The sequence below is a fragment of the Acartia tonsa genome, chromosome 1 (assembly GCF_053477335.1).
Source record: "Acartia tonsa isolate MP-2025a chromosome 1, ASM5347733v1, whole genome shotgun sequence".
NCBI lineage: Eukaryota > Metazoa > Arthropoda > Copepoda > Calanoida > Acartiidae > Acartia > Acartia tonsa.
Window position 1 is genome coordinate 728,248 of NC_137260.1, and position 144,179 is coordinate 872,426.

Consider the following 144,179-nt stretch of genomic DNA (forward strand, 5'->3'; position numbering starts at 1 on the left):
CTTACTGTTCTTTAGTTAATGTAATAGGTGATTCCTCTACCCTATCCCTTTCTTCTGACAAGCTATATTTTGGATCTTTAACGTCATTATTAATTGCATCTGGGTTACCTATAAAATCTTCTGCAAAGTTAAAGTCTAAATTAAAAATATTTTGATCTATGTTTGCGGTCTTAATTTTATCATCTATATTTTTTAGAAGAGTGATTTCACCTATTGGAGTGATTGAACTGTCAAGGAAAGAGACTTCATGCAGTAAGTTAATTTTATTCTCAATGTAAGAATTTATGGAGATATGATTTATAACAGTAAGTTCCTGGCTTTGTTCAATAAAATCTACATATCCCTGGATTGCGCCATTATAAGTCGTAGGTCCTACATTTTGAACTTTTGCTATTACAGACATTTTATTTCTGTATCTTTGAACAAAACTAGTTGAAGGAAAAATTTTAATATTATAATGCTGAGAGTAAGGAATGTGGTCCTGACTTATAATCACGTGATCGTTTTCTAAAAATTTTGAAGCTGGGGATAATTGAAAATAGATTTCTGTTATTTCTTTAGGTTTAAAATCATTAAGAAAAGCATGAGCTAAATTTAAATTTTCATCAGTATCAAAGTAGCTAGGAACTTCTTGTTCTAACTCATTTGATTTGTATACTATTGGTTGCATATAATTATCGGCTTTAAGACTTTTAATAATTAAGTTTAAATTAAGAAAATCTGTTAATGATAAAATAACTGGGTGTTTGCATTGAAATCTATCTTGGAATTTAACAATGTACAGTTTAATAATTTGTGGCTTATCTTTATAATCAAATTTAACTTTAAAATCGATCGTTCCTAATAAAGGTATTTTGTGACCCGTGTAAGACTTTAAACTAATATTTGTAGGTTGAATCATGTCATCCCATTCATCATCATCAAAGTATGGAAACAAATCTTTTAAATAAGAAAAAGAACAAATAGATAAATCAGCACCTGTATCCAGCATAGAGGTACATGATCTATAGTCATTATTAGTTAGATGTATTAACATTGGTATATATAGTTTCCGTCCATATGTAGGTTTTAGATCCATAAAGATAAGTTGATGCTTGTCAGATTTTAGGGTGTTTAAAGAAATCACATTTAGTTGCTATTGTGATTTAATTCGATTTCTATATTCTTGATTCACTACTCTCATATCATAATCCCTGTGTTTTCCTTCCCTTTTGGCTTGAATAAAAGCGGGTCTGCGAAAACATAAGTGTTCAGGGTGGAGAAGTTTCATTTCATTTTTTGTTGCTTTAAGGCAGATGGTGCAAGGTACATTTGTTGGTGGCTGAACTTTTAATTTACCATTATCTAAACGCATTTGTCTGCATCTAGTTGATTCATGCCCAAATTCACCGCATAGAGGGCAATTAACTTTATTTTTATATTCTTCTACAGGTTTATTGTGGTGATATTTGTGAGAACCAAAATTATCGAAGAATTGGTCTCAAGACGTTTAGAAAAATTTTGCGGATTATATTGGCCATTTTTATATTGGTTATGAGGCTGTTTACTATAGCTAGCATTGTTAATATTATTATTATTTTTATAATTATTATTATTCCTGTAATTATTAATGTTATTTCTGTTGCTATTATTATTTCTTTGGTAACTTTGACCAGGATTATATTGTGGCTTTTTATTTATATAAGAAGATTGATTATTATAATGATTTTTATTATTATTATTGGAGTTATTTGAATAATTTCTAGAGTATTGGGGCGTCCCGCCAATATCTAATGAATTTATATAGCTCCTGTTATAATTAGAGAAATTGGATCCATTATTATAAAATATATAATTATCTTCTATATCGAGATTATTGATGAAGTGCCTATTATTTCTATAATTATTATAGCTAGATTTTGCATGATTATTGTTATTATACGTAGATCTACGATTTTCATCAAAGTTTAAAGCGTTTACAGAGTGTCTAGGTGTATTGTATTTGCTGTAGTGTATAGACTTCATTGGTTTGCTAGCATAAAGTTTTTCTAATTCTAGATCTATGAGGTCAGAATAAACTTTTAATGAAGTACTAAATTCAGCAAAAGATGCGTTACGGCCGTAGTAAGCATTGCACTCTTTTTCGGCTTTAAGTACGTACTCTGAGCATTGGCGGGGCAATGCTTTCTTTAAAGCACTTATGACTTCAGCATTAAAGCATGAATTTCTGGAGGTTTCATCATGAATAAGTGCCGCACGGTTCCCTAATTCAAGAATGTCTGATTCAATACTTGCTAAAGTTGAATTAGGGGGAGGATTATATTGTAATAATTTATCTCTAGCTTGGAATGGATTTATGCGAGTATCATATTTTTTTAACAGGTTTGAATAGATATCGCTAATAGGCAATTTTGAGCTTATTTGATCAGATATAAACTGATAAGGTTCATTTGTAAAACTTTTTTGTAGGAATCTTTTAAATTCAGCCTCTGATAAACACATGTCCTCCTGAAACTCGTTAAGATTTGTTAAATGTTCAGCAATGGAAGGAGAGGAAGGACTTTTAGTGTTGAATTGTTTTTTTGGAAATAGATTATGAGCTAAGTTTCTTTTATACTCATCATGAGTTAAGATATCTGTAGGAGAATATTTTGAAGGGGCCACTATAGTTTCCATGGTTGTAAATTTTTTATTCGCTGTATAATTTTTTATTAAGTGATCTAATTTTAATTTTTCTTCTCTGATTTCTTTTTCAATGCGTTTTTTATTTTGTTGTAAATGTTCTTGATAATCATTACTTATGTCTTCTATATCAAGATTTGGAGCAGGAATGTCAGATTTTTTACTCAAAGCAATTGAAGTGCTAGCTAGGTTTAAAAGTAATCGACCGATAGGGTCTTGTAATGTTTTTGCCACATTTTCAGTAATTAGATTATTATGATGATCATCATTTATTAAATTATTATCTGTATTTTGAGATTCCATTATGATTGACCCCGCCTGTGATGTAGGTCTCGAGGGGGATTTTTCGCTTCTTTTAAAGATGCTTGTCATATTTTGACTTAATTAGTTTTATAATATTTTCGAAAGTTGAGAAAAATTGATTTATAAATTCAGCAAAACTTTTTAACAATTGTATATTAAAAATAGATAAAGCTACTAAACCTAATAAGGATACGAAAATAATAAAAGATAAGGCAATACACTTACCTAAAATTTTGAATGTTTTTCAGGTAGAAGACCAAAGATCGCTGTTTTGACGGGACTCTTCTCTGTTGATGTTGTGGTGTTATATACCGGATCCGTCAGAAATCACAGGTCTCCTTAATATTACTAAGAGTTATTATCACAGAAAGTTTTTCACAGCAAATTAGAAATACTTATTAATGGTGTAGAATACACAATCCGATAGGAAAAGAATTCGAGAACTATGAAAAAAAGTTGGAAAAGAGTTTATTAGTAGCAAATTAAAGTTATAATGTCAATTAGAATAAAAATAAGAGGTATCCTTTGAGTTATATCTAAAAAAATAGCAAAATTTTCAAGTGCTTTATCAGATTTTAAATTGTCTAATTCAAGTTTATAAACTAAATTATTGGCTGTTATTTTAGTGTCAATTGACGCAATTAAAAATAGTAAGATGATAGTATAGAGAAGTTGTTTTGTCTTGTACAAGATATAGATTGTCAAAAATATTAAGTATATATCAAGGAAGTCAATGTTCTTGGTAAAATGCAATGGGTCCGTATAGAAAAATAAGGTAAGAGAACTTAATTAAAAATTTTCTTAATAATTCTTATCTATCTAAGATTCAAAAGGACGTCGCGCCACCTGTAGGAGTGATAATAGCGTTTACCGCTATTCTATACCTTGCGTTATCAAAAGAGCAGATTTTAACCTATCTATCCTTTGAAATTAGAAGACGTACGTATCAGCCTTCCTACCTGCAAAGCAATCCTTTAAATGTTGGTTCAGTAAGTAGTTAATCCTAGTCCCGACTCTCAAGGAAACCCAATTCTAACCGATAAGGTCCTCCCTTACTTAACGGCTTGCCACTAATTCCCTCGACAGTGTTATATTCGAGCTAGGTAAATTATAGAGTAGTTTTCAAACGAGTTTACCAATTAATAACTAATTCCTTATTATTTTATAATTTTATTTTACAAGACTTAATTTAAACACAAAACAATCACAAGATATTAATCAGATTTTAATTAAATTACAAGATCTCAAGATTTAATAATATTAGATTTATATAAATGGTGGAATAATACTTATGAATTAACTTACAAGTCAAAACAATTCAAGATTTAATGATATTGGATATATAAAAGGTGGAGTTATACTTATGAATTAAAGGACAAGACAGAACAATTTAAATTCAAAATGGTTGCAATAATTTAGAATAAGACCAAACAAAATTGTACACAAAACTTATTTAACACAAAGAATTATCAATTAATGTATACTTAATTACAGACGTGATAGGTATACCTATCTCAATGGATTATTAATTACTTAAGTGTTAATTACTATTCAAAGTTATTTCTTTATTTTAAAATGATAATCAATCAATAGCGTCGGACTTTTACTGAGGCTTTAAAACAAATCTTTTACTTAATGTTTAGTTTAAGATTTAAAATTAAATAATCAACCAATGGTGTTAAATGTTTACTGAGGCTTTAAATAAATGTTACTTTAAACTTTAGCTTAGGATTTAAATTAAATAATCAACCAATGGTGTTAAATGTTTACTGAGGCTTCAAATAAATGTTACTTTAAACTTAGCTTAGGATTTAAATTTTAAAATCAACCAATGGTGTTAAAGGTTTACTGAGGCTTTAAATAAATGTTACTTAAAACTTTAGCTTAGGATTTTAAAATTAAAATCAACCAATTGTGTTAGAATTACTGAGGCTTTAATTAATATTACTTAAACCTTTGGCTTAATAAAATTGTTATCAAATGTCAATTATTTCAGGTAGTCAAATTCAACCACTGGTGTTTGGTGTATCTTTGGATATGATTAAGGTAATTTAACCAAAGTTTTTGAAGTAAAACTTACTGGATTTCTATAGATCTGGAATTAATTTTCTATGGACTATGTTCTACAAGTGAGATGCTTTAAGTTTGGTGGCTATGAGAAGAGTGAAGAATTTCCAGAAATCCTTTCCTTTTATACTTTTTGGGGACGCTTGTTGCGCCCCCTAGACGTCTGGTTCTAACCATAATTAATGGCCATCTTGGCTATCTGTTGCTATGATTGTCACATATCAGACGTCTAACCTTTTATGGTTGTTGGTTTTAGACGTCTAAATCACTGATATTTTCACTTTCTAACATGGTGAAATTTGGCATACTAGACGTCTAGTTTTTGATCTGTGGATAACTGTTTATTGGGATTGTCACTTTTCAGGGTAAAACTTTCACTTTTTTCACTTTCCTTCTGTCTAACAAGTGTATGAGTCACTGGGTTATGAACCCTGGTGTGTGACAAAGTTCATTGACTGCCTAATACAATCTCATCTTGACAACCATTCTTCCACCAAAGGCCTGTAATATTTTAAGTTTGATTATAAAGGAAATGGTTGTGGTTTTTAAATTTAAAGATGTGATAAAAAGGAACGAATAAATGATTTGTTGATTTTGAACTTTTTTATCCTTGTTACAATATTTTATTAAAACAAACATTTTATAGGATACTACTTGGATGTTGCATTTTGGACAAGGACAAGCTATGTTAGAAGGTAAGTGTTTTAAAGCTTACTTTTTACAACTACTAAAGGCTTAATAGATGATTCTAAGCCACAGCTCCATGCTGGCAAGCAATACAATAAATGGCTATTTATAAAAGAGTGGAATAGTGTTACTAAGGATTTTTCACATAATGAGATGTATGTATATCTGTCTGTAACAAAGGAACTCGCTATCCACTGAACAGATATAGTCCTTGGTTTTTTTTTTGTAAAACTTAAATTTAAAAATGGAGGGGATCAAATTCTAGTGCCCCTAATGAGCGCTGGGGGCGTAGCCGCTTGTTTTAAGTATGTCAAGCATCATTTTAAAATTAAAAAGAAAATAAATGTTTCAGATAATAACAACCCAACAAATTATGTCTATAGCAATTTGATCAGCTGATTGGTTTGAATACTAGATGTTTTTTTAAGTAGCGCAGCTACTCTAAATCTAGGGGATAAATCTAATTTTGCTTAGAATTTACTTTCAGGTGTTTTAAACGTTGTAAATTGAAGATTTTATTTTGATAATTAATATTTTACAACAATATCTGCTATAAACTGTGAGTAAGTTTAATAAAATTACGTTTTTTTTTGCAAGCTTTTTGGAAAATACTTCATTATTTTTATAATTCTGACAAAATAGAATTTCTGTTTAAGTAAATAACATAGCCACAAAAAGGTTTAAGTGGTTATTGAAATATTTTATTACCATTCTTGATAATTAAAAAGTCGTTAACTATGTTTAATTTGCATTTTTCAAAAAGACAAGTAAAATATCCTACTTTAATGCTACTTTTATGAAGTTATCTTAAACCTTTTCCAAAAGTTTATTTTATAAAACTATTTTATTTTCCATTGATTTTATTGATTATATAGGTTCAAAATATTAAAAGTATTTTTTAAAGGCTATAGATTAATTTTGATTAATTCCGATTTTTAATTTTCTTAATTTTTTTTCAAATCTGAAAGAATATGCATGTCTTTTCAAAGAATAGATTAAATAAAAAACGAAATTAAACATATTCAGGCTATCAAAAAGCAAAAAATATTCTTTTTTTACCATTAAATCGCAAACATTTAAAATCATTAGATTTTAAGCTTATTTTGCATGGAAACGCATTTTTTCAGTTATTTCTTCTCAACAATGGATCTTAAATGATTATTACTGAAAACTTTTATGAAAATGTTATTAACAAAAACTTCAAATAAAGGAAATAATTGCCGTTTGCGAAAATGTGTGCAAAAAGTTGCCAATATCTCGTTAGAAGGGACTTAATAGATTTTAATTCTTACTGCTTACGACTCAGTGGACTATAAACTATTAGAAAAGTATCACTTTAAGGTGAAATTTTGAGGGTCAACTTTTTTTCTTTTAAAATTCGCAGTGTTATAGACAGCTTTCTGCGAATATTAAAAATAAAAATTTTGAGATTAAGAATAGTTTTTAAATCGTAAATAACTTCTACAGGAATCACCACGCAAAGTTTCAAAGTAATAGGACAATTCTAACATGTCTAAATTAACGAAAAAAGCTATCCGTTCCAGACGGACGGACATACCCTAATTTTAAAAATGCTTTACTATAATCAGTAAAACAATTCATCATACAGTATATTTATTTTTCTCTCTTTAATCTTCTTTCATAAATGGGTTACATAAATCAAAAAAGTTTACATATAAATTACAAATGGAATTATTATTACTTGGATCTTACACCAGATTATCATGTTCTTTAATAAAGTTAAACTTATAGCAGGCTTAAATAACAGTCAGTCAATTCCCCCTCATTTACCCAATCCCCTTCCATCCTACTGGATGAACGAACTGACCTATAAATGACAAGGGTAATTTTTTCACTGTCCTAATATCCAAGTATTTTCCACATCCATTAAAATACATGAAACAAAAACAATACTGGGTTGGTCTTGAATTTTTATTTTTGAAATCATTTAAAATTATCTGGTCAATGAACCAATTTTATTGCCAGTAACACCATTTATAAAAGCGAAGCTTTTCTATAATTAGGGTAGGTCCGTACGTTCGTCCGTCCGTCTGGCACGGAAAGCTATTTTCTTTAATTTATGCCTGTTATAACGGTAAAATCGATTTCAAACTTTGAATGGCGATTCCTGTAGTAGTTAGGTGCGATTTAGAAAGCGTAGCAACTCTATAATCTTTCAGAATGTTCGTACGTCCATTAGAAACATGATGATTTTATGGATGCTTTTCGCTTTTATGGATGTTGTTATCCTTGTTTCAATAGGTGCTTGCTATGCTTTTTAAAATGAACCGAACTTCTACTGGAATCATAACGCTTGTTGAAAATGAATAGGACAATTCTAACACACCTAAATTAGCGATACAGACATACATTTATGAAAACTATTGAATTTATCTGGGCTGTTTTAATAAGGTTTTTTATTCGTTTGATTAACAACTTTGGGTACTTAATTATTTTTATTTGGTTGGTTCAAACGTGTCAACCATTGATTGAAATCTATATCATCATTGGGAATGTAAATCAATTTATCGGCTATTGTCTTGTCCCTTTAGAACTCTGAGTATGTTGATAATGAAATAACAAAATTGATTAACACATACCTAACCTAAAAGAATTATATTACTATCCAAAAATAGCCTAAGAAATTTAACAAATTTTGTCAATAAAAAAACTAAGAATTTTTAAAAAGTACAGGAAAAGGTCAATGGACTGTTTTTCATGATATGGGTAACTTTTCAGAAAAGCTTCCCTTCCTCCCAGCCTTTTTTTATATTTATTTTGATTATTTTTGTGTTATCTGATTATTGAAGGGGTGAGAGACTTCCAAAAATCCTTTAAATTCTAAAATTTTAGATGATAGGTTGACCTTCTGTGAGGTTTTCTTAGAGTGCAGTTAATAGCATCCATAGAGAATACCTTTTGATGATTTAGAAGTATTGAGCATGGTGATTATAGATTTCAAACTGATATTAGATAACTAATACAATACGTTTTTTGGTTCAATATCATATTGAATTTTTATTTGTATTTTTAGGAAAAAGCGTGTGGACGCCCCAATGTATCTTTATCTGTCTCTCCATCTGTCTAAATACTAAATGTTTGTCTGTCCATATGTCTACTAGTACGACTGTTTGTCTGTTTGTCAAATTTTATGTCTGTCTGTATATCTTTCTGTCTGTATGTCTATTAATATGTCTATCTATTGGTATGTCTGTCTGTCTGTATGTCTGTCTACTGGTATGTCTATCTTTATGTCTGTCTTTATGTCTGTATGTCTGTCTGTCCGCCTGTCTGTATGTCAGTCTATTAACATGTCTATCTACTGGTATGTCTGTTTATTTGTATGTCTTTCTGTATGTATGTCTGTATGTATGTACGTATGTCTACTGGAATGTCCGTATGTCTGTCTGTCTACTGGTATGTTTGTATGTCAGTTTGTATGTTTGTTAAATTGTATGTCTGTATGTATATCTTTCTGTCTGTATGTCTGCATGTCTATTAATATGTCTATATATTGGTATGTCTGTCTGTGTGTATGTTTGTCAAATTGTACGTCTGTCTGTATGTTTGTCTGTATGTCTGTCTACTGGTATGTCTGTCCACCTGTCTACTAACATGTCTTTCTGTATGTTTGTCTCTCTAAATGTCTGTATGTCTGTCTGTCTATATGTCTGTATGTTTGTCTTTCTGTATGTCTGTCTAAATGGCTGTCTGTATGTCAGTTTGTATGTCTATATGTCTATCTACTGATATTTCTATCTACTGGTCTATCCGTATATCTGTCTCTCTGTATGACTGTCTGTCTGTATGTATGTCTGTCTACTGGTATGTCAGTTTGTATGTCTGTCTACTGTATGTCTGTTTATTTGTATGTCTTTCTGTATGTATGTCTTCTGGTATGTCTGTCTTTATGTCTGTCAGTTTGTATGTCTGTCTACTAGTGTGTCTGTCTGTATGTCAGTCTATTAATATGTCCATTTACTGGTATGTCTGTTTATTTGTCTGTCTATATGTCTGTCTACTTGTATGACTGTTTGTCTGTCTGTTATATAAAAAGGTTTTTGTCACTGACATATAACTCTAATGCACATTTTCATATGTATGTCTGTATGTCTGTCTACTGGTATGTCTGTCTTTCTGTCCGCCTGTCTACAAGATGTGTTTGTCTGTCTGCAGTCTATTAATATGTCTATCTACTGGTATGTCAATTTATTTGTATATCTTTCTGTTTGTATGTCTTCTGGTATGTCTGTCTGTCTATATGTCTGTCTACTTGTATGACTGTTTGTCTGTCTGTTATATAAAAAGGTTTTTGCCACTTACATACAACTCTGACGCAAATTTTCATATGTCTGTCTGTATGTCTGTCTAATTGTATGTGTGTCTTTCTACTTGTATGTCTGTCTGTATGTCCGCCTGTCTACTAGTGTGTCTGTCTGTATGTCTGTGTATTAATATGTCTATCTACTGGTATGTCTGTTTATTTGTATGTCTGTCTGTATGTATGTCTTCTGGTATGTCTGTCTTTATGACTACCGTCTGTATGTCTGTCTGTATGTCTGTCTTTATGTCTGTCTGTATAACTGTTTGTATGTCTGTCTGTATGTCTGTCTGTATATCTGTCTGTATGTTTGTCTGTATGTCTTTCTGTGTGTCTATCTACTGGTATGTCAGTTTGTATGTTTGTCAAATTGTATGTCTGTTTGAATGTCTGTCTGTATGTCTTTCTGTCTGTATGTCTCTTAATATGTCTATCTATTGGTAGGTCTGTCTGTCTGAATGTCTGTCTACTGGCATGTCTGTCTTTATGTCTGTCAGTTTGTATGTCTGTCCTTTTGTATGTCTGTCTGTATATCTGTCTGTATGTCTGTCTGTATGACTGTCTGTCTGTCTGTATGTTTGTCTGTCTACTTGTATGTCAGTTTGTATGTCTATCTTCTTGTTTGTCTGTCTGTCTGTCTGTATGTCTGTCTGTATGTCTGTCTGTATATTTGTCTGTCTATATGTCTGTCTGTATGTCTGTCTGTCTGTATGTCTGTCGGTATGTCTGTCTGTATATCTGTCTGTATGTCTGTCTGTATGTCTGGCTGTATGTCTGTCGGTATGTCTGTCTGTATATCTGTCTGTATGTCTGTCTGTATGTTTGTCTATATGTCTGTCTGTATGTATTTCTGTATTTCTGTCTGTCTGTCTGTCTACTGGTGTGCCAGTTTGTATGTCTGTCTACTTGTATGTCTGTCTGTCTGTCAACTGATATTTCTATCTAATGGTATGTATGTCTGTCTGTATGTCTGTCTGTATGTCTATCTCCTGGTATGTCAGTTTGTATGTTTGTCAAATTGTATTTCTGTCTGTATGTCTGTCGGTATGTCTGTTAATATGTCTATCTATTGGTATGTCTGTCTGTATGTTGGTCTACTGGTATGCCTATCTTTATGTCTGTCTGTCTGTATGTCTATAAAGGTTAATGACACTGACAAACAACTATTACACGCACATTTTTTTCAGTTCTTTGACCAATATTGTATTTTGTAAAAAAAAACAATAATCTATTTATAATTCAACAAGAATGGCAACATCCATAAATGCAAAGCTCAAATAAATATTGACAAATATAAAATGTACAAAAGTAACAGGATGTTTGTCTGTATATTTGTCTGTTTGTTTGTCTGTGTGTCCCGAAGGATCTCGCTAACCACTGAACCGATCGGGTTCTCCTTAACAGGGTAGCTTCTCATAGGTCCCGGAAAGGATTATAACTAATTTTTTGGGGGGTGGGACACCCTCAACCCCCCCCCCAAAAAAAATTAAAAATATCCCCCCCCAAAAAAATTTTTCTTTTAAAATCTAAAATAAGTAATTGGGTAATCAAATTCGACTCCCCCATCCTCAAGTGCCCCTAGAGGCCTCTAGGGGCGTAGCCGCTAGTTTTACATAAATTAACAAGTTTCAAATTTATAGGACAATTATAACATTGCTCAATATACTATAAGAGGTATAGTTTTTAAGAAAAGCTTAAGTGCTTAAAAATTAGACTTCCTTTTTTAAACTTCTAAAAGATATTCTAATAAATAAATATTTTTAATTATAATCAGCATACGATTTTATATTTATGAAAATCATATATATTTTTGAATGATGTTCTTAACTTGATTTTTTTAATAATATATTTTTAAAAGCTAAGCTTTTCTATGATTAGGATATAGGTCCCCCCGTCCGTCCGGATAGCTTTTTTCGTTAGTTTAGGCATGTTAGAATTGTCCTATCGATTTCAAACTTTGCATGGTGATTCTTGTAGTAGTTAGGTTCGTTTCAGAAAGCATAACAACTCCATTTTAACCATGTTAATTTTTTAAAACTTTTTTAACAACAAATTTTTATGTGTTCTAATTATCCGATTGATCTGAATTTTAGTATATTGATTCCTGAGACAACATAGTACAATATTATAAGCAAAGCAACTCTATATTCAAGTCTTAACAATGTCCATACACATTATCCTGTACCAAGCAGTTTTTCAACAAATCTACTTACAATTTTGCTTTGACTATTATACATTTATATTCAGATTATTCAGTTCTGAAACTAAACAAGTGTTAATGGCCGTTTGTCCTACCTGCTTCGCTTTCATGGATGTTGTCATCCTTGTTTTTAAACAAAACAAGAATATACACATACATTGATACATGACAAGGAGGAAACAGTGGGCTGTTTATTAAAGTTCCAAAATTTTTATAATAATGTTTTCTTATTCGTAAGCTTAATAACTTTGGGGACTTTTAAAAAAGATTTGTGTCCAAACGTGAATGTGAGTGTAGTTGTGTTAACATGATTTCATATTCTTTGGCTTAAAAACTTTATGGTGACTATTAATAAACATACTATCAAGGTCCAAACTTTTGCCCCAACAATTTTAATCTACATATAAGGTACATATTGTTTATTGTAATTATGGGTGTACATTAGTTCTTCATCTACTGACTTCTTATCTCTTAGGATATAAAGAGTTTTCCAGTATGGCTTTAACGCCGATAAACATCCGCTGGATTAGAACCGATTCTTAGCCATACTGAAAAATCATGTATATCATATGATTAGAGACATTTTTCTGCATATAGTAAAGTAAAAATCAAAAAATTATAACCAGTTTTGTTAGTCTGGCCACTCGGGGCTAAAAAACTGGTTTTAATCTAATAATTTGTGATCTTAATATCTGCGTAAAGCTGTCTATAATACGATGCTATGAATAAATAGAAGCTACGCGCCTCAAAACATGTTGATTTTTTCTCCACCAAACATAAAAAATGAGTTTAATAATAGAAAAGCATAAATCATGTCAATTGAATTTAACATGACACTTGCGCAAGAAGAGATAAGACAATTGGAGACTAAATAATATTTAATTTTTCTACTGGGATAAGATAATGGCTGATAATTTGATGTACATTTCAAAATTACCCCTTCTGTAGATTAATTTTATTGGTAGAAAAGTTTGGATGTTGCTAGTTTATACAACTCAATCAAGAAGTAATCAACACGTAAATTCCTTATGTTTTCAAGTAAAAAAATGAGAGGACGTTAAAAGTAAAGAGAAAGCTTATTTTTCTTCCATTAACCAATCCCTTAATCCGAAGCTTTTCTATAATTAGGGTCGGTCCGTCCATCCGTTACAGTTAGCTCTTTTCGTTAATTTAAACAGGTTAGAATTGTCTTATCGATTTAAAACTTTGCAGGCTGATTTCTATAACAGTTAGGTACGACTTAGAAAGCGCAGCAACTCAAAAAGCGTTACCAGAAAGTCCATACGTCCATTTTAAACATGTTGCTATTTAACTTTTTTTAAAATCAATTTTAGTATGTCCTTAAACAATATCCTGTATTTATGCAGTTTTTCAGCAGATTTACTTACAATTTTGTTTCGTTCGACTTTTATACATTTATATTCTGACTATTCAGTTCTGACACTATACAAGTGTTAATGTTTCTTTGTCCTACCGGTTCAGAGCTTCGCTTTTATGGATGTTGTCATCCTTGTTAAATATACTTTTATGAACAATACTAAAGTTCCTTAAAAATTGAGGATGGATTGGTCCAGTGGTTTTTTAGATCTTGGCGGACAAACGAACATACATGCAATTTTTTTTGTTTATAGAATTGTTGATGATAATCAAAGAACAATTTAAAGAATAAATATTTTGTAGATTTTAAATTAGTTATAGAATAGCTATACTCATCAAAACATAAAACGAGTTATTTTAGTTTTAAACTAAGCAAGGATGATAAAATCCACAAAAGTGAAGCTTATAAAATCTAACACGATGTCATTTTATAGTTGTTAATGTTACTTTTATTGATGTTTGCTATTTTGAATTTTTTTCAGAATGCATGCGTAAAAAAATGTATTAAAATGAATAAAAAATGCGTATTATTTATTTTTATCTTTGTTTTAATTGAGATATCCAATGGATATAATGATAGGTTTGCTTATGGAGTAGTAGAATCAAGTTTATATGATGTTAACAATCCGAGATATATTCAACCCAGCGATTCTTTCAGGTTTTTATACTTTTGTTTGTTTGTCTGTATATCTGTCTTTTCTATATGTTTGTTTGTCTGTCAGTCTGTCTACTTGTCTATACTTGTATGTCTATCTAACTGTCTGTTTGTCTATCTGATTGTTTGTCTATCTGTCTGACTATCTTTCTATCTACGAGTTTGTTTATCAGTTATCTGACTGAATTTTTGTCTAAATTATTGTAGGTCATATATCTATCTATTATTTAACTATATCCTGTAATATAAAAAAAATATTTTTTTGTCTGAAGCTTAAGACCTAGGAAATTGCTGGTCCATATGGTTTAGAGTTTTAAGCAGGGATGCGGAGCCGTTTGATTTTGTTGTGGCTCCGGCTCCTACCTAAAATCACGAAAAACTTCAAAAATTGCCTATTTGGGAAATTTGAAAGTTTTAAAAGTTAAATTTTTTTGAGAAAATGGACTTGAGATACTTAATAGGGTTTATAAATTATATAATCTAAACATTAAGTTTAATCCAGATATAGAAAATTTTTTTTCTGATATTCTTTTAGCTACCCCTGGAGCCGCTCTGAAAATAAAAGCTCCGGCACCAGCAAAATATGGCGGCTTCGGCTCTGCATCCCTGGTTTTAAGGAAAGATCTTTAATGTATTGTTGTGGCTTTAGGCTATTTTCTAATATATCCCAAGCAAGAAGTATATATATATGACCATAATTTTAGTGAGGCTTGTGAAGGAGAAACAATAGTATTAAGCTGTCAGTCAGATCAACTAATAAAATTAGGTAAATTTTAATTAGTTATCCTTATAATAAAGTAACAGGATGTCTTTCTGTCTATTTGCCTGTATGTTTGTACTGAAGGATCTCTCTAAATAAAAATGTAAATAATAGTTTAAAACTTTTTTTTATAAATTTACAATATCCTTATTTCTACATATTATTCACTTTCCAAACATACTTTATTATTAAAAGCAAAGCTTTTCTATTTTTAAGGTCGGTCCGTGCGTCTGTCCGTCGGTACGTCCGTCCGTCTGGAATGGATAGCTTTTTTCGTTAATTTAGACATTCAAACTTCGGTGATTCCTGTAGTAGTTAGATATGATTTGGAAAGCGTAGCAACTTTATAATTATTATTAGAATGCCCATAAGTACATTTTAAACATGTTGATTTTTCTACTTTTTTAACAATAATTTTTTATGTGATCTTATTATCCGATTGATCTGATCTTTGTTATATTGATTCCTGGGACAACAAATTAAAATATTACAAGCGAAGCAGCTCTATAATCAAGTCCTAATAATGTAAGTATGTCCATAAACAATATCTGGTATTAAGCAGTTTTCCAAAAATTTACTTACAATTTTTGTTTCGACTTTTTTACATTTATATTCTGATTATTCAGTTTTGACAATCTGCAAGTGTTAATGTTCGTTTGTCCTACCGTTTTAGAGATTAGCTTTAATGGATGATGTCATCCTTGTTTGTCTTAACCATAACACTTTGGTTAAGTGTGACTTCCGAATTTGCGGGAAGTTCTAGAGATCTTAATCATACGGACAAATCCCCCAACACCAGGAACCATCAAGTTTCAACAGCAGGTTTGAGTATAGATTTATTGACACAAACTATTTCAAAGTCCTGAAATTACAAAATCAATTAATACAAAATTCCAGTTTTTATAACCACACAATATTATTTGCTTTTTAAAAATCTTTTTTTCTACGGTTAAAGAATCTTTGGGTACTTTGGCTTTAAAGGAAAATTATTTGGTTTAATAGATCATTGTTAAATGCATAAATATAAGCACATAAAAATTACTAAAACATAATATTTGAATCATAATAAAGTTCCAGGTGTAGCTGGCTAAAGCCTTAAAACTTAATAAATCCGTCCTATATGCCATACAATTTTTTATAAAATGAAGAAAAAACTACCTGAAGTTCTTATGGTTTAAGCACCTGGCATACTAGGGTTATTCACACACTCTGAGACCAATGATAGGCCCGACTCAATTCTCCGAATGTCTTTATCCACACACATATAATTCAGAAGTAACGTGGAGAGACTAAAACATAAACAATATTCAAATGCCGCGACTCTTTAGGAAAGTTAAACAAAGACGACATTTTTTCTGGGCTGGAATTACGGAATAAGGAAATTAATTTCGATCTTGATAAACACAAAGCTTCCTCGAAAAGAGGTTAAGACATTGTTATTTTAGGAAAACATAATGATATCAGATTTGGACGTAACTTATATAGATGTATTTACTTTAGGAAAACATAATGATATCAGATTTGGAAGGAATGGTAATTGGGAGCCTAAAACGGCCTGTAAATCAACTTCTAGCGTAAGGTAAACATATCTATAGTATAACTACCTCCCCCCTTTTTTAATGGCCTTTTTTGTCTGCTATTAAATTGTTTTCTGCTATTTGGCTGGCTCTATGGTAAGGTACAATTTACTATAATATAATATTTTGAAAAATGAGAACAATTTTGATCTTTATTTATAAAATCAACCTTCTTTCTAATTCATCCAAATTTTGCAAAACTTATATACTTTTTTGTTTTGTTTATATCACTGCAAAATCAGTCTTTTTAGTAGCGAAGCTACTCTCTAATTCAAAATGTCCGTCCGTCCGTCTGTCAGAGACAGAATGGGAGGGAACGTGATTTTCTTGGCTTCTTGGCAACCTTTCCAGCAATATGGAGCATAATTAAGTATAAAACATCCATAGCGGTGGGACAGCTTTTAAGCAGCTTTTACTTTTTACAACAAAATTTCTCAGCTCTTATAAAAAATACAAAACTGAAACTTCTTGTCAATATTCCCATTAATATAAAACATAATTATGTATAAAACATCCATAGCGGTCGACTGCTTTTAAGCTGTTTTTTATTCTTTTTAAAATATAAAATAATACCTAATCTTATTGTTTTGTTTTCAGCCACTGTTCTGATTTGTCAGCCAAGAGAATTTTAGAATCCTGTAATCACAAACCAAACTGTACTTTGACTCTCAAAGGAATTCATTGATTTTATTTTGATTAACAGCTCTACAGAAATGGGGATAAATATAAAATCTGTTGGTCGGTGTATACCGTATGACGTCACAATAGAATAGTCCATTATTATAATAGTCCATTATTCTATAATGCTATTCCAAATCTCCTTTCAAAATTAGCAGGTTAACCCTCAATGATCGGGCTTCTAGCAAGACTTTAGACTCCCGCCCTTCTTCTACTAAAGGTTTAAAACATTGAAGTCATATTGTGCTTTATTAACCCCTTTTATTAACCCTTAACAATCGGGCCCCTTGCCGCACTTTACTCAGTCGAGGGGGGAGGGGGGCGCCTTCCCTCTATTATCTTAGTTCCTATTAGAGCTAGAGGGCCAATTTTTTTTTGTACAAGTCCCCTGTTTGTTGAGAATTTTTTTTCAAAGTATATTTTAAATACCTAGCAAATTTTATGACATAAATTTCATGTCAGCCAATCATTGTTAGTAGATAAACATATACTTCTGTGTATGTGATAAATTTGGTACATGACCTTGAAAAAAATGCATATAATTTTACTTTCATTAAAAATGATGATATCATTATTATCATACTCTGTACTTGTGTAAAAATGGATATAGTAAACGTAGATATATTGACAGGGAAAAATTTGTCGTCAATTTAGGTTGTTATTGTGGACCTCCTTTATTGGTCAGTTCGTTCATCCTGTAGGAGGAGAGGGAATGGAATAAATATAGGTGGATAGTTGGTATCGTTATTTTAGCCAGCTGCTATCATCACTTTATCAGAGTACATGAAAATCTGGTGAAACATCCACGTAATGATATATCTATTAAGTAAGGTGATACTTTGCTATGCTGATGTCATTAAAATTTGATAATATGTATTTGTAGAACAGGGAGGGAGGGGACTTTGGACTGTAAATTATACTGCATTTGTGCATAACCAAACCACATTACGGATTTGGTTCTTTTATTTAATTTTGATTGGTTGGTTTCAAACAAAAGGGGCAATTTTGTTTAATCTTTATGAAAGTATATCAATTTACTAAAAAACTTTACTGCTTTAATGGGTTCACAACTAAATTAAATATGTTCCAGTATTGCTTTTAAACCGCTGGTTTTCGAACCGGTTTTCAGCCATACTTAAAAATCGTAATTGCATCGTATTACAGACAATCTTACACGAATATATTAAATTAAAAATCCTAAAATTATTGTCGTTGGCCAGGCCTTTGGTTTTAATCTTTAATTTTAATTTTTATTTCCGCGGAAAGCTGTCTATTATACGATGCGATGAATATTTATTAGGAATAAACTTTTGATTATCCTAAAATTAGAATATTGATATAGAAATATAAATTACTAGCGGCTACGCCCCTAGAGGCCTCTAGGGGCACTTGAGGAGGAGAGAATCGAATTTAATAACCAAATTTCTTATATTAGATTTTAAAAGAAATAGTAAAATTTGGGGGGAGGCGATATTTTTTTTTTTTGGGGGGGGGGAGTGCTGTGCCCTCCCCGCTTCATATTTTTAATTTTAGTTAAAAAAATTCAAAAACTTTTTTTTTGGGGGGGGGGGAGTTTATTTTTTGAAGGGTTGGGGGTGTCCCACCCCCCAAGAAAATTGTTATAAACCTTCCCGCGGTTAGCGAGATCCTTCGGTACAGACACACAAACAAACAAACATCCTGTTACTTTAGTATAAGGATTTAAAGAGGAGCTTTAAACTTTTGTTTATCAAAGTAGCATTTTTTTTGAAACATGAAATATTTTTGATAATTACATAGGTTGTCAAGTTGATTGCTAACACATTTTTTATTAGCGTAGCAACTCTACAAAATACAACTTTTGACACACACGATAGAATGACAAATATTTGATAGACTGATTCACAAGATAATTATTTCATGGAGGGTAAATTTGGGGTCTGATTTTGAATAATGCGTTATTTGTACATGTAAGGCTTTCTTTCACTTGTTACCAAATATTTTTTGAGGGTTTATTTAATAAAATGTACAAAACAAAAAGATTCTTAAAACCAAACAATAATTCAACTTTTAGGATTAGTATTATTTTTGCGGTAACATGACCCTGTCCTTTATGAATTTGCGTACATTTTCGATCTGCTTGGTGTCTTAAAAACATATATACTAGAGGTATTTAATTATATTTTTTAAAGGGTAATTTTTCTTGGCAGGTTTTATACACCCTCCTTAAACTTATTTTTTGGTGGGGGGCCCCCCCGGCCCCCTCATTTTTAATTTTAGTTCAAAAATAAATTTTTTTTTTTTTTGGGGGGGGTGTATTTTACATTTTTTGGGGGGGTTGGGGGTGTCCCACCCCCCAAGAAAATAGTTATAAAACTTCCCGGGACTAATGAGAAGCTACCCTGTTAAGGAAAACCCGATCGGTTCAGCGGTTAGCGAGATCCTACGGTACAAACAAACACACAGACACACATCCTGTTACTTTAGTATAAGGATAATCAATGAATACTAAAAAACAGGAGAATACAGAGGCAAGCCAGACCCTTGTCCCTTACAAAACAGGTTGGTTTCATTTATTTATATTAGAAGCAAAGCTACTGTCCGTCAGCTCTGTAGTGTTATGGAGGAAATTTGATTTTTTGGGAAGATTCAAAGTTTATCTTCAAAGTACAACTTTCAATATCTATTCAATATCTATTAAGACCACTGAACAACTACTGTTCTCACTTTGTTCCTTTGCCCATCCATGATTTTTTGTTACTTAACTTCTAATGGATGTTATAATTATTCTATTCTTCTGATTTCTGGAACAATGATTTGGAGCCGCCATATTTAGCTGGTGCCGTAATTTTCGTTAAAAAACGGCTGCACCGGCTCCAAACTAGATAAATAAAGAGGTTTATTATAAATTATAATTTGGTAACTCTATTTTGTCATGTGCAAATGCCCCTTTTAAGTTTTTCAAGTCCATTTTTATCAAAAATTGAATTTTTAAAACCTTCAAAAGTCGAAAATAGACTTGGGAAAAAATATGTTGAGTTTTTCTTGATTTTAGGTCGGAGCCGAAGCCGCCATCATCACAGTCGGCTCCGCAGAGCCGGAGCCGTAACTGGAGCCGAACCAAAATCAAACGGCTCCGCAACGCTGATTTGTAGGACAATATGAGCCAAGCATCTCTATATCCAAGTGTTAGTTAAAGTAAAAGTTTATGTTCGTTTGTTCTATCGTCTATGGATGTTGTCATGCCTGATCTCAATTATTATTCTAATTTTAGATTTGCTACGACGCCAGCCCAAAAATATCTTCAATTTACCTACAAATGCGTGGACGCGTTTAATAGCAGGAATGAGATATTTCATATAAAACTATGTCGATGCTTTCTCTAAAAGTGCCTAGTCGAGCACTAAAAACATCCTCTTTATCTTTTAGTAAATGAAAAGGAGGAGGATAGTTTTTGTTTGTTTGTTTATTACTTTAGGTAAGGTTAGGTTAGGTTATATTGGGTACTAGGTAGCCCTGCAAAGCTCAGCAGCACTCAAGACCCTTGGTTATAGCCCTCTACAATACATACCTGTAATGTGGACGAATAGCAGACAATAGCTAGTTATAGATAAGCTTCGCTATTCTTACCATCAAATAACTTCACTTTATATTGTTGATCAATTTTTATTTAATACATAAAATGCAAGCAAGCAATAATATTATAACTGATACTTTAAATATATATTTATTCTGGGTTGGATTTATAAAGCAACTGTGGCGTCCACACCTAGGGACTCGAGCCTACAGCTACAGGGGGCGAACCTAGCTATGCAAGATTCAAATACCAACTAGCAAGCCTTGGCTTTGCACATAGTTATTTGCAAGCCGCAGCTTGCAATATCATGACAGCTATCTCTTTAGCCCTTATTATATAGCTGTCTGTTTATAATAGAGAGGAGTAAAGCTTTTCTTTAATCAATCCCACATACCCTTCCTATTTTTTTTTATTTTTTTTGAAAATAAGGAAGGGAGGAGGGGTGTTTTCTGAACCAAAAGATGATAGCAAAATAGTTTTTCTTGTTATGAAATATCTTTCTATAAATAGTAAGAGAAATACTAATGAGGAAAAGAAATCAAAATCTTTGGAAAGCATTGAAAATAATTATACCCAGGAAACTATAGATAATCAGGAATATAACAAGGATGACAACATCCATAAAAGCGAAGCACTGAAACGGTAGGAGAAACGGACATTAACACTTGTATCAGAACTGAATAATCAGAATATAAAAGTATAAGAGTCGAAGCAAAATTGTAAGTAAATTTGATGAAAAACTGCCTGATACTGGATAATGTTTATGGACATACATACATTTTTAGGACTTGGTAATCGAGTTGCTTCGCTTATAATATTGTACTTTGTTGTACCAGGAATCAATATACCAAAAATCAGATCAAACGGATAATTAAATTACATAAAAATTTGTTGTTAAAAGAGTAGAAAAATCAACCTGTTTAAAATGGACGTACGGACATTCTGGTAATGATTATAGAGTTGCTACGCTTTCTAAATCGTACTTAACTACTACAGGAATCACCATGCAAAGTTTGAAATCGATAGGACAAATTAACAAATAAAAGCTATCTATCTCGGACGGACGGACGTACAGACGGACGGACGGACGGACGGAGCGACCCTAAATTTAGAAAAGCTTCGCTCGGCCGATAAGTTGATGTACATCCCCAATGATGCTACACAAATTATCTCCTACTGTAGATTACATTAGCGGTTAAAACGTTTGAAAATTCATTTTAATAAACCAACCAATCAAAATATATTACAAGTCCCCAAAGTTTTTAAGCCAACGAATAAGATATCGTTGTTATAAAAGTTTGGTAACTAGCATAATAAACAGCCCATTGTGCCCTCTCTCTCTGAATTTAATCTTAGAATGGGTATCATTGTTTATCATACTTGGGCGTTTTTCATCAATTTATCGTCGTATACCTTTTATCTTATTTGCATAATTTTCTAATTAAAACAAGGATTACAACATCCATAAAAGCGAAGCACTGAAACGGTAGGACAAACGGACAATAACACTTGTATAGTATCTGAACTGAAAAATCGGAACATAAATGTATAAATGTCGAACCAAAATTGTAGGTAAATTTGTTGAAAAACTGCTTAAATACAGGATACTGTTTATGGACATACTTACATTTTTGGACTTGATTATAGAGTTGCTTTGCTTATAATATTGTTCATTGTTGTCCCAGGAATCAATATACCATAAATCAGATCAAACGGATAATTAAAACACTTGAAAATTTGTTGTTAAAAAAGTAGAAAAATCAACATGTTTAAAATGGACGTACGGACATTCTGGTAATGATTATAGAGTTGCTACGCTCTCTAAATCGTACCCAACTACTACAGGAATCATCATGCAAAGTTTGAAATCGATAGGACAATTCTAACATGCCTAAATTAACGAATAAAAGCTATCTATCTCGGACGGACGGACGTACGGACGTACGGACGTACGGACGGACCGACCGACCCTAATTATAGAAAAGCTACGCTTTGAAAAATATTATCAGCTGTATTCTATAGTTATTCAAAATTCAGGGAAATCATTTTACCAAAAATCCGCGAACCACGTATGACGACATTTTGGATGTGCCTCCTGATTTGGGCAATGAAACCGAAGCTCTGTTTGATTTGATGGATAACACTGATTTTATTGATGATCAGTTGACGGTAACTGTTTTATATTTTAAGCGCTGCATCTTTTGTTATCATTGTTTTATCCCTTAAGATTACTGGCAATAAAAATTGAAAAGGGATTTCCGTTTTTTGTTAGTTAATAATATGTTATTATACTTTGTTTTTTTTTCTGGTAAAATATTGTATAGCCAACATATAATAGCTACAACCCATCCTAACTCTTAATTTTTACAATGTCTTGTCGGGAACAAAAACCTCTTTTTCCTTTCCTTCCCTTACTTTCAAAATGAATTGAAGAAAAAAAGCGGGGCTTTTCTATAATTAGGGTTGTTCCGTCCGTCCGTACGTCCGTCCGAGATAGTTAGCTTTTATTCGTTAATTTAGGCAAGTTAGAATTGTTCTATCGATTTCAAACTTTGTATGGTGATTCCTGTAGTAATTAGGTACGATTAAGAAAGCGTAGCAACTCTATAATCGTTGCCAACAGGCTAGATGCACAGGGTAAGGTGTCCTGAAAGAATTCTTTCAAAAAATAAAGGTTTATTGTGTTTGCTGGGCACTTTGAGGGAAAGCACCTGGGGGGGTTATTGGTAGAGCACTGCTGAAATTTGGTAAGTTCCAAATTTTGGCACTTTTGCCGGGGGCGATATTTTCAGTTTGCAAATTTGTGTTGCAAATATACAGGAAGGAAGGGGACAGTAAATTGGTTCCCAAATAAAATATCACATTGATTGGCTTTGGGTACTTTTAATATTCTAGATTTGGTGAACATACTTACAGTGTCCTAACTTTTCTGTAAATAGATTTAAACAAAGGGTTAATTATTTTTATCGTATTTTATTTTCAATTGTCTTATCCCTTTAGATTCCTGCAAAAATATGAAGGGGGGTGTTTAATTAAAAATTTAAATTCGAATTTATAAATTAAAAGTGTTTCAATAAGTTAATGTTAAAATAATTGATACCAAAATCTAAGTGTTAAAAGGCTCTGAATAAAATTGAAATATCCAGACAACCCCCACCCCCCCCCTCCCCCTCAACCACAGGGTTTGTGATTTTAATGGCTACTAGAATATAGAGAGCTGAAATTTTTAGTGAAGAATCCCATGCCATGTGCACAACTAATCTATACAATGTTTTGTCCGTCTGCCTGTTGGTCATACTTCATAAGGAACAAAATTGTATGATTTATTTCAGGTTTTACATATTATCTTTATTATTCCATGATTTTTTGTGCTTCGCTACTAATGGATGTTGTTGTTATCCTTGTTTATGATTACCTACATGGATTGCCTACTTTCATATCATGCCTGTCAATTTTTTTTTAACAAAGTAGTGCAAAAATTATTATATGAGTCATTGCAAATTCCGCGCTTTCCCACAAAGTGCCCTAATTGGCACACTGATACCCCCTTACCCTAATTTTGAAATAAAATAGAAAGGGGGGGGGGGGGGGGGTTGGTAGTTTTCGTTTGTTAGGTTAGTTTATTACTTTAGGGCAGGTTAGGTTAGCTTTTTCTTGATACTGGATACCCCAAGGGTTCGAACCCATGCAGGGATTAGACAACGGATAAAAATAAAGGGATAGGTTATCAGTGCTCAAATGGCACTTTAACGTACCTCCGGGCTAGTATAAATAAAGAGATTTTTTATAATTTATAATTTGGTAACTCTATTTTTTCACGTGCAAATGCCCCTTTTAAGTTTTTCAAGTCCATTTTTATCAAAAATTAAACTTTTAAAACCCTAAACGTGGGTTAAAAAAAATATGTCGAGTTTTTCTTGATTTTAGGTCGGAGCCGGAGCCTAATCCGGAGCCGGAACCGGAGCTGCACCAAAATCAAACGGCTCCGCAACGCTGATTCTTATTATAGAAAGTTTCACCAAAATTTTAGCTGTGCATCTTTATTAGAAATTTAGGGATAAACCTTTTTCTGTTAATAAATTATGTTTTTATGTCCTAGAGTAAGAATATTTTTAAAAGAGAAGCTTTTCTATAATTAGGGTCGGTCCGTACGTGCGTTCGAACGTCCGAGATAGATAGCTTTTATTCGTTAATTTAGGCATGTTAGAATTGTCCTATCGATTTCAAACTTTGCACGATGATTCTTGTAGTAGTTAGGTATGATGTAGAAATCGTAGCAACTCTATAATCATTACCAGAATGTCCGTACGTCCATTTTAAACATGTTGATTTTTCTACTTTTTTAACAACAAATTTTTTGTGATCTAATTATCCGTTTGATCTGATTTTTGGTATATTGATTCCTGGGATAACAAAGAACAATAGTAGAAGCGAAGCAACTCTATGATCAAGTACTAAAAATGTAAGTATGTCCATTGTCCATAAACATTATCCGGTATCAAGCAGTTTCTCAACAAATTTACTTACAATTTTGCTTCGACTTTCTCGAGACTTTTATATTCTGATTATTCAGTTCAGACACTATACAAGTGTTTATGTCCGTTTTTCCTACCGTTTCAGTGCTTTGCTTTTATGGATGTTGTCATCCTTGTTTAGCAATACTTTCCCTGTCTACAATGATTTACTCTGTATAATTTTGTTTTTTTCAGAAATCAGTGTCAGAATATTTAGAAAAGTCAATCAACTCTATGAAACTAGGTAATAGATAGATAGATATTTAGATGGATAGTTAGAGGGATATATAGATAGTTACATAGAAAGATTGTATTATGGATAGATTGATGGATGGGTTAATAGATAGATAGATAGATCTATAAACAGATGGATGGATTGATAGGTAGATATATATTTAGATAGATAGTTGTATAGATAGATCAAAACTCGGTGTCAGAATATCTAGTAAAGTCAATTCTATAGTTCAATATTCAAGTTAGGTAATATCCTATATATAAAGTAGCAACCGTTTTTTGTCTGTCCCGAAGGATCTCGCTAACCGCTGAACCGATAATGTTCTCCTTTACAGTGAAACTTCTTAAAGGTCCTTGGAAGGTTTTAAACTATTTTTGGGGAGGGTGTCTTCACCCCCCCCCCAAAAAAAAAAAAATTTTTTTAAACTTAAATTTAAAATGGGATGAGGTCGACTTTTCCCCCTCCTACCTTAAGTGCCCCTAGAGGTTTCTAGGGGCGTAGCCGCTAGTTATAGATATATGGGAAGATGGTATTTATTATAGATAGATAGAGATGAAAAGACAAATCAATTGATAAATATACCTTTGATCTGTAAGATAGATGTAATAGATTCAATAAGAAATAGATTGATAGTTAAATAAATGCATAGATATTTGATAATTATAAAAATGATAATAATTATTTACCACACCCCATTTTTTTTTAATGAAAAGAACAATGGGGAATATAATTCAACACTTCAATTGCACCTAGAGACATCATATATAGTCAACGTCCTATTATGAAAATCTAACAAAACTAATATAATTTAGGATCCCGAATGTTTGCTGGATACTCGCCTGTTTCAATACTCAATGTAACTGAGAGAATTTCAAGGTAGGCTTTAAATAATGATCACACGGTCATACACTTATTGTAGAAAAACAAGGATGACAACATCCATAAAAGCAAAGCTCTGAAACGGTATGACCAAAGGGCATTAACACTTGTAGAGTGTCATGACTGAATAATCAGAATATAAATGTATAAGAGTCGAAGCAAAATTGTAAGTAAATTTGTTGAAAAATTGCTTGATGCAGGATTATGTTTATGGACATACTTACATTTTTAGGACTTGATTACAGAGTTGCTTCGCTTATAATATACCAAAATCAGATCAATCGGATAATTAGATCATATAGAAATTTGTTGTTAAAAAAGTGAAAAAAAACAAGATGTTGAAAATGGACGTACGGACATTTTTGTAACGATTATAGAGTTGCTACGCTTACTAAATTGCACCTAACTAATACAGGAATCACCATGCAAAATTTGAAATCGTAAGGGCAATTCTAACGTTTCTAAATTAACAAAAAAAAGCTTTCCGTTACGGACGGACCGATCCTAATTATAGAAAAGCTTCGCTTTTAACAATGGGTCAATATTGCTCACCTTATTTTTTGATATTAAATTATTTAGATAGTTCTTATATTATACAAAATAAATATTAGAAATGTATCGACTATCGGATATCTAAAAGGATAAGCCAATGGCAGATAAATTAATGTACATTCCCAATGATGATACACAAAATTATCCCTCTTGTAGATTACCATTAGTTGTTAAAACGTTTGGATACACAATTTTATGAACAAACCAATCTAAATTTAATAAAATCCCCCAAAGTTGTTAAGCCAACGAATAGGGAAACGTTAATACAAAATTTTGGTGACTAGTGTAATAATCAACCCTGCTTTTCCTACCAATTTAACTTCTATCTTTGTATTTATGTATGTTAAAATTTGAATGAATGGGATAATTGTAAATCTTTTTAACAGACAAATGACATAATATATGTGCATATACTTCCGTTCTCATGTATCATATTGTGAACTTAGAGGCTACACCCCAATAGAGGCCCTCTTAGAAGTGTGGAGGTACCCTCTCATAAAATAGTTATAAACCTTTCAAGGACCTATAAGAAGCTTTACTATAAAGGAAAGCAATATAGAACCAGTGAGATCTTTTAGTACACATTGATAGACAGATACACAAAGACATCATGTTACTTTTATATAAGGATTATCATCAACACATATTATTGGTACAGCCATAAGGAAGGAAGTAGATTATTAGATTGTATATTACAATAGTACCTAAGATTTTTTTAAAACTACGTTATCTTATTCGATGGCTTTAAAACTTTGGGTACTAAATTAAATTTTGATCGGTTGTTTTTCTTGTATTGTCCATAATTTTACCAATATCTTTATACTAAAGTAACAGGATGTCTGTGTGTTTGTTTGTAGCGAAGGATCTCGCTAACCGCTGAACCTATCGGGTTCTCCTTAACAGGGTAGCTTCTCATAGGTCCCGGGAAGGTTAATAACTATTTTCTTGGGGGTTTGGACACCCCCAACCCCCCCAAAAAATGAAAAATACCCTCCTCCTCCCCCAACAAAATTTTTCTTTCTAAAACTAAAATTAAGATAGTGGGGTCGACTACTCCCCCCCCCCAAAAAAAAATATCATTCCCCACCCCAATTTTTTTTTTATTTTATTTGTTTGTAAAAATCTAAAATACGAAAAGTTGGTTTGATTAAACCTCTTGGGGCAAAGCCCCTAGAGGCTAGGGGCGAAGCCGCTAGTTTAATTAAAAGGACTATGTATCTTTTTGTGATGTAATTATTATTTTATCGCCCATTGTCTTATCCTGGCCTTTAACAGCCCTGATGTGCTTATATGCGGCAAAGATGACACACCAACAAAATATTTATTTAAAATTTGCAAATATTGCAAAGTTTTGAGTTTATATAATTTCTATTCTTTCTCAGACTTAAATACTATATTATATATAATTGAGATTAATAAAAAAACTATGTAAAAAGAAAATAATCATTTATCCAGTATCCCTTCGAAACCGATTAATATCCGCTAGATTTGAACCGTTTCTCAGCCATACTGAAAAATCATGTGAAGCATCGTGTTACAGACAATTTCCACGAATATTAAAATTATTAATGACAAAAATAATACCCGTTTTGTTAAACTGAGCCTTCGGACCCTAGGGACTAACAAAACTAGTTTTAATGTTATTTTAATATCTGCAGAAAGCTGTCTATAATACGATGCTATGAATAACTATTTCAGGAAGCTACAGACAATTTTGGATACTCAGGAATTTATTCAAATTAATACAAAAAAGATGTATTGTTTTCGTTGAACATTTATTAGTAGCGAAGCTACTCTATAATTCACTTTGTCCGTCAGTCAGTCCGTAACGCTATGGGGGAAATGGGATTTACTCAGCTCCTATAAAAGATTGAAAGCTGAAATTTTTATAAAACATCAATGGCGGTCGGACGGCTTTTTAGCAGGTTTTAGGCTATTTTTTTTATTTTCCACATATTTCCTCATATCTTTGGTGTTTATGGTCCGATTTAAAAAAAAATTTCAGTTAGATATATTAAAATTAAATTTTCCGTCGCTTGAAGAAAACAACAATGACGGTCAGACTGCCTTTTTGCAGGTTTTTGGCTATTTTATATTTTTTACATTTTCCCCAATATCTTTGGTGTTTATGGTCCGATTTTCAAACTTTTTTCAGTTAAAGATATCAAAATTAAATTTCCCTTCGTTTGAAGAAAACAACAATGACGGTCAGACTGCCTTTTTGCAGGTTTTTGGCTATTTTTATATTTTTTACATTTTCCCCCATATCCTTGGTGTTTATGGACCGATTTTCAAAATTTTTTCAGTTAAAGATATCAAAATTAAATTTCTGCTCATTTGAAGAAATCAACAATGACGGTCAAACTGCCTTTTTGCAGGTTTTTAACTATTTTTATATTTTTTACATTTTCCCCCATATCTTTGGTGTTTATTAATCGATTTTCAAAATTTTTATTTTTTTCAGTTAAAGATATCAAAATTAAATTTCCCTTCGTTTGAAGAAAACAACAATGACGGTCAGACTGATTTTTTGCAGGTTTTTGGCTATTTTTATATTTTTTTACATTTTCCCCCATATCCTTGGTGTTTATGGACCGATTTTCAAAATTTTTTCAGTTAAAGATATCAAAATTAAATTTCTGCTCATTTAAAGAAATCAACAATGACGGTCAAACTGCCTTTTTGCAGGTTTTTAACTATTTTTATATTTTTTACATTTTCCCCCATATCTTTGGTGTTTATTAATCGATTTTCAAAAATTTTTCAGTTAAAGATATCAAAATTAAATTTCCCGTCGTTTGAAGAAAACAACAATGACCGTCAGTCCCATCCACGAAATTTTGTGCTTCGCTTTTTATGGATGTTGTCATCCTTGTTTTTAATTATGATCTACTTCCCTACGTTTGATCGTTCGTTCTAAAAATACGTCTATAAAAGTGTTTTTGCTAATAAAAGGTTTTTTAACGTTTTTAATTCTACTTAATCAAAAATTTAGGAACATAATCATGATTGTTTATTAGTTCAATAGTTAAATTTAGGTGAATAATATAAATTTCATAAAAAACCTAACTTTATCTTGCACAATTATGCATTTCTATGTTACTAATTTAAATACAAAATGTTCTGAAAGATATTGAGTTAATATAATAAGAGTCGAACCAAAATTGTAAGTAAATTTATTGAAAAACTGCTTGATACAGGAAAATGTTTATGGACATACTTACATTTTTAGGACTTGATTATAGAGTTGCTTCGCTTATTACATTATACTTTGTTGTCCCAGGAATCAATATACCAAATATCAAATCAATCGGATGATTTGATCACATAAAAATTTGTTGTTAAAAAAGTAAAAAAAATCAACATGTTTAAAATGAACGTACGGACATTCTGGTAATGGCTACGCTTTCTAAATCGTACCTAACTACTAAAGGAATCACCATGCAAAGTTTGAAATCGATAGGACAATTTTAACATGCCTAAATTATTCTCATTATATTATGATTGCTGTCTTTTGTTATAATGATCACATTCTATAACAAGGATGTAATAAACCATAAAAGCGAAGCACATCTAAAATAGGGAAGGACTAACGAACAATAACTCTTGTAGCGTGTCAGAACTTATATACATACTTTAGTTGTAAGTCTAAACATAAGTGTACATAGATTTGTTGCATAGTTGCTTAAATGCATATAAATCACATTCTTTCATTTTCATGATTCGATTCAATAGATTGCTCGCTTATTCCTTTATGCCTTGTTGTCATAGGAACCATTATTCCAAAAATCAGATTAATATCATACTAAAATTTGTTGTCAAAAAAGTAAAAAAATACACAGCCATTACACAACCAGTTTGACCGCTTCTCCTTTATTTGTTGTTTGGTTGTGTTAAAGTAAAGATCTAAACAGTAGCTGTGAATTTAAAATTTTATTTTTATAATATATTTGACTATTTTTGTAAAATTCTTAATGCTTTTTTTCATTTATTTATGTTGTTGTTTTCTATTACAGATGCGATTGGTAATGAAGATTTTTTCTTTGAAATATATTTCGTTATTAAGCAGCAGTAGTTACTAATTTATAAATGTTATGGTTGAGATAGATTTACAACTGTTAAAAGTGTAAACAATCAGATGTAACGATTATAGAGTTGCTACGCCTCTGTAATCGTACCTAAGCATTAAAGTTTTAAATCGATAGGACAATTATAATATGTTTAAATTAACTAACGGACGGACTCACGGACTTACGGCTGGACTGACCCTAAACATAGAAAAGCCTTGTATTTAAAAATACTTTTACTTTTAAAATCTAGTTTAAAAATATATTTTTAATAATTTAATATAGCTGTCAAGAAATTTAAAATTTAATTTTAATTTAATCCAGAAATCTATTCTTTGATAAAATTACATGTCACTCAATCTCAGGGAGGGAGGGGACAATGGGCTGTTTATTACCCTAGTCCCCAAAGTTTTAAAATAACGTTTTCTTTGTTCACTTAACAACTTTGGGGACTTTTGTTCAAATTTGATTGGTTGGTTCATAAATTTCAGAATCTAAACGTTTCAACCACTAATTGTAATCTACAGAAGGAATAATTTTGTGCATCATTATTGGGGATGTACACCAATTTATCGACCATTGTCCTATCCCTGTAGATCCCTGTTCAATCTTAACACTTCATTCTAGTAAGGGATACGGGGCAGGGATATTAGGGGATAAGACAATGGATTATCAACCAATGCACACCAATATTCTTTTCCATAAATAGAAGCTAGGGGCGAAGCCGCTAGTATTTTTTATTGCAAAGCTTCTCCATATTTATCATTTGTTGATTTCCTCCACTCTATTTCCCTGGTATCCTAAGGGATAAGACAATGGCCGATTAATTTGTATACATCCACACGCAAAATTACCCCAACTGTAGATTACAGTAAGTAGTTGAAAAGTTTAGACATTCAACTTAATTAGCCAACTTTGTGGTAAAGACAGCAAATAAGAAAACATTTTTATAAAACTTTGGGAACTAATGTTGTAAACAGCCCATTGTGCCCATCCCTCCCTGCTATTTACAATCTTCAATTTTTAAAAGCGAAGCTTTTCTATAATTAGGGTCGGTCCGTCCGTACGTTACATTTAGCTCTTTTTGTTAATTTAAACAGGTTAGAATTGTCTTATCGATTCGAAACTTTGTATGATGATTCCTGTAGTAGTTAGGTACAATTTAGAAAGCGTAGCAACTCTCTAATCAATACCAGAATCTCCGTACATTCATTTCTGGTTTCTTCTTCTATTTTTTTAAAAACTGATTCCTATTTCAACAAGGTACAATGTTATAAGCGAAGCATCTCTATAAACAAGTCTCAAAAATGTAAGTATGTCCTTAAACAGTATCATATATTTATGCAGTTTTGCAACAAATTTACTTACAATATTGTTTGTACTGATGCATTAATATTCTGCTAGTTTAGTTCTGACAATCTACAAGTGTTATTGTTCGTTGTCCTTCTATTTCAGAGCTTCGCTTTTATGGATGTTGTCATCCTTGTTAAGTGTATAATTTAGCATTTTATAAAGTTGCTAAGCCCCTAGCCTTTATGGGTCAGTAAATTAGCCGTAAACCTTTCCAAGACATTTATAAGCTTTTGTAGGAAGTACACAACATATATCCCTTACTATTCTATTTTTATTTTAGTTTACCCTTACTAACAATTTTTTCTTGACAATAGCTTATAGCTTTAAACTGATTCAATTTAATTAAAGATATAAAAATAAAATTTAAATTAATTCTTTTGAATTTGTCTAGGTATTCATAAACTTTTTATAAAAATACTTTCACTTGTAAAACTTGTACCTATTAACTTTTTCTTTGTTAACCTCTCCTGAATATTCATATAAAAAGAGAAATAATATTATGTGATATCATAGTTAGTTCAGCAACTGATAAAACATGTTTAAAATTGTTGTTGTCTGTTGTTTGTTGGCTGTAAGCTGTGTACAAGCAGTGCCTGTGCAATCTGAGGTAATAGTTTTTAAAATATTTTATTTATGAAAATTTTTTTCACTTAAAAAATCACTTTACTTATCTCTATACAAAGATATGAATAAATTCTAGTAAACAATGGGAGTTTTAAATGTATCTAAAATTTTAGAAGATTTTTATATATGATTCTATTAACTTAAACTTTTGTTTTAGTTTTTTGAATGAAATCCTATATTTGATTATTTTTGAAAATGAAAAAATTGTACATAATTTAGATTTGAGTGGAAATTAATATTATTGCTTTGTAAAAAAGTCTAAAATTATTTTAATAGATCTAATAATTATGTAAGAACAGCATTTCTTATTCAAAATACACATTCATATTTACATTATTTGTTTGTTGTATCCTTAAAAATATGACTAATAGATTAATCACATTTAGTAATCAACACAGTTTATTTACATTACATATTTACATATTTCATTTTTATTTGATAAGTCCAATACACAGTGTTTCATTGTTTAATTTAAATCATTCTTCAGTTGGTTTAAACATAAAAAGACATGATGTTTGTAAAAATATATTATTTAGTATGTATTTTTTATTTCTGGTAGGTTGACAGACAGCTGGACCTGTTGAACCAGCTATTATCAGCAGCTTCATCCTTTGCGATTACCACACCATCCACCATCACTGATATATATGTTCTATGTAGGTTGACAGACAGCTGGACCTGTTGAACCAGCTATTGGCAGCAGCTTCTTCCTTTGACACCACCACTCCATCCACCATTACTGATCCAAACATCATTGATAGCATCGGAGGAATTGTATCTATAGAGAAATTCTTATATAAAAGTAACAGGATCTGTGTTGTGTGTCTGTCTGTATGCTCTAAAGAATGTCCCTAATCACTGGGCTAATATCACTGGTGTATTAAAAACATTTTAGTATATTGCTTGAGGCCTCTAGGAGCATATTAAATCAAACATTCAAGCTTTTTTAAAGATTTTACTATACAACCAAAATTTTATTTCAGCTACAACAATTAGCTAAAACGGAATAGACTAAAAAGGGAGATATTTACACCATAATATATTTCTAAATAAAATTGTTATGAAGTAAAATACTTTTTCACTCCAATGAATTTTATTTTAATACCATGGTGGAATTATGCTTTAAGAGTCTATAAAATTTGATTGTCTTTGAATTATTCATTTGCTTTCATTTCATTGACTTGACTCAAAATTCATAAACATTAATTTAAAAATAAAACTTTCAGGCATAGAGCACATTCTTAAATAAAAGCTCTTTATAGTGCCTATAAAATTTATTACCTTTTTTATAGCATTATAAAGAGCTTTACATTCCTATCATGTTACAAGTGCAATTTTAAATTATAATTATCTCTACAGATATTATTATTTGAAGGCCTGATCTTCCCCTCCACTACAACTGTGAAGCCTGATGGAGACATTGTCAACTTTATCTGCAATGTCCTCAATGTTGATCTGGGCATCATCTGTCAACTCCTGGCCCCTAAAGCTTAATTGATTGATTTGTGAATTCTATGATTTGTTTTCAGTCAATAAAGTTTCCTTTTTGGTTAAAACTGTATTTCTTTATGTTTAATGTTTATGTATTTGTTAAGATACTTGTTAGTTTAAACATCAAGTTAGCTCATTGAAATAGAAAATTTAATTAAGGTTGTATATATCTTTCTTTATTTTCTACTATACAGCTAATTTTATATATTTTTGCACTTTACACTTGTATGCTCTGTACAATTTCTTAAAATATAATATAAGAAAGTGTAAAACATTTATTTAATGTCAGAAGCATTACACCCAGCAGGATAATATGTTCAGTTTTATTTTGATTTTTTGCTGTTTGTTTGGAAACAACTTTAGTGTTCCAATTCAGGATTCAGTAAAAATCCAGGTAAGTTAGTATTTTTAGCAATGTGAAGCCTAATTTTTGCTGTAAAGATAAAGCGGGTTTTTAGTGTCCAAAAGTGTAATTGCTCCAATAATTGCAACCCCACATTACTGGAACATTAGTTATATAAAAAAATAACTAATACTAAAATGTTATACCACAAAATTTTATATTTAATGAATTAAATTTTACATAAAATTATAAAAAATCCAAAATTTCATATTTTATATTTAGTCCTTAAAATACAGTTTTCTATAGTTCTAACCCTTTTCATAGTTAAACTTTTATCTCAAGGAAAAATTTATTCTAACATAACATAAATTCAATATTTGTAATAGATGTTTTCAAAGTATATATTATATATATATATAACCTCATTATTTCCTCTCTATAATCCTTCTTTTGTTCTCTTTAAATGGAAAATAATTGTATATTGTGTGTGTTTAGTGTTCTTTCTGTTCATTATTGCTATTCTATACAATAAGTGGATTAGGTTTTATGTGTATTTATTAATGCTGATCAAAATTCTAAATTCCCCTTTATACAGGAAGTTGTCAATACATTTAGATTTTAATTTCTAGTAAATAGTATTAGTGTTAATTTAGATTAATTACTAACAATAGAAAATTTAAGGTTCGGCCCTTGTAAAGAAAAAGGGAATAGTTTTTATCAATTCAGTATTTTTATAGTTTTATTTAATTCAAAATAAAAGCATTAATAGTTTATTTAGTTAAACAAAAAAAAATCATTATATTCTTTTGCACTGTTACCTAATTATCAGCTACCTCTAAATGTCTAATAATGAAAAATGGAAATATCTTTAAAAAAAAGTATTAATACTTTTTCTTGTTTGGCTTCAAAGACTGATTAATATCTGCTTGATTAGAACCAGTTATGGTCCATACTGAAAAATCATGAATGGTATCCAATTGTAGACAACTTCCTTTGCATAATAAAATAAAAATCTTAAAATAATATAATACCAGTTTTGTGGCTAGTTTTAATCAAGTTTTAATCTTATATTTTTTTATAATATCCGAGGAAAGCTGTATATAATACAATTCAATGAATAACTGTAACTGTTTAGGATGAAAGAATTCTTGACCTAATAAACCAAGTGTTAGCAACAACTACAACCACAACAACCACCACCCAACAACCCAACATTATTGACAGCATAGGCAGCCTCATCTTTCCATCCACCACCCCACCAACTCCAGAACAGGATGTGCTCAACTTCCTCTGTCACTTTCTTGATTGGAATCTGGGGATCTTCTGTGATTTTTCATGAAGCTTTTAATAAATTTTTGTCTCAAAATTTAAATTTTAAAATAAGATAATATTGTTATATAATAATCTTTAATTATTCTTAATAAATTATTGTTTTCTGAAGTACCATTTTGTTTCAATAAAAACTGACAGTTTATTATTTATTTTGTACAAAATGTTAAATTGTTTTGAGTACCTGTTAAAATAATATTGGTATCTTGTAATCTTTCAATGACATTTGCTCTTTAGAAGCAAAGATTTTGACAATTTGGGTCAGTCCCTCAATCCTTTATTTCATTCATACATTAGGGACGGCTTTTTTAATTTAGGCATGCGAAAAATGGCCTACTGATTTTAAATTTTTTATGGTGAGTCTTGTTTTAGATATTTAGAAATCAAAGCATCTCTCTAAGACTGATTCCTAAGGCAACATTTCACAAAAATAAAGTCCTAAAATGTGAGTATGTCTTTAACCCTTACAGATCGGGGGGTGGGAAGGCTCAAAGAGCCCCCTCCCCCCTCTAGTTTTGAAATGTAATTTTTTTTTGTAGGTAAGATAGAGAGCTGTGACTTTATGACTTTTTAAGTTTAGTAATTATATGACCTAAATTTGAATAAATTTTGGGTGACAGGATGGAAATATGACAGAGTGTGAGATAAGCACAAGTCAGATGACCTTGAAAATCATCAAACAAAATCAGCCAGATTTAGGTAACAGTTAGGTAGATATATCATCAGATGGATAAGTCATTAGCTATATATATTAATAGATTATGAGATATATAGAATTTAGATAGTTAGATTCATAGATGGATAGATTATTAGATAGATAGATTATCACAGGAATAGATTGGTGGAAAAAGTGATTGATGTGTTAGCTCAATAAATTGATATATGGGGTAGAATTATGTCAGAAGACTTTGAAGATCATTTAATAAAATCAGCTAGATTTTGGTAAACAGTTAGATAGGTAAATTATTAGATAAATAGATTATTAGATAGATGGTGATGATGTATGATAAATAAATGTAAAACTCATAGATTGATAGATGGGTAGAAATAAGTGCAATAGTTTCAAAGATCTAGGCAAAAAAGATAGATGATTAATTAGAAAGATAGATTGATAATTTAGCCTAATTAAAATGATTTTTAAAGTAAATAAATTTAGTAGACTAAGGTATTAGATAATAGAAATATGGGAAAACTCAATAAATTGATAGATGCATGGATAGAGGACTTTAAAGATTAACAATATAAGTAATAGTTGAACAGAAAGATAGTAAGAAAGGAAGATTTATAAATAAGACTTTTCAGGTAAAAAAGTGAGAGCATTAGATAGATAGATAGATGAGTTATTGGATAAGATAGAAGGATAGATAGATATTTCAGATTTACAACTATTGAGTGTTATTTGTTATTACTCATATTTTTGTTTAGAATCTGAAAGTACAGGCGAAAAGATTGATTGGACTTCAAACACAACAAGGTAAGTTATTTTCTGTAATAGTTTTAGAGATCTTAAAGGATAAGACAATAAATGTTAAATTGATGTACTTACCTATCTATGATTGAAATTACTTGTTTTCAAACAAGGATGACATCATCTATAAAAGCAAGGCACTGAAACGGTATTAGGGTCGGTCCGTCCGTACGTCCGTAGCGGATAGCTTTTTTTTGTTAATTTAGGCATGTTAGAATTGTCCTATTGATTTCAAACTTTGCATGGTAATTCCTGTAGTAGTTAGGTACGATTTAGAAAGCGTAGCAACTCTATAATCATTACCAGAATGTCCGTACGTCCATTTTAAATATGTTATTTTTTTACTTTTTTAACAACAAATTTTTTTGTGATCTCATAATCCGATTGATCTGATTTTTGGTATACTGATTCCTAGGACAACAAAGTACAATATTATAAGCGAAGCAACTCTATAATCAAGTCCTAAAAATGTAAGTATGCCCAACAACAAATTTACTTACAATTTTGCTCCGATTCTTATACATTTATATTCTGATTATTCAGTTCTGACACTATATACAAGTGTTAATGTCTGTTTGTCCTACCGTTTCAGTGCTTCGCTTTTATGGATGTTGTCATCCTTGTTAAATGAAAAACTTAGTTCTTATTAAACTGCTAAACATTTTTGGAAGCTCTATGAAGAAGGAAATCTAAGAAATATGATATTATTTAAAAAAAAAAACAAGGATGACAACATCCATAAAAGCGAAGCACTGAAACGGTAGGACAAACGGATATTAACACTTGTATAGTGTCAGAACTGAATATTCATAATGTAAATGTATAAGGGTCAAAGCAAAATTGTAAGTAGATTTGTCGAAAAAAAAACTGCTTGATTCAGGATAATGTTTATGGACATGCTTACATTTTAAGTCTTGATTATAGAGTTGCTTCGCTCATTACATTATACTTTGTTGTCCCAGGAATCAATATACCAAAAATCAGATCAATCAGATGATAAGTTCACATAAAAATTTGTTGTTAAAAAAGTAAAAAAATCAACCTGTTTAAAATGGACGTACGGACATTTTGGTAATGATTATAGAGTTGCTGCGCTTTCTAAATCGTACCTAACTACTAAAGGGATCACCATGCAAAATTTGAAATCGATAGGACAATTCTAACATGCCTAAATTATTTTTAAAAGCTATCCGTTACGGACGGACGGACGTACGGACGGACCGACCCTAATTATAGAAAAGCTTCGCTTTTAAAAACAGGAATCTTAAGGGATAAGACAATGGATGATAAATTGATATACATCACCAATGAATTGTTAAAGTTATTAATGTATATTACCCTGTCCCGTTTTAGAAAAATTTTGTTAAAATTTTTGCCCCCAGCCATAATATGGTTTATTTATGCAAAATAATGACCCATGCAAAATATTTTTTCTGTAATGCAAAAATTGCGATGGTACAAGCACTGCAAAATTTTTAAGATTTGCAAAAAGACCTGTTTTTAAAGCTCTTGTACCATCTCAATTTTAAAGATTTTTAAAAAATTTCAATTCTTGTGTGTCAAAATAAACCTGAAATTTACCAAAAAAAATGGGGGCAGTCTCAATTCTAACATATGAAGGACAAAGGTGTAGCAAGTAATCTTTCAAAGTAAAAATTGCCAGATTTCATACACAAATAATAGGGTTAGGCTGGTTTGGATGGATACAGATATCCGGCTGATCTATAATTCTAGATATCAAGTATTTAGGTTTATATTGACACACTAGAATTGAAATTTCATAAAAATCTTTAAAATTGAGATGAAACAAAAGCTTTAAAAACGGTCTTTTTGCAGATTTTAAAAAGTTTGTACCATCTCAATTTTAAAGATTTTTACGAAATTTTAATTCTAGTGTGTCAATATAACCCTAAATACTTGATTATGAATCAGCTGGATATCTGTATCTATCGATTCCAGCCCAACCCCATTTTTTATGTATGAAATCTGGCAATTTTTACTTTGGAAAATTACTTGCTACACCTTCTTCCATTATATGTTAGAATTGAGATTGCCCCCATTTTTTTTGGTAAATTTCAGGTTTATATAGACACACTAGAATTGAAATTTTGTAAAAATCTTTAAAATTGAGATGGTACAAGAGCTTTAAAAACAGGTCTTTTTTGCAAATTTTAAAAACTTTGCAGTGCTTGTACTATCGCAATTTTTGCATTACAGAAAAAATATTTTGCATGGGTCAATATTTTGCATAAATCAACTATATTATGGCTGGGGGCAAAAATTTTAACAAAATTTTTCAAATCCGGGACAGGCTAATGTATATAGGTAAAGAAAATAATATATAGTTCAACATAAGATGTGCGTTTTGTGTTAATCATTTTCCAGCATGGCTTTGAAACCTATCAATATCCGCTGAATTAGATCCGGTTCTCAGCCATACTGTACAATTATGTATAGCATTGTATTACAGACAATTTTCCATGAAAATTTAAATAAAATCATAATGATAATACCAGTTTTAATATTTTTCATTTTAGTATCCGCGGAAAGTTGTCTATAATACGATACCATAAATAACTGTTCTTATTTCAGAATAAGCTTACCCGTTCAGAAAGAGTTAGCAGATGAATCTAAAGATATCAAAATTACACTAGCTTCTTACAGGTAATTGTGTGTGTGTGTTTGTTTGTGTGTGTGTTTGTTTGTGTGTGTGTTTGTGTGTGTGTATGTGTGTGTGTGTGTGTGTGTGTGTATGTTTGTGTGTGTCTGTGTGTGATGAGTAACTCTAAAGATATCACAATCACACTGGCTTCTTACAGGTAATTGTGTGTGTGTATGTTTGTGTGTGTGTATGTGTGTGTGTGTGTGTGTGTATGTGATGAGTAACTCTAAAGATATCAAAATAACACTGGCTTCTTACAAGTAATTGTGTGTGTTAGTGTGTATGTTAGTGTGTGTGTATTTGTGTGTGTAGGTGTTTGTGTGTGTGATGGGCCAGTCTAAAGATATCAAAATTACACTGGATTCTTACAGGTAATTGTCTGTGTTTGTGTTTGTTTTAGGTGTGTGTTTGTGTGTATGTTAGTGTGTGTGTATTTGTGTGTGTGTGTGTGTATGTGTGTGTCTGTATGTGATGAGTAACACTAAAGATATCAAAATCACACTGGCTTCTTACAGGTAATTGTGTGTGTGTGTGTTAGTGTGTATGTTAGTGTGTGTGTATGTACAGGTAATTAGTGATAAACAAAAATACCCCTGATGTTGATTAAAGTAATATGTTGAAAAACTTAAATGGTACAAGTATATTATACTGGTACCCAAACTTTTATAAATATGCTCTTTTATTCGTTGGCTTAAAACCTTTAGTGACTATTATTAAATCTTAATTGGATTCCACCTAGGGATTAAAGGGTTATGACAATGCCCGATGAATTGATGTACATCCTTAATAATGGTGCACATAATTATCCCTTTTGTATATTAAATTATTGGTTGAATAGTTTGGACACTGAACTAATGAACCAACCAATCAAAATTCAATAAAAGTCCCCAACGAATAAGAAAAATGTCATTGTAAAACATTGGGGATTAGTATAATAAAAAGCTCATTGTCCCCTTCCTTCCTGGGTTCTACCAACTACCAGTGTCTTATCTTTTCAACCATTCATTTCATTGTAAAGAAGGGATATTTTTGTTTATATCAGGTTAGATGTATATAAAGGGGGAGGTGGGTTGTGCTAAAATTCCGTAGTGGTGTGAGTTTTAAGGCTTAAAAACAGTAAAAGAATTATAATATTCAATTGATATTCCGTAATGAATAAAACTATAGACAAAAAATTATATATTTATATAAAGTGAATATTATCGTTCTACTACTGTTTTTAAGCCTGAAAATTCACACCTTTACGGAATTTTAGCACAACCTACCTCCCCCTTTAAAAAAAAAAAAAAAAAAATATAAGACGGAAATGTTCTTTTCTCGTATTCATTCGAATCCGGTGGATAGGAACCGGTTCTCATCCATTCGAAAAAACTATGTCTAGCGCCGTAATATAACCAGTTTTCTACGAATATAAAAATTTACAATCATAAGATTTAAACCAGTTTTTTAGCCCGTGCCTTCGGCATCTCGGGGCTAAAAAATGGTGTTAATCTTATAATTGCACATTTTATATCCGCGGAAAGCCGTTTATAATACGATGCGAGAAATAACTATTATAATTTTGTAAAATAAGAACTAGTCCTACTTAATTATTTTTATTGAAATAAGAATGATAAGAATAACACCAAGAGTGTACACAAGTTTATAAAGTACAAGTACAAATAAACAATAAAATACTACTTGTAAAAGTTTAATTCAAGGATCTAAAGGATAAATAAAGCTGATAAATTGATGTACATTCCCAATGATGATACACAGAATTACACCTTATGTAGATTACAATTAGTGCTTAAAACTTGATGAACCGGCAAACTAATCAAAATTCAATAAAAGTTGTAGGCTAATGACTAAGAAAACGTTATAATTAAACTTTGGGGGCTAGTCTAATAAACAGTCCAATGTCCCCTTCTTCACTGGTTTAATTAGTATTTGGGTTTTAGAATCTCTTACTACAAGAAATTCTTTTTATAATATTTGTAAAAATCAAGAAAAACTATGGAAGTAGAATATAAGTGGATATTATGACAGGGGGACAATTTCATTCAATTTAGGTTGCTAACATGGAACTAATTTATTGGTCAGAGCGTTCATCCATTTGAAGGGGACGGGATAGGGTAAAGGAGTTGGAAGAGAGGAATGGTTATTTTAGCCCGTTGCGTGTTTCACTTTTAGAACATGAACTCAGTAGTAGAACTTTTTAGAAACGTGAAAATCTGGTGTAAGATCCAAGTAATAATATTTCCATTAGTAAAACCTATCTGTACAAAACAGTACAAAATCAGATCATGAATTATTCCCCATCATGAAATAAGAAACCTTGTTATATCTTGTAATTGTATTCCAAAGATTTATATTTTATTTAAAACTGTATACTTCTTAAAAGAGAATCTTTTCTACATCTATAGTAGATTACAAGTAAGGTTTTTAATTTTTTGTAATTTTTTATGTAAATTATCATTATCGTGTTATCGTCCATCGTCTTATTCCAAAGATTTATAATAACGTTTTCTTATTCATTGATATAAAAACTTCGGGCCCTTTTGAATTTTATTTGGTTGATCCATTAAGTTGAGTGTACAAACGGTTCAAAAACGTAATCTAAAGAAAGGATAATCATGATTGGGGATGTACATTAATTTCTCGGCCATTGTCGTATCCCTTTAGATCCATGTAATCGCTGAAACCTTATTGTTTCAGGAATCTCCAAGAAGAGTTATCAAGTGTCAGTGATGTAATAACTGTTTCAGTGCATCAACAGGTTCATATTTTATATCTTATTCATATTATCACTATACTGCTACACCCCTAGAGGCCTCTAGGAGAACGAGAGTACGGGGGGGGGGGGGTTCCGACTCCTCAACTTTCAACTTTAGTTTTAAAAGAACAAGGATGACAACATCCATAAACGCGAAGCACTGAAACGGTAGGACAAACGGACATTAACATTTCTATAGTGTCAGAACTGAATAATCAGAATATAAATGTATAAGAGTCGAAACAAAATTGTAAGTAAATTTGTTGAAAAACTGATCGATACAGGATAATGTTTATGGATACTTTTTAGAAATTGATTATAGAGTTGCTTTGCTTAAAACATTATACTTTGTTGTACTAAAAATCAGATCAATCGGATGATTAGATCCCATGAAAATGTGTTGTTAAAAAAGTAAAAAATCGACACGTTTAAAATGGACGTACGGACATTCTGGTAATGATTATAGAGTTGCTACGCTTTCTAAATCATACCTAACTACTAAAGAAATCACCATGCAAAGTTTGAAATCGATAGGACAATTCTAACATGCCTAAATTAACGAAAAAAGATAAGGAAGGACGGACGGACGGACCGACCCTAATTATAGAAAAGCTTCGCTTTTAAAAAGTCACATCAAAATTTTGGGAGGAGGTCATTTTTTTTCTTGGGGCGATTTCTCTTGGAAGGTTAATAGTACCCTTCCCCAAAATAGTTATGAAACTTACCAAGATCTATGAGAAGCTATACTGTAAAGGTGAACCATATCGGTTCAGTGCTTAACGAGATACTTCGGTCCAGACAAAGACTTGTTACTTTTATATAAGGATTTTGTGATTAAAAAAAAAACTATTTTGTTCTTTCACTCAAAGTTGCTGGCAAGCACAAAAGCGCACCCCTTTCTTATTTTTGAAATAACTAGTATTATTCCTTTTAGGTTAATCTGTCCCAGCCAGTTGTTTTCTACCTTTTTAACAATGGAACTCAGGTATTATTTTCTTGTATTTATTTGAATCCGGTGGATAGGAACCGGTTCTCATCCATACGAAAAAACTATGTCTAGCATAGTATTATATCTAGTTTTCTACGAATATAGAAATGTACAATCATGAGATTAAAACCAGTTTTTTAGCCCGTGCCATCGGCATCTCGGGGCTAAAAAAACCGGTTTTAATCTTATAATTGTACATTCTATATCCGCGGAAAGCCGTTTATAATACGATGAAAGAAATAACTATTATTACACTAGTCCCCAAAGTTTTATAATAACGTTTGGGGGGGCTTTTAATAAATTTTGATTGGTTAGTTCATTAAGTTGAGTAACCAAACATTTTATCCACTAAATATAATCAATTTATTAGCCATTGTCTTATCCTTCTAAATACCTGCAATTTTCCCTTGAAATATAACATAGAAATACAAGATACAATTAAAATTAAAAGTACTAAAACAACAAAGAGACAAAAAGGTTTAATCAATTCTGCTCGTGTAAGTACTGTAATTGGAATACTACGAATCTATCTATTACCTCCCCCCAAACAATTTAATGTGATTGTATCAAACACGCTTGTTAAGTCAAATGTCAATATAATCAAATGAAAAGCATCAAACAAACATTACCAAATGATATGAACTGGATTTTACAAATTTCTCCTAAGTTATCTATAATACAAAGTAGAATGATGTTTGTTTGTCTGTCTGTCTGTTTGTTTGTAGCAAAGGATCTCGCTAACCACTGAACCGATCGGGTTCTCCTTTACAGGGTAGCTTCTCATAGGTCCCAGGAAGGTTTATAACTATTTTCTTAGGTGGTGGGACACCCCTAATCCCCCCCAAAAAATTAAAAATATCCCCCCCACATTTTTTTTTTTTTAAATCTAAAACACGAAAAATTAGTCTGATGAAACCTCTTGGGGCAAAGCCCCTAGAGGCTAGGGGCGAAGCCGCTAGTAAGAATAAAAAACAATAGCTACCAATATAATAAACTGTATGCATAGCATATGATCTAACAAGAAAAAGTTTAACTATTTAACCTTTAGAGGAAGGGGGAAGCTAATAAAAGTAGCTGACTCAGATTATGACGTCAAAAAATAATTAACCAATGAGAGGCCCCTATAAAGTTTACCATTGGTCAATTACAGTGTAGACTGCCCTCTCATTGGTTGATTATTTTTGACGTCATAATCTGAGTCAGCCACTTTTACTAGCTTTGGAAGGGGTACACCAAAGTGTCTTATTTTCTTATATTTCTGAACCAAATAGCTAGTAAAGTGCCAAGCGTTCTACAGACAACCAACCCTTTGATTGCACCACCTTTTCGGGGAGTATTAACTTTGCAAGGTAACGTCTTTATTTAAATCTTTAATACAGATGTATTTTGATGCAAAAACATGTTTTTTTCTTTATATGGCTTCTCACATAAATTGCAATATATGAAAGGGTATAAAATATACATTTTTGCAGTTAATAATTAAATATAAGATTATATTATATATTTTTTTATTAACTTTTCATTTTAATTAAAATTTTGTAATTATCAAAGTTTATAATTGTATTTTAAAAATAATTTTTCCTTCATATAGGTCTTATTAATTTTTAAGAAAATATAAATTAAATCAGTTTATATATCTTTATTTTTAAAAGCGAAGCTTTTCTATAATTAGGGTCGGTCCCCCGTCCGTCCGTCCGTAACGGATAGCTTTTTTCGTTAATTTAGACATGTTAGAATTGTCCTATCGATTTCAAATTTTGCATGGTGATTCCTTTAGTAGTTAGGTACGATTTAGAAAGCATAGCAACTCTATAATCATTACTAAAATTTCCGTACGTCTATAAGTATAATGTTATAAGCAAACTTTTCTTATTTCAGAATGTATCCTGTGCCTATTGGAGCTTTCTGCTGGAAAATTGGGAAATGGTAAGATAACTAATTATAGCAGTAGGGGAGGGAGGGGACATTGGACTGTAAATATTACTGGTGGTACCCAAAGATTCTTAAACATGTTCATCTCTCATACTTGGATAATTTAATCCTTACTTAACCCATTAGTGCCGAGCGCCACTTTTATGGGCCGATCGAGCTGAAAGTTTCAGGGAAGCTTTATAATGGTCAAAACGGAATTCGTATTTTTTTGTTTTGCTCTAGTGGCGTGCACAGGAAAGTTGCAAAAAAAAGCCGGTTCGGCTCGGCCATAAATACCAACCAGGCATTATTACCCGTTTTTGGTGCTTTCCCCCGGCGTTAAAACCCAGTTTTCCTGTAAAAACCCGGTTATTTTGACCAAAAATCGAAAAATGTAATTTTTGAACGCCAAAAGTGAGATGAACACTTTTTTAGAACTTTGATACGATCAGTAATTGAAAACTACACAACCTCATGTAATCTATAGAGCTACAAGTATAATACGTAGCGATTTATTTCAAATTTAGTGTTTAGCCGGCGATTTGGGTAAAAAAACCCTGTTTTATTGTTGTTGTCAAAAAAGATCTATTAGTAAAACCGGGTAATAAAAATTTCAGACTTCAAATGGAAATGCCGAACCGGGCTTATATAGGGCGTTAACAACTCCATGATACCATCAATATGGAAAACAGGAAGAATAATACCTTTACTGAAACCTGGGAAACCACCAGAGGAAGGAACCAGCCTCCAGCCAGTTTCACTACTTTGCCCACCAGCCAAGACCCTTGAAGCCTTGCTCCTACCTTACATAAATGAGGCAATCCCTCTTGCAGACCATCAGCATGGATTTAGAAAAGGTAGATCTACTATAACAGCATTACATACCATCTCAGAGCACATTACTACTGGTTTAAACGTAAAGAAACCTGTCAACAGAACAGTGTCTGTTGCCATAGACTTGTCTAAAGCATTCGACACTGTTGACCATGGCCAGCTGCTGAAAGACATCTATGAACTGCAGCTAAATGAACACATCAAAAGGTTTCTTAATGCATACCTAAATGGAAGACAAACATATGTTGAATTCCGAGGCTCAAGATCTAAATTTCGCCAGATGAATCAAGGTGTACCACAAGGAGGAGTTTTGTCACCTGTACTATTTAATCTCTATATGTCCAAGATGCCGCTACCACCATCAAACATCAAATTAGTGACATATGCAGATGACTCGAACATTTTAGGCTCAGGAACAAAGATTGACCCAATTTGCAGTGATATTAATGTTTACCTGAACATTCTTGACGAGTGGTTCAGAAGCAGAAATCTCTTTATATCACCATCAAAATCTACAGCAACTGTATTTACAACAGCAACAAATGAGGTAAACGAAGAACTACCCATTCAAATTGGCGGTGAACCAGTTCCCACTGTTAAGAAGCCAAAATTTCTTGGTATCACCTTTGATAACCTTCATAATTTTCGTCAACATACATCTGACGAAATAAACTGAATACCAAGAACAATGTTCTGAAAACTCTCACAGGTACAGACTGGGGGAAAGAAAAAGAAACAATTCTTTCAACGTACAAGGCAATTGGACAGTCACTTATCAATTATGGCTGTCCAATCTGGACTCCAGCAATATCAAATAGTGCCTGTGATCAACTGCAGGTTGCCCAGAACACAGCTCTGAGAACAGCTCTTGGCTGCCATCTTATGACCAAGGAAGACCACCTGCATGAAGAGTCCAAAATCATGCCTGTACGCGATCACTGTGAGATGCTTGCTAAACAATATCTTTTAGCTACACAAGTTAAAAACCATCCTTCACCAATAAACTTGTCATCTCCTCCACCACCCAGGCTTATGAAAAGAACACTAAAGACCAAATTTGGCAAGGAGATCCAGAACATGACCAAAGGGAGAAAAATTGACTCTGTAAAGTATAAAGCAGACCTGAAAAAGATACATACTTCATCTGTTAAGAAAACCATCAAAAACAAAAAAGTAAATCAGGTCCTGAATGCTAAACCTCCAGAAGTCAATGAATCTGAAAAAACACTCCCAAAACGAGCAAGATCCACCCTTGCTCAGCTCAGGTCAAGTTACAGTTGTAAACTCAACAGCTACCTATCCAGAATAGATCCTAATATAGAAGACAAATGTCCAGATTGTGGGGGTTCCCCACATACTACACAACATTTGTTCTCATGTCCAGCAAAACCAACAAGCTTGACAGTAAAATCACTATGGACTGGACCGGTTGAAGCAGCCAGATTCTTGGACCTAACCGAGAATCTACCATCAGATGACAATGGATAGTTGGAACGGGCTACTACTACTACTACATAGGGCGTAAAAAAACGATAAAAAAATCATATAAAAAATAATAATTTAAATAAAACGAATTCACAAATAGATGTACTTGTCAATAAACTTTAGATTTAACGAAAAAAATCAGCGACTTTACTATAAAAACAAAAAAGTTAGATGGGGTATTTTGAATTTTCATGATTTTCAAACTTTGTTGATCTATACCGGCAAACGGAAGTAAGCAAAACTACCTGCTCCAGGGGGAAATGAAAGCCAGGGTAGTAGAGGGGGGATTCATACTGAGAATGATGCAATTATGAAGCCGAAAACCGTTTTTTTTTACATTTTCTGGAACCGGGTTTTAAAACCCGGTTCGGCACTAATGGGTTAAATAATTGGTAAATACTAGAAGTGACAAAACTTTTATTCAATGACAAAATTACCAACTCTATGGATTAAAACTGTTTTTAAAAGAATTTTAAAATCTCAAATATAATTTCTTAAACCTATTAATATCCGCTGTATTAGAAACGGTTCTGTGTTATACCAAAAAATCATGTATTGTATTATACAAAACGAATTTACATTATTAATAAAATAAAATTCACAGTATCAATACCAGTTTTATTAGACCGTGCCTTTGGCTCCTCGGTATTAAACTGGTATTAAACTTTAAATTTTCATTTTAATATCCGCGGAAAGCTGTCTATAATACAATACGATAATAGTTATTTCTATCATCGTATTATAAACCGCTTTCCGCGGATATAGAATGTGCCGAGGTGCCGAAGGCACGGGTTAAAAAAATGGTTTTAATCTTATGATTGTACACTTTTATATTCGTAGAAAGCTGGATATAATACGATGCTAGACATAGTTTTTTCGTATAGATGAGAACCGGTTCCTATCCACCGGATTCGAAAAAATACGAGAAATAACTAATATATGATATTTAAAATTGTGCAGATTTTATTCTAACAATAGAATTTTTAGATTTGAAATTATTTAATTGTAATTCTTTTTAATTTAGTATTGTAATATACCCAGGGAGGGAGTGGACATTGGACTGTTGAAAAGTACCCAAAGTTTTAAACTGAATTTTCTCATTTGTTGAGTACGTTTATTAAATTTGTATATGTTGGTTTATCATCTAGCAGTGTTTAAATGCGTCAGTCAATATTCTATTCAGAAAAGGGTAATTTTGTGTACCATCATTGTCTATTGTCTTTTCCCTTAAGTATCCTGAATCTACACGTTTTCAAATCAAGTTGTAAAAGGATTTTGTAATTTTCTTAAAACATTTTTAAATTTAAGCTATGACGTTTATATTGTTAAATTTAAAAATTAAATTTTATAATACAGTTTGAATGGTAGATAATACAGTTAGGGAGTTGAATCCATTTTTATAGAAGCAGAAATATAATCTATGATTATGGTTTGGACCCTCTAAAACTGTAATCTACCTTTCCACTTTCCCCTCTCTTGGTGAAGATATCTTCAACGCCGATACGATTTTTGAAATGTAAGATTCTACTTTCCCCTCTCTTGGTGAAGATATCTTCAACGCCGATACGATTTTTGAAATGTAAGATTCCACTTTCCCCTCTCTTGGTGAAGATATCTTCAACGCCGATACGATTTTTGAAATTTAAGATTCCACTTTTGCCTCTCTTGGTGAAGATATCTTTAACAAGAGAGACAAAAGTGGAATCTTATATTTCAAAAATCGTATCGGCGTTGAAGATATCTTCACCAAGAGAGGGGAAAGTGGAAGGGTAGATTACAGTTTTAGAGGGTCCAAACCATAATCATAGATTATATTTCTACTTCTATAAAAATGGATTCAACTCCCTAACTGTAATAGTTATTTCTCGCATTGTATTATTATAAACAGCTTTCCGCGAATATAGAATGTACAATTATGATATTAAAACCAGTTTTTTTAGCCCCGAGGTGCCGAAGGCATCGACTAAAAAAAACTGGTTTTAATCCCATGATTGTACATTTTTATGTTCGTAGAAAGCTGGATATAATACGATGCTAGACATAGTTTTTTCGTATGGATTAGAACCGGTTCCTATCCACCAGATTCGAATGAATACGAGAAAGTTTTGTTATAGAACTGGAAGGATAAGACAATGGACGATAAATTGATATACACCCCCAATGATGATAAACAAAATTACCCCTTCTTTTGATTAAGATTATTGGTTAAAAGGTTTGGACACTACTTGCTTGGAACTAACCAATAAAATCTTTAAAAAGTACCATAAGTTTTGCAGCCAATGAATGAGATAACATGGTTATAAAACTTTGGGTACCAACCTTCCAAGATAATTCTCCCCTAGAAAAGTGCCCCTAGAGATCAATGGTAGATATATAAAATGATAGAAAAATAATCAGCCATTTTATTATTAAGTATGGCTTTGAATTAATATCTGCTGGATTTGAAAAAATCATTTATAATTTCCCACGAATATTTAAAATTGATACCAGTTTTGTTACCCTGGCTTCTCGTGGCTAACAAAACTGGCTTTAATTCTATAATTTTACATTTATTATCCGCGGAAAGCTGCCTACAATACTAATATATATATATCTAGGATGGATGTATAACAGTTTGCAACAATGACACCCATACTAAATTAATAGATAGATGGATAGATTTTTGAATATATAGATAGACAAATAGAAAGATAGATGGATAATCAGTTGATCTATCATTTATATATCTAGGATGGATGTATAACAGTTTGAGCACTTCTTAGTTTCTTATACAAAAAAATCACGCATGAACAAAAAAGCCTACAAAATATCCTAAATTGTAAAAAATACATTAAAAGATGATAGTGTGTTGAAAAAAAATATTTTTTCTAACAATAGAAAGAGATTTTTTTATTTTCCTTATAGAATTAGTTGAAGTCATGGCTGCCAACACAAAAATGTTAAAACCGTATTTTTGTTCTCATTTGAATAATTTTCAGAGTTGACATGAGTTTTATATCTTAAACTTTTCCTTTAAACTTACTTGACAATCGGAAACCTTTAAATCAACACATTTATTAATGTCTAGGAGTACAGCTTTTCACAAGTCATTTTTACCTGGAGGTAGATTGTGGAAAAAGCATGGCCTAATATCAAATTTTTTTTTCATAAATAGAATAGTCTATACTTGTGTAAATTATGGTATCAATTCTAGATTGGCTACGTTATTCTAACTAGTTCTATAACTGATTAATCTGTTTCCAAAAATCTAGCTTTTTTTCTTTGCACTTCTTTGTACTTGTTTTTCTTGTCAAAATGATAAAATGATTTAACAAATAGCTGTTTAGGCCTTCCTAAACGAAGATCCAATAATTGTGATGAATATAAGCATTCATGATATCTCTATATCTTTAAAATAAGGTATAGTAAATATTACAAATCTTAAACGGCAACCATGAATATAATCAATTTCTATTTAATTTTAAGAGCTTTGCTTTAATGGATGTTGTCATCCTTATTAAATAAGATTTAACAATGTATTATTTTTTTTAATAGTGAAGCTACTCAATAATTTGAAATGTCCATCCGTCTTTTAGAGACAAAAAGGGGGAAACATCATTTTCTCAGCTCCTATAAAAGATAGAAAACTGAAACTTCTTCTAAACATTAAATAAATATGGAGCATAATTAAATATAAAACATCCATAGCAGTTGGACTACTTTTAAGCCACTTATATTTTCACAACTGATTTTCTCAATGTATTATTATTTTAGTAGCAAAGCTACTCTAAATTTCGAAATGTCCGTCCATCCGTCTGTCAGTCCATCTGTTAGAAACAAAACGGGGGGGGGGGGAGGGACATGATTTTCTCAGTTCCTGTAAAAGATAGAAGGCTGAAATTCTTGTAGCTATTCACATAAATATGGAGCATAATTAAATGTAACACATCCGTAGCGGTCAGACTGCTCTTTTTTTGTGTGTGTGTTAACAGCTCTATGACTCACTTTGTCCGTTTGTCTATTTTTTAATAGATTTTGTGCTTCGCTACTTATGGATGTTGTGAACCTTGTTTTTTTTATTTACTACAAATAAATGTTCTTATTAAATAGTGTCAAAATTTAGTATTTATGAATGGATTTGTAATTCAAAACATTTAGAATGACTCTATGTCTTTATTAAACTTAAATAAGGGGGGGGGGGTGTACACTTTCACGGAAACAGTGCGCTCTGAGGCCCATATACAAGATAGAGCTCTGAATTATAATACTATGGGTCAGTCTAGAAATATTTTGCAAAACTTTTAATTTGGTGGTTTGGCGGCTGACCGCTGGTGCAATTATTCAGCTAAACTTGTAAAATTGAACATGTAATCTTGTTTTTTTTTTTAGGTTTGTTTTGGTTAATTATAAGAAAATATATCAACAGTAACAAAAAATTGTTGAGCTGCAAACTACCAGCCGCTTGCTGTGGCTATTAATAAATATTACAACAATTTTGCAGCTCAAAGATTTCGTTACTGTTGATATATTTTCTCCTAATTAACTTAAACACACCCAATTAAACATGTGCCTCAAAGCTTACTATTTATGTGAAAGTGTTCAAACTGTCCCCCCCCCCCCCCCCCACCTTGTTCCACTAGCAAACAGAGGGTGGTTGTAAAGAGCTTTGTTTGCTAATCTATGGTTTTAAAAAAATTAATTTTAAATTAGCTTCGCTACTGTAAAGTTGTTTTCATGTAAAATGTATTTTTTGTGTCCAATTCATGTAGGTTTAACAGGAAGGGATAGTTCATCTGCTATGAGGTAATAAGGGAAGATTTAGCCAACCTCCTGGATATCCTTTTCTATTTATACTATCTCATCTCTTTAAGACTATTTGTTAAAACTTTTATCATTTTGACAAAAAAAACCAGTACAAAGAAGTGCAAAGAAAGAAAGCTAGATTTTTGGAAACAGATTAATCAGTTATAGAACTAGTTAGAATAACGTAGCCAATCTAGAATTGATACCATAATTTACACAAGTACAGACTATTCCATTTATGAAAAAAAAATTTGATATTAGGCCATGCTTTTTCCACAATCTACCTCCAGGTAAAAATGACTTGTGAAAAGCTGTACTCCTAGACATTAATAAATGTGTTGATTTAAAGGTTTCCGATTGTCAAGTAAGTTTAAAGGAAGAGATTAAGGTATTAATCATGTTATAACTCTGAAAATTGCGCGTTTTAGAACAAAATTAGTATTTCATCTTCAATGTGTTAAAGTTGATGGCATTGCTAAAGTCAAAATGGAAAAAAATATTTTGTATTATTTAAGGAATAAAAGAACTTTTCTTTGATACACTATCAATTGTTTATGTATGTTTAACAATTTAGGATAGTTTTTAGGCTTTTTCTGTTCATGCGTGATTTTTTTGTATAAGAAACTAAGAAGTGCTCGTTTGTCACAATGACACCAATACTAAATTAATAGATAGATGGATAGATATATGAATATATAGATAGATAAATAGATAAATAGAAAGATAGATAGATAATAAGTTTATCTATTATTTATATATCAAGGATGGATGTATAACAGTTTGCCACAATGACACCCATACTAAATTAATAGATAGATGGATAGATTTTTTAATATATAGATAGACAAATAGAAAGATAGATAGATAATCAGTTAATCTATTATTTATATTTCTAGGACGGATGTATAACAGTTTGTCACAATGACACCCATACTAAATTAATAGATAGATGGATAGATTTATGAATATATAGATAGATAAATAGAAAGATAGATATATAATAAGTTTATCTATTATTTATATATCTAGGATGGATGTATAACAGTTTGCCACAATGACACCCATACTAAATTAATAGATAAATGGATAGATATATGAATATATAGATAGACAAATAGAAAGACAGATAGATAATCAGTATATCTATTATTTATATATCTAGGATGGATGTATAACAGTTTGTCACAATGACACCCATACTAAATTAATAGATAGATGGATAGATATATGAATATATAGATAGACAAAAAGAAAGATAGATAGATAATAAGTTGATCTATTATTTATATATCAAGGATGGGTGTATTACAGTTTGCCACAATGACACCCATACTAAATTAATAGATAGATGGATAGATTTTTGAATATATAGATAGATAAATAGAAAGATAGATAGATAATAAGTTGATCTATTATATATATATCTAGGATGGATGTATAACAGTTTGTCACAATGACACCCATACTAAATTAATAGATAGATTTTTGAATATATAGATAAATAGATAGACAAATAGAAAGATAGGTAGATAATAAGTTGATCTATTATTTATATGTAGGATGGATGTATAACAGTTTGTCACAATGACAACCATACTAAATTAATAGACAGATGGATAGATATATGAAAATATAGATAGACAAATAGAAAGACAGATAGATAATCAGTATATCTATTATTTATATATCTAGGATGGATGTATAACAGTTTGCCATAATGACACCCATACTAAATTAATAGATAGATGGATAGATTTATGAATATATAGATAGATAAATAGAAAGATAGATAGATAATAAGTTTATCTATTATTTATATATCAAGGATGGGTGTATTACAGTTTGCCACAATGACACCCATACTAAATTAATAGATAGATGGATAGATATATGAATATATAGATAGACAAATAGAAAGATAGATAGATAATAAGTTGATCTATTATTTATATATCAAGGACGGATGTATAACAGTTTGCCACAATGACACTCATACTAAATTAATAGATAGATGGATAGATATATGAATATATAGATAGTCAAATAGAAAGATAGATAGATAATAAGTTGATCTATTATTTATATATCAAGGATGGGTGTATAACAGTTTGTCACAATGACACTCATACTAAATTAATAGATAAATGGATAGATATATGAATATATAGATAGATAAATAGATAAATAGAAAGACAGATAGATAATAAGTTGATCTATTATTTATATATCAAGGATGGATGTATTACAGTTTGCCACAATGACACTCATACTAAATTAATAGATAGATGGATAGATATATGAATATATAGATAGTCAAATAGAAAGATAGATAGATAATAAGTTGATCTATTATTTATATATCAAGGATGGGTGTATTACAGTTTGCCACAATGACACTCATACTAAATTAATAGATAGATGGATAGATATATGAATATATAGATAGTCAAATAGAAAGATAGATAGATAATAAGTTGATCTATTATTTATATATAGGATGGGTGTATAACAGTTTGCCACAATGACACCCATACTAAATTAATAGAAAAATGGATTGATTTTTAAAAATATAGATAGATAAATAGAAAGATAGATAGATAATCAGTTGATCTATCATTTATATATCTAGGATGGATGTATAACAGTTTGTCACAATGACACCCATACTAAATTAATAGATAGATAGATAGATTTTTGAATATATAGATAAATAGATAGACAAATAGAAAGATAGGTAGATAATAAGTTGATCTATTATTTATATGTAGGATGGGTGTATAACAGTTTGCCACAATGACACCCATACTAAATTAATAGATAGATAGATAGATTTTTGAATATATAGATAAATAGATAGACAAATAGAAAGATAGATAGATAATAAGTTAATCTATTATTTATATATCTAGGATGGCTGTATAACAGTTTGTCATAATGACACCCATACTAAATTAATAGATAGATGGATAGATATATGAATATATAGATAGACAAATAGAAAGATAGATAGATAATAAGTGGATCTATTATTTATATATCAAGGATGGGTGTATAACAGTTTGCCACAATGACACCCATACTAAATGCAGGAAGGGAATTTTCATCTGAAAATAATTTGTGCTTTTTTCCAAAAAAGCTAAGTAGAAAACAGATCTCACCCAGCTCTTTAGTATTTTTAAATAAATTTGAAATAAGGTTTTTTTTTCTATGATTGCTAGGCACTATGAGGTAAAGCACTAAATACTCATCATTTAAACAAAATGTTTCTTTTCATATTTCTAGCTACTTGTAAGTAAATAAATTGTTGAATTTTTGATGGGTTGGTTCGTTTAGTTGAGTGTCCAAATGTTTTAACCACTAACTGTAATCTTCAGAAGGGGTAATTTTGTGCATTATCGTTTGGGGATGTTCCTCAATTTATTGGCCATTGTCTTATCCCTTTAGATCCCTGAAAATTCCTGTGTTAAATTAGTTGTGACCATCTGACCAATTTCGCCCTCATATTCAACGTGCATGAAGATTTTATTGGCGAAGATGAGCTGCACGGCTTTAGGTAATGTTAAAATTGTCCTATTTATTTCAATCTTTGCATGAAGATTCTTATAACAGTTAGGTACGAAGTAGAATGAGTAGCAGCTCTATAATCGTTACAAGAAAGTCCGTACGTCCATATAAAGCATGCTGATTTTAAGCTCATACTCAACGTGCATAAAGATTGTATTGGCGAAGATGAACTGCATGACTTTAGGTAATGTTAGAATTGTCCTTTCCATTTCAAACTTTGCATGATGATTCCTATAACAGTTAGGTACGAATTAGAAAGCGTATCAACTCTATAATCGTTACAAGAAAGTCCGTACGTACATATAAAACATGCTGATTTTAAGCTCATATTAAACGTGAATGAAGATTTTATTGGCGAAGATGAACTGCATGGCTTTAGTTAATGTTAGAATTGTCCTATTCATTTCAATCTTTGCATGAAGATTCTTATAACAATTAGGTATGAAAGTGTAGCAACTCTATAATCGTTACCAGAAAAAACTGGTTTAATCTTGTAATTGTACATTCTATATTCGCGGAAAGCTGTTTATGATACGATAAAAGAAATATTTTATCACAATTTGTAAACTTCTTTGATGACTTATTTACTTTCAGTTGGTATGAAATCTTTAAATACTACTTTTATGGATGATGTCATTCTTGTTATTCCAATAAACAAATGTTAGGAAGAACATTATTTAATACTAATATTTGTGGGAACTTTTATTTAATTAAAGCTTCCAATTTTTAACATGTACAAAACGGCCTGCTTTATTGCATCAAGATCCATGACAGATCTATATAGGAAATACATGTCTATAAATGAGCTCAAGTTTTCCAAATATTAAGTGTTTAAAACCCATCATCATTGCCTTTTAGTTCTCGGCAGAACGTAGGCCATGCACAATGGTTCTCCAATCTTCCTTTTTTTGGGCACGTTTCGAGGCATTGCTGAAAGATGGAATTTTCTTTTCTTTCAGTTCACTTAACCCTTAACGGTCGGGGGGGGGGGGGGGGGGCGTTGAACGCCCCCCCATCCGGTTTTTTCTATCTCATTTTCTGTGTGTGAAAGATGAAGAGCCCAAACTGCTTGACTTTTTAAGTATGGGTATGAAACATAACTGAGAGTTGGAATTTTTTTAATATCTCCATCCTGGCAAACCTGGCAGGGTCATCCAGGTAAAGAGCAAAAATATTTTTTTGACTAAAACAAAGCATTTTATCATACCAAAATACTAAAAAATCTTCTAGTAGTACATCCTTATATGAAATACAGGTGTTCAAGTCACTTTCAGGTTCCAGGTATGATCTTGCAGGTCCTGATCCTCCAGGTCTCCAGAAATCTTTAAAAGGCTCCTGTGGCCGCAATTTTTGACTTAGAGACTTCAAATTTCAAACTTAAGCTTTTCTTACATGTCTACATAACGTATTAAAATTTCATGAAGATCCGCCGCCGTTTTCCCGCCGACTGCCGACTGCGGCGGCTGGCAGCTGCCAAGTACAGCTGCGGCCGCTGAAATTTATATTTTGATATTTCTAATGTAAAATTTACATAAAGATAAACATTTTCTGGAAAAAAAATTTTCTTCTAGCTTCAAAAATAAGAAAATTACAGCCGTTTGAAATTTTTAAGTAAAAAAGGACCTAAAAACAAAGGTTGTTAAATAAAAGGGTGAAGGAAGCGAAAATTGACTTAGACTTATAAAAGGTCGGAAATTTATTATCAAACAGGTGCGGCAAGGGGCCCGACTGTAAAGGGTTAAGAGTTCCCTCCTCCAGGTTGTTTTTGGTCTACCTGGTTTCCTCTTTCCTACGTGGGGGTTCCAAGTCAAGGCTTGATTGGTTATATCATCATGCCCTTTCCTTAGAGTGTGCCCCAGCCATCTCCATTTTCTCTGTTTTATTGTCAGTTTAATGTCTGACATATCACTGCGCTCTAGAAGCTCAGCATTTGTGATCTTATTTGGCCAAAAGATCTTGTGGATTCTCCTTAGACATTTATTGACATATGTCTGTAGCTTGGAGACCACTGCTGTGTTTAGGAACCAAGTTTTAGCCCCATACAGCAAAACAGAGAGAACATTTGACTTGAACACTCTTAACTTGGTCTTTATGGAGATGTTGTTGGAATTCCAAATTTTGTTCAGGCTGGCAAAGGCTGTCCTAGATTTGTTAATTCTAGCTTTAACATCTGTTAAAGTGCCTCCAGCTTCATCAATTTTACTTCCAAGATACTCAAAACAATCTACATCCTCAAGAATTTGGTCTCCAATAGTAATTGGTTCTTGGGAATTTGCATTTAATCTGAGTATTTTGGTTTTAGGAACATTTATTTCTAGTCCAATTTTCTTGGAGGTTTCAGCTATCCTGTTAGTCCTTCTTTGCATTTGACTTCTATTGCTTGTTAACAAAGCGATATCATCAGCAAAGTCCAGATCTCCTAAATATTTGGGATTGCCAAATAGCTCCCAGTGAATGCCATCATCACTTTCACAGTTCTTCATGATCCAGTCAATGGCAAGGAGGAAAAGGAAGGGAGAAAGAAGGCATCCTTGTCTGACGCCTGTTACAATCTCAAAAAAGGTAGATAGTTTACCTTTATACATTACGTTTCCACCTCCTTTATGATAGATAGCTTTAATGATATTGATTATCTTTTCTGGAATGCCATAGTGTCGGCAGATTTTCCAGAGAGATCTTCTGTCTAAAGAATCAAATGCTTTTTTGTAGTCAATGAAGTTTACAAAAAGCTCAGAATTCCATTCCTTGGATTGCTCTATGATGATTCTTAGAGAGGTTATCTGATCAATAGTGGAGCGGTTTGGTCTAAATCCAGCCTGATTAGGTCTTAGCTTTTCATTAACCTTCTTCTTTATTCTATTAAGAAGAATTTTACTGAGGATACGGCCAGGTACTGAAAGGAGCATTATCCCTCTGTAGTTTCCACATTGGGTCAAGTCTCCTTTTTTGGCTAGTATTGAGATATGTCCATTCTTCCAGTCCTCTGGGCATAACTCATCATTCCATATCTTTGTGATCAAAGGTAGGAATGCCTCAGCAGATGTATCTAGGTCTGCTTTTATGACCTCAGCTAGGATGTTATCAGGTCCAGCGGCCTTGTTATTTTTCAAACTTTTAATGGCCTCCTTGATTTCCAATAGATTTGGCGCCCGACAGTCAATGTCAAGTGCATCTGAGGGTGGAATCTCAGTTTCTTCCTCTGGAACTGGAAGATTCAGCAGTTCAGTGAAGTGCTCTGCCCATCTATTTAGAATATCTTCATCAGTTTTAAGGAGTGAACCATCCTTGTCCCTGATGTGTGATCCTGATTTGTGTACTTTATCTGAAATGCTCTTAGTAATCTCATAGACAACTTTCATTCTATTTTGATTAGCAGCATTTTCTGCTTGCATAGCAAGGTTTTCCAAGTGTTCTTTTTTGTCAATTCTGACACTTCTTCGGATTTCCCTGCTGAGCATCTTATACAGGTTTTTATCTTCTGGAGAGTTTCTGGAGAGTGTCTTTTGTCTTACCTCTCTTCTTTGATCCATGAGATCAATGGATCTTTGAGTGATCCACGGCTTTTGGTTAGCCTTTTTGGAACCTAATTTTTCTTGTCTAGTATCATTATAAACTTTTTTGATACCTTGCCAAATATCTTCAACTCCATCATCCTCTTGAAGAGTCAACAACTCAAATCTGTTCTTTAGAGTGAGCTTAAACTCTTGTAGCTTTTCAGAGTTTTGAAGGGTTGTTAAATTATACTTTTTCCTGGGGTTAGGCTTTGTGTCCTGCTTTTTAAATCTAAGCCGAACCTTAGAAGATAGAAGATAATGGTCTGAATTAACATCAGGTCCTCTTTCAACCCTGACATCAAGGAGAGAACCTTTAAAACGTCTAGATATACAGATGTGATCTATCTGATTAAAGGTTCTTTGATCTGGTGATCTCCAGGTGGCAGTATGAATCTTCTTGTGTTTAAAGATGGTTCCACCAATGACAAGTTTGTTTTCAGTACAAAAACTTACAAGTCTATCACCATTGTCATTTTCCTTGCCATTACTTAAGCCTAGGCCATATCTGCCCATGACTTCTTCTAAATTCTCATTATTACTCCCCACTTGAGCATTAAAATCTCCTAGGAGCATGGTCAGGTCCTTTTCTTTATGAACATTCTTAAATACAGAGTCAAGCTGGTCATAAAATTCGTTTTTGACCTCTGTATCTGCTTGTTCTGTAGGAGCATATGCTACTATTATTCTCAGATTAATGTTTTTATCTGAGGATTTGAAGTAAGCCTCCATGATTCTTGAACCATGGGGTTGCCAACTGATCATGGCCTGCTCTGCTTGCTTGGTCAGCATAAGAGCCACCCCTTGGTTATGTCCTAGATCCTCATTCATATGGCCTGAGTAAAGTATTTTCAAGCCAGAATGATGTTTAAACTCTCCATTATTTGTCCACCTTGATTCGGTGATAGCCAGGATATCAACCTTGGCTTTAAGCATTTCTCGGCAAATGTTTTCTGTCTGGCCTGACTGAAACATTGTCCGAACATTCCAGGTGCAAATTTTTGCTGGTCTGCGGGAATTCAGAATCATCCGCCTGACTGGTCCTTTAGCGGTTTCCCAGCCAAACATCATATTGTTGTTTCCAACCTCTACTTTGTTCCCGAGCCCAAAGTTAAATTGGTCTTTACTTTGTGCAGATTGAACGTGAGCAGGTTTTTTCTAGGGAAGGATTGTTAGCCCCACCCAAACCCCCTGAACTGGGGGAAGTGACCAGAATTCAGTCTGGCATCTACCCTAGGACCTTTCCAGCACAGTAGGACTCTTCTGGTGTAGCTCCTAGGATCATTGATGCACGGTGCAGGATGGACGGCGTGCACGTAACTGGTCTCCCATCCCAAAACCCATAGTGCTCCAATAATCCATAATAAACTCTCATTGACCAGAATGATATGACCCATTATTTTACTGTATGAAGAATAATTTCTATTTTTTATTTCATGTTGCTATTTGAATTATATTGAAGTACCTATTAAATTTATATTCATAAAACAGAAAATTTAAATTTATAGCATAGTAAATAAAAGAAAACTTTGTTTCAAACTAATTTGTTACTAGCGATATGTGCGTAATGTGGTCAGATAATGAACTAAAATTTAACAGTTAACTAAACATTTTAACCCTTTTAGGACGATAATTTGAATTTAATAAAATATTAGGATCATAAAATATCTTATAGAAAATTATATATACTTTAATACTTTAAACAGGGATAGGGCAATGGAAGAAAAAGAGATATATTCAATCTAGCTAATAGCGGGATAATTTTAGAACGCTGCCTCTAGTATCTACATACAAGCATCTTACATTTCAAAGCCATACCTTTTACAGAAACAGAGAAACTTATTATAATAAAGTTTATTGAGTGTACAGTGATAATTGATAAATTAATGTTGTACACAACCCCATTATGATAAATAACTTACCCTCTTTTTAGAGACACTAGAATAAACATCTTCTATAAACGACGTACGGCCAAACGCACAGATATTTTGAATTAATACACAGTACATAATTTTGATACTAAAAATGGAATTTCTAAATGCCTTAATATTTGTTTATTAGAATAATCTTACCTAAGAATTCCTAAGCAAATTAATTTTATTTAATACCTGAAAATTTTGTTATTTTTGTGACATAATGTTGTGAAAAACTTGTTTTGTGCTGTAAATAAATGTTAGTGGTTAAGAAGGGGGGGGGGGTAGCTAGTCCCTGATTTTTATGACGTCACACGGCTGTTTTTGAGACACTTTGTCCCGTCCTCTGCTAAGCGTCTTTTCTTTGAAATAGAGATGGATAGTCCCTCATTTTTATGACGTCACACGGCTGTTTTTGAAACACTTTGTCCCGTCCCCTGCTAAGCGTCTTTTATTTGAAATAGAGATGGCTAGTCCCTCATTTTTATGACGTCACAGGGCTGTTTTTTGAGACACTTTGTCCCGTCCCCTGCTAAGCGTCTTTTATTTGAAATAGAGATGGCTAGTCCCTCATTTTTATGACGTCACACGGCTGTTAATTGAGACACTTTGTCCCGTCCCCTGCTAAGCGTCTTTTCTTTGAAATAGAGATGGCTAGTCCCTCATTTTTATGACGTCACACGGCTGTTTTTGAAACACTTTGTCCCGTCTCATGCTAAGCAGCTTTTCTTTGAAATAGAGATGAATAGTCCCTCATTTTCATGACGTCACACGGCTGTTTTTTGAGACACTTTGTCCCGTCCCATGCCAAGCAGCTTTTCTTTGAAATAGAGATGCCAGAGATTATTGATTTTAGAATACATACAAACAAAAAATATCCAAAACGATATCACTAAAAACTAGAAGAAACAAGGATGACAACATCCATAAAAGTGAAGCTCTGAAATGGTAGGACAAACGGACATTAACACTTGTATAGTGTCAGAACTGAATAATCATAATATAAATGTATAAGAGTCGAAGCAAAATTGTAAGTAAATTTGTTAAAAAAAACTGCTTGATACAGGATAATGTTTATGGACATACTTACATTTTTATGACTTGATTATAGAGTTGCTTTTCTTGTGATATAATACTTTATTGTACGAGGAATCAGTATACCAAAAATCAGATCAATCGGATAATTAGATCAGATACAAATTTGTTGTTAAAAAAGTAAAAAAAAATCAACATGTTTAAAATGGACGTACGGACATTCTGGTAGTGAAACATGCCTATTTAACGAAAAAAGCTATCCGTTATAATTATAGAAATGCTTCGCTTTTAAAAATACTTGACAATGATAGCTTAATTTAAAAGGAACCTAGTAATAGTGTCTAACTTTTTATCTTTGTGACGTAACAAAAATCGAAGGATGAGAGGGGAGGTGGGAAAGGAAACCCCTAAAAAAGAGATGGATTTTTGTTACATCACAGAGATAAAAAGTTAGACACTATTACTAGGTTCGTTAAAAGATTTTTTTGAAGTTCACCCCGAACCTAAATATGCTCCATTTTTATTCGTTAAAAACTTAAAACAATTAAATTTAAAAAAATATCCATGAAATGTAAAAAGTCTGAACGTTTATATGACTTATTTCAGTTTTATAAGAACGTCATATATTCGATAGCTTAAAATCTTTGGGATTTGATTTTGATTGGTTGGTTCTCAACTGGTAGTATCTAGATTTCTATACCAATTATTCCAATGTAGAGAAGTGGTAAATTTGTTTATCATCATTGGAGAAGTCAAAAAGCAAATTGTACAAACATTTTCTATTATTTTTAGATAAAATGATTATTGTTATTGTATTATAAATACAACTATTTATTTAATCTTCAATGATTATATAATCCATCTTAAAACTTTCTTGGAATTTTTATATTGAAATACAGTAATCTCCTCCATTTGATGTTTCTTTTCTTATTTGGAGAATCTACACTACAATTTTTAAAATCAGCCAGTTTTTTATACTTGAGCATATTTTTTAATTGATACATTTTTGCGCGGTACCTTTGACTCGCATTTGGACAAAAAAGAACAAATTAGAATGCTTTAAGTTCTTGGTTAGGTAAAGGTTAGAGAAGCCCCACAGAGGTAATAATTTTTAGGGCCCCGCAGGATTAGAAAACCCTGAACTGGATAAAAATATGTCTGAAGCTAAAATCTTGATATGACTAATCTAGTAAGGTTTAACTTTTTAGGGACTATAAAAAAAATATCTCAATACATATTGATTTTAACTAACTGAAAAGTCAGAGGCTAAAAATTTTTCTTTTTATAAAATACTTTCTTGACTTTTAATCTCCTATGTCTCAAATTCCAAGGAATTCTAAAATGAAGAAATAACATGCATCAAATAAATTTACAAAATACAAGATTATCTATAATTGTTTTTTTTTCTTCATCTTTCAAAGACTAGAATATTTATATTGTATTATAAAATGCTACTTCATAATTATTTTAGTTTATTAGAAACTTAAAAGAAAAAAATTATTATAAGTATATATGCAAAGAATATTTTACAATATTATATAAATGTTATTATTTTTTTTCTTATATAAAAGTAGCAATATATGTTTGTGTGTCTGTCTGTAACGATGGATCTCGCTAACTTCTGAATCAATATTATTCTCCTTTACACTGTAAATTCTCATGGGTCCTTGAAAGGGCTGAAACAGTTTTTATGGGCGGATTTTACTTTTTCTTTTAAAACTAAAACATTTTTGGGGAGGTTTAATATTAGGTTCTATATCTACCTCTATTGTTGTTATATATATCTAAAGGGTGTGCAAAAAAAATGCGGACATTTTTAAAATTCAGATTGCGAGACTTGTGTTAATAGTAGAAAAACTTAATGCATACTGCTAGAACCGCTATGAAGTCTATTTTTTGGAAATATGAAAATGACTTGCGAGTAAATCACCCATTAGTGACGAACCAGGTATTAAAACCCAGTTCCGAAAAATGAAAAAAAAACCGGTTTCCGGCTTCATAATTGCATCATTCTCAGTATGAATCCCCCCTCTACTACCCTGGCTTTCATTTCCCCCTGAAGCAGGCAGTTTAGCTTACTTCCATTTGCCGGTATAACTCAACAAAATTTGAAAATCATGAAAATTCAAAATACCCTTCTAACTTTTTTGTTTTTATAGTAAAGTTGCTGATTTTTTTCGTGAAATCTAATGTTTATTGACAAGTACATCTATTTGTTAATTCGTTTTATTCAAATTATTATTTTTATATAATTTTTTTATCATTTTTTTACACCCTTTTTTTGTGTATGTCGGGTTTTAAAACTTCGACAAACGGGCTTTTTTACCCGAAACGGCCGAAATAACCGGGTTTTTACTACAAAACCGGGTTTCAATGCCGGCGGAAACCACCCAAATAATGCCTGGTTGGTATTTATGGTCGGGCCGAACCAGGTTTTTTTGCAACTTTCCTGTGCACGCCACTAGAGCAAAACAAAAAAATTGGAATTCCGTTTTTACCATTATAAAGCTTCCCTGAGATTTTCAGCTCGATTGGCCCATAAAAGTGGCGCTCGGCACTAATGGGTATATAAAAAAATATGTATCTTTTTAAAATTCAAATTGCGCGGGAGCTACGTAGTAGAATGTCCCAACTGACTTAAAACTTGACTTGCGAGTAAATCATTAAAGATAAAAAAAAAGGATATGCAAAAATGCGGACATTTTTAAAATTCAAACTGCTCGGCTTGTGTGAATAGTAGAAAAATGCTATGTATATCGTTAGAACCGTCATAAGCTCTATTTTTTAAAAAATAAGTACGATTTTTGTGCTTTTTTTAGTTTAGGAGCTGTATTGATAAATGTGGGATAAGTGGATTTTTTTTGTTTTGAGTTTTAAGTCAGTTGGGACATTCTACAACATAGCTCATAAATCATACGTAGCACATGAATGGTTCTTATATTTCCAAAAAATTGAGTTTATAGCGATTCCATAGGTATGCAAACATTTTTCTACCATTAACACAAGCCGAGCAAATATAATTTTAAAAATGTAAGTATTTTTATTTGCATACCCTTTAATTTAATCTTTAATGATTTACTCTCAAGTCAAGTTTTAAGCCAGTTGGGACATTTTACCACATAGCACCTAAACTGTGCGTAGCACAGAAATCGTTTTCATATTTCCAAAAAATAGACTTCAAAGACTTCTAATGGTATGCATAACGTTTTTCTACTATTAACACAAGCCGCGCAATCTTAATTTTAAAAATGTCCGCATTTTTTTTGCACACCCTGTAGATATCTCTATTGTTGTATTTAGAACGACAATGATGACTGTGATTGGTCTAGCTATCTCCATTTTTATATTTAGATTAACAATGATAACAGTGATTGGTCTATCTATTTCTATTGCTTGTTTGGTCATCACAACTCTACTATTTTTAGCTCAGGTAATAAATAATTAAATTGTAAATTTACCTGGTACCCAAAGTTTTACAAAATTGTAATCTCATGTCTTGGCTTAAACTTGTATTGGTTAGTTTAAATTAACCAAGGAGGGAGTGTGTATTGAACTGAAAATTACACTGATAACCAAACATTTCTCTTATTCATTGGCTTAAAAAAAAACTTTGGGCTCTTTATTTGTTACCTAGTTTAAACCATAAATGTAAAAAAAACATATCAGGAAGGGAGGGGTTAAATTACACTACTAGTACCCAAAGTATTATACAACCTTTCCCGTATTCGTTGGCTTAAAAACTATGTTGGTTCAAACTACCAGTGCAAAAAAAAACATACAAGGGAGAAAGGCATATTTGACTGTAAATTACACTAGTAGTGAAAGTTTTGTAAAACCATTAGCTCATTTGTTGGAATTCTTTGGGGGTCTTGTATTTAATCTTGAAGATAACAAAAAAAGGGAAAAAAGCATAGAATTAAAATAGCAATTGAGTATTATAAACATGCTAATGGAATATTTTATTTTAGTGGAACTCATTGACTGATAGAGATATAATCCATGTAAACCTCTGTATATCTTTGTTAACTGCTGAGCTAGTCTTTATGTTTGGAATACAGGTAGAAAGATAGATAGATAGAAATATTTAGATACATAGATAGATAGATAGAGATATATAGAGACACACTGACAGAGATATAATCCATGTGAACCTATGCATATCTTTGTTAACAGCTGAGCTAGTCTTTATGTTTGGTATACAGGTAGAAAGATAGATAGATAGAAATATTTAGATACATAGATAGATAGAGATATATAGAGACAGACTGACAGAGATATAATCCATGTGAACCTCTGTATATCTTTGTTAACTGCTGAATTAGTATTTATGTTTGGATTACAGGTAGGAAGATAGATAGATAGAAATATTTAGATACATATATATATAGAAACAGACTGACAGAGATATAATCCATGTAAACCTCTGCATATCTTTGTTAACAGCTGAGCTAGTATTTATGTTTGGTATACAGGTAGAAAGATAGATAGATAGAAATATTTAGATAGATAGATAGATAGATAGATAGATAGATAGAGATATATAGAAACAGACTGACAGAGATATAATCCATGTAAACCTCTGCATATCTTTGTTAACAGCTGAGCTAGTCTTTATGTTTGGCATACAGGTAGAAAGATAGATAGATAGAAATATTTAGATACATAGATAGATAGATAGAGGGATAGATAGACAGACTAACAGAAGATATAATCCATGTAAACCTCTGTATATCTTTGTTAACTGCTGAATTAGTTTTTATGTTTGGTATACAGGTAGAGAGATAGATAGATAGAAATATTTAGATACATAGATAGATAGATAGAGGGATAGATAGACAGACTAACAGAAGATATAATCCATGTAAACCTCTGTATATCTTTGTTAACAGCTGAGCTAGTCTTTATGTTTGGAATACAGGTATTCTGTATTCTGATATCATGTGTTAGCTACCTAGATAGATAGATAGATAATAGTGTATATATATATTTAGGAAACTAGTAATACAGTAGCCTGTATGCTGATAGCATGTGCCTTACATTACAGTCTGTTAGCTACCTAGATAGATAGATATATAGATAATAGTGTATATATATTTAGGAAACTAGTAATACAGTAGCCTGTATGCTGATAGCATGTGCCTTACATTACAGCCTGTTAGCCTCCTAGATAGATAGATATATAATAGTGTATATATATTTAGGAAACTAGTAATACAGTAGCCTGTATGCTGATAGCCTGTGCCTTACATTACAGTCTGTTAGCTACCTAGATAGATAGATAGATAATAGTGTATATATATATTTAGGAAACTAGTAATACAGTAGCCTGTATGCTGATAGCATGTGCCTTACGTTACAGCCTGTTAGCTACCTAGATAGATAGATAGATAATAGTGTATATATATATTTAGGAAACTAGTAATACAGTAGCCTGTATGCTGATAGCATGTGCCTTACATTACAGTCTGTTAGCTACCTAGATAGATAGATAGATAATAGTGTATATATATTTAGGAAACTAGTAATACAGTAGCCTGTATGCTGATAGCATGTGCCTTACATTACAGTCTGTTAGCTACCTAGATAGATAGATAGATAATAGTGTATATATATTTAGGAAACTAGTAATACAGTAGCCTGTATGCTGATAGCATGTGCATTACATTACAGTCTGTTAGCTACCTAGATAGATAGATAGATAATAGTGTATTTATATATTTAGGAAACTAGTAATACAGTAGCCTGTATGCTGATAGCATGTGCCTTACATTACAGTCTGTTAGCTACCTAGATAGATAGATAGATAATAGTGTATATATATATTTAGGAAACTAGTAATACAGTAGCCTGTATGCTGATAGCCTGTGCCTTACATTACAGCCTGTTAGCCTCCTTTGCTTGGATGTTTATTGAAGGATACCAAATTTATCTGCTTCTTGTAAAGGTAAAATATACTTTTGATTAAAAATCCTTTGTCTAATAGTTGCGAAACTACAGATCTTAAGGGATAAGACAATTGACGATAAATTGATGTATTTCCTAATTAAAATAAAGACAATTACCCCTTTTGTAGATTAAAATTATTGGAGAAAATTTTGGAAACTGTAAGTTTGTACAATCAAGTTGAAATAATAATATTAAAAGCGGATGTGTATATAAATTTTTGAAGACCAGAATAATTTATAGTCTCTTGTCTTCTCCCTCCAATATATAAATATTATCAAGGGCAATGGACGATAAAATGATGTGCATCCCCAAAGATTAGAAACAAAATCATTCAGTCCCAGATTAATAATTCATTTGAAAAGTTTGGACACTACTAGTTTAAACAAAGCTATTTAGATGTAATGAAAGTAATAAAAGTTTTTAGGCTAACAAATAAAGTATTGAGGTTATCAAGCTTTGGGTACCAGTGTAATTTTCAGTCTTCTTCCTTCCTTTACATACATCATGAAATCCTATCATAAAGTAGTAAAAAGTTTAAAGCTTAAGATTTAAACAACTACTGAACTGATTGGGTACTCCTTTTAAGGGAAGATTCAAGAGTCAAAGGATGGTTTTTGGCTATTTTACTACTATATTTCATCCTTGGGAAGGGTTTAGGCTATTTTTCTAGCCCCTTACCTTCTTAAACTATTTCCATTGAGGTAAAAGGCGCCCCCACTAGTTATAGAATAAAGTAAATTAGATTACTATAGACATTGTAAATTATACATTCTGAACTGGAACAAAGTTTAAAGGGTCACTCTCTTATTCTAATCTATAACTCTTAGATTTTCAATCTATAAGGGAGGTAGGGGGCCAAGGACATCCAAGCTTTTTTTTTGTGAGGGATAAAATGAGGGTTGTTAAAGATTTGAGGGGGGTAATCTAATGTGTTATTTTAATTTGGAGGGGGCTAGTAATGGAGGAAATATTAAACTGTAAGTTTCACCGTGTTGCCCAAAGTTTATAACCATAATGTCTTATTTTAAGTCTGATTGATCGGTTCAAAACTATTAGTGTTCAAACTTTTCAACCATTAATTTCAATGTACAGCTGTAAAAGGGGTATATTTTGTTTATCATCATTAGCGATACATATAGATTTTTCATCCAGGGTCTTATCCATTATTATATACTTTTTGCTCATTTATCAATTTCTAGCCAAATATTCATTTGTAAAAATGGGCTGAGAATCGAACTGTTTACCCACTAGGCAACGAGCGGATGCGCTTAATGTTACACCACCATCGCGGGTTTATACATTTTAGAATGTATGAGATCAAAAAAATTATGTTTATAAAAATCTCTAATAATGAAAAAACCAAGGAGTGTTCCTTTAATTAAATGTTTCGAATATTGCCGACGGATATTTGTCTTTCTCATTCTCCTCTTGTCAGGGCTCGGCAGCCGCGCGTCAGCCTCAAATATAAAACCCATTCGAAGGCTGTGAATTATTTTTTTTTTTTTTGGGGGGGGAAGGATTGCGATATTTGATCCTGTTCAGCTGATTTTAAAAAATTATTCCCTGTAGTAAACAGGCGTCTGACGCGCGTCTGCAGCTCTACCCCTTGTGTTCTAGAATTAACATATTTTTATAATAACAACTGATTTTATGCCTCATAGTGTCTTAAAGTGTTTTGTTACCATCTTACAAGAATATGTATTTCATATTACTATCTATAATACAAAGTAGCTTGATGTCTGTCCGTCTGTCCCTTAAGATCTCGGTAACAATTGAACCGATCGGATTCTACTCTTCAGGGTATATACCTATTGGTCCTGTGGTGGTTTTAAGCTAATTTTTTGGGGGATGGGACACCCCCAAACCCCCCAAAAACAAAAAAATCCCCCCTAAATTTTTTTTAAAATACAAATTTTTAAAATTTTTTACAATTTTTTTACAAATTTTTACAATTTTTACAATTTTTACAAATTTTTACAAATTTTTACAAATTTTACGAATTTTTTCGAATTGTGCGAATGCGCCAGTTATTTACGAAAATTTGCGATCCATTCGCATTTTCAGCTGGGTAGGTAATAGAAGATGTAATTATACCACTTGGGGCAAAGCCCCTAGAGGCTAGGGGCGAAGCCGCTAGTGTACAGATAAAAGAGTTAAATTTATAGCGATATCCTTAAAGTCGAGCAGATAGTTCCTCCCCCCCCCCCCCCTATCTTAAAATAAATATACAAACAATGGACGATTTTTAGTTTAGGATAGGGTAAATGCAACCCCCTGCCTTTATTTTTAATATATTTGTAAAAATGAAAGGGTAGAGGGTCTGTGCACGCTAGGCACTTCCAGGGCAAGCACTAATTTCATCTAATTTAATTGAGTATAATTTTAATATACAGTACTTCAGAAGTATAGCTGGCAGTATGATGGCAGGGTACCCTATACCTCTAGTTATTATTATTATTATATTCAGGTATTTGATCAGAGTAGCTCCAGAAGTATGGCTGGCAGTATGATGGCAGAGTACCCTGTACATCTAGTTATTATTATTATTCAATATTCAGGTATTTGATCAGAGTAGCTCCAGAAGTATAGCTGGCAGTATGATGGCAGGATATCTTGTACCTGTATTTATTATTATTATTATATTTAGGTATTTGATCAGAGTAGCTCCAGAAGTATAGCTGGCAGGATGATGGTAGGATACCTAGTACCTCTGTTATTATTATTATTCAATATTCAGGTATTTGATCAGAGTAGCTCCAGAAGTATAGCTGGCAGTATGATGGCAGGATATCTTGTACCTGTATTTATTATTATTATTATATTTAGGTATTTGATCAGAGTAGCTCCAGAAGTATAGCTGGCAGGATGATGGTAGGATACCTAGTACCTCTGTTATTATTATTATTCAATATTCAGGTATTTGATCAGAGTAGCTCCAGAAATATAGCTGGCAGTATGATGGCAGGATACCTTGTGCCAGCAGCCATTGTCATAGTTTGTTTTGTTGCAGATTTTATCTACCAAACACCAACTAATGAGGTACAGATAGATTTTCTGTAGTGAAGCTACTCTATGTTTTATAGTGTCAGTCTTTCTATATTGCAAAAATATGATTTACTCGGCTGCTGTTTAAGATACATGAGACTTTTTAATGTTTTGTGTAAAGATTTAATAACCAATACCTACTTACCACGGGTTTCTTTAAACCTTTAACGATGGGGGGTTGTGGGGTGGGGGGCATGTAGCCTTCTAGTTGTAATTAAAAGTTTGGGGGGGGTAATCGCCCCATTACCCCCCCCCCCCCCACCTTGGACGCCTATGGAAAGGGGCCCCTACTGTTAAGGGTTAAACAATCATCCATTAATTAGAGTAAAAACCTAGAGGGGGAATGGGGTAAATAACTGTATTTCCATATCCCAATGACCTTATGCCGACTCTCAATTGGGTCTTAAAAAATAAACCAATGGTGTCTGGAATATTTACACAGCCAAGTAGCAGTATACAATTTACGAGCAGAGAGAAAAGCTATCTGTATATAAATCTATACTATAGATCTGTTATCTATCCTTAGTGCATTGGTCAAATACTAAAAAAAGAAAAGTTATCCATGAATGATTGAATAATATATATTTGAAGCTGTTTTTAAAGTCTTTTAGTAACAATAATATAACAATACAGTACTAGGCTACCAAAAGTTGCAAATCTACTGTGCTACAATAAAAAGTAATGTATTGGACCCGGACATATTTGAATAGAATATCAATGGGAAAAGTATTTGATATCTTCTTCTTTGGTTTTAGAGTGACTACTCTATAATTCACAAAAATATCTGGGAAGGGGACATTGAACTTTATATTATACTGGTACCCAAAGTTTTTAATCAAGTTATCATATTTTTGGACCAGAAACATTGGATACTTTTTAGCTTTATTGAATTTTGATTGATTGATTTGGTTCCAGGACAAACGCAGGAGTCCCAAACGTCGGAGTGGACAAACGCAGGAGTGTTAAAATATTAATTGAAATAAGTATTTCTATACAGGTTAGGTTAGGTTAAGATATGAATATACAAATAAGCCCCCCGCAGGGGTTAGGCATATAAAAAAAACCTAAAATATGATTTGAAATAGGTTAGGTTAGGTTTCCACTCCTGCGTTTGTCCTAGGACCATTGATTTCAAACTTTTCCACCAATAATATCAACCTACAAAAGTTATGGTTTTGTTTTTCATCATTAGGTCTAAATCAATTTGGTGTCTTATCCCTTTGTAGCACTGAAAAAAAAACATTTAAAAAATAGAATTGAATAGAATTTTATTAAAATAAACCTTTATAAGTTCAAGTAAAGCTACTCTATAATCTTACTCTATTTTAAGTCTAAATTAAGTCAGATAGGTAAGAAACAATACCAGGGATCTAAAAAGATAAGACAATGGCCGAAAAGATCATGTGTACTCCCAATGATTATTCACAAAATAATGTGTATAAGAAATGCGTTGGTGGAAATGTTTGAACATACTTAATGAAACAAATAATTAAAATTCAATAAAAATACCCAAAGTTGTTAGGCAAACCAATAAGAAAACTTTGGGGACTTATGTAATAAACGGCCCAATGTCCCCTCTCTCACTAAACTATGTACAGATTTAATTTATTCCCCATGGTAAAGGCATGTATTTTATTTATGAAATGGATTATTCTTGTTTGATTGCTTTTTCTCTGGGTTATGACCAGAATATTTTATTAAGAAAATACTTTTTTTATCTCTGACATCATTACTATGTTGCTTCAGTGTAACCAAAAAAGTATTTGAAAACAGACAAATTAGGTTAAAATGTTTATATTCATTGGTGAGTGGCATCTCATAGGTCTTAGAATTGTTCACTTAAAAAAAACACCAATCTAACAACAACAAAAAAAGTATTGGGCCAACTATTAGCATTTAAATCTTGAAACTATTGATACAAATTAAAATTAATAAACTGCACAAATAAAATAGGGGGACAAAGTGCCAAAAAAATTATCCATCTCCTTTTTAGGTTTTTTTTCACACTTCTCCTCTCATCTCCCTCATATTTATGACGTCACATGGTTGATTTTTGAGACATTTTGTTCCCCTAAACAAAGAAATAGGAAAAAAATAGAACATTTTATAAAATATTTTAAGAAGAAAATAATATAAAATCCTTTAAGTGTCCTTGATTTTTGGTTATTTAGTATTTTTAAAGCGAATCTTTTCTATAATTAAAATGGTTCGTCCGGTACAGTTATCTTTTTTCGTTAATTTAGACTTGTTAAAATTGTCCTATTAATTTTAAACTTTGCTTGTTGATTAAGGAAGCGTAGCAACTAACAATCGTAAGTCCTTACTTCCATTTAAAACAAGTTGCTTTTAACAATTTAAAAACAATTCTTTATTTGATAAAAAAAATCCTATTAATTTGAATTTTGGAATACTTTTTTTCTATTACAACAATGTTTTAAGCGAAGCATCTTTAGAATCAAGTTCCAAAAATGGTGGTATGTCCTAAACAGTATCCTGTAATTAAGCAGTTTTGAAATTTACTTACAAATTTGGGGTATAGTCCTTTCCATGACATCGCTCCATATGGGGCGATGATTTTAATTGATCGCCTCTTATGACAAGGGGCGATGTATTGGCTCCTTGAAAGGAGCGATTTAATAGCCCCTTATAACAAGAGGCGATGTTATGACTCCTTGAAAGGAGCGATTTGATAGCCCCTTGCCCTAAGAGGCGATTAAATGATCCTTTATCGCCCCTTCTAAAGAGGAGATGATATGTCCTCTTATCCCAAGGGGCTATTTAATTAAATATCGCCTCTTCATGGCCCCTTCACTATTATATATATCTTAGTCCCTTGATGGCCCCTACATCGCTCCTACATCGCCCCTTCATCGCTCCTCCATCGCTCCTTCTCCAAATTTATATTACATTGTACTTTGATGGCCCCTACATCGCCCCTCCATCGCTCCTACATCACCCCTTCATCGCTCCTTCTTCAAATTTATATTACATTGTACTTTGATGGCCCCTACATCGCCCCTCCATCGCTCCTACATCGCCCCTTCATCGCTCCTTCTTCAAATTTATATTACATTGTACTGTGATGGCCCCTACATCGCTCCTACATCGCTCCTTCATCGCTCCTACATCGCCCCTTCATCGCTCCTTCTCCAAATTTATATTACATTGCAACTTGATGGCCCCTACATCGCTCCTACATCGCTCCTCCATCGCCCCTTCATCGCTCCTTCTCCAAATTTATATAACATTGCAACTTGATGGCCCCTACATCGCTGCTACATCGCTCCTCCATCGCTCCTCCATCGCTCCTACATCGCCCCTTCATCGCTCCTTTCACAAATTTATATTACATTGTACTTTGATGGCCCCTACATCTCTCCTCCATCGCTCCTCCATCGCCCCATCGCCCCTTAATAGCCCCTTACCTTAATTTATATAAAAAAGCCCCTACATAGCCTCTCCATTGCCCCTTAATAGCTCCTTACCTTAATTTTTATAACATAGCCCCTACATAGCCTCTCCATCGCCCCTTAATAGCCCCTTATCTTAATTTATATAACAAAGCCCCTACATAGCCTCTCCATCGCCCCTAATAGCCCCTTACCTTTATTTATATAACAAAGCTCCTACATAGCCTCTCCATTGCCCCTTAATAGTCCCTTACCTTAATTTATATAACATAGCTCCTACATAGCCTCTCCATCGCCCCTTAAAAGCCCATTACCTTAATTTATATAACATAGCCCCTACATAGCCTCTCCATCGCCCCTTACCTTAATTTATATAACATAGCCCCTACATAGCCTCTCCATCGCCCCTTAATAGCTCCTTACCTTAATTTATATAACATAGCCCCTACATAGCCTCTCCATCGCCCCTTAATAGCCCCTTACCTTAATTTATATAGTATAGCCCCTACATAGCCTCTCCATCGCCCCTTAATAGCCTCTTACCTTAATTTATATAATCCTTACCTTAATATATATAACATAGCCCCTACATAGCCTCTCCATCGCCCCTAAATAGCCCCTTACCCTAATTTATATAACATAGCCCCTACATAGCCTCTCCATCGCCCCTTAATAGCCCCTTACCTTAATTTATATAACATAGCCTCTACATAGCCTCTCCATCGCCCCTTAATAGCCCCTTACCTTAATTTATATAACATAGCCCTACATAGCCTCTCCATCGCCCCTTAATAGCCCCTTACCTTAATTTATATAGCATAGCCCCTACATAGCCTCTCCATCGCCCCTTAATAGCCTCTTACCTTAATTTATATAATCCTTACCTTAATATATATAACATAGCCCCTACTTAGCCTCTCCATCGCCCCTGAATAGCCCCTTACCCTAATTTATATAACATAGCCCCTACATAGCCTCTCCATCGCCCCTTAATAGCTCCTTACCTTAATTTATATAACATAGCCCCTACATAGCCTCTCCATCGCCCCTTAATAGCCCCTTACCTTAATTTATATAACATAGCCTCTACATAGCCTCTCCATCGCCCCTTAATAGCCCCTTACCTTAATTTATATAACATAGCCCTACATAGCCTCTCCATCGCCCCTTAATAGCCCCTTACCTTAATTTATATAGCATAGCCCCTACATAGCCTCTCCATCGCCCCTTAATAGCCTCTTACCTTAATTTATATAATCCTTACCTTAATATATATAACATAGCCCCTACATAGCCTCTCCATCGCCCCTAAATAGCCCCTTACCCTAATTTATATAACATAGCCCCTACATAGCCTCTCCATCGCCCCTTAATAGCTCCTTACCTTAATTTATATAACATAGCCCCTACATAGCCTCTCCATCGCCCCTTAATAGCCCCTTACCTTAATTTATATAACATAGCCCTACATAGCCTCTCCATCGCCCCTTAATAGCCCCTTACCTTAATTTATATAGCATAGCCCCTACATAGCCTCTCCATCGCCCCCTAATAGCCTCTTACCTTAATTTATATAATCCTTACCTTAATATATATAACATAGCCCCTACATAGCCTCTCCATCGCCCCTAAATAGCCCCTTACCCTAATTTATATAACATAGCCCCTACATAGCCTCTCCATCGCCCCTTAATAGCCCCTTACCTTAATTTATATAACATAGCCTCTACATAGCCTCTCCATCGCCCCTTAATAGCCCCTTACCTTAATTTATATAACATAGCCCTACATAGCCTCTCCATCGCCCCTTAATAGCCCCTTACCTTAATTTATATAGCATAGCCCCTACATAGCCTCTCCATCGCCCCTTAATAGCCTCTTACCTTAATTTATATAATCCTTACCTTAATATATATAACATAGCCCCTACATAGCCTCTCCATCGCCCCTGAATAGCCCCTTACCCTAATTTATATAACATAGCCCCTACATAGCCTCTCCATCGCCCCTTAATAGCTCCTTACCTTAATTTATATAACATAGCCCCTACATAGCCTCTCCATCGCCCCTTAATAGCCCCTTACCTTAATTTATATAACATAGCCTCTACATAGCCTCTCCATCGCCCCTTAATAGCCCCTTACCTTAATTTATATAACATAGCCCTACATAGCCTCTCCATCGCCCCTTAATAGCCCCTTACCTTAATTTATATAGCATAGCCCCTACATAGCCTCTCCATCGCCCCTTAATAGCCTCTTACCTTAATTTATATAATCCTTACCTTAATATATATAACATAGCCCCTACATAGCCTCTCCATCGCCCCTAAATAGCCCCTTACCCTAATTTATATAACATAGCCCCTACATAGCCTCTCCATCGCCCCTTAATAGCTCCTTACCTTAATTTATATAACATAGCCCCTACATAGCCTCTCCATCGCCCCTTAATAGCCCCTTACCTTAATTTATATAACATAGCCCTACATAGCCTCTCCATCGCCCCTTAATAGCCCCTTACCTTAATTTATATAGCATAGCCCCTACATAGCCTCTCCATCGCCCCTTAATAGCCTCTTACCTTAATTTATATAATCCTTACCTTAATATATATAACATAGCCCCTACATAGCCTCTCCATCGCCCCTAAATAGCCCCTTACCCTAATTTATATAACATAGCCCCTACATAGCCTCTCCATCGCCCCTTAATAGCCCCTTACCTTAATTTATATAACATAGCCTCTACATAGCCTCTCCATCGCCCCTTAATAGCCCCTTACCTTAATTTATATAACATAGCCCTACATAGCCTCTCCATCGCCCCTTAATAGCCCCTTACCTAAATTTATATAGCATAGCCCCTACATAGCCTCTCCATCGCCCCTTAATAGCCCCTTACCTTAATTTATATAGCATAGCCCCTACATAGCCTCTCCATCGCCCCTTAATAGCCTCTTACCTTAATTTATATAATCCTTACCTTAATATATATAACATAGCCCCTACATAGCCTCTCCATCGCCCCTAAATAGCCCCTTACCCTAATTTATATAACATAGCCCCTACATAGCCTCTCCATCGCCCCTTAATAGCCTCTTACCTTAATTTATATAACATAGGCCCTACAAAGCATCTCCATCGCCCCTTAATAGCCCCTTACCTTAATTATATAACATAGCCCCTACATAGCCTCTCCATCGCCCCTTAATAGCCTCTTACCTTAATTTATATAACATAGCCCCTTCATAGCCTCTTCATCGCCCCTTACCTTAATTTATATAACATAGGCCCTTTATGGCTCCTGTACAGCCTCTGTAATTGTATTGCCCCTTCATTATAGAAGGTAGGGCATTAAGGTAAGGAAGGAATGTGACCCTCTACAGTTTTAAATTTAAGTTTTAAAAGGATGACAAGGATGACAACATTTATAAAAGCAAAGCTCTGAAACGGTAGAAAAAAGTTTAAAGGAAGCCTGCAAGAAATACCACGCTTTAACTGCTAAAAGACTGCCACAAGAAGACCCAATACCCCAAATTATAAGCCTTCAGCTTCAATAACAAAAAAGTTCTAGGCATTTCAAAATAGCATTTTATGTACAATGGAATTTTTGAAAGATTTCCAATGCTCATAAAAGAAAAAACAATATTAAATTACGTTGCCTAGACATAAAATTATAACCTTATCTTTGTCAGAAACTTAGATTGCCTGTAACTGATTACATTTTTACAATAAAAACACCACATTTCATAGTCAAAATCTATGAAAAAAAATCGATTTAAATTGCATTTTTAAACGAAAATCATAGCGGAAACAAAGGGGTAAACTAATACAAGCTTAGCTGTGATTGGTTGTTAAGCTGATTCAGCCTTCTGATTGGCTACAGTACATTCGGTACAACGCAAGTAAAACTTATTTTTTTTTAATGATTTTGACTATAAAAATGGGTATTTTTATTGTAAAAATATAATTAGTTACTGGAAACCTAAATTTATGACAAAAAAAATAAGCTTATAATTTTGTTTCTAGGCCACGTAGTTTAATTTTAAAGTTTTCAACATGAGCATTGCAATTCTTTCAAAATTTCCATTGTACATAAAATGTCATTTTAAAATGCCTAGAACTTTTTTGTTATAGAAGCTGAAGGCTTCAAATTTGGGGTATTTGGTCTACTTGTGGCAGTCTTTCAGCAGTTAAAGCGTGGTATTTCTTGCAGGCTTCCTTTAAACTTTTTTCTACCGTTTCAGAGCTTTGCTTTTATAAATGTTGTCATCCTTGTCATCCTTTTAAAACTTAAATTTAAAACTGTAGAGGGTCACATTCCTTCCTTACCTTAATGCCCTACCTTCTATAATGAAGGGGCAATACAATTACAGAGGCTGTACAGGAGCCATAAAGGGCCTATGTTATATAAATTAAGGTAAGGGGCGATGAAGAGGCTATGAAGGGGCTATGTTATATAAATTAAGGTAAGAGGCTATTAAGGGGCGATGGAGAGGCTATGTAGGGGCTATGTTATATAATTAAGGTAAGGGGCTATTAAGGGGCGATGGAGATGCTTTGTAGGGCCTATGTTATATAAATTAAGGTAAGAGGCTATTAAGGGGCGATGGAGAGGCTATGTAGGGGCTATGTTATATAAATTAGGGTAAGGGGCTATTTAGGGGCGATGGAGAGGCTATGTAGGGGCTATGTTATATATATTAAGGTAAGGATTATATAAATTAAGGTAAGAGGCTATTAAGGGGCGATGGAGAGGCTATGTAGGGGCTATGCTATATAAATTAAGGTAAGGGGCTATTAAGGGGCGATGGAGAGGCTATGTAGGGCTATGTTATATAAATTAAGGTAAGGGGCTATTAAGGGGCGATGGAGAGACTATGTAGGGGCTATGTTATATAAATTAAGGTAAGGAGCTATTAAGGGGCGATGGAGAGGCTATGTAGGGGCTATGTTATATAAATTAGGGTAAGGGGCTATTTAGGGGCGATGGAGAGGCTATGTAGGGGCTATGTTATATATATTAAGGTAAGGATTATATAAATTAAGGTAAGAGGCTATTAAGGGGCGATGGAGAGGCTATGTAGGGGCTATGCTATATAAATTAAGGTAAGGGGCTATTAAGGGGCGATGGAGAGGATATGTAGGGCTATGTTATATAAATTAAGGTAAGGGGCTATTAAGGGGCGATGGAGAGGCTATGTAGAGGCTATGTTATATAAATTAAGGTAAGGGGCTATTAAGGGGCGATGGAGAGGCTATGTAGGGGCTATGTTATATAAATTAAGGTAAGGAGCTATTAAGGGGCGATGGAGAGGCTATGTAGGGGCTATGTTATATAAATTAGGGTAAGGGGCTATTCAGGGGCGATGGAGAGGCTATGTAGGGGCTATGCTATATAAATTAAGGTAAGGGGCTATTAAGGGGCGATGGAGAGGCTATGTAGGGCTATGTTATATAAATTAAGGTAAGGGGCTATTAAGGGGCGATGGAGAGGCTATGTAGAGGCTATGTTATATAAATTTAGGTAAGGGGCTATTAAGGGGCGATGGAGAGGCTATGTAGGGGCTATGTTATATAAATTAAGGTAAGGAGCTATTAAGGGGCGATGGAGAGGCTATGTAGGGGCTATGCTATATAAATTAAGGTAAGGGGCTATTAAGGGGCGATGGAGAGGCTATGTAGGGCTATGTTATATAAATTAAGGTAAGGGGCTATTAAGGGGCGATGGAGAGGCTATGTAGGGGCTATGTTATATAAATTAAGGTAAGGAGCTATTAAGGGGCGATGGAGAGGCTATGTAGGGGCTATGTTATATAAATTAGGGTAAGGGGCTATTTAGGGGCGATGGAGAGGCTATGTAGGGGCTATGTTATATATATTAAGGTAAGGATTATATAAATTAAGGTAAGAGGCTATTAAGGGGCGATGGAGAGGCTATGTAGGGGCTATGCTATATAAATTAAGGTAAGGGGCTATTAAGGGGCGATGGAGAGGCTATGTAGGGCTATGTTATATAAATTAAGGTAAGGGGCTATTAAGGGGCGATGGAGAGGCTATGTAGAGGCTATGTTATATAAATTAAGGTAAGGGGCTATTAAGGGGCGATGGAGAGGCTATGTAGGGGCTATGTTATATAAATTAAGGTAAGGAGCTATTAAGGGGCGATGGAGAGGCTATGTAGGGGCTATGTTATATAAATTAGGGTAAGGGGCTATTCAGGGGCGATGGAGAGGCTATGTAGGGGCTATGCTATATAAATTAAGGTAAGGGGCTATTAAGGGGCGATGGAGAGGCTATGTAGGGCTATGTTATATAAATTAAGGTAAGGGGCTATTAAGGGGCGATGGAGAGGCTATGTAGAGGCTATGTTATATAAATTAAGGTAAGGGGCTATTAAGGGGCGATGGAGAGGCTATGTAGGGGCTATGTTATATAAATTAAGGTAAGGAGCTATTAAGGGGCGATGGAGAGGCCATGTAGGGGCTATGTTATATAAATTAGGGTAAGGGGCTATTCAGGGGCGATGGAGAGGCTATGTAGGGGCTATGTTATATATATTAAGGTAAGGATTATATAAATTAAGGTAAGAGGCTATTAAGGGGCGATGGAGAGGCTATGTAGGGGCTATGCTATATAAATTAAGGTAAGGGGCTATTAAGGGGCGATGGAGAGGCTATGTAGGGCTATGTTATATAAATTAAGGTAAGGGGCTATTAAGGGGCGATGGAGAGGCTATGTAGAGGCTATGTTATATAAATTAAGGTAAGGGGCTATTAAGGGGCGATGGAGAGGCTATGTAGGGGCTATGTTATATAAATTAGGGTAAGGGGCTATTTAGGGGCGATGGAGAGGCTATGTAGGGGCTATGTTATATATATAAAGGTAAGGATTATATAAATTAAGGTAAGAGGCTATTAAGGGGCGATGGAGAGGCTATGTAGGGGCTATGCTATATAAATTAAGGTAAGGGGCTATTAAGGGGCGATGGAGAGGCTATGTAGGGCTATGTTATATAAATTAAGGTAAGGGGCTATTAAGGGGCGATGGAGAGGCTATGTAGAGGCTATGTTATATAAATTAAGGTAAGGGGCTATTAAGGGGCGATGGAGAGGCTATGTAGGGGCTATGTTATATAAATTAGGGTAAGGGGCTATTTAGGGGCGATGGAGAGGCTATGTAGGGGCTATGTTATATATATTAAGGTAAGGATTATATAAATTAAGGTAAGAGGCTATTAAGGGGCGATGGAGAGGCTATGTAGGGGCTATGCTATATAAATTAAGGTAAGGGGCTATTAAGGGGCGATGGAGAGGCTATGTAGGGCTATGTTATATAAATTAAGGTAAGGGGCTATTAAGGGGCGATGGAGAGGCTATGTAGGGGCTATGTTATATAAATTAAGGTAAGGAGCTATTAAGGGGCGATGGAGAGGCTATGTAGGGGCTATGTTATATAAATTAGGGTAAGGGGCTATTTAGGGGCGATGGAGAGGCTATGTAGGGGCTATGTTATATATATTAAGGTAAGGATTATATAAATTAAGGTAAGAGGCTATTAAGGGGCGATGGAGAGGCTATGTAGGGGCTATGCTATATAAATTAAGGTAAGGGGCTATTAAGGGGCGATGGAGAGGCTATGTAGGGCTATGTTATATAAATTAAGGTAAGAACTATTAAGGGGCGATGGAGAAGCTATGTAGGGGCTATGTTATATAAATTAAGGTAAGGAGCTATTAAGGGGCGATGGAGAGGCTATGTAGGGGCTATGTTATATAAATTAGGGTAAGGGGCTATTTAGGGGCGATGGAGAGGCTATGTAGGGGCTATGTTATATATATTAAGGTAAGGATTATATAAATTAAGGTAAGAGGCTATTAAGGGGCGATGGAGAGGCTATGTAGGGGCTATGCTATATAAATTAAGGTAAGGGGCTATTAAGGGGCGATGGAGAGGCTATGTAGGGCTATGTTATATAAATTAAGGTAAGGGGCTATTAAGGGGCGATGGAGAGGCTATGTAGAGGCTATGTTATATAAATTAAGGTAAGGGGCTATTAAGGGGCGATGGAGAGGCTATGTAGGGGCTATGTTATATAAATTAAGGTAAGGAGCTATTAAGGGGCGATGGAGAGGCTATGTAGGGGCTATGTTATATAAATTAGGGTAAGGGGCTATTCAGGGGCGATGGAGAGGCTATGTAGGGGCTATGCTATATAAATTAAGGTAAGGGGCTATTAAGGGGCGATGGAGAGGCTATGTAGGGCTATGTTATATAAATTAAGGTAAGGGGCTATTAAGGGGCGATGGAGAGGCTATGTAGAGGCTATGTTATATAAATTAAGGTAAGGGGCTATTAAGGGGCGATGGAGAGGCTATGTAGGGGCTATGTTATATAAATTAAGGTAAGGAGCTATTAAGGGGCGATGGAGAGGCTATGTAGGGGCTATGCTATATAAATTAAGGTAAGGGGCTATTAAGGGGCGATGGAGAGGCTATGTAGGGCTATGTTATATAAATTAAGGTAAGGGGCTATTAAGGGGCGATGGAGAGGCTATGTAGGGGCTATGTTATATAAATTAAGGTAAGGAGCTATTAAGGGGCGATGGAGAGGCTATGTAGGGGCTATGTTATATAAATTAGGGTAAGGGGCTATTTAGGGGCGATGGAGAGGCTATGTAGGGGCTATGTTATATATATTAAGGTAAGGATTATATAAATTAAGGTAAGAGGCTATTAAGGGGCGATGGAGAGGCTATGTAGGGGCTATGCTATATAAATTAAGGTAAGGGGCTATTAAGGGGCGATGGAGAGGCTATGTAGGGCTATGTTATATAAATTAAGGTAAGGGGCTATTAAGGGGCGATGGAGAGGCTATGTAGAGGCTATGTTATATAAATTAAGGTAAGGGGCTATTAAGGGGCGATGGAGAGGCTATGTAGGGGCTATGTTATATAAATTAAGGTAAGGAGCTATTAAGGGGCGATGGAGAGGCTATGTAGGGGCTATGTTATATAAATTAGGGTAAGGGGCTATTTAGGGGCGATGGAGAGGCTATGTAGGGGCTATGTTATATATATTAAGGTAAGGATTATATAAATTAAGGTAAGAGGCTATTAAGGGGCGATGGAGAGGCTATGTAGGGGCTATGCTATATAAATTAAGGTAAGGGGCTATTAAGGGGCGATGGAGAGGCTATGTAGGGGCTATGTTATATATATTAAGGTAAGGATTATATAAATTAAGGTAAGAGGCTATTAAGGGGCGATGGAGAGGCTATGTAGGGGCTATGCTATATAAATTAAGGTAAGGAGCTATTAAGGGGCGATGGAGAGGCTATGTAGGGGCTATGTTATATAAATTAGGGTAAGGGGCTATTCAGGGGCGATGGAGAGGCTATGTAGGGGCTATGTTATATATATTAAGGTAAGGATTATATAAATTAAGGTAAGAGGCTATTAAGGGGCGATGGAGAGGCTATGTAGGGGCTATGCTATATAAATTAAGGTAAGGGGCTATTAAGGGGCGATGGAGAGGCTATGTAGGGCTATGTTATATAAATTAAGGTAAGGGGCTATTAAGGGGCGATGGAGAGGCTATGTAGAGGCTATGTTATATAAATTAAGGTAAGGGGCTATTAAGGGGCGATGGAGAGGCTATGTGGGGGCTATGTTATATAAATTAGGGTAAGGGGCTATTTAGGGGCGATGGAGAGGCTATGTAGGGGCTATGTTATATATATTAAGGTAAGGATTATATAAATTAAGGTAAGAGGCTATTAAGGGGCGATGGAGAGGCTATGTAGGGGCTATGCTATATAAATTAAGGTAAGGGGCTATTAAGGGGCGATGGAGAGGCTATGTAGGGCTATGTTATATAAATTAAGGTAAGGGGCTATTAAGGGGCGATGGAGAGGCTATGTAGGGGCTATGTTATATAAATTAAGGTAAGGAGCTATTAAGGGGCGATGGAGAGGCTATGTAGGGGCTATGTTATATAAATTAGGGTAAGGGGCTATTTAGGGGCGATGGAGAGGCTATGTAGGGGCTATGTTATATATATTAAGGTAAGGATTATATAAATTAAGATAAGAGGCTATTAAGGGGCGATGGAGAGGCTATGTAGGGGCTATGCTATATAAATTAAGGTAAGGGGCTATTAAGGGGCGATGGAGAGGCTATGTAGGGCTATGTTATATAAATTAAGGTAAGGGGCTATTAAGGGGCGATGGAGAGGCTATGTAGAGGCTATGTTATATAAATTAAGGTAAGGGGCTATTAAGGGGCGATGGAGAGGCTATGTAGGGGCTATGTTATATAAATTAAGGTAAGGAGCTATTAAGGGGCGATGGAGAGGCTATGTAGGGGCTATGTTATATAAATAAAGGTAAGGGGCTATTAGGGGCGATGGAGAGGCTATGTAGGGGCTTTGTTATATAAATTAAGATAAGGGGCTATTAAGGGGCGATGGAGAGGCTATGTAGGGGCTATGTTATAAAAATTAAGGTAAGGAGCTATTAAGGGGCAATGGAGAGGCTATGTAGGGGCTTTTTTATATAAATTAAGGTAAGGGGCTATTAAGGGGCGATGGGGCGATGGAGGAGCGATGGAGGAGAGATGTAGGGGCCATCAAAGTACAATGTAATATAAATTTGTGGAAGGAGCGATGAAGGGGCGATGTAGGAGCGATGGAGGAGCGATGGAGGAGCGATGTAGGGGCCATCAAAGTACAATGTAATATAAATTTCAAGAAGGAGAGATGAAGGAGCGATGTAGGGGCGATGTAGGAGCGATGAAGGGGCCATGGAGGAGCGATGTAGGGGCCATCAAAGTACAATGTAATATAAATTTCAAGAAGGAGAGATGAAGGAGCGATGTAGGGGCGATGGAGGAGCGATGAAGGGGCGATGGAAGAGCGATGTAGGGGCCATCAAAGTACAATGTAATATAAATTTCAAGAAGGAGAGATGAAGGAGCGATGTAGGGGCGATGTATGAGCGATGGAGGAGCGATGGAGGAGCGATGTAGGGGCCATCAAAGTACAATGTAATATAAAATTCAAGAATTAGAGATGAAGGAGCGATGTAGGGGCGATGTAGGGGCGATGTAGGGGCCATCAAAGTACAATTTAATATAAATTTCAAGAAGGAGAGATGAAGGAGCGATGTAGGGGCGATGAAGGAGCGATGAAGGGGCACTGGAGGTAAAGGACTATGGAGGGGCGATGGAGAGGCTATGAAGGAGCCATCATGGGGCTATAGTATAGCCTCTTATCATAAGAGGCGATATTAACGCCCCTTCAAAGGAGCTATTAAGAGGCCATGAAGGAGCTATAGCATAGCCTCTTATCATAAGAGGCGATATGAACGCTCCTTAAAAGGGGCTATCACATCGCTCCATATGATAAGAGGCTATGCTATAGCTCCTTGAAGGAGCTATAGAAAATCATCGCCCCATATGGAGCGATGTCATGGAAAGGACTATACCCCAAATTTGTTGTCATCCTTGTTAATTAGAATAAAAGTACAGATAGCTATAGGATTGAAAATAGCCTAAAACATTTCTGGAACCTATGTGAAGCTTCCCTAAAATGTAAAAGTCTATCTGTTCAGAGGTTAGCAGATTCTTGAAGGACAAACAAAAAAAACCTTACTACTTTATTTAAAGTAATTAAATACTTTGTCAAAGTCAAGGTGTTGTTTATTGTTTTTTTTATATTAATCTACATATGTACAATATAATTAGAATTATAAAGCCCATTACTTATCGTTCAGGGGTTTTAGGCTATTTTTTGTTGTCCATTGCAAAGCTTATAGAGTTAAGGCGCATCCATGAAAATATAATTAATTCTATAACAATCTCATATTTTCTTATGCTTTTTTAAAACTTTGTTGCAATGCTTTTGTGTGTTAAAATTTTAATTTTTAATTTTAAGTGCTTATTATACAATCTTATATCTAATTGCAATAATAATGTGGGGTATAGTCCCTTTCGTGACAACGCCTCTTAAGGGGCGTTTCGTCGTATTTTCACAGTAGCTTTTTATAGGTTAGGTTAGGTTAAGTTAAGTCAGGTGATTTATCCACAGGGTTAGAGCCCCCCGCATGGGCTAGAAATAGAAGAAAATCTATTGTGAAAATACGACGAAACGCCCCTTAGGAGCCGTTGCCACGAATGGGACAAAGCCCTTGATTTAATAATACATTGTTATAACGGTATACAAAAGTGACTTTTAAACCCGGCTGTGATTTATGTTAAAGGCTGATACTGTGATTCTTAGCGGGTTACCATTAACTTGCAATAATTAAAACAAGGATGACAACATCCATAGAAGCGAAGCTCCAAAAACAAACAGACAAACGAATGTCAACAAATTTAGAGTAACAACGGAAAAAAGAACAACAATATAAAGAAGTTTGAACAAAATTTCCGTATATATCCAAAGTGGGAATGAAGAAAGTATCTTAAAACAAAAGTCTGACGTCATAAAAATGAGGGATATGGAGAGGAGGAGTGGGAAAGAGAACCCCTAAAAAAGAGATGGATAAATTCTTAATTTTTATGACGTCACATGCTGATTTTTTGAGCGACTTTCTTCACTTACTCCTAAGTAAGAAAGTGTCAAAAAATTATTTAAACACAGAATGACTTATAACATTATACTTATTAGTCTTAGAAAAGTATTTTCCAAAAATCAAGTAAATGATTATTCATTTCTACTTAAAGCTTTGACCTTTACTTATAAATGTCCAATAGTTATGATTCCTAGAAAAGTTTGGTCGATTTACAAATCGTGGAATGTTGATTTTGTTCTATTGCAATGTTTCTTTTCAGTTGGTACTTCTTGAGCAACATCTATAATTGATGTTTGCTTGTAAATGTTTGTTTGTACGTCTAATTTGTTTATCTCCGCTTTTATGGATGTTGTCATCTTTGTTAAATTTAGGAGAGGGAAGATATGTGCTATAAAGATTATCAAAGAAGCAGCTATGGAACAAAAGTAAGTGTTTTAATATCATATCTATATTTCTATCTATCTGTGTCTGTATACCTATCTATATATCTAACTATCTATGTCTAAGTCTATTTGCCTGTCTGTATATCTAACTATCTATGTCGGAACATCTATCTATCTATAGTAGTTATGGAACAAAAGTAGGTGTTTTAATATCAATATTTCTCTATCTTTCTATATATCTATATCTGTATACCTATCTATATATCTAACTATCTATGTCTAAGTCTATTTGCCTGTCTGTATATCTAACTATCTATGTCGGAACATCTATCTATCTATAGTAGTTATGGAACAAAAGTAAGTGTTTTAATATCTATATTTCTTTATCTTTCTATCTATCTATGCTTGTATAACTGTCTATCTTTCTAACTATCTATAATCTGTGGATAGTATATATTACAGAGTTTATCAAGTAAAATTTATGGAAAAGAAGAAAGTGTGTTAACTTCTTTCTATCTAAAGCATATCTGTATACATGTATATATATCTAACGGCGTTGCTACAAACGACCAACTCTACAAAAGACCAATTCCTACAAAAGACCAAGTAGACGGTGTTACAAAAGACCAACGCCTACAAAAGACCAACTCTACAAAAGACCAACGCCTACAAAAGACCAACATTCAAAAAATCGTAATGCTAGAAGTTCTTAGCCGCAGAGCTCGGCCCCCTATTCTGCATAGCCGCGGGAGCTCGGCCCCCTTGCCTATAACCTAACCTAACCTATATTTATGAATGTTTAATGTACATTAATTTATTTATAATTTAGAATATCGTGGATTTTACAAAAAGTGGTTGGTAGATTTATTTTTCAAATTTTTAATATTTTTTACAATATTTAGGCAAGGTTAGGTTAGGTTATAGGCAAGGGGGCCGAGCGCCCGCGGCTAGGCAGGCCAGGGGGCCGAGCGCTGCGGCCATGTATTGATTATGTAATACATTATTACTAAATTTAATGTTTATATAACAATATATAGGTGTTGGTCTTTTGTAGGCGTTGGTCTTTTGTAGAGTTGGTCTTTTGTAGGCGTTGGTCTTTTGTAGAGTTGGTTTTTTGTAGGCGTTGGTCTTTTGTAGAGTTGGTCTTTTGTAGCAACGCCTATCTAACTATCTTATAACAAGGATGACAACATCCATAAGTAGCGAAGCACAAAAAATTGTGGATGGGATTACGTAGAAGTAGATTTATTGGAAAAATAAACACTAAACCTTGTTTTATTTTGTATGATGAAGACGGTTAAAGTAAATTACATACTAGATGCACATAACAATGGGAAAAAAATATTTTGAAACTGTTCATGCAAAAAAGTTTTAAAATTGGACCAAAAATACCAAAGATATGGGGAAATATGTCAAACATAAAAATAGCCAAAAACCTGCTAAAAGGCAGTTTGGCCGCCATTGTTACTTTTCTTAAAACGCCAGAAATTTAATTTTATTATCTTTAACTAAAATTTTTTTAAAAATTGGACCATAAACACCAAAGATATAGGTAAAAATGTGAAAAATATAAAAATAGCCAAAAACCTGCAAAAAGGCAGTCTGACTGTCATTGTTTTTTTCTTCAAATGACAGGAAATTTAATTTTGATATCTTTAACTGGAAAAATTTCGAAAATCGGACCATAAACACCAAAGATATGGGGAAAAATGTGAAAAATATAAAAATAGCAAAAACCTGCAAAAAAGGCAGTCTGACTGTCATTGTTGTTTCTTAAAATGACGGGAAATTTAATTTTGGTATCTTTAACTGAAAATATTTTGAAAATCGGATTATAAACACCAAAGATATGGGGAAAATTTGGAAAATATAAAAAATAGCCTAAAACCTGCTAAAAAGCAGTCTGACCGCCATTGATGTTTTATAGTTAATTGTTTTAATGATGGAAATGTTGTCAAACAAATTCAGCTCTCTATCTTTTATAAAAGCCGAGAAAATCACGTTTCCCCCAATTCATTAATTACGGACGGACGGACGGACATTGTGAATTATTGAGTAGCTTCGCTACTAAAAATATGGTGGAGGGGAATTTTTTGCTGGTGTTGATTCTTACTTTGGTTAGGTTAGTTTATATTGGTAAAACTATCCTTCATCTTACTTCGATTTATTCAAGAAATTAAGGGTAGGTTTCCTCCCAAACGCCTAGCATTTTGAGGGAATGCAACAAACATATTAAAAGTCTAATCTAATAATATTTTGATATACTTAATTATATTTTTTGATATATACAAACTAAATAATTGAAAATTATATATTTTTTTCAGGATTACTGCTGGTTAAGGGTGGATAACTACTTCATATTTAGGTAAAATTCACTGTATTATTTTTTAATATGTTTTTTTTTATTATGTAAAGGAGTGGGGGGCATGCCGGGACATCCAATTTTTTTTTCAGAGGTGCAAAGGTTTGAGGGGGTAATCTAATGATTTTTCTTTAATTTTGAGGAAGATATAGGGTCATATACAATACTCCCCTTTAATCCCACACTTAGGGAGGGGGTGGGGGTGAGTTTCAGTATTTGATTTTTCATACACTTGCCATTAAGAGAAGGAGGAGGAGTTTAAAACCACCCGAAGATATGTATTAAGCTACTCTGAAAATTAAAACCTATTTGGAATAGCAATTTCTGAGATTTTTAGCTTCAAAGCGACCTTACTATCTTATATAATAGGTTTTATATATTAACATGCAAATACATACATCATATTTGTTTACTATATATGACAGTTTTATTTCATTTATAAAATTTTGAAAGAAGTTGTATCAACTTTTTTTTTTATAGCTAGCCGGTTCTTTTAGTAAGTAGTAGATGTAAAATTTTTCATAGAATTCAGATATGCAATCGGTTTTTTTGTAGACCTCTTATTTTTTAAGTAATTTAAGTTTTTTAAAAAAATAATTAAGTCGGTTTTAAGGTACTAAAACGCAACAAAATAAAAGAAGAAAATGGCCAGTAAGAACAAAAATAGTAAGATCTTTAATTTGACACCTTACTTTTAAAATTCTGTTGAGTAATTATTGAAAAAATCTATTTTTTTAACCTCGGTATAACAAAAACTTTAGACCTAAATATTTTCTCAAACAGACATAAAAAACATGGGTTCATATATACCTTCAGAATCAGAAAAATATTACGAATCCATTGTAAGCAAAATTGAAAAAAATTAAAAAATTAAAAAATTAAAGAAATGGCCAATTATTTTTTTTGTTCAGACAACACTATTGTCTTCCCTTTTTTACCCCCTCTTTACCCCCTCTTTACCCCCTTCCCATTTTTATACTCAATTGAAGAATTAAGACGTTGCCTGTACAATATAATATGATATTTTCATATAATTCCTTTTATTGTAGTTTATATACTATATTGTAAACTTTTTTTTTTCAATTTTGCTTACAATGGATTCGTAATATTTTTCTGATTCTGAAGGTATATATGAACCCATATTTTTTTATTTGTGAAATAATAAAATTAAGTTCAAAGTTTTTATTCTCGTGGGTTAAAAAAAATCGATTTTTTCAATAATTACCTGACAGAATTGAAAAAGTAAGGTGTCAAATTAAAGATCTTACTATTTTTGTTCATAATGACCATTTTCTTTCTTTTTTTTGTTGCATTTTAGTACCTTAAAATCGACTTAATTTTTTTTTTTAAAACTTAGATTACTTAAAAAATAAGAGGTCTACAAAAAAACCGATTGCATATCTGAATTCTATGAAAAATTTTACATCTACTACTTACTAAAAGAACCGGCTAGCTATAAAAAAATAGTTGATACACCTTCTTTGAAACTTGAAAAAGTAAAAAGTACAACATTTTCATAAAATACACAAAATATAAAATACATAGAAATGGAAATAAGCAGCTTTTTATGTTGAAATAAAATTCTATATTATCCAATTATATAATTAGTAGGTTTGTTTTGTCTAAAACTAAAGATTTTGTAAACTTCTCAACCGATTGAGTTTTTCATTTTAGGGAATCTTTACATAGATCCAGGGATGGTTTTAGGCATTTTAAAAGCGAAGCTTTTCTATAATTAGGGTCGGTCCGTCCGTCCGTACGTCCGTCCGTAACGGATAGCTTTTTTCGTTAATTTAGGCATGTTAGAATTGTCCTATTGATTTCAAACTTTGCATGGTGATTCCTGCAGTAGTTAGGTACGATTTAGAAAGCGTAGCAACTCTATAATCATTACCAAAATGTCCGTACGTCCATTTTAAACATGTTGATTTTTTTACTTTTTTAACAACAAATTTTTATATGATCTAATTATCCGATTGATCTGATTTTTTGTATACCGATTCCTATTCAGTTCTGACATTATACAAGTGTTAATGTCTGTTTGTCCTACTGTTTCAGCGCTTCGCTTTCATGGATGTTGTCATCCTTGTTATTTATAGATTCTTGTTTTGGTAAAGGGTTAGACTATTTTCTTTCCATCTCTTCGAATAAGGTTCCCCTAGATGTTGAGGGCGTGGCCACTAGTTCTAGTATACAAAGTAGTAAAGTTAATTTTTTTGTGATTTATGTAATCAATAAACATATTGAGGTATTGATCCTAGTTTAATTAGGTCGAAGGTTGGTTTTAGACTATTTCATTTCCCAATTTAGAAATTTCAAAACGACTGAACTGATCAGTGCATTCTTTTAGGATTTATTATTACCAGGTTTCTGACATTTGTATTCTTCCATTTTCTATGTGAAAAAATACAAATTTGTTTGTAGGTTAATCCTTACACATTTTGAATTTAATTATAAAATTCAAATTCTGTGTATTTCAAATTTTAAATTATGTACAAGATTTACTTAATGTACTTTTACCATGGAGGGAGGGGACATTGGGTTGTTTATTACACTAGTCCCAAAGTTTTTTTTTGTGTATCATTATTGGGGATGTACATCATTTTATCTGCCATTGTCTTATCCCTTTAAATCCCAGCAAGATTTACTTAATGTACTTTTCTCGTATTCATTCGAATCCGGTGGATAGGAACCGGTTCTCATCCATACGAAAAAACTATGCCTAGCATCGTATTATATCCAGCTTACTAAGAATATAAAAAATGTACAATCATAAGATTAAAACCAGTTTTTTTAGCCCCGAGGTGCCGAAGGCACTGGCTTTTAATCTTATAATTGTACATTCTATATCCGCGGAAAGCTGTCTATAATACGATGCGAGAAATAACTATTACTTTCTGCATATTAAAGTCAGGGATCTCGGGGGATAAGACAATGATTGATAAATTTATTAATCCCCCAATGATGATAAACAAAAATACCTCTGATAAGATTATTGGTTGAAATGTTTGAACCAATAAATGTAGCGTTTATAAAGATACCAAAAGTTTTAAGCCAGCAAATAAAAGTCTGAAATTATTAAACCTTGGGTAACATAATAATTTACAGTCCAATGTCCACTCCCTATCTCTGATTAAATTATACAAAATTTAGTTTTAAAAGATCTAAAGAAAACATAATTTTTTATGTTTGATACCTAGATATAGTTATTAACATGAAAATGAAATTCATTTTAAGTTTTAAGAAGAGTTAGATAGTTTTAACCTATCAAAGAACCCATAATAAAACCAACCTCGTGGGTATCAATATATAATCAAAGTATTGTACATACGTTTTTATTCCATTATTTTATCCCTTAAGATCCCTAAAATATCCATTCAAAAACAATGTATAATTAATTTTGATAATATTATTTTAGTTTTATTCTGCCTGCAGCTGCTGTTATTCTTTCAAATCTATTCTTCCTGATTCTTGCTCTGCAACGGATGATTAGGCATAAAATATTGACAGGGGATGTCAGGTATACCTATCTATCTATCTATCTATCTATCTATCTATCTATCTATCTATCTATCTATCTATCTATCTATCTATCTATCTATCTATCTATCTATCTATCTATCTATCTATCTATCTATCTATCTATCTATCTATCTATCTATCTATCTATCTATCTATCTATCTATCTATCTATCTATCTATCTATCAACTCCAACCCTCCATAACCACATCCAACATCACCCCCCCTCCTCCCCTCATCCTCTCTGGCGACATCCATCCAAATCCTGGTCCCAAATACCCTTGCTCTACCTGCTCCCGCAACATAACCCGCTCCTCTGGTGCCTTCCTCTGTAACTCCTGCCAACTTTGGGTTCATCCCAAATGTTCCCTCCTCTCATCCAAATCCGAATACAATTCTAACTGGTCCTGTCCACCCTGCATCTCTGCCTCCCCTACCCCCTTCTCACCCATTTTCCCCCAACAATCAACACCCCCACCTAAATCCCGTGGCCCCAAATTTCCATGCCCTATCTGTTCCTTAGGTGTTACAAAATCCACTGGCTCCTTCCAATGTAACTCCTGCCTCCAATGGGTCCACCCCAAATGTTCCCTCCTTCCATCCTCCACCCACTACTCCCCCTTCTGGATATGCCCCTCCTGTTCCCCCCAAAATTCCCCCCCTCCCTCACCCTCCACACCCAACTCCCCGTCTCCCCCACCTTCCCCAACAGCACCTCCATCACCACCACACCCTCAATCACCCCCGGCCCCTCCTCCCCCCACCCCTGCCCCCCGCAAACCTCCTGGTAAACCTTTCATCCTCCAATTCAACTGTAACGGTCTCCTTACCACCCAAGATGAACTCCACAACCTTATTTCAACACTTAACATCCCAATTACCTGCCTCCAAGAAACTAAACTCTCCTGCAAATCCAATCCTAAACCCCTCCCTGGCTATAACTTCATCAGGAAGGATCGACAAGACCGACCTGGTGGAGGAATAGCCTTCCTCATTGCCGAAGACATCCCCTTCACACACCTTAACCTCAACCACCTCTCCAATGGCCCCCTTGAGGTTGATGGCATCCAAATTTCCCGCAATGGCTCCCCTCTACAAATCATCAACCTTTACCTCCCCCCACACTCCTCCTGCCCCCCACAATACACCCCTGACTTTAACCTCCTTTTTGAAAATCCAAATGACCTTATCCTAGTCGGTGACTTCAATGCCCACAACCCTGCCTGGAACTCCATTACCCTTGACCAATCTGCCATGAATCGTGGGGAGGCTCTGCTGGAAGCTCTCAATGAGAGCAGCCTTTGCCTCCTCAACGAGGATTCCCCTACCCGCCTTCCCCCCAATGGCCAACCTACCTCCCCTGACCTTTCCTTATGCTCTGCCCACCTTGCCCTTGATTTCTCCTGGCACACCCTTACCACCCTCCGTTCTGATCACCTTCCCATTCTCCTCTCCATTCCCGAAATCACCAGAACCCCCCGCCCTGTCAAAACCTTCCACAACTTCCATAAAGCAGACTGGGACACCTTTACCCTAGAAACTGAAACCCTTTTTGAAGACCTTCCTGACCCTTCCTCCTGCTCCCAAGGTGAAGCCACTTTCCGCCAAATCCTCCAAACTGCCTCCAAACACACTGTTCCTGCTGGCTTCATCAAAAATTCCAACCCTACCCTCCCTCAGTCTGCTAAACCCCTTATCCAGCAAAGAGACTCCTTAAGAGAAACCAACCCCCATGATCCTCAAATTCAAATCCTTAATGACCAAATCTCCTCAATAGTAAACCAACATTCCAACAAAAAATGGCAAGAAACCCTTTCCAAATCCGACCATAGAACAAATCCTTCCAAATTCTGGTCCCTCCTCAAGTCCCTTTCCGGCAAAAACAACTCCCCTCCCTCCAACCAACCCATTTCCTTCAACAACAACAAAGTCCACACCTCCCACCTCCACATTGCCGAATCCTTCACCAGTCAATTCACCTCTGTCTCCCGTCATACTTCCAACCCTTTCTCCAGAAAAATTATCCGTAAAATCCGCCGCCGCAACCACCTCAACAGAAACTTCCAACCTTTTACCCCTGCCCTTGTCCTTGAAGCAATTAAAAATTCCTCCAATTCCTCTGCACTTGGCCCCGACAACCTTAACATCCTTCACCTTAAACACCTTGGTCCAAATGGCATCTCCTACCTCACTAAACTTTTCAACCTCTCCATCTCCGCTGCCAACATCCCTGCCATTTGGAAACTATCCAAAATCATTGCCCTCCTCAAACCTGGTAAACCCCCTGACCTTTCCACCTCCTACCGCCCAATCTCCCTCCTCTGTCCTGCAGCAAAAGTCCTTGAACGCCTACTCCTCCCCTACCTTAAACAATCCCTCTCCACCCACCCCTCACAACACGGCTTTAAACCCCTCCACTCCACCACCTCCTCCCTCCTCAACCTTTCCACCACCATTGCCAATGGCTTCAATCAAAACCTCCCCCCCAGCCGCACAACTGTTGCCTCCATCGACCTTTCCAAAGCATTTGACTGCATTCCCATCCACCTCCTTCTCCAAAAAATCTCCTCCTCCAACCTTCATCCCAACATCATTAGATGGCTATCCTGCTACTTGCGTGGCAGGATGGCTTTCTGTTCCTATCAAAACACCAATGCCTCTCCTAAAATTGTCCACACTGGCGTCCCCCAAGGCTCTGTTATCTCCCCAGTCCTCTTCAACTTCTACATAGCAGATGCCCCCCACATTCCCCCTGCCCACACCTCCTCCTATGCCGATGACCTTAACTCCTTCCACTCCTCCCCTAACATCCCCCAGTCAGTTGAATCCATCAACTCCCACCTCTCCTCAATCGCTGACTGGGCCTCCACCAACGGCCTCTCCATAGCTCCCAACAAATCCACTGTCACCCTCTTCACTTCTGACCGCAAGCACCAATCCAACCTCCATCCTCAAGTCCAAATCAACGGCTCCACCCTTCCCCTTGAGAAAACCCCTAAAATCCTTGGAGTTACCTTTGACACCTTTTTCAATTTCAGTTCCCATGTCTCCACCATTTCCTCAAAAATTTCCTCCCGCCTTAGAATCCTCAAATGTCTGGCTGGCACCAAATGGGGCCACCAGAAGGAGACTCTCCTCACCACCTACAACACCCTCCTCCGCCCCATCACCACCTATGCCTGTCCTGTTTGGTTCCCTAACACCTCCAAAAACAACATTGACAAACTCCAAGTCCTCCAAAACCAAGCCCTCCGCATCTGTACTGGTTCCACTAAAAAATCTCCCATCAGCCACCTCCACCAAGAAACCAAAATCCTACCAGTACGGAACCACCTTTCCCTTCTTTGTTCCCAATACCTGGCCTCCTCCCTCCGCCCCTCCCACCCATCCTTTCACAACGTCACAACCCCCCCTGGCCCTAGATCCAAAAAATCCACCCTTCAATCCATGTTCCTTCCTACTCTCCAACCTTTTCTTTCCCCCGACAACACCCTCCTTCCCACAAACTACAAATCCACAATCTCCAGACTCCACACCTCAGCTGTCACCCAAGCCATAAATTCTTACCCCCCTAATCCTGTCCTTAATCAAGCTCCCCCTGACATCAACCCCTCCGAAATCCAACTCCCCAGGCACTACAGAACCATCCTCTCCCAATTAAGATCCAACTATTGTCCTAAACTCCAAAGCTACCTCCATTCCATCAACGCTTCTCTTACCCCCAACTGCCCATCCTGTCCTGTTAATCCTACCCCAGAAACAGTCCAGCACCTCTTTTCATGCCCAAATAATCCTACAAATCTTACTCCTATGGACCTCTGGCAAAATCCCACCCATGTAGCTGCCTTCCTCTCCTCCCATCCAAGTTTCACCAGCCTTCCTCCCCTCCAACGCCCCCCTCCAGAGCCCCCACCATAAGCCCACGCCCCCCCCCCCTCACCCCACTGATGACTACCCGGACCGGAAACTGACTATGAGCAGCCAAAACAACAACATCTATCTATCTATCTATCTATCTATCTATCTATCTATCTATCTATCTATCTATCTATCTATCTATCTATCTATCTATCTATCTATCTATCTATCTATCTATCTATCTATCTATATTCAGAGGCCTACTGGTATCCTATATGAAGGGGGTAGGCCTACTACTGTGCTTATTGGGGAGTACGTGGATTTCAGGAAAAGTATCTTTAATGCTAACATAAGATTATTAATGTACTTAAAAACTTAAAGGTTGTTAAATAAAATGATAAAGAAGCAAAATAATACTTTGACAGACTTATAGTCGGAATTTCTTAGTCAAACAGGGGACTTGCACAAATTTGTTAAGCCCTCTAGCTCTAATAGAAGCTGATATAAGGTCCGACAGTTAAGGAGGGTTAAGGAATCTTAAGGGATAAGAATATAGAAATTGATGATAAATAAAATTACCCCTTTTGTGTATAACAATTATTGGTGGAAAAGTTTGGATACCAATGAAAATTTAATAAAAGTACCCAAAGTTGTTAAGTTAACGAATGAGTGAGCGTGTTTACAACACATGGTACCAGTATAACTAACTGCCCAATGTCCCCACCCTCCCAAAATAATTATTAAAATTAGAACTATTACAAAAGATACTTTGATATTAGGACTTTTATATCTAGTTCTAAATAATGTATATTTAGCGTATACATTTACTCTACTCAACTCAATGCAGGGTAAGTACGTCTTTTTTAGTAGCGAAGCTACTCTATATGTGCTGTTCTGTCTGTCAGTATGCCAAATGAATCTAGTTTTTAATAATGTTTATTTGGAGTATACATTTACTCTTCACAACTCAATGCAGGGTAAGTACGTCTTATTTAGTAGCGAAGCTACTCTTTATGTGCTGTTCTGTCGGTTTGTCTGTCAGTATGACAAATGAATCTAGTTATAAATAATGAATATTTAGCATATACGTTTACTCTACTGAACTCAATGCAGGGTAAGTACGTCTTATTTAGTAGCGAAGCTACTCTTTATGTGCTGTTCTGTCTGTCAGTATGCCAAATGAATCTAGTTTTTAATAATGTTTATTTGGAGTATACATTCACTCTACTCAACTCAATGCAGGGTAAGTACGTCTTATTTAGTAGCGAAGCTACTCTTTATGTGCTGTTCTGTCTGTCAGTATGCCAAATGAATCTAGTTTTTAATAATGTTTATTTGGAGTATACATTCACTCTACTCAACTCAATGCAGGGTAAGTACGTCTTTTTAGTAGCAAAGCTACACACTTTAGTTTCTTGTCTGTCTGATAGTATTAAAAGTATATCTAGTGTCAGTTATGCTCAGCTGACTGTTATTGGGCTATCTAATGTACATAGATATTCATTCGTTTATAATATACGTGCCATAACATGGATAACAGCATCCATTAAAGCGAAACTCATACAGAAGACCAAACGAACACTTATATAACAAATAGCTTTAAAAAATTTAAGTCTTAACAAAATTGTATGTAAATTTATTGCAAAATACCCTTGTACTTTTAAACATAGGTACTTTCTCTATCTTAATTTTTATTCTAAATTGAAATGTTATAAAATTTTGCTTTTGATTTTAGGAGTTGGTATATTTGTTTTCCAAGGAGTAATGAATAAAAGTCTTAGAACTGCTATAAGGTAACTAGATAGATATAGATAGATAGATAGATAGATAAATAGATAATTGATAGATAGATGGACAGACAGACAGATGGATTTATGGACAGTTGGTATATTTGTATTTGTGAGAGTGATAGAGAGAGAGATGGATAGATAGATAGAGAGATAGATAATAATGGATAGAAATATATGTAGATAGATGGATATATAGATAGACAGACAGATAGATTTTAAGAGTTGGTATATTTGTATTCAAAGGATTAATGAATAAAAGTCTTAGAACTGCCCTAAGGTAAATAGATAGATAAAGTTAGAAAGATAGACAGATGGATAGATAGATATATAAGGTATATAGTTGGTTATTAAGTTGTTATATAAAAGTTTATTATTTTAAAAACACACACAACCTTATTTTCAAATTTCGGGTAAAAACTTTGTGTCGAAATTTTGCTTGAAAAGTTTGTTTCGGGTGATATGTAAAATGGTTGTGAATTTTTGTTCAGGTCATTTTAGAGTCATAAAGCTTTAAGGGAAAAAAAGGGGGGAGGGGCAGAAACCTAGCTTAAATCCATACAGGACCTATGTAATGGTTTTCTAGAAGATCTGAATCAGTTCAGAAGTTAGTAAGATTTAAACGGACAAACAAAAAAAGCTGTTGTAAAATCCCTAGATAATTTACTAATCCCTCCCTTTAGAGAAACAGTACATAAAATTTTTATAAACAAAGAGGGTTGTTTTAATATTATATCAAGAATGTTTTATATTTGTTTTTTTTGGGGCCATTTGTCCATTACTTTAGTGTGTAAACGAGTTGATTAATTATTTAGCAAGAGGTTTACCAACAGATTTTTTAAAAAACTTATCTATTTATTGATATTTTTTAACTCTCTAAATATGTATCTATCTATATTATATTTGAAACAGTACTATATGAGGGGGAGATTTTTTGGAACTGTTAAAAATTAGGTGTTGCTGTGTTGTAGTAAATGTAGGTATTAACTGAAAATGTTCTTTATTTGTTTTTAGGGCTATTTATCTATTAGTTTGGTGTGTAAACGAGTTGATTAATTATTTAGCAAGAGGTTTACCAACAGATTTTATACAAAATTATCTATCTTTCTAACTATCTCATCCATTTATTTGTTTTCTATCCATCTAACTATACAATTTAACAGATTTTATACAAAGTCTGTCTATTTATCTACCCGTCTATCTATCTATCCATATAGCAATATATCCATCTATCTATCTAAATTGTAATATATCTATTTACATCTAGAAAAAAGTTATCTATCTATCAACTGATTTATCAATCTAATCATATTTGGGAAGAAGTCAACCAAGAATTTTAACAACATATTACTTAAAAACTCTGTCTATTTATCTATCCATCTGTCTATCTACTGATTCATATGTCATGAAATTAACCAACAACTATCTATTTATGAATCAATCTGTCTATCCACCTCTCTCTCTATTCATTCAGCTATCCATATAACTATCTATTTAGCTAACTATTAATTTTTTAGGAAGAAGTTAACCAACAATTTTACCAACAGATTTTACACCAACTCCATCAGAGGTTAGTCAAATTTTTCCAGACTGGTGTTTTAAAAAAATAAAATATTTGGCTCTTAACTTTTCAACCAGTTAAAAATGATTATTATTAGCATATGCTGTATTGTTTTTCAGATTGAATAATTTTATAATATATTTCTATGATTGGTATCTATTTAGACAAGAGGATTTATAATTATTTTGATCAAAAATTTTTAATAGGCAGATATCTTTTGATTTCATTATTATAGAGTGTTATTTTAGTGTAAATTATTAAGGATATAAAGGGATAAGACAATGGCCGATGAATTGTTTTTTTTTGTAACAGAAATTTAAACTTGTTATATGTAACTTTACTTTTAAAAATGCAAATATTTCTAAGGATAAAGTAAAATCATGTACATATTTATTTGGATCAAATTCAGCTTGGTTAAATACACCTACTATATCACTAGGGACGGGGGAGTAGAACTATAATTTACCCTGGTATGACTAAATTATATTTTATTTGTAAGTTTAAAAACTGTAAACCCTTATATTATTTTCTTTATTGGATGGTTTAAACTTTTCAACCAATAATTTCAAACTTCAGAGTCTTACTGTTATTAAAATGTAGGCCTAGCAGCTACGTCCATAGTGGACATTTGAGAAACTTTACTGTAAAGGAGAACCATATCGGTTTAGAGGTTATGGATATACTTTGCTAAACATTTTGACAGGCAGACAAAATTATATATATTGAAAATTATTTAGAAAATATTTCCATAAACTGAATATGATCCGATTTTGAATGAAAGAAGCCTTTTCAATGATATCAACATTCTATACAAACATCATGTTACCGTTTAAGAGATATTATTTATCAATTTTTTACAATAGAATCATAGCTAACTGTGTCGTTAATACGATCAAACTTGACTTTGTTTTTTATGGTTTTTATGGTAACCAAAGTTTTATAAGCTTGCTTAAAACTTTTAGTAATCATATCAAAGCTTGATTGGTTGGTTCATTATGTTGAATGTCCAATCTTTTCAATTAATGATTTTAATCTACAGATGGGAAATTTTATTTACATACCTTAAGGATGTGCATGAAATTACCCTTTTTGTAGATTGCAATGAGTGGTTGAATCGTTTTGACACTCAACTTAAGGAACCAACCAATCAAAATTATATAAATGTCACCAAAATTGTCAAGCCAACAAATAAGAAAATGTCATTATAAAACTCTTGGGGACAATTCCCTCCCTCTAAAAAAATAGGGTTAAAATTTTCAACAAAAATACAATTTTGAGAAGTATTTTTATGTGTGTTGTACTGTAGTGTAATACTATTATTAATAATAGTCCAAAGAACCCGTATAACACGATGCATCTAGAAAGTGTAATTTACATTTTGCAACATATTTTTCCCCCTACAAAAACTTTCTTGTCATGCCTTTGTGCTAAGATTTATTGATCATAAGATTGAGTCACCAAATACCAGAGATGGGTTTTTGAAAGATGAATGCCGCGTTTTTTGATTGATTGATTGACTAGACAAAATATACAACTATTTATTTAATTATTTCGCTGTTGTTGGTATGGCCTTCATAGTAAAAAAAAACAAATTATCTTCAATTCATTATTGCTGCATATTAATTTATGCATCTTTTTAGAGCTGTGTTAGACATTATACAAATGGCTAAAATATTAATTTAAAATTTTGAATTCTTCAGTTGTATACTCTGTTAAAATCGTACGGGGCATTGATCTTCAAGATCAAATAAGATTTCTAACAGAGTTTACAACTTAAGAATTCAAAATTTTAAAATTATTATTTTAGCCATTTGTATCATGTCTAATACAGATCTAAAAAAATGCATTAATAAATATGCAGCGAAAATGGATTTAAGTTGTATTAGACATTATACAAATGGCTAAAATAATAATTTCAAAATTTTTAATTCTTAAGTTGTATACTCTGTGTTGAAATCCCATCGTCTTCGTTCAATCAATCAATGTATAAAAAATTGTCGAAAAAACGCGGCATTTTTTAAAACCCCATCTCAGAGATGGGTTTTTGAAAGATGAATGCCGCGTTTTTTCGACATTTTTTCGACATTGATTGATTGAATTAAGACAATATGATTTCAACAGAGACTACAATTTAAGAATTCAAAATTTTACAATTATTATTTTAGCCATTTGTATAATATCTAATACAGCTCTAAAAAGATGCATTAATAAATATGCAGCAAAAATGGATTGAAGATAATTTGTTTTCTTCTATGAAGGCTATACCAACAAAAGCGAAATAATTAAATAAATCGTTGTATACCTACTCTGTTTAAATTTCACTAATTGAAAAAATGCGGCATTCATCTTTCAAAAACCCATCTCAGGGCGCATCAGCCGCGCATAAGCCTCAAATTTAAAACCGATTGTAAGCAAATTTTGTTTTATCATCGAGCTAAATTTTATCCTTATACTAAAGTAACAGGATGTCTGTCTGTTTGTGTGTTTGTACCGAAGGATCTCGCTGAACCGATCGGGTTCTCCTTAACAGGATAGATTCGCATAGGTCCCAGAAAGGTTTATAACTATTATGGGGGAGGGTACCACCATCCTCCCAAAGGAAATCACAAAAAATCGTTTGACGTTTCTCGATTATAAAAAGAGAGTTCAACCAAACATAAACGTCAAACGCAACATAGACATATTTTAAATATTAAAAAAACATTTAAAGTGCCACTAGAGGCCTCTAGGGGCGTAGCCGAGTCCTGTCAAATACTTTTTTTCAATTGTGCAGAGTTTTAAAAACAAAGATTTCAATAATAATGGCTGGTCCGTCCGCTTGTTCGTCCTTAACGGATAGCAAGAAATGTTAATTTAGGCAAGTTATCCTCGTCATATTGATTTCAAATTTTGTTAGATGCTTCCTAAAATAGTTACTTACATTTTAGAATGCGCAGTAGTTCTATTTTCTTCATCAGCAAGCGACTGCGCCCCTTGAATTTAAAGACACTGTACATATAAGTGGTGGGGAAAGCAAAGATAGCCCAAAACCCACCAAAGACTTCAAAATGAAAAAGCCTAAATCTATCCTAGGTTCTATGTAAAGCTTCCTTAAAGGGATGTATGGAAAGTCGAAAAATAGCTTAAAATCAAACCGAGACGCATTTTTGAAAATAAAATAGCCTTAACGTTATCTCAGAACCTATAAAAAGCTTCACTTGAAAGGATAAACATATTGGTTCAGCTGTTAGCGAGAACCTTTGCTACAGACCAAAAAAAAAGATTACTGCTTTTAATAATATTATTCATTATTTAGGTATACCAGAAAATCCTGGAGGTTCCAGTTCCTTTGCAGGTCTGCAGATCCAGTCTCAGAAGTTAATTAAATGGAGGCAGGAAAATATCTAATTTTGGATCCATTAATAGATATATATTACAGCTTTCTGCGGATATGAAAATGAAATGTCATACGATTAAAACCAGTTTTGTTAGACCCGAGGGGCAGAAGACCCGGGATAACAGTACTGGTAGTAGTTTTATGATTTTCATTTCAGTATTTGTGGAACATTGCCTGCAATACGATGATACACATTATTCTTCAGTTTGGCTGAGAACTGTTTCTAATCTAGCAGATATTGATCTGTTTCACAGCCGAAAAATTTATGTACATCCCCAATGATAATACACAAAATTAACCCTTCTGTAGATTACAATTAGTGGTTGAATCGTTTGCACACTGAATTTATTGAATGAATAAATCAAAATTTAATAAAAGTTCCCAAAATTGTAGCCCACAATAAAAGGACTAAATAATAAAAAGCCCAATCCCCCCCCCCCCCTTCCAGGTTTCGAAGTCATAGAAGAACAAGGATGACAACATCCATAAAAGCGAAGCACTGAAACGGTAGGACAAACGGACATAAACACTTGTATAGTGTCAGAACTGAATAATCATAATATACATAAATGTATAAGAGTTACGGATGGACGTATTGACGGGCCGACCCTAATTATAGAAAAGCTTCGCTTTTAATAAATTTTCTTATTAATTTAACCGAAAGTAAATATATAAAATACAATTAAAACAGAAGGAATAAAGAGACAAAAGATGAGAATGAAGAAATAGAAAATGTACAAGAGGCATTTATAAGCACCAAAATGTAATTGTATGTAGCTTTCAATAGTGCCTATAAAAAATTACGCCATATTGGCCTACTATTGGTTAGTTAAAATGTATACTGGCCTGCCATTGGTAAATTTAGTCTGTGAATGGTCTCTAATTGTTCACTGTATGTTGTCATTTTTTATAAGAGCTGGATCTTTAAATCATTTTCGTGGTGAGCCAGATCGGGGTAAGCCAACTTTCCACCAATGAGAGCACAGCATTTTATAAAATGCCGTGCTATGATTGGCTAAAATTCGGCTCACCCCGATCTGGCTCACCACAAAAATGATTTAAAGATCCAGCTAAGCACTATAAGAGAATCTAATTTTATGTATTTGTATAATCATTATTTATTATGTATTTTTGTGTGTATGTGTTCAGCAAAATAAAATGTAAAGAAAAATAATTTTTTTCTAAATATAGAAATTATTATGCAGATTTTAAAACGGACTCAACATAATGAATTTATTGTTTATTTCTAAATAAGTAATTAGATGTTTGTGTGTATGTATTATATTTGAGCAGAAAAATGTCAATACCCACTGGTTTTGCTTTTTTTGTTTGAGAAGGTTCTTTGCAGTTATGATAAATTTTTTGTTTGTTAGACTTTAACAAAATATTTGATAGGTAGTAAGATAAGGGATTTAAAAGGATAAGAAAATGGCCGAATGAAGATGCTCAAAATTACCCCTTCTGTAGATTACTGAACCGTTTGGATACTAAATGAATCAACCAATCAAAAATAATTAAAAGTCTCCAAGGTTCGCAAAGGAATAAAAATAAGAATTTGGGGACTGATTAAAAAAACATACAATCTCAAAGTCCAAATCTATTTCAAAAAAGCTGATTATTTTTAGTTATTCTAATTATATAAGAGACAAGAAAACACATCCATAATTAGCGCAGCACACATTAGGGGCTTGTCCACTGAGATCTCGGTAACCCCCTAAACCGTTTGGGTTCTCCATATAAAAGAATGTTTATTATATATAAAGTCCAAGTCTTTGGATTGTTTTAGGCTACTTTCTGTACTTTCATACTCCTTTTTAGGAAGCTTTATCCAGGTTCCCAAATGGTTTTAGGCTATTTTCCAAAAATATTAGTCTTGGGGAGGTTTCTTGATTATAGTTATGTTTTGTTTATAATATTGTAATTAGGAATCAAGATTCTAAAAAATCAGATATATATTCTGAATAAGACAACTACTAAAAAATAAAGAAATAGATAAGTAGATTTTCTAAGAATTTAATAATATTACAATGTTAATTATAAACATATTCTGATAAATATATTCTCAAATAAACATATATTATTCGATATTTTTAAAAGCGAAGCTTTTTTATAATTAGGGTCGGTCCGTACGTCCGTAACGGTTAGATCTTTTTGCTTATTTAGGCAAGTTAGATTTTTTCTATCGATTTAAAACTTTGCATAGTGATTCCTGTCGTAATAAGGTACGATTTAGAAAGCGTAGCAACTCTATAATCGTTACCAGAAAGTCCGTACGTCCATTTTTTACTTTTTTGACAACAAGTTTTTGTATGTTAAAATTATCCGATCCTCTTGATTTTTGGAATATTGATTCCAAGGACAACAATGTACAACGTTATAAGCAAATGATCTCTATAATCCTAAAAATGCAAGTATGTCCTTAAACAATATCCTGTATTTAATCAGTTTTTCAAAGACTAAGATATGAAAAAGCTATGAGCAAAATAAAAAAAAATGTCATTTATCTTGAATTTTTATAAAATTAATTCTTTTTAAATCATTTATAGAAAAGTATTATAATTATATCATGTAATTAGGTAATTACACGAATTCCCTCAAATTACAAATGAAAAATATTCTAATTTTGAATAAAGAAAAAAAATAATGTATTGGATGTCTTTCAGGTTAGGTTAAGTGTAAAAAAGCTCACAGTTACAGTAAGGATTATAGAGTTGCTTCGCTTTATAAATCCTACAGAAAACTACTACAGAAATCATCATGCAAAATTAGAAATCGATAGGACAATTCTAACATGCCAAAATCTAGTATAACAGACCGACCATAATTTTAGAAAAGATTCACTTTTAATAAGAATTACACATACAACAACAAACAAAATTACAACATGGGGGGGGGGATAATTCTAAAGTTAATTTAGTAAGTGTTATAACGTAATGTTAGCAAGCTATTTAGGTTATGATTCGACTGTCATTATGTATGGTATGAAAGTTCACAAACCCCGTCTTCATGGCTATACAAATAAAGAAAAAACTATTCATAAAATAAAGAACAAATATTTCAGTATCGCTTCGAAACCGATAAATATCCGCTGGATGGGACATACTGGAAAATCCTGTATTGTATCTTATTACAATTTTCCACGAATGATAAAATAAAATCGGAACCATCGAAACTGGACTTAATCTTAGCATTTTTCATTTTACTATTCGCAGAAAGCTGTCAATAATACAATGCGATTAATTCTAAAGGAATAAGGCAATAGATGATAAATTTATGAAGTTAACCAATGAAATTGAACAAAAATTATGCGTATGACGATTACAACTATTGGTTGGCCAGTTTAAACACCTCCAGTTTGGAATCAACCAATCAAAACTAAAAGTTTTTGAGCCAACTAATAAGAGAATAGTTTTTCATAGGGTGCATTATCTCACAGAGAAAGAGAGATAGGGGGGGGGGGGGCAATGAGCTGTTTATTACACCAGTCCCCAAAGTTTTAAAAATATATTTTTTTATTATTGGGCTTATCAACTTTGAGGACTTTTACTGAATTTTGATTGGTTGGTTTATTAAATTGAGTGTCCAAATGTTTCAACCACTAATTGTAATTTACAGTAGGGATAATTTTGAGTATCATCATTGGGGTTGTACATCAATTTAACGACCATTGTCTTATCCCTTTAGATCCCTAAATATCTCATGTCTTTGAATGGAAGAAGGGTACACAATCACCTGTATATTGTAAATAGAGGTTTCTGGTAGCATTAACATTGATAATATCACAATACAATATGAGTCTAGAAGAGTACTGTTATGATGCTAGCTGAAAGTCTGCTAGAAACTCGTCCTCGTAAAACCTGAGAGAGAGAGAGAAAATAAAAGAGTCTGAACTATACACGTACATGTTACTCTTACTATATTCATATTATATAGAACTAAATAGTTGACAACCGTTCCTTGCAACCATAGGAGCATTTTATATTTTGTGTGTGTGTGTTTGTTTTCATAAAAATTCTGTGACATCCGCATTAAACAATTTAGTATATAATACAAGAATTAATTCTTCCACCCAGAATTAAAAGGAATACTCTAGGATTTAATCTAATTTAAAATGTAAATAAAAGTTTATTTTTTTTGCAAATTTTTAGTGTAATTTTAAGTACCAATGGATTTATTATTACTTGGATGTTACACCAGATTATCATGTACTATAATAACAAAGTGAATTTTGTAGCTGGCTAAAATAATAATCCCCCCATTTTTGACGGACGAACAGGCGGACATAACTTTTAAAAAAGATCAGATTATAAAATTTTGATAATATAATCCTTTATCTGAAGTAGTAGTATTATGTTTGTTTGTTTGTCCACTCAGATCTCGCTAACCACTGAACCATTTGGGTTCTCAATTTTAAAGAATCTTTATTGGGTTCTATATTATATCCAAGTTTCTGCATGGTTTTAGGCTATTTTCTTTAATTTATGTGCTTAAGATTTCAACAAATACTGTACTGGTGGATTTTTCCTGTAGGGAATCTTCATTTAGGTTCCGATATGGTTTAAATTTATAATTATGCCCCCTCCATAACTTCATTAATACTAGCGGCTTCGCCCCTAGCCTCTAGGGGCTTTGCCCCAAGAGGTTTAATCAAACCAATTTTTCGTATTTTAGATTTAAAAGAAAAGATTTTTAAAAAAAATTTGGGGGGGGAATTTTTTTTTGGGGGGGGGAGAAATTCGACTATTTTAATTTTAGTTTAAAAAAGAAGAAAAAATTGTTTTTCGAGGGGGGGGTTCATTTTTGGGGGGGTTCGGGGTGACCCAACCCAACCCATAGTTATAAACCTTCCCGGGACTTATGAGAAGCTACCCTGTAAAGGAGAACCCGATCAGTTCAGCGGTTAGCAAGATCCTTCGCTAAAATAAACAGACAGACAAACAAACAGACAGGCAAACAGACAGACAGACAGACTTCGTTCTACTTTGTATTATAAATAGAGTCTTTAGATTCTAGAGGGTCAGCCTTTAGTGTAATATAAAGTACAATATTGCTTTGCTAACATAAGATCTGAATTGTGATTGTTAAATGTAAGAAATATGAAATCTAATTTATAACAATGATGACAACATCAATAAAAGCGAAGCCTTTAAATGGTAGGACAAACAGACGTTAACACACGTAGAGTAGAGTAGAACTGAATAAACACAATATGAAATAATTAATATAAAAGTTGAAGATTGTAAGAAAAACTGTTTAATTTCAGGATATTGTTTACGGACATGCTTACATTTTTAGGACTTGATTATAGAGATGCTTCGCTTATAATATTGTATTTTGTTGTTATAGGAATCAGTATTCCAAAAATCAGAACAATCGGATAATTTTATCACGTAAAATTAGTTGTTAAGAAGGTTAAAAATCAACTTGTTAAAAATGGACGTAAGGACATTCTAGTAACAATTATAGAGTTGCTACGCTTTCTAAATTGTACCTAACTAATACAGAAATCATCATGCAAAGTTTGGAATTGGTAGGACAATTTTAACCTGTTTAAGTTAACGAAAAGAGCTAACTTTCAATGACGTACGGACGGACGGACCGACGACCCTAATTAATATTATAGAAAAGCTTCGTTTTTAAATTATATTATTTTGCATCTCAAGATTAAAATATCAGAAATTATATTTTAACAAAATATGATTTAATATTATTATTTAGTCTGAAAGTAAAAAGTTTTTAAATGCTAAAGATTTTTTTTTTAATTCTTATAGTTTTTAAAATTATCTTTAAGATGTTTAATGTAGAATCTAGTCCTATTATATAAAGAAATAAGTTTTTTGTCTGTATTAAAAGATCTCGCTAACTGCAGTATCGATGTGGTTTTCTTACAATGTAGCTCTCGGAAGGTTTATTACTATTTTTGGGGAGGGTACCACCACCTCCCAAGAGAAAACCTCCCAATCAACCCCCCTCCCCAAACATCAAATTCCCCCCGAGGCCTCTAGGGACGTAGCTAACTTATCTAAATTAACTTTAAGAGCTATCCGTTGCGACTGGACATACGGACAATTATTTTATGAAGAAGCTTCGCTTTCAAAAAAACCTTTTAGATATATAAATCCTAGAGTATTTCTTTTAAAGGTGACTGACGCCTAAGCATGGCTGTAGTGATACTAAATACTAAATTCTAGCCTTGGCCTTGTGTAGAGTGCGCCACCTTTCCCCATAGCCTCCACCGACCTCCATTTTACCCCCCTTTTAACACACCAACTCCATTTAACCCCCACCAACGCCCCCCTTTTGCCCCCACAAAAGTTTAACAGTCCGACAACTTCCCTTTTATAATTCTGGGCCGTGCCTATTTACAATTAACAACTCCACCCTTCTATCCCCACCCCCTCTTTTTGTCATTTGGGCCCTATAAGAGACAATGTCCCCTTGAGACAATAGTGAACTAATAGCTGGACACACACACACACACGCACGCAGGCCTAGCTAGGCGAAGGCACGCACCAGCTAGCCAGGCATATACTTACTTACACACACTCAGGTCGTGCTGGGCGGTCAAACACAAACACACACTCACCTATAGTTACAAAGTAATACAGTGTTCTCGTGTGTGTTTGTGTATGTATCTATTCTTTATTCAGTGAACAACTCTATCCAAGGAAAGTCATTGTACACAAAAGTTAAAATAAAATATATGAAAAAAATGTGCTTTGGGCTTTTTAACAGCCATCAAAAAAGTGACCATATATAAAACGTGGTGAAATTTAACAATGAAAAAGGATAAGTTTCATATTTTTTTACATTATGTTGTTGTCAATTAAAATTTGTTTATTTTCTATGTGGAAATTTGAATAAATTTCTACATTGTATAGGTGTAATATTGTTCTATACCATGCTAAACATAGAAGTATTTTACTGACATTCAATCTGAATAAAATCATATCTACCATGGATCGAAAGGGATAAGACAATGGCCGAAAAATGTATGTACATTCCCAATGATGATACACAAAATCACCCCTTCTGTAGATTACAATTAGTGGATGAAAAGTAACCTTAGCTTAATAAAAGAACAAATAAAAGTTATTAATTATTATTATTGTTATAAAACTTTGGGAACTAGTGCAATAAAGAACCCAATGTCTCCTCTACTGACTTTATATATGTCGATATAACAATAGCAAGAACGTTTAACTGGATAATAGTGAAGCTTTCTTTTGCAATTAGTTCAGTCCATTTTTTTATACAGGAAAAGTATTTTTGTGGAAAATACTCTAAAAAATACATTTTCACATGGAGGTAGGGGACATTGCAAAGACGTCCAAGGTAGGGGGGGTGGGGGGGTAAAGTAAGGATTACACCCCCCTCAAAAAAAAAGGTAGGACGCCCCTGGGACATTGGACTGTTAATTATACTGGCCCCCAATTGTTTTTTGGTATAATGGCTTAATTAAACTAGCGTTTTTAACTTTTTAAAAATATCTAAATATACAGAAGGGGTAATTTTGTTTATCATCATTGGAAATGCATTTCAATTTGTCGTTGATTGTCTTATCCCTTTAGACAAAATTTGTAAATAAAAGGTAGGGGGTTCAATGGTCAATAAATAGATTCGAGTAAAAGCACCAAAGTAAAAAGCTAATTAGATATGAAATTTATTTATATAAAAAGATATTTTCTAATTAAATAAAAAAGTACATTCCCATATAAACAACCACTTAAATAGTGGATGTAAATATTCATTTATTTCCCTGGTATCTCATTTATATCCCTGGTATGATTTTAGAAGATTTTTAATTTTTTTTGGAAGATTTTATAATTTTTATTAATTACTAAAAGAAAGAAAAATTATACCAGGGAAATAAATGAAATTTAAAAACCAAAATTAAACCACATTTTACTAGCATAAAAATGAGTTTTTGTTTAAATGAGAATGATATTCCTGTCCAGTTTTTTGTTTAGGAATGAATATTTCTTACCCTCGTAAGAAATATTCATTCCTAAACAATAAACTGGACAGGAATACCCCATTTCTGATTTCTTTTTGGTGTGTTCTTAAAATAGACAAATCAATACTTAGATGTTGCACCAGATTTTCATATACTCGCAGCTGGCTAAAATGACAATACCCCATCCCCGACCCTCTTTCCGGATAAACTAATTGGCCAATAAATGAGGTTCATATTAACAAGCTAAATTCACGACACATTTTTCCCTGTCAATTTATCCATGTATATCCTATATCCATTGAACTAAAATACATTTTACATTTAGGTATGCGGCTTTATTACACTAAAATCTACCATTTCAAATGTTTATTTATAAAAAGATTTAGGATAGGATGTCTATTATCTAATTTTGTATCAACTGATTTAAAAAAAAAACTTTTTAGAGTCCGTCTTTTATTTAAAATACACTTTCTTATTTTACTTAATTTTTAAATGGGGTATTCCTGTCCAGTTTTTTGTTTAGGAATGAATATTTCTTACCCGAGGGAAGAAATGATGGACCGATAGGTCATCATTTATTCACGAGGGTAAGAAATATTCATTCCTAAACCAAAAACTGGACAGGAATATCATTCTCATTTAAACAAAAAACTCATTTTTTATGCTAAAATGTGGTTTAATGTATATTGAAAATAAGTGTTCTTTTCAAAAAAATATTATAAATATGAAAATATTTTCTTTCTTTTAGTAATTAATGAAAATTATAAAATCTTCCAAAAAAAATTAAAAATCTTCTAAAATCATACCAGGGATATAAATGAGATACCAGGGAAATAAATGAATATTTACATCCACTATTTAAGGGGTTGTTTATATGGGAATGTTTATTGATAGATAACTAAACTAAAACTGAAAAATTTACACCCCCCCCCCTTCAAAAAATTTTACCCCTCCAAAATAAAAAGATTGGACGCCCCTGAGTACAATCCAATTAAGTCACCAAAAAAAACAAATGAGAAATCGTCTATAAAACTTATTATCAATACAATTTTAGATAATTGTTTGATAATAAACTTAAATTGTTGCAGCTTATGTGAATAAATCCTAAAGGATGACATACTCGTCTTATAAATTATTATCTTAGTATGGTGCGCTTTTTATGAACACGAGTGGCTGTGTATAAAGGCTCTGTATTCAAAGGGGAAAGAAAAATAGCCCAAAACCATACCAAGGTTTAAATATGTAAACAAAATAGCCTAAAACTATCCTGGAACTTTTGTGAAGCTTTCCTCAATCAGTTCAGTAGTTATTGAAATATTATACTTCAGACAACAAACCTAACTGCTTTATTTAACACTAGCGGCTTCGCCCCTAGCCTCTAGGGGCTTCACCCTATATAGTTATGGGAAGTCAACCCTTCTTAATAGAAATATTTTAAAAAAATATTCTTTGTTTAATTACTCTGTGGTAAAATTAAACCCAGGTAGTACACTTTATGCACAAAAATTTTGATTTGTACAAATTTAACCCAATTTGTTTGCCGTATACACAAAAATTTCAATTCGTAAAAATTAAACCTAGGTTGTTCGCATACACAAAAATTTAAATTAAAAAAAAATATTTTTATTTTTTTTTTTGGGGGGGGGGATTCATGGGGGCTTCGCCCCATGTTGCAGTGGGGTTCCCCCACCTCAGTTACTGGTTTTTGTTTACAAAATTTTAAAAAATTAAAAATTTTGGAAGTGGGGATTTTTTTATTTTTTGGGGGGTTGGGGTGTCCCACCCCCTAAGAAAATAGCTTAAAACCACCAGAGGACCAGTAGGTATATTCCCAGAAGGGTAGAGCCCAATTTTATCAGCAGTTACTGAGATTTTACAAAAAATGTAAAAAAAAAATTTTGGGGGGTTGTTTTTTTTATTTTTGGGGGGGGTGGGGGTGTCCCACCGCCCAAGAAAATAGCCTAAAACCACCACAGGACCAGTAGGTATATTCCCTGAAGAGAAGAATCCGATCGGTTTAGTGGTTACCGAGATCTTAAGGGACAGACAGACAGACGGACAGACAGACGGACAGACATCAAGCTACTTTGTATTATAGATAATTTAATACCTGTGTTTTATTTTTATAGAAAAAAGTATTTGAATTGCGTTGTAGTTTTATTGCAAATTTGTGGAGATTAAAGGCGGCTAGCTATGCGTCCAGGATTTGGGATAGAGGTTTTGTAATGTTCTGCTCATATAAGATTGGGGACATTGGTATTGGTACCCAAGGTTTGTTGGCTTAATAACTTTGGTTACATAATTGGTTTGTTTTTTAGTATAAGTGTATAAACTTTTCATGCAATATTTGTAATCTAATAAATTAAGCTTTAACAAATGATTTTTCAGCATGTAGGAATTAAGTTTATTTGAATATTACCTGGCGGGCACAGGATGCCAGCAAACCTGGCAGTATCATCCTACTTTATAGGTGTCTAGGTCCATTCTAGGCTCCAGGTATGATACTGCAGGTTTTTATCCTCTAGATCTTCTTTGATTGCCTCTTGTGAGCGCACATAATGTTTTTGTTAAATATTAATTCTGGTTATTTATTGTAAATTTGTGGAGATTAAAGGCGGCTAACTATGCGTCCAGGATTGGGGATAGAGGTTTCTCATTTTAATCATTAAATATTTTTGTTATTTGTTTCAAAGAAGGATATCTTTTTGAAAAAAAAAGTCTTATCCATTTCCCTTTCTCTTAGTTTGCTTTTTGTCTTACTTCCCGGCGATTTTCTCAAAGTGTCTAGTCGAGCAAAATCACCCTCCCCCCCCCCCGCTTTTTCAAAACAAAAATAAAGTTAAGAGGGTGGGATAGTTTTTATGTTATTGTTTATTACGTTATGTGTGGTTAGGTAGTACAGAAGTCTTTCCGATCCCGCCTATTGGGTTAGAAAAAAAGAAAACTACTCACCCAACCCAGTTAGGAAAGGGGAGTTCTTTGCTCGCAAGTCACTTTCAGAAATAGCACCGTATACTAACTTTTTAATACTAATATTTCTAATAAAAGATATTCCTTTCTAAAAGTGTACTTTAAGATTTATTGGCCATTTATATAAGAGAAGCAATAATGTCCCAAAAATAAAATTACTTTTAAATGCCAAATGCAAATAAATCTAAAGCAATTTTAGAATTCTTAAAGAAATGGGTCTTTTCTATTTTTTTTCTTTTACTTTCATTTCATAAAGTTTATTTGTCAAGTACTTAGTGAATTTAATCTATTATCTATTTATAATTAATTCCTCAAACTATTGTCAACATATTGTTGGTTTCTATATTTATCTAATTTTTTAACAATATTTGAAATCCTTAATACTATTCATCCATTTAGTTCTATCTGAGAGTAAATGGGATGGTTCAAATAAAGTAAAATTAATGTATCCAAACTTTCAATAGTAAAATATGTATAATGGTTTCTTATTAAATATGAGATATTTTTTAATATTAACTTATAACAACATTTTAATGCTAACAAATAAATAACTCTGTCATATCATTAAAAGAATTTACTTAAAATTTGCTGCACCCCAAGTCCCTTTGGAAGAGTAGGAAAGGTCAGGTAAATAGCCTAAAACCAACCCAAAGTATGCATAAAGTTTACCTGAAGGTACAACCAAAATACAGCAATTTCAATTTGCTTTAGATTAAAAAATCTTTATACTCATACTATAACATAGAATTAGGTTATGTTTTTTTTCTAATTATAAAATATGTCAAATGCTTTGCTAAAGTCTAGGTGACTAAAATTACTGGTGATTTTACTCATACCTGGTTTCTATACACCAAATTACGATGAACATAATTACCCTTTCTGTGGATTAAAAGTAAAAATCAGGTGAGACAACCTGACAGACGGATATACATAACAATGTAAATTATAGATTAGTTTCGATACTAAGAATCATTATGTTTTACTTTTATATAATTCTGTCTACAATTCTTAAACAAATATAGAGGGAAAAAATGTTTAAAATTCAGTCAAATGTATTCAACCTTAAAATTAAAAATCGGAAAACGAATCCACATAGATGGAGATGTATCATCTAAATATTAACTATTTGGCCACTAACTTTTTTGGCAGGCGACATAAAAATGTTCTTTATTGTCAACATTTAAAGCATTCCTTTGTTGCATAAAATCGATATTTAATTAATTGGATGTTGCACCATATTTTCATGTACTCTAATAAAATGATTATCCGAGCTGGCTAAAATAACTATACCCCCCATCCACCCTTTTACTCCATCCCCTCCCCTCTTAGTGGATGGACGTATTGACCAATAAAGGAGGTCCATATTAGCAACCTAAATTGACGACAAATTTTCCCCTGAAAATATATCCATTTCTTTTTATTATACTAGCGACTTCGCCCCTATCCTCTAGGGGCTTTGCCCCAAGTGGTTTAATCAAACTAACAGACAGACAAACAAACAGACAGACAAACAAACAGACAGACAGACAGACAGACAGACAGACAGACAAACAGACAGACAGACAAACAGACAGACAGACAGACAGACAGACAAACAAACAGACAGACAGACAAACAGACAGACAAACAGACAGACAAGCAAACAGACAGTCAAACAAACATCGTTCTACTTTGTATTATAGATGTACAAAAAAACAAAGTTGTTATAATTAAACTTTTCCAAATATTTGATTCTTTTTTAAAACTGCGTCATACCAAAGACTATTAAATAATGTCACATACAGTGCATTAACCCAGTATCCTGTATTTAAGCAGTTTTGCAACAAATTCACTTACAGTATTGTTTAAACTTGTTGAATGAATATTAGAATATAATTTCAAAGGTCTAAATCAAATGAAAAGTAACATGCTAATACTTTTCTATACAATTACGGGAGGGAGGGGACATTGGACTGGAAATAAAACTTTTATCCAAAGATTCATAAACACCTTAGCTTGTTCATTTGATCAAAAACTGTGGGTATTTTTATCTAATTGTGATTGCTTGGTTCAAAACCAAGTAAGTGTCCAAATATTTTAATCTTTATAAGGGGTATTTTTGTTTGTCTACATTGGAAATGTTTATTATTTATCGTCCATTGTCTTAGCCCTTAAGATTCATGATAGATTTATAATATCCGTTCAGCAATTATAATAGTTATTTATCGCATCATATTATAAACAGCTTTCCGCGGTTATTAAACCTTTTTTGACAGAAAAATTGTTTGTAATACGATATTATTCGTGGTTTTTCAGTTTGGTTGAGAACCAGTTCTAATCCAGCAGATTTTAATCGGTTTCGAAGCCATACTGGAAAAATATTTCTTTTGATGATAGAGACACACAATAGTCTGAGAATGTACACGAGTTTGCCAAAACTTTTTCTTTCTAAAACTACAATTTAAATGTGTGGGGGGGGGAGGTCGACTTCCCCCTTGTCTCCCAGCACCTCAAGTGTCCTTAAAGGCCTCTAGGGGCGTAGCCGCTAATAAAATAAAAAAGCATTGAATTAAGTAAGATTAAATAAAGGAAAAGAAGTACACAATGTATATATATAATTGTCTCCTATTGTGAGTACAAATTGATAAAATATACGTGGATATATTGACAGGGAACAAATTATTGGTCACTTTAGGTTGCTGCAATGTTCCTTTATTTTTGGTTAGTTTGTTCATCAAGTATGTGGGGAGGGGATGGGGTAAAGAGAATAAATGGGGTTATCGTTATTTTAGCCAGCTGCGATATTACTTTATCAGAGCACATAAAAATCTGGTGCAACATCCAAGTAATAATATATCCATTGAGTACAATTACTGTTGCAATAAAATATGGATAGCTAAATAAATATTTTTTGGTATCAAATTTACTAACTAATGTGCATTAATATCTCAAAAACTGCTGAATTAATTCTGCCACAATTTACTAGGGATAGATAATATTGTGAACGATCCCAATTATGATTATAAGTGGTTGAAACGTTTGGACACAATTTAAATTTAACAAAAGTCCCAAAAGTTGTTAAGCCAACAAATAAGAAAATATTATTATAAAACTTTGGGGACTAGTGTAATAAACAGCCCAATGTCCACCCTCTTTCGCTGATGTTTAATAGTAGACCATAAGGGGAAAGTGGGGGGTTGAGGCACCTTCCAAAACCCCAATTTTTAAACAACTCCCCTAACACAAACATATGTGGAAAGCAACAATGTATGCATCGGTTTAGAAAAAAATTAGGGATCAGTAGATTATGTAGAAAATGTCATGGTTGATTTTGATAAATACTATATATCCAACTAGCGGCTACGCCCCTGAAGCCTCTAGAGGCACTTAAGGCAGGAGGGGGAAAAGTCGATCTCATCCCATTTTGAATTTGAGTTCAAAAGAGTAAAAAAAATATTTTTGGGGGGGGGATGGGGTTGAAGACACCCTTACTAAAAATAGTTTCAAACCTTCCCAATGACCTATAAGAAGCTATGTAAAGGAGAAAAATATCGGTTTAGTGGTTAGCGAGATCCTTCGGGACAGACAAAAAAACGCTTACTTCTTTAGGTAATAGGATTTATTTCTCAATAATGTGTCCAATATCTCTATTGCAGTCTTTTAAAGTACAGTTATTTTAACTTTTATTGACCTATGCCTATTTTCTGTAGAATGAATGGATATAATATAATTAATTACAGTTTATATTGGTAAGGTTGTATAAACATTGGAGTTTGCGATCAAATCCACATATCATTTAATTTATATCTTAAACATGGACGACAACATCCATAAAAGTGAAGCTTTGAAACGGTAGGACAAACGAACATTAAAATTTGTAGAGTGTCATAACTGAATAAGAAGAATATAAATGCAAAAACTGCTTAAATACAGGATACTTTACTTTTCTGTAATAAGAATAAGAAATCAGATGAATAGGATAATTAAATCATACAAAAAATTGTTGTTTACACTTAAGAAATCGGCATATTTTAAATGCTACGTTTGCTAAAATTTACCTAAATTATATTGGAATCATCATGCAAAATTTTAAATCGATAGGACAATTCTAACATGTTTAAATTAAAAAAAAGACAACCATTCCGGACAGACGGACCGACCCTAAATATAAATCTGGAGGGATAAGACAATGGACGAAAATTGTATGAATACCTCAAATTGTTTAAACTTTCAAATGAAAGAATATGTTCATTAATCTTTTGGGATAAGTGCGCTATTGAATGCATACCAAATATTTCATGATTTTTACACAGACAGACACACACACACACACAAACTTACACACACACACACACACACACACAAACATACAAATTAATGGTGTAAAGTAAAAAAGTTGGTTTCATACAAACATGTTATTGTCTATGTTATTGATTTGTTATTTATAAGCAACTATATGAACCAAATGTTTCAAAACACGTTCGAATATTAATTAGGTAAAAAATAATGGTTCTCTTGCCTTGCAAGTTTTTATCCAATGTCCAAACGTTTCAACCAATAATTTTAATCTACAATTTATCATCCATTGTCTTATCCTTTATTGGTCAGTTCGTTCATTTCTGTAGGAGGGGAGGGAATGGGGTTGATCGTTATTTTAGCCCGCTACAAGTCTAACTTTATTGGTACATATTAATATAGTGTAAGATCCAAGTAATAATAAACTCTTTATAACAATGCATTCTTTATAAATCCCTAATTTTTTGGTACACACTTAAATAAACACACACATACACACACACAATTGCACAACCACACACACAGTCATACACATACACACACACAAACACACATACCCACACACAATTGCACACAGACACTCACACACACACACACAATAAGATCATTATATGTTTGTTACACAAACATTAAAGAACAACCAGAAATGTGTGTAGATATTCGGGAAAAATAAATAAAATGTATTTTTACATTTAAATGAATTAAAACATATATAAGGACGTACAAGTTTTTTTTAAAATCGGGGTAGGGGTTAATTTCTATTTGGGGGTGTAAACACCCCTTTTATCCCCTCCCCATTAGCAAGATCTTAAAGACAAATAAAATTCATACCTTTTATAAGTAGATTACATAGTCATTATAATTATGGGAGGGAAGTAAGTTGTGTGAATTAATTTTAACCAAATTGTCATCTTAAAGATGTATATTCCTAATCAAAACGAATGTATAATATATGTGAAAATCATGACAAGGGAAAAATTATTAAATTTAATTTGCTATTTTGTCATCTCGTTCATCCTGGTTTGCCCGGATATCCGGTAATTTTCAATACCGGATATCCGGCTGATTTTTGATGCCGAATATCCAGTTACCCGGCCGGCCAGATATAGAAAATAGCTTGATATCCGGCCGGCCGAGTAACTGGATATCGGGCCATATTCTGTATCCGGCCGGATACCCGATATCTGGCCAAAAAAGTATCCGGCCCATCCCTAATCGTTAATATACCCAGAAGCGTATTTCTCATTATCTAAAAAACCTGAAAATCCATTTCAATTAAGCACTAATTTATGTTACTTGAACTTTACTAAAGTGTTTGATAGTATATTCTGAATCATACTTTAAATCTTGATTATCTATAATACAAAGTAGGACGATGTCTGTCTGTTTGTTTGTCTGTCTGTTTGTTTGTAGCGAATGATCTCGCTAACCACTGAACCGATCGGGTTCTCCTTAACAGGGTAGCTTCTCATAGGTGTCGCTAGCGTAGTTGCGCTTCGTAGAGACATGAATTTAACATAGACAAATTATTTCTCAAATTAGATATTTAAAATTAAAAAAAAAAACATTTAAATGCCACTAGAGGCCTCTAGGGGCGTAGCCGCTAGTGTTGTACAAACTAGCAGTGCCTAATATTTTCCACCATTCTTTTTTTATTTTTTGAAGATGGCGTTTTGTTAATTCTAATTCAACGAATATTGTAATATATCGTATATTTTCTTATCCCTTATGAACTCTGAGGGGTTCCAGGACAAACGCAGGAGTCCCAAACGTCGGAGTGGACAAATGCAGGAGTGTTAAAATATTAATTGAATTAAGTATTTCTATGCAGATTAGGTTAGGTTAAGCTATGAATGTACAAATAAGCCCCCCGCAGGGGTTAGTCATTTAAAAAAGATGGTCTAAAATAGGTTAGGTTAAGTGTCCACTCCTGCGTTTGTTTACTCCGACGTTTGTGACTTCTGCGTTTGTCATAGGACCCCCTGAGGTGGATTCTTAAAAAAAACTTTTGCCTCACTAAAATTAGTAAGGCTCGCTTAAAATTTAGAGGGGATAATTTTGCCTCACTATTTTGCTTTAGTGAGGCAGTGAGCCAAAATTTTTGTTTTAAGAATTCACCTCTGATGTATTTTTTTCTGATTTTTTTGGAAGGTTTTTATTTTTATTTTGGGACAATATTCTTACTTATGAGTTTTATAAAATAGTTTAATTAAAAAAATCTTTCCAAACTTTTATTATGTGAAAAAATTACTAATTTATAGCACAAGTTGTTATTTAAGATTTATTTTCTAATTTAACTTTTCTAACTTTTAGTGGCAAACTTTTGATGCTAAAAAAAACATGCAGAAAATTATACCCAATAGAATCGCAGCTATAATAAGCTAATATAGACATTTAATTAATGTGTTTACCTAATGAAATGAACAAATTTATTCCTGATTGCATAGATTGAAATTTTTTGTTAAACAATTTTAACAGTGCTAGTTAAAGTCAAAATTAAGTATTCAAAGTTTTAAAGCAGGCAAATAAGAGATCGTGTTTAAAAAAAAGTATGAACTTAAAGCCCAATGTCATCTCCCTTCCTGATATTATTCCATTGTATCTCTGACTAAGACGTACAGACAAAAGATTGTAACCAGAGTAGCTTCGCTACTAGAATAAGAATGACAACATCCATAAAAGCGAAGCGCTGAAACGGAAGGACAAACGGACATTAACACTTGTATAGTGTCAGAACTGAATAATCAGAATATAAATGTATAAGGGTCAGAGCAAAATTGTAAGTAAATTTGTTGAAAAAATGCTTGATACAGAATAGTGTTTATGGATATACTGACATATTTAGGACTTAATTATAGAGTTGCTTCGCTTATAATATTGTATTTTGTTGTCCCAGGAATCAGTACACAAAAAATAAGATCAATCGGATTACTAGATTACATCAAAATTTGTTGTCAAAAAAGTAAAAAATCAACATGTTTAAAATGGACGTACGGACATTTTGGTAATGATTATAGAGTTGCTACGCTTTCTAAATCGTGCCTAACTAGTACAAGAATGACCATGCAAAGTTTGAAATCGATAGGACAATTCTAACATGCCTAAATTAACGAAAAAAGCTATCCGTTACGGACGGACGGACCGACCCTAATTATAGAAAGGCTTCGCTTTTAATAGAATAACTACACATACACATGTATAAATCATGAAACTTTAGTTACAAATGATATAAAACAGAGAGGGAGGGGACTTTTGGCTGTTTATTAAACTTAAAGTCCCCAAAGTTTTATAATAACGTTTTCGTATTCGTTGGCTTAACAATTTTGGCACTATTTTAACCACTAATGTCATCTACTGAAGGTTTTTTATTGTGTATCATCATTAGGAATGTACATCGATTTATTGGCCATTGTCTTATCCCTTTAGTTTATCTAATTATCAAATATCTTAGAATTACTATTAGTAAAACAGCCATAAACATATAGCTAATAATATACTGTTAAATTACTGAAACTAAGGAACTAAAGAAATCAACCAAAAGTAGGATAGCCTGATATCTAGTTGCCGAATGTGTACGCAGTTTCCTGGGTGTTTCCTCATCCTAGCTCAATATTTACTACTAGCTAAAAAAGCTTCAAACTTCAAAAAAAAAAAATCAAAATTTAAAAAATTCAAATTTATAATGTATATTGTATAAATCGTTTACACATTCAAATTTTGATTTTTTTAAGGGAAGTTTGAAGATTTGTAGCTAGTAGTAAATATTGAGCGAGGATGAGGAAACACCCAGGAAACTGCGTACACATTCGGCAACTAGATATCAGGCTATCAAAAGTAGAATTATTACAGGGAGGGAGAGGACCTTGGACTGTAAATTATACTAGTACTCAAAGTTTTATAAAGACTCTTTCAGATTAATTGAGTTCAAAATTATCAGTACTAAAATTTTCAACTAATAGTTATAATCAATAGAAGAGGGGTAACGTTGTTTATGATCATTAGGAATGTACATCAACTTATCATCCATTGTCTTATCCCTCGAGATCCCTAAATAATTACTACTATATAAGTGTTGGTCAAAAACTTTTTACAATAAGTAAACGTAACAATAGAGTGATATTTTACCAAAAGAAAAACTTAATTTATTTCAAAATTTGACAATTTGTTAAAATTGTGTCAAAAGTAATCCATGTGACGTAATAAAAATGAAGTATTATCCATCTCTTATTTAGGGTTTTTTTTTCCCACTTCTTCTCTCATCTTCCCTCATTTTATTACGTCACATGGATCATTTTTGACACAATTTTCACACAATTTGGGCTTTGTACAAAATTTTACTATCTAAAATATAAATGTAAAAAATAATGTCAAAATAATCCTCACTATAGATTCAAGTTATTGGTTGAAAAGTTTGGACACTAATGGTTTGAAAACAGCCAAATAAATTGATGAAAGTACCCAAAATTTTTGAGCCAACTAATAAGATAATGTAGCTATAAAACTTTGGGCACCATTGTAATTTCAAGTCCAATGTCCCCTCCCTCCCTCCCTAGAGCTACGTGTTTGCTTTAAATCCTCTTCAATTTTCAATACACTTTCAAGAGACACCACAAGAATATATATATATATTCTACCTTGAAGGGTATAATTCTTTCTTATGTTGTTAAAAACATTTTTTAGGTTAAATTATCTAAATTTTTGATATTTCTTTATTTATGTAATCTTTTTCTTCCATTCTGTATTATATATCAGACATGTAGACATTTGACATTCAATTTTGTTGTGCAGTTTGGCAGGTTGCTGGATTATAGGAATAATACAATTGAAGATAAATTGATGAAAATCAATGATAAAAATATTGGTTTAAAAGTTTGGACACTGCTAAATTTAAGTTTATATGCCAACGAATTGAAGAAATTGTTTATTTTGCTGTATTTTTGAAAAACAAAATATATATCGGACATGTAGACGTTTGACATTCAGTTTTGTTGTGCAGTTTGACATTAAAGTTTGTTCGAATATAACAAAATTAAAATTTCATTGGGGACTTTTATCCAATCTCGAAGTCGATTAAACTAGCAGCGTCTTAACTTTTTAACAAATAATAATCAAATAATCTACACAAGGGGTAATATTGTTTGCAATCATTGGAGACGTACATCTCATTATATTATCCCTTAAAATATCTGACTATTATGTAGATATAATAAATTTTGTCTCATTAATGCCTCCTTATTCCCTGGATCTAGACGAATAGTCAAGAAATTGATACAGATTTATCTTTTTTCTCCAACTCGCTACTACACTGTTAAATTTGATATTCAAAATTTGAAGAAAAAAACATTCTTTTGAAACTTATAGTAGAAGATAAAAGTTATTTATCGCATCGTATTACAGACAGCTTTCCTTAGATATGAAATGAAAAATTATAAAATTAAATTCGTTTCGCTAGCCACGAGGGTCCAAAACTTTAATTATATGATTTTAATGTTAATGTTCGTGGAAATGTCCGTGGTATTGCGATACTATATATGATTTTTCAGTTTGACTGAAAACCGGTTCTAATTCAGCGGATATTTATCGGTTTCCAAACCCATACTGAAAACTATTTTAGGGAATCTTCACATAGAACCATATTGGTTTTAGGCTACTTTTCTGCGCCTCCATTCTCCCTTTTAATGGAGGTATTTACAAAGGTGAAAATTTTTTTTTAGTCCTCAAATCTTAAAAACGCGTTCTCTCATTTTCTAAAGAGGGATTTTAAAGTAGCTTACCTACTAAATTTGCAAATTATTTTATAGGTAAAATATTGTTTTTTTTTAACAAGACATCTGACCCAATTCAAGTAATTCCAAATATTTGTCCTGGTGTCTTTTGCAGCTTTTTAGAATACAAGCCATGCGCCTCTAGTCTTTTGGGAAGAAAGAACATTTAATTAGCACACTAACATAATCAAAAGAAAAAGGTGAATACATAATTGCATGTGTATTTTAATTAAAATGCAGTACAATAAAAGAACTTGAAAATATTTTAATTTTGTTTTTAAAATGCAGAAAGCAAAGGGGCAGTTTGTGCTGTTGTAAAATCTAATAATAATAAAAGATTTTTATTAATATTAAAGAATATATTTCCAGTATTGCTTCGAAACCGATAAGAACCACTGGATTAGCACCGGTTGAAGCCATACTGAAAAGTAATGTAAAGCTCGTAAATGTTCCACGAATATCAAAATTTATAAAAAGAATTACCACCAGTTTTGTTAGTTGGACCCCTTGGGTCTAAAAAGATGAACATCCGAGGAAAGCTGTTTACCATACGATGCGATAAATAACTATTATGATATTTTGGAGAAAATAACATGCTATAACGTGTAGAGTAGACTCTGAAATAAATACTATGTCAAATATTTCCCATGTCAAGTATTTTCTCACTCTATATATTGAGGAATTTTTACTCGAATATAAGAAACTAGCGGCTTCTCCCCTAGCTTCTAAAAATTATAAAAAATTGGGGGGGGGGGTAATCGACCCCACTATTTTAATTTTAGTTTAAAACAATTTTTTTTTTTGGGGGGGGGGGTATTTTACATTTTTTGGGGGTGTTGGGGGTGTCCCACCCCCTAAGAAAATAGTTATAAACCTTCCCGGGACCTATGAAGCTACCCTGTAAAGGAGAACCCGATCAGTTCAGCGGTTAGCGAGATCCTTCGCTACAAACAAACAGACAAACAAACAGACAAACAAACAGACAAACAAACAGACAAACAGACAGACAAACAAACAGACAAACAAACAGACAAACAAACAGACAAACAGACAGACAAACAGACAGACAAACAAACACACAGACAGTGCATCGTTCTACTTTGTATTATAGATATAAGGAATACATTATTAAAAATTAAAAGCCATTCTAGGAAATTTTAGACATAAAATTTGGCCTATTATTTGAAACTGAAAGATAAATTGTAGCATACATTTTTAATGTCCAAACGTTCAATCATTTTTTTTCTGTTATAAAAATGGTAGGATGTGTGTCTGTTTGTCTAACCGCTGATCCGATATGGTTCTAATTCTATTTTGCAATGAAGTTTCTACTAATGGATAGTCGACTCCCTCCCGCCTTTCTTATTTAAGTGCCCCTACGGACATAGCCGCTAGTTTAAAATTAAAACACTTTCCAAATTTCTTTCTGAAAAAAAAATTGACAAAATTTCAAAGAAATGTTTTAAGAAAAATACTTGAAGGGTGAATCATAGAAATATATTAGCAGGGAGGACAGTGTCATTGGATTTTAAATTATACTGGTACCCAAAGTTTTATAAACACGTTCTCTTATTCTCCTTGGGGACTTATTATTAAATCATGATTGGTTGGTTCAAACCACTTATTAGTTTCAATTATTAGAATGTATATAAAATGGTGTAGAATCTAAGTAAATCCATTAAAACATAAATAATTCATGCAAATCGTGAACTTTTGCAATCTTTGAGAGATCTTTAGACTCAGACTTTGTAATAACAATGAGAAAGTCAATATGTTACAGAAATAAAACAGCAATGTCTGAGCTGTGACTTCACTGTGATCTTTTTATATGCATTCAGTGATACCAAGAAATAGTTTTATTAAAGTTAAGCATGAAAAAATAAAATTTTTGTTTGTTTGTTTATTGCTTTATGTCAGTTTTGGTTAGGTTGGTAGCACCACAGATATAGGTATCGTAAGTTTTTATACCCCCCACACAGGAAAAAAATCTCCCTCCCCTCTCTTGTTTAAATTATTTCAACTTTGTAGGGAAGCGCCATTTTCAGTTTTATTCCAATTTCTAACAGCCGGCATCTGCGATCCTAGCATCTTGGAACTCTGTATTTAAAAGGGTGAGGACGGGATAGAATAATCAGCCAAATGCTTAAATCTAGAGATGAAATAGCCTAAAACCATCCCAGGACCTATGTGAAAAGTAGAATTCAATCGGATCAGTAGATCAGTAGACACAAAACCTTACTACTTTATATAATTAACTAGCGGCTTCGCCCCTAGCCTCTAGGGGCTTTGCCTCAAGAGGTTTGATCAAACTAATTTTTCGTGTTTTAGATTTTAAAGAAAATAAAAAAAATTGGGGGGGGGGGGGTATTTTTCATTTTTTTTTGGGTGGGGGGGTTAGGGGTGTCCCACCACCCAAGAAAATAGTTATAAACCTTTCCGGGACCTATGAGAAGCTACCCTGTAAAGGAGAACCCGATCGGTTCAGCGGTTAGCGAGATCCTTCGCTACAAACAAACAGACAGACAAACAAACAGACAGACAAACAAACAGACAGACAGACATTGTTCTACTTTATATAATTGATAAAATATACATGTTTTACACCCCCTTTCACCCTTATAATGTATAGAATTGTGAATGACATGAATATAATATGCTTATAATTGAAATACACACTAAAATATCTATTCCCATAGTACAATAATAGAAAATGCAGAGAAAATATAGTACATTTTTATGGGTTTTAAGGATAGAAATATAAGGATTTAGTTTTTTTAACCAAAAAAACACCTATCTAAATATTTTGGAAAAAAATACATAGGTTATACATAGATTTTTGTGAGTGACACTAATTAACCCTACAGGGCTATCTTGACCTTACTTAATTTATACAAACATATACTTAAACAAATACAATAAAGATAATTCATTCTATGTTCACATATTTTTGCTTCCTTTGCAACTTTATTTGGCAACCTTAGTTTCTAGGTCCTTTTTTTACTTGAAAAGCTAAAACGGATTTTCAAACGACCAATCAGGGTTCCTACATCTCGGTGCTCTGATTCGAAGAAGCAAGGAAAATAGCTAAAACCAAACTTTGACATTAAAACTAAATAGCATAAAACATCCAGGTTACATATGAGAAGCTTCCATAAATCAGTTCAGTAGTTATCAAATTCAAGCTAAAGCAAAAAAACCTTACTACTTTATATAAATAAAATATGAATATTTTGTTTGAATATTCCTTTATCGATACACAGAAAGGAAATACTTTCATACGCGTTTTGAAATTGTTTTGGGTGGAATTTGATCCACTGACAAGAGTTCTAGGATTTATTGTAACCGGTTCCTACCCCATCCCTTATCCTCTACCCCACTTTTGCTTTCATTACAAAATTCTTCCATCCAAACTTAACAACGCTACTCAATAAAGTAGCTCACCAAATTTACACATAAACTGACATTAAAATGCGAAATACATATCATTCATTATGAAAATGATATATCCAAGTGCGTCTGTCGATAAAAAGAGAAAGACGCAATCACTCATTTAGCTCTTTATTTTTAATTCTTTGAGTTTAAAACTATTGTACTCAGCTAATCCTTGGCCGAATTAGGCTTTTAATTATATCCTGGCTGAGACAAATTTAGATCCGTTGACTAATCAAAAATCGGTTCAGTTAGAGGGATACCCAACGTCTCATTTTATTGCTACCCAAGTCTTATAACTACGTTGTAATAATATGTAACCCCCTAAATTGAGTTTAGATAAATGTGTACTATATATATTTAAATCACGCCCCTACCGCGTGGGTTAGTTTGGCAATCCTTTGTCAACAACCTTGTTTTGAACTTGAGCTGTCATAGAAGTTTTCACGTGTCTTATTCGATGAACAATATATGGCTCAGCAATTTGTATTTTCTGATATAAACACAGATTAAAGTAATAAGATGTTTTTCTGTCTGGGTGTAGCGAAAGATCTAGGAAACCGCTTCTTTTAATTTCTTCTAGATCTATAAGAAATGTTTATAACTATTTTTGGAGAACTCAAAAAAATATTTATCCAGTTTGGCTTCAAACCGATTAATATCCGCCGGATTAGAACCGGTTCTCGGTCATACTGAAAAATCATGTATAGCATCGTTTTACAGACAACTATTAACGAATATTGAAATAAAAATCATACAATTAATACAGGCTCACGTAACAAAACTGAACATAATCTTAACCCTTACAGCTCGGGCACCAATTCCCACCTTAATAGATCGGGGGGGGGGGGCTCCAAGAGCCCCCCCCTCTATCTCGGCTCCTGTTACAGATAAAGACGTAAAATTTTTTTCTGGTGGTTCATGTGAATTTTTAGAGAAAATTACTTTTTCTAGTCATAGCAGCCAGGCCGCTCCTTAGCCGCTTTTTAGCGGCCAGCCGCTAAATTTTAAAACAGCTGTAGAGCGGCCAATTTTGCAGCTAGGATGACCAAATTTTAGGACGAACTTTTATTTTTCATAACAAAAAAATTACTTTTTCTGATCATCGCCAAAAAACGGCAAATAACGGAAACCGCCATTTTCGGCGGTTACGGCGGTAAAACGGCGGTTGGCGGCGCCGATTAATATTTTTATCTGTTTGATGTTGCTCAAGGATTTACCAAAAAAATTTATAGGACTCTAGCTGTAATAGAAGCCACGATATTCATGATATATGTCTGTAGTAAAAGCCGGACAAAAATCGGTCATAAAGTCGGTCAGGGAGCGGTCAAACGGTCATTACACATTTTTTCTCAGAAGGTCATTGATATCTAAGTATTCACCAAAAAAATTTTAGGTTTCTCCTTATACACAAAAGTCATAATGTAGAAATTAAGATTTTTTTAGAATTTTTTTCTAATTTTGGTGCTACCCAACCGACTTTGACCGGACACCACGACCGACACAGACCAGATATCATAATAAAATCAACTCTTGCCGACGTATAATTACTAAACTTAAAAAGTCACGAAGTCACAGCACTCCATCTTACCTACAAAAAAAATGAGATTGAAAAAACTAGAGGGGGGGGCTCTTGGAGCCCCCCCCCCCCCCCCCCGATCTGTAAGGGTTAATTATTTATTTTTCAATTTAATATCCGCGGAAAGTTGTTTATGATAAGAGATAAATAACTATTTTTATCATGAAAACATGCTCTCGAGATGCAAACTTATTGAATACAGTTGAAAGAATTAGTGTACGAGCATTATTATCATTTGCTATATTATCTCTTGAACTAATAGATATAGAATAAGCGGATATATTAACAGATGCAAATTTTTCGTCAATTTAGGTTGCTCATTTATTGGTTAGTTCATTAATCCAGTTGGAGGGGAAAGAATGGGGTAAAGGGGGGGGGGGAATGAAGGGTATTTTTATTTTAACCAGCTGGGAGTATCACTTTAATAGAGTACATAAAAATTTGGTGCAACATCCAAGTAATAATATATCGATTATTATGTTGAACTTTGCATTGTATATTTTAAACTAGAAATATCTAGTAGCTTCAAATAATGATGTTCATAATTATTTACAAGAAGCATCGCCCCTATAATCTAGGGTCTGTGTATTTAAGGGGTTTGGCAGGACACTAAAATAGCCTAAAACCCTCATACGTCTTAAATCTACAAGTAAATTAGCCTAAAACCACCTGATGTAACGCTTTACTAAAATAGAAAACTTAAAAGTTATCATAATCATAAAAAACTACTATATGATAGATGTTGTTAAAAATATTATCATCCTTTTATATAAAGTTGTAAGATCTTTTGTCTGTAAAGGATTCTTACAGGTCCACTGAAGGTTTTTAACTATTTTGGGGGCGGTTATCTCCACCCTTCCAATAAAAAATTACCCCCCCCCCCCCTCAAAAAAATATTTATGTTTCTTTTGTAAAATAAAAGAGCACCTAGAGGCTTCTAAGGGCGTAGCTGCTAGTTTATTTATAAAGCTTTAAAACACATAAAATATTAATACTTCAGTTTCCAGTATGACATCGAAACCAAACAATATCTGCTAGATTAAAACTGATAGCAATACTGAAAAATCACGTATATCATCGTGTTACAGGCAATTTCTGCAAATATCAATACAAAAAATCAACAAATTAATAACAGTTTTGTTAGCTCGAGCCTTCATTCACTCCAAACTGATTTTAATCTCTCAATATTTTTTCATATTAATATCCGTGGAATGCTGTCTATAATACGATGCGATAGATAACTATTTCAAACGAAATTCCCTAAAAATAAATTGTTATTTCATGAAACTAGAAAAATAATGTAATTTGAGTCACCTAGACTTTCTTAAAGCGTTTGACACAATTTTATCGGATAAAAATAATTTTTTTGTCCATGAATCGTGGGGGATAGGACAAAACACGTTAAATTAATGTTTGCTATTGATTATGATTAATAGGGTGGGTCGATTTTGGAATTTCACATTAGTAGACATTGGCAAGGGTTACTGGGCCAGTATAAAAACCTGTGAAACTTGAAAGAGGTTTTTTAATCCAAAAACAACGGGCGCGCGGGGGGTATAAAATGTGCCCGCCCCCCTATAAAACCAAAAATTTAAATTCCTTCAAACACAGGCATGTTGCATATCAAAATGACCGTATTGAAATGCTGATTACAAATCTGAAAATCGTTTTGAAAAATATTGATTTAGTCAGAAATGATTTTTAAATAACCTACCAAAATGAACAATTTTGACCAAATCAGCTGTTTTTAGGTACTTAATGAGATCTTATTCAAACTAGGAGCAATATTTTTCAAAACGGTTTTCAGATTCGTAATCAGCATTTCAATGCGGTCATTTTGATATGCAACATGCCTGTATTTGAAGGAATTCAAATTTTTGGTTTAATAAGGGGGTGGGCACTTTTTATACCCCCCGCGCGCCGTCAGCCATAAGAGCAAAGTTACTTTTAAAACTTGAATGGGGCTTATCATACATATATATGACAACTTATGATAACAGTAAAATCTAAAAAAAGGGGGAAATGGGCCCACCCTAATGAATAACCCTTCTGTAGATCATTATATTGGTTGAAAAGTGTGACCACTACTGGTTAGTAAAAACAAATTAAGATTTAGTAAAGTTTTAAAGCTAACGAATAAAGAAAGAAGCTTGTAAAACAATAAACAAATTTATGCTAGTTTCTAATTATGACAAATAAATTTCTCTTTTATTTTATGATTTGGTGAATAACGGTATGACATACAAACTTTAACTCTTGTAGAGTGTCAGAACTGAATATACAAAATATGAATATATAAGTTTTGACAAAATTATACGTAGATTTGTTGCAAAACAGGATTCTATTTAAGGACATACTGACATTTTTACGACTTGATTATAGAGATGCTTCGCTTAAAATATTGTACCTATTGTAATAGGAATCAGTAATCCAAAAATCAGATCAATCGGATGATTTTATCACATAAAAACTCGTTGTTAAAAAAGTTAAAAAATCAACATGTTTGAAATGGACGTACGGACATTCTGGTAACGATTATAGAGTTGCTACGTTTTCTAAATCGTATCTAACTACTACAGGAATAACCATGCAAAGTTTGAAATCGATAGGACAATTCTAACATGCCAAAATTAACGAAAAAAGCTATCCGTTTCGGACGTAAGGACGGTCGGACTGACCAACCCTAATTATAGAAAAGCTTCGCTTTTAAAAATTATCCTTAACATAAATCTAATATTGTAAACCAAATTCTAAAATGTATAATATGTACTTAAGAATCCAATAAACAAATATATATAACCAAAAAATATGCGTGGAAAATTCTTTTTATTGCCATCTAAACCCAATCTTGTACCCCCTTTCCTCACCATTTATACAGGGAACTTAAGGATAAGACAATGGACGATAAGTTAAAATATGTATTCAATGATGATAAACAAGATTACCCCTTATGTAGATAAAAATTATTGGTTGAAAAGTTTGCACACTACAATTTATGAACTAACTAAACAAAATACAGTAAAATTCATAAGGTTTTTGGTTTAACGAATTAGATAACGTGGTACCTGTGTAATTTACAGCCCAAGGTTTCTTTCCTCCCTGCCATGTATATTGTATAAGTATTTATTTGAAAACCAAGGATAACAACATCTAAAAGCGAAGCTTGACAAGTTAAAAAGTAAGACAAGTGAATCTTTTATGATATAAAATAGTAATTTTTTATGTTATGTGGTGTTAAGGTGGTTTTATGCTATTCTAATTCAAGATTTAAATCTTGGGATGGTTTTAGTTTAATTTATTGCCTTCTCCTATCCCTTTTGCGTACAATGCCTTTTAACATATATAGAACTAGCGGCTACGCCCCCTAGAGGCCTCTAGGGGCACTTGAGAAGAGGAGAGTCGAATTTTATAACCCAATTTATTATTTTAGATTTTTTTGGGGAGAGGATTTTTTTCTAGGGGCGATTTCTCGTGGGAGGGTGGTGGTACCCTCCCCCAAAATAGTTATAAACCTTACCGGGACCTATGAGAAGCTACCCTGTTAAGGAGAACCCGATCGGTTCCGCGGTTAGCGAGATCCTTCGGTACAAACACACAGACAAACAAACATCCTGTTACTTTATTATACGGATAATATCAAATTTAATTTGAAAACTATAAATAAGTGTGACTATATCTATCCCAAAATTATCACGCAATGTTTGAAAACGAAATGACGATTCTTACAAGCCAAAATAAAGATTTTGACAGGGGAAAGGTATTTTTTCATCTGTATATAAAAAGGAAAATACTGATTATGTAAAGAATGATATTTCTAACGTCGCCAAAGAAGATTTTTTACCACGGAAATTGGATATACATAATAAATGAAATGTGTTATTATTATTTTTTAAATCTTATATTTGTAGCCCCTGTGGGTGATGCAGTCTAACTAAATAGATAAGGTTATCTATAAAACAAAGTAGAACGATGTCTGTCTGTCTGTTTGTTTGTCTGTAGCGAAGGATCTCGCTAACCGCTGAACCGATCGGGTTCTTCTTTACAGGGTAGCTTCTCATAGGTCCCAAGAAGGTTTTCTTGGAGGATGGTGGGACACCCCCAACCCCCCCAAAAAAACGTCTCTAGAGGCCTCTATAGACATTTTCGGTAAACCCTACACTTTTAATTTAAGTTTTTAAAAGGAAAAAGAAAAAATATTGGGGGGGGGGGGTGAATATTTTTCTCACTAGGCAATTTATCTTAAGGGGGTTGAGATATCCTCCCCCAAAATATCTAGAAACCTTCCCTTGACCTATAAGAAGCTTCACTGTAACAGAGAGATCCTTCACCAGAGACAAAAAAAGTTAGCTATCATAGGATATGAAGAAAACCGGGATATAACATACATTATCAAATCCCTATATCCCTTACATCTTTAATAAAAGTAAATACTAATAAGATTGAGAATTATTTCTTTAATGAATCTTAGAGATATCTTTAATAAAACAAGTATAAAAACATTCATAAAAGGAGCGTTGACAAATTAAAAAAGTGATAGCGCTTTTAATATATAGCGGACAAGGATACATTTTTAAGTAGTTAAGCACAAACATTTCAGCTGTCTATCTTACATAGCGTTACTGACGGACGATTTGACAAAGTGAATCATAGATGAGCTTCACTACAATTATATTCATTTTTAAAGGAGAACAAAAATTGATGAAGTAAATTTATCGAAATGTAGTAATAAGATGTTTTATGTGAAGCTTTTTATAGTGCCTTACTGGCCTACCATTGGTCAATTAAATAATGAACAATCATGCCATTTGAATTTAGTCTGTGTATTGGCCTATCATTGGTAATGTATTGTATGACGTCATTTTTTATGGGAACTGTAAACGGCTTCGAAAACCTTTACTCATAGAGTTGCTTTGTTTGTATTAATATATTGCATCTATTTATCTAAATACAAAAATACAACAGATATATTACTGAAAGAAAATTGCTACTTATAGAGTAGCTACTCTGGCATTGAATATATCGCATCTAATTCATAGAGAGAGAGGGAACAATGGGCTGATTATTACACTTAGGCCCAAAGTTTTCAGTAACGTTTTCTCATTCGTTGGCTTAACAATTTTGGGAACTTTTACTCATGATTGGTTGGTTTATTAAGTTGAGTGTGCAATCGTTTCAGCCGCTTATTATAATCTACAGAAGGGGTAATTTTGCGTGTCATTATTGGGGATTTACATCAATTTATTGGCCATTGTCTTATCCCTCTAGATCCCTACATCTAATTAGTATTGTTATCAAGAAAATACGTCAAAATAAAATGAATAGAAGAATTTAATTTCATAATTTTACAATTAATCTAATCTGCTAATATTTTTTTTTAAGAATTTATTTGTACAGTCTTACAGTTTTCAAATTTTTTAATCATTAATTTTAGTAATCGGATGTAAACATAAATTAATTATCGATTGTCTTATCCCTTAAGATCCTTTTAATTATTTAAATGTACAATGACTTTGTGACTGAATAGACACCTGTGGTGATTACTGTGGTGATCTGGCAAACTGGTTCTAGAGTCTACATAACATGTGATATTATGACTTAAAAGGTAAGTTTTATATTTTCAATAGCGAAGCTACTCTATAGTTAGGATATGCCCTTATGTCCGTTTGTATCTCTGGCATTATTCAAAAGTTTTATTAATTTTGAAAAAAAGCAAATAATCACTAAAAAAAAACTAAAACACATTTGGTATAAGAATCTTCTTAAATAAATTTTTTCTCATAATTTTTAGAAATATTTTTGTAAAACTAGAAGCTAGTAAACTAAAAATCTATATTCCATTGACCAAAGCTTTTAATCAGGAGTCGACAGTTGTGCGTCAGCCGCGACAAAGTCTTCAATTTAAAACCATTTGAATGCTTTAAAAAATATTTTAACATGGATGACAACACCCATAAAAGCAAAGCCATGAAACATTAGGACAAACGGATATTAACACTTGTATAATGTCAAAACTGAATTATCAGAATATAAATGAATAAGGGTCAAAGCAAAATAGTGAGTAAATTTGTTGAAAAACTTCTTGATACAGGATAATGTTCATTGACATACTTACATTTTTAAGACTTGATTATAGAGTTGCTTTGCTTGTAATATTGTACTTTGTTGTCCTAGGAATCAGTATACCAAAAATCAGAACAATCGGATAATTAGATCACATAAAAATTAGTTATTAAAAATGTAAAAAATCAACATGTTTAAAATGGACGTACGGACATTCTGGTAATATATTATAGAGTTACTATGCTTTCTAAATCATACCTAACTACTACAGAAATCAGCATGCAAAATTTGAAATCGATAGGACAATCCTAACATGCCTAAATTAATGAAAAAAGTTATCCATCTCAGACGTACGGACGGACCCTAATTATAGAAAAGTTACGCTTTAAAAAGAGGGATATTTGAATCAGATTTAGACTTCAATCAGATTTTTAAAATTGTAAAATGTTGAATTCCCTAAAACTTACAGACGGCTGATTCGCGGCTGCCGACCAATGCTTCAAAAAAAAAAAGTATGAAAACAAAAATTGCACACAATAAATGTGTCAAAATAAAAGAAAAAATACAATATTTAAATTGCGCAAGGAAAAACTGGCAATTAAATTTAATTGGGCCAGATTATGTAATATTCTGCTAATTTTTCAAAATTTAAATTTTCTAATTTTACCATTCAGAGAATCATATTCTTTAGAAGGTAGGAATAGTTATTTCTCGTATCGTATTATAAACAGCTTTCCGCGGATATAGAATGTACAATAATAAGATTAAAACCAGTTTTTTTAGCCCCGTGGTGCCGAAGGCACCGGCTAAAAAAACTGGTTTCTTATGGTTTTACATTTTTATATTCGTAGAAAGCTGGATATAATAAGATGCTAGACATAGTTTTTTCGTATTCATGAGAACCGGTTCCTATCCACCGGATTCAAAGGAATACGAGAAAAAATATTACAAATAAGGATGACATCATCCATAAGCATCAAAATACAAAAAAAAGGAGTAAATAGTTACGCCCCTATAGGTCTCTAGAAGCACTTGATGGAAAAGGGACCTTCTACATTTTAGTTTTAAATTGTTTTTTTTTTTGAGGGACTCTTTTTTTCTAGTTGGGTTTTCCCCCCAAAAAAGTTATAACCTTTCTCTGGACTAAAAAAAACTTTACTGAAAAGAATAATCATATTATTGGTCCAGCAGTTAACGAAATCTTTAACAACACACAGGAAGACATCCTGTTACTTTTATATAAAGGAAAATTAAAAATTTCTTAGGAATCTTCTCCAAAAGTTTGAACAATGCCAGTTTGAACCAACCAATCAATACTTGTGCTTTGAGCCCGGGCTAACAAAACTAGTATTTAAATTTATGGAAAATTGTGTGTCATACGATGAATACATTTTTTTAGTATGGTTGAGAACCGGTTCTAATCCAGCGGATATTAATAGGTTTTGGAGCCTTACTTAAAATATTTTAAGAAACGGCTTATTTACATATGAAATGAAATCCTATTATATAAAGTTGTGAGCTTTTTTTGTCTGTAGCGAAGGATCTCGCTAACCACTGAACCGAAATTGGTCTCCTTTACAGAGTAGCTTTTTATAGACCCAAAGAAGGTTTATAACTATTCTGGGGAAGGGTGTGTCCACCATCCCAAGAGAAATCACCCCTAGTAAAATTTCCCCCTCCCCAAAAAAATTTTTCTTTTACTTTATAGAAATACTAGCGACTTCGCCCCTAGTCTCTGGGGGCTTTGCCCCAAGAGGTATAATTACATCTTCTATTACTTACCCAGCAGAACGGATTGCAAATTTTTGCACCTACCCAGCAGGAAAACATTTTCTAGTTTAAATGAATTCGTAAAATTCGTAATTCAAAAAAAATAGTCTAATGTGTTCTCAAGAAAATTACTACTAGAGCTGATCATAGTCTAATGTGTTCTCAAGAAAAATTTTTTAAGGGGGGGGGTAAATTTTCATTTTCATTCCCAAGAAAATAGCTTAAAACCACCACAGGACCGATATGTATATTCCCTGAAGAGTAGAATCCAATCGGTTCAGTGGTTACCGAGATCTTAAGCTTTAGACGGACAGACGGACGGATGGACGGACGGACAGACATCAAGCTACTTTGTATTATAGATAATTGAAAGTGAATGGTAGACTTCCCCCTAAAGGCCTCTAGGGGCGTAGATAAAATATATTTGACAAATACCAATAATGGTAAACCAAATAAAGATACAGGGAAAAAAAGTCTATCAGGGAGGGAGAAGACATTAGGACTGTAAATTATACTGGTACCCAAAGTTTTATAAAACGACCTCTTATTTAATAAAAAAAACTTTTGAGACTATTTCCATGTTCAAACTTTTCTACCAATAACTGGAAGGAGAAATTTTGTCCCTACAAAATTTTCATTAAAATTTTTAAATTGCTAGTTTGTACGTTAATGCAATTAAGATTTTTAAAAAGTCCCAAAACTTTTTAAGCCAACGAATAACAGATCGTGTTTATAGAACTATGGGAACAGTATAATTTACACCCCAATGTCTTCTCCCTCCTTAGAATTTCTTAAATATGTGCGCATATAAAATGAAATGATAAAAATTAAAAAATCTCAATATTTTTAGGTAATCAAAAAGTTTATTTGACCACCAAATATTAAATTTTATTTCCTTATTCTTCTTTAACCAATATTGAAAACAAATATTTTATCCTAAACAGTCGGGGCGGAGATTGTTAACCCTTACAGATCGGGCCCCAATTCCCACCTTAATAGATCGGGGGGGGTGGGGGGGGGCTCAAAGAGCCCCCCCCCTCTATCTCGGCTCCTTGTACAGATAAAGACGTAAAATTTTTTTCTGGTGGTTCATGTGTATTTTTAGAGAAAATTACTTTTTCTATTCATAGCAGTCAGACCGCTCCTTAGCCGCCATTTTCGGCGGTTACGGCGGTAAAACGGCGGTTGGCGGCGCAAATTAATATTTTTATCTGTTTATTATTGCTCAAGGATTTACCAAAAAAAATTATAGGTCTCTAGCTGTAATAGAAGCCACGATATTCATGATATATGTCTGTAGTAAAAGCCGGACAAAAATCGGTCATAAAGTCGGTCAGGGAGCGGTCAAACGGTCATAACACCACTTTTCTCAGATGGTCATTGATATCTAAGTATTCACCAAAAAAATTTTAGGTTTCTACCTTATGCACAAAAGTCATAATGTAGAAATTAAGATTTATTTAGAATTTTTTCTAATTTTTTTTGCTACCCAACCGACTTTGACCGGACACCGCGACCGACACAGACCAGATATCCTAATAAAATCAACTCTTGCCGACGTATAATTACTAAACTTAAAAAGTCATGAAGTTACAGCTCTCCATCTTACCTACAAAAAAAATGAGATTGAAAAAACTAGAGGGGGGGGCTCTTTTAGCCCCCCCCCCCCCCGATCTGTAAGGGTTAACACTAAATATTAAATTAGCTTAAACTTAGCTCTACAATAGGTTTTAAATTGGTAGGACAAGTTTTACAATTACAATACATATCAAAATAATTCATACCAAACCCAATTCTAGATCAATAAGGATTAGAACATCATAAAAGTGAAGCTCTAAGGTCAAAGGAAGGAAGTCAAAAGAGCATGTTTTAATGGACGTACGGACTTTCTAGTAACGATTATATAGTTGCTACGTTTCCTAAATCGTAAAGTTGAATATTCTAACATGTCCAAATTAACGAAAAGATCTAACAGACCCTAATTATAGAAAACTTCGCTTTTAAAAAGATGTAAAGAATTATATATTGTTTAAAAATACCTTTTCTTTTTTTTGATCTATTTGTATATCAGAGTTAGTGTAGAAATTTTTACCACTTTTCACACTAAAATAGGGTTAAGTTAGTAACTTTCGGATTAGTTTGCGCTTTTTAAGGAAATTCATTGTTTTATTTGGGAGGGAGTAGCATAAATTGGGCTTACAATATTTTTATTTAATTTTATAGGTTTGATAAAAATTAAAACTCTAAAAATGTCCTTATGTTGTAAAGAATATTTACGCAATTTTAATCAATTTTGTCTACTTACAAATTAATGTTCTGCTTATTATTGTTTTACAAGTTCTGGCACTCCACAAGAGTTATTGTTTTTGTCCTTCCTACTCATAGGAGAGTTTCGCTCTTCTGAATGATGTCATCCTTGTTCTTCAATTTGTTTTCTATTTTATCCTGTATCTATTTAAATTCTAATGATTTACATTTCTGACCAATCTAATAATCTATTGTATTAGAAGAGATTGCTTTAATCTTGAGAATGTAGCTTGGGGACTTTTTCCAAAGATGTAGGGATCATACACTAGCCAATAATTTTATTTAGATACCTAATGATAATAAACAAAATGACCTGAATATATATTGTAGATGGTTGATAATAAAGCAGTGTCTACTCTAGTCATGTATATTATATAACCATGACTATAGAGACACTACCTTATCTATGTTTATAGAGGAAGGCTATGTTAATAGCAGATATTTAATTGTTATATTTCAAAGAACAATAACCAGTGATTAATCTATAAACAATCACTAAATTAAGTCCCCTGAAATAAAACAACAAAACATTTACATTCCAAGTTCATCCAGCTCCTTGATGGGTATGTAGATTTTAAAATCCATAAGGGTCATTCGACTGTGATATAGAAAGTTAAACATATATCACTTCCAAATAACCTTAATAGGAAGGTTTCCCTATAAAAACTATTAACAAAGATGGAAATGCTTTCAATCATATTGTTAGGCAAATTCACTCAACTTATATACCAATTAATATTGTCAAATGATGCAAGCGCACGAGTTGTGGCGGTCAAATTGGCGCGCTGCACCAATAGCGCGCTTGCTACGGTGCGGTCAACTACTACGCCGTGCACGTAACACTGTTTGATGCGCAAGCGAGAGGGAGAGCGGTCAAACTGGTCACATTAGAATCTTTTGGGTTACTGCAGGGATCTAAAGGGATAAGACAATGGACGATAAATTAATGTATATACCAAATGATGACACACAAAATTACCCCTTCTGTAAATTACAATTAGTGGTTGTTACGTTAGGACACTGAAAAATCAACCAATCAAAGTAAAATAAATGTCTAAAAAATTAGTTAAGCCAACGAATAAAATAACGTTATTATCAGGCGGTCAAACTGTAAACATTGCCATATTTCTTTATATTTTAGATTGTGTCAGGAATGGGACATTGGGCTGTTTATTACACTAGTCCCCAAAGTTTTATAATAACGTTTTCTTATTCATTAGCTTCACAACTTTGCTGACTTTTAGTAAGTCCAAACGTTGTAATCTACAGAAGTGGTAATTTTGTGTATCATAATTGGGGATGTACATCAATTTATTGGCCATTGCTCTTAGCATTATTGTCTTGCTTGTTGATAGCGTTTGGGAAATATGATTTTCTCGGCTAATATTCAATTTTTTTTCAGCGGATTCTTTATTTAAAAAAAGTATGCATATTTAAACAAATAAAAACACCTTTGATTTATGACCTTTAAACATCTTCTCTTTAAATTACTTTTGGATGTTGTCATCCTTGTTTACCTATAATCTGCATATCTAATCGATATATTATTACTTGGATGTTGCACCAGATTTTTATGTACTTGTAGATGGCTAAGATGATGATATCCCCTTTACATCATCCCCTCCTTCTAGATGAACGAACTGTCCAATAATTTAATACCTTAATTCACAAGAATTTTCCCCTGTCAATATATCCTTATCTGTTATATCCAATGCATATCTATATCCATTTCCAAAGAATATCATTTCCAGGGAGGGAGGGGACATTGGACTGAAAATTACACTGGTACCACAAGATTTATGTACAAGACATCTCATTAGTTGGCTCTAAACCTTTGGATACATCAATTTATCGTTCATTGTCTTATCCCTCGTGATCCCTGTTTAATTTCTTAAATAAAGATCAATGGTAATTGCAATAAATGTTTTTGACGTATCTAATAAATGTATATTTTCGCATGTAATATAGATAATATTACAGGGATTTTAAAGGGATAAGACATTGGACGATTAACAAAAGATAATTTTCTATAGATTAAAATTATCGTTGGGGACCAACCAACGGAAAAGATAATCCTATTATATAAAGTAGTAAGCGTTTTTTGTCTGTCTCGAAGGATCTCGCTAACCACTAAACCGATATTGTTCTCCTTTACAGTGAAGCTTCTTATATGTCCTGGGAAGGTTTTAAACTATTTTTGGGGAGGGGGTCTTCACCCCCCCCCCAAAAAAAAAATATATTTTTTTTACTCTTTTGAAACTCGATTTAAAATGGGAGAAGTCGACTTTTCCCCCTCTTACCTTAAGTGCCTCTAGAAGCTTCTGGGGGGGGGGGGGGTGTAGCCGCTAGTTTGGTTATACTACTTTGGGTACCAGTGTAATTTAGATTAGATTAGATTAGATTTATTATTCTTGGGTGTACATACATAGAAAAAAAAAAAACAACAAAATAATAAATGAATTAAATGAATATTATATACATTTATATATACAGTCAAATTTTATTGATATGATTAATTTATAAAAAAATTTTCTTCCCAAATGGCAGTTTCCTAAAAACTAGGAAGTATGCAGTAATGTGTATTCACACATTGTTTTCATACAGGCCATATAAATAAGACAAAAAAAATAGAAAAAAAGATAATAAGCAATAAATAAAATCATATTGGAGAGGAAAGAATGATAATAGGAAGGATTGATTAGGACATACAAGTCTCACACCATTATTGCAATAATAGAAATTTAAAAAAAATTTTAACAAATAGATTTTGATTGATTTATCAGATTTCAAACAATATTGAAAAGAAATATAATTTTATCTACATTCTTGACATAATGGGTTGTTACACACTAAAGTTAAGCTTGATAACAAAGATTCTTTTAGATTTTTCATAAATTTTTTTCTTGATTGATTGTGGGTTAATAAATCATTATTACAATGGTTATTCCATAATTCTTGGAAATAATACTTAGGAAATCTTTCAATAGATTTAAACTTCGGTTTTTTAACATCAAACATATTAGAGTTTCTAAGATTTCTGGTATGTAATTGATTACGGCGAAGCCATGT

At 33.1% G+C, this 144,179-nt stretch overlaps 3 protein-coding genes and 3 long non-coding RNA genes across 13 annotated transcripts in view; 5 read left to right on the forward strand and 1 right to left on the reverse strand.

Annotated features, from left to right (window-relative positions):
• The window catches only part of LOC145326115 (uncharacterized), a 9,107-nt gene extending 5,778 nt beyond the window's left edge, over positions 1 to 3,329 (reverse strand). Inside the window, exon 1 of the long non-coding RNA XR_013881765.1 lies at positions 3,190 to 3,329. This is a non-coding gene — a long non-coding RNA (uncharacterized LOC145326115). The remainder of the gene's footprint in view (positions 1 to 3,189) is intronic.
• Positions 3,330 to 14,102: 10,773 nt separating this feature from the next.
• Positions 14,103 to 17,293, forward strand: LOC145318972 (uncharacterized). The gene is made up of 4 exons (XM_080160804.1): positions 14,103 to 14,274; positions 14,976 to 15,037; positions 16,532 to 16,610; positions 17,206 to 17,293. The coding sequence occupies exons 1-4, from the start codon at positions 14,126 to 14,128 to the stop codon at positions 17,291 to 17,293; spliced, it is 378 nt and encodes a 125-aa protein (XP_080016930.1). The 5' UTR covers positions 14,103 to 14,125.
• Positions 17,294 to 21,356: 4,063 nt separating this feature from the next.
• Positions 21,357 to 105,030, forward strand: LOC145326156 (adhesion G protein-coupled receptor L3-like). Its single transcript, XM_080169339.1, has 25 exons — positions 21,357 to 21,415; positions 22,876 to 23,011; positions 25,552 to 25,600; positions 26,404 to 26,467; positions 28,721 to 28,745; positions 36,847 to 36,928; positions 37,655 to 37,703; positions 40,290 to 40,361; positions 43,057 to 43,117; positions 44,049 to 44,099; positions 45,981 to 46,028; positions 56,157 to 56,201; positions 56,585 to 56,667; positions 66,529 to 66,607; positions 67,146 to 67,235; positions 69,005 to 69,121; positions 72,040 to 72,162; positions 88,523 to 88,576; positions 90,859 to 90,899; positions 94,315 to 94,416; positions 98,531 to 98,599; positions 99,052 to 99,122; positions 100,010 to 100,067; positions 101,579 to 101,631; positions 104,918 to 105,030. The coding sequence occupies exons 2-25, from the start codon at positions 22,976 to 22,978 to the stop codon at positions 105,007 to 105,009; spliced, it is 1,614 nt and encodes a 537-aa protein (XP_080025465.1). The 5' UTR covers positions 21,357 to 21,415; positions 22,876 to 22,975; the 3' UTR covers positions 105,010 to 105,030.
• LOC145326232 (uncharacterized) lies at positions 32,926 to 34,614 on the forward strand. Its single transcript, XR_013881804.1, has 3 exons — positions 32,926 to 33,049; positions 33,727 to 33,833; positions 34,440 to 34,614. It is a non-coding gene; the product is annotated as an uncharacterized LOC145326232 (long non-coding RNA).
• On the forward strand, positions 34,846 to 36,343 carry LOC145326291 (uncharacterized). Its single transcript, XR_013881834.1, has 2 exons — positions 34,846 to 34,951; positions 36,036 to 36,343. It is a non-coding gene; the product is annotated as an uncharacterized LOC145326291 (long non-coding RNA).
• A 31,459-nt stretch (positions 105,031 to 136,489) lies between the features above and the next one.
• Stacl (SH3 and cysteine-rich domain-containing protein) overlaps positions 136,490 to 144,179 on the forward strand; it is a 242,260-nt gene continuing 234,570 nt past the window's right edge. For all 8 annotated transcript variants that reach the window (XM_080169796.1, XM_080169939.1, XM_080170150.1 and 5 more), the window contains exon 1: positions 136,490 to 136,575. The gene's annotated coding sequence lies outside the window, so the exon portion shown is untranslated. The remainder of the gene's footprint in view (positions 136,576 to 144,179) is intronic.

Coding starts and splice junctions, on each gene's coding strand:
- LOC145318972 (XM_080160804.1), top strand. CDS start 14,126: ATGAATAAAAAATGCGTATTATTTATTTTTATCTTTGTTTTAATTGAG. Junction 15,038..16,531: donor AGATCAACTAATAAAATTAG/GTAAATTTTAAT, acceptor TATTTACTTTAG/GAAAACATAATGATATCAGA. Junction 16,611..17,205: donor AAATCAACTTCTAGCGTAAG/GTAAACATATCT, acceptor TTTTGTTTTCAG/CCACTGTTCTGATTTGTCAG.
- LOC145326156 (XM_080169339.1), top strand. CDS start 22,976: ATGGATAACACTGATTTTATTGATGATCAGTTGACG. Junction 36,929..37,654: donor ACAAAATCAGCCAGATTTAG/GTAACAGTTAGG, acceptor ATTTTTGTTTAG/AATCTGAAAGTACAGGCGAA. Junction 72,163..88,522: donor ACCAAACACCAACTAATGAG/GTACAGATAGAT, acceptor TGTTAAATTTAG/GAGAGGGAAGATATGTGCTA.